At 41.3% G+C, this 121,896-nt stretch overlaps 1 protein-coding gene across 8 annotated transcripts; it reads left to right on the top strand.

The window, feature by feature from the left end:
- Window positions 1-19,643: 19,643 nt before the first annotated feature.
- On the top strand, window positions 19,644-121,678 carry MTCL1 (microtubule crosslinking factor 1). Of its 8 annotated transcripts, XM_072152214.1 has the most exons (16): window positions 19,645-20,587; window positions 43,816-44,040; window positions 46,651-46,809; window positions 84,153-84,212; window positions 84,707-86,026; window positions 87,327-87,479; window positions 89,668-89,787; window positions 91,419-91,655; window positions 92,829-93,026; window positions 96,012-96,179; window positions 102,176-102,427; window positions 108,485-108,775; window positions 110,977-111,005; window positions 111,237-112,749; window positions 114,361-114,418; window positions 120,666-120,806. In XM_072152214.1, the coding sequence occupies exons 1-15, from the start codon at window positions 19,886-19,888 to the stop codon at window positions 114,397-114,399; spliced, it is 5,466 nt and encodes a 1,821-aa protein (XP_072008315.1). In that variant the 5' UTR covers window positions 19,645-19,885; the 3' UTR covers window positions 114,400-114,418; window positions 120,666-120,806. The 8 variants fall into 8 exon arrangements, with proteins under 8 accessions (XP_072008314.1, XP_072008317.1, XP_072008315.1 ...); XM_072152213.1 differs by lacking the exon at window positions 114,361-114,418 and having other exon boundaries at window positions 19,644-20,587; window positions 89,668-89,766; window positions 120,666-121,678; XM_072152211.1 differs by lacking the exon at window positions 114,361-114,418 and having other exon boundaries at window positions 120,666-121,678.
- The last annotated feature ends 218 nt before the right edge of the window (window positions 121,679-121,896 follow it).

The following is a 121,896-nucleotide window of genomic DNA, read 5'->3' on the forward strand; positions in this document are numbered from 1 at the left end:
ATACTGGTAATACTGAAGCTGCGGTCACACGTAACGCGGGGTATGCTGGTAATACTGAGGCTGCGGTCACATGTAATGCAGGGTATGCTGGTAATACTGAGGCTGCGGTCACACGTAACGCGGGGTATACTGGTAATACTGAGGCTGCAGTCGCACGTAACGTGGGGTATACTGGTAATACTGAGGCTGCGGTCACACGTAACGCAGGGTATGCTGGTAATACTGAGGCTGGTGTCACACGTAACGCATTGATTCCATCAGCATGTGGAAAATACAAGACACTGGGTGCCGTTACCGATCGCATGCGTGTGCATAGAAGCGCATCCCACCTCCGTGCACTTTGATTCCATTTCTAAACAGAGTCAGCGCGTTACGTGTGACATCACTCCTTATTCTACATCAATACTTAATACAGTCAATCAAAGTACTACAACTTTTAGCATCTCATTCAACTGCTGGGAGTTGTAGTTCTTGAGGGCACTGTTACTCTATATGTATATTCACATTGCAGGGATGTAATGAGGTGCACTGTGTGTGTAAATGTGATGCACTTTTATTTTGTACCTTTTTCTTGTGCTGGAAGCCATCATGGGGTGATCAGCAGCTCCTCATCCATCCTGAGCTCCTGCACATGAGTGCAGCCTGTGCTGTGCCAGGGGGAGGACACTCCAGCATGACCAGGAGGAAGGGGGCCCACTGTGACTACTAGGGGGCCCACGTCCTCTGGTCTGTAATTAGTGACAGCTCACTGTCTGCTCCTCCAGTGAATCAGGGGCCATGTTCTCCTGCAGTGACGCAGGGGCTGAGGTGCTCAGTGCAGGGAGGAGGAAATGTCTTATTCACTGCCCCAGCGCTGCTGTGAGAAGAGCAGAGAGTCTCTCCCTCCTGTAGGACATCATAGTCCCCCCTGCTGCCCCCTCCTCCAGCCTCAGCTGAATGTTCCTGCTCACAGACAAAGGCAGGAGATGGTGACTTATGATAAGGGCCCACTGGGGTTTTGACCGGTATCCCGGCAGGCCAGTCCGAGCCTGGGGCAAGCTATATACTACAGGGAGGGAAAGTCTATATACTACAGAGAGGAGCAAGCTGGCTACATACTACATAGGGGCTGTCTGGCTATATAATACAGGGGGTCTGGCTGGCTATATACAATGGGGGGCAGGCTATATACTACAGGGAGGAGCAGGCTGGCTGTATACTATGGAGGACAGGCTATATATTACTAGAGGGGGGCAGGCTGGCTGTATACCATGGGGGCAGGGTATATACTACAGAGAGGGGCAGGCTAGCTGTGTATTACGGGGGCGGGCGGGCTATATACTACTGGGGAGCAGACTGGCTATATAATGGGGGTTAGGCTGGCTATGTACTACAAGGTGGGACTGGCTATATACTACAGGGGGCAGGCTGCCTAATATACTACAGGGGACTGGCTATATACTACAGGGGACATGCTGGCTATATACTACAAGGGGGACTAGCTATATACTACAGGGTGGGCAGGCTGGCTGTATACTACAGAGTGGGCAGGCTGACTGTATACTACAGGATTGGCAGACTGGCTATATAGTACAGGGGGCTGGCTGGCTATATACTACAGGGGCTGGCTGGCTATATACTACAGGGGACAAGCTGGCTATATACTACTGGGGGCAGGGTACCTATATACTATGGGGGGATGACTGGCTATATACTACAGGGGGCTGGCTATATACTATTGGGAGGAAAGCTGGCTATATACTATAGGCCTGGCTGGATATATATTGGCTGGCTATATACTGAGGACATGGGATACCTATATATTGGGGAAGTTTGCTGGAGCTACCGGTTTAACGAGAGGGAAATTATATAGCAGCTTTGATGGACAGTTTTTCTTTTACAAAGTCTCATAAGTCTCCCCTATTATAGATATATATCTAATAAGATTTTGCTCTTTCAAACTTTGCTTGCAGACTTCATGTTTAGCTTGACAGGTTCGCTTCCAACAATTTTTTGACAAATAGATTAAGAGACAAACAACAAACTTAATGACACTCTGATTTTTTTTAGAAGACTATTGTCTATCTCAGGGGTCCCCAAACTACAGCCTGCGGGCCACATGCGGACCATTTCTATCTGGCCCCCATCATCATTGACGGTCTTGGAGTGCCAGCGCTGCCCCCCCCATCTGGATTTAGTGGTTGTTGGTCCCCGGGCTGGCACTCCAATAGCTCCAATGATTAGGCCGCAGCCTATGATTAGGCAGCAGCCTTCAGCAGTCAGACAGGGGCCTCCATCCATCTGGACAGAAAGCTCCTGCCCGTCACTGTGTAGTGCTCGATGCAGCCGAAAACGGCCACTCGAGCAGTATTACTACAGGTGGAGCGATGTAGGCGGAAGACCCCGGCGCACATTGCTCTTTGAACCTGGATGCGCGGCCACGTGAAGACGCAGGAGCCAGAAGAAGCCAGAGGTGAGTACAGGGTTTTTTTTTAATTGAAGAGAAGCAAAAAAGATTGTGGTGGCCCCGGGCCCAACATATGAAACAATTCATTATGGGAGCAGCATATAAAACAATTCATTATGGGAGCATAAGAAATAACTAATGGGAGGGGGGGGGGCGGGTTTCACATGTGAAATAATTAATTATGAGGGGCAGCATAGGAAATAATTAATGGTGAGGGGCAGCATATTAAATAATTAATGGTGGGGGCAGCATAGGAAATAATTAATGGTGAGGGGCAGCATATGAAATAATTAAAGGGGTATTCCAGGAATAAGCATAATTCATATACAAATGGGTACTCAAAATATAAGCTAATGTGTAATTAGTTATTTAAAATTTTGCTCCCCTTAGCAGAAAATGCTGGTGACATAAACTGTAATGAAGAATTAAAATGCTACTGGCCCTTTAATCAGTCCGTTAATTTCCTCTGCGCAGTCCGTTGCAGAGCAGACACAGGACAGAAGCTGTCTTGCACCTGCCTGGGCAGGTCATGTGATCAGCACTATGTTTGGCTGTAGTCGGTTGGTTGCAGTGCATCCAGTATGGCCAGTGTTGTGGTGATGTGCAGGGATGGCAGTTACACATCATTTTTATGGTAACAGAGCAAGAAAACATGTTAGATCATCACTGGGAGCTGAGCATAAGAGGGAGGAGGAGTTGCTGAGAACTTAAGGATCATGGAACTTGTAGTTTCCAGTGGCGGCCATCTTAGTAATAACTCCACCTACTTTAACCCCTACGTGACACATTGTACTTCAAATTATTTTAAAAATTTGGATGATATCTTTTGTGTTTAGTTATGAAAAAAAACAAAATTTGGAAAAAATTTGGAAAAATTCTTTATTTTCAACGTTCTAAATTCTCTACTTTTGATGCAGATAGTCATAGCTCCCAAATAAATTCATAACTTACATTTCCCAAATGTCTGCTTTGTGTTGGCATGGTTTTTTAAGATTCCACATATTTTACTAGAACTTCTTAAAACCACTTTTAAGAAGTTTGTTAACGCTTTACGTGTTTTATAGGGGTTAAAACAAAATGGAGGTGCAGTCTGCAAATTGTAATATTTTTTCACAATACACCCATTTTTGGGTGGAAAATTAAACATTTACAATGGATTAAATGAATAAAGGCTCCACAAAGTTTGTTACCCAATCTCTCCCGAGTACACGGATACTCTACATGTGGTGGTAACCTGCTGTATGGGCGCACGGCCGAGCATAGAAGGGAAGGAGGCGCCATCCAGATCTGGTACATAATTTGGGGGAATCTATAGGCTAATTGGTGAGATTTTATTAACTCTTTGTTGGTGGAGGAAATGAAAATCATCACTTTTCAGGAAGATTTTTATGGGGTTTTTTTTGGCTGTTTACCATACCATAAAAATAGTATATTATTTTTATTCTATGGGTCGCCACGATTACAAAAAGACCTCATTTATATAGATTTTTTATTTTTTTCCCATTTTTACTGCATAAAAAGTAATTTGGCAAAAATGTTGTTAATTTTAGCATCACTGACTTTCATATGCATAACTTTTTTATTTTTCGCCTCACAAATCTGTTTAAGGGCTTATTTTTTGCGAGAAGGATTGTTCTTTTTAGTGGTCTTATTTTAGAGTGCATAACATTTTTTAAATCCCTTTTTAGAGCATTTTTATAGGGTATTAATTGAAAATGATCTTTTTTCTGGAGCTTTTTTTTGTTTTGTTTTTTACGGGATTCACTTTGGGGATCTAATAACGATTCTGTTTTATTATGCAGGTTGTTATGGACGCAGGGATACCAAATATGTGGGGGTTTTGTGTATTTTATTCAATTGTACTGAATAAAAACCAATTTGGAGAAAATCTTGTTCATTTTAGCATCACCATCTTTTCATATGCATAACTTTTTTATTTTTTGGCTGACAAATCTGGTTAGGGGCTTATTTTTTGCGAGAAGAGTTATTCTTTTTAGTGGGCTTATTTTGGAGTGCATAACATTTTTTAAATTACTTTTTAGAGCATTTTTTTATAGGGTATAATTAAAAATTATCTTTTTTCGGAACATTTTTGCGTTTTTTTTCTACGGCGTGTACCGTGCGGGTCCAGTAACGATTCTGTTTTATTATACAGATTGTTACGGACGCGGCAATACCAAATATGCAGTTTTTTTTGTGTTTTTGTGTTTTTTATACTTTATTAAGGGTTTTTATGGGAAAGTGACATTTTAGGGGCTTATATTTTTATGTATTTATTTTTTATTTATTATAATGTGTAGTGTTAAGTGTTTTTGCATATTTTTACTTATACATACTTGAACGTGAACCAGTGATGCTCTGATCACTGGTTTAAGTTCAATACACTGCTCTACAATACTATTTTATTGTAGAGCAGTGTAAACTGTCTGAGCAAGCTTGCGCATGCTCAGACAGTTTACAGTCAGACCCGGAAGGGGTCTGACTGCCATGGAGACCGGGCAGCTCCGGGGCACATGCCAGTCCTCGGAGCTGCCCAGAAGTGGATCGGATCCCCCGGTAAGCGGCACGGGGGATCCGATCCACAGCGCAAACACCCTTACACGCCGCAATCATGTTTGACCGCGGCGTGTAAGGGGTTAACACCCGCGATCAGAGCCGGCTCCGATCGCAGGTGTTAGCGCAGGCTGTCAGCTGTACTAGACAGCTGACAGCCGCTGCTTCTGATACCGGCTCCGTTCGTGAGCCGGTGCCAGAAGCAGGACGTTATAGAACGTCCCCGTGCGCTAAGCATCTAGCCCCGGGGACGTACTATAACGTCCTGGTGCGCCTAGGGGTTAAAGAGGCCTTAAATTTAGTAAATCATAAAAAGAAACTATTTAAGCCCCGTTTTGTGACTAATGACATTGAGCATTGTTGCATTCATTTATTTATATCATCATGGATTTTTGTGTTAGACATTTACACTCATCGGCCACTTTATTAGGTACACCATGCTAGTAACGGGTTGGACCCCCTTTTGCCTTCAGAACTGCCTCAATTCTTCGTGGAATAGATTCAACAAGGTGCTGGAAGCATTCCTCAGAGATTTTGGTCCATATTGACATGATGGCATCACACAGTTGCCGCAGATTTGTCGGCTGCACATCCATGATGCGAATCTCCCGTTCCACCACATCCCAAAGATGCTCTATTGGATTGAGATCTGGTGACTGTGGAGGCCATTTGAGTACAGTGAACTCATTGTCATGTTCAAGAAACCAGTCTGAGATGATTCCAGCTTTATGACATGGCGCATTATCCTGCTGAAAGTAGCCATCAGATGTTGGTAAATTGTGGTCATAAAGGGATGGACATGGTCAGCAACCATACTCAGGTAGGCTGTGGCGTTGCAACAATGCTCAATTGGTACCAGGGGGCCCAAAGAGTGCCAAGAAAATATTCCCCACACCATGACACCACCACCACCAGCCTGAACCGTTGATATAAGGCAGGATGGATCCATGCTTTCATGTTGTTGACGCCAAATTCTGACCCTACCATCCGAATGTCGCAGCAGAAATCGAGATTCATCAGACCAGGCAATGTTTTTCCAATCTTCTACTGTCCAATTTCGATGAGCTTGTGCAAATTGTAGCCTCAGTTTCCTGTTCTTAGCTGAAAGGAGTGGCACCCGGTGTGGTCTTCTGCTGCTGTAGCCCATCTGCCTCAAAGTTCGACGTACTGTGTGTTCAGAGATGCTCTTCTGCCTACCTTGGTTGTAACGGGTGGCGATTTGAGTCACTGTTGCCTTTCTATCAGCTTGAACCAGTCTGCCCATTCTCCTCTGACCTCTGGCATCAACAAGGCATTTCCGCCCACAGAACTGCCGCTCACTGGATGTTTTTTCTTTTTCGGACCATTCTCTGTAAACCCTAGAGATGGTTGTGCGTGAAAATCCCAGTAGATCAGCAGTTTCTGAAATACTCAGACCAGCCCTTCTGGCACCAACAACCATGCCACGTTCAAAGGCACTCAAATCACCTTTCTTCCCCATACTGATGCTCGGTTTGAACAGCAGGAGATTGTCTTGACCATGTCTACATGCCTAAATGCACTGAGTTTCCGCCAAGTGATTGGCTGATTAGAAATTAAGTGTTAACGAGCAGTTGGACAGGTGTACCTAATAAAGTGGCCGGTGAGTGTATATTCCCGGAATACCCCTTTAATGGTGAGGGGCAGCATAGGAAATAATTAATGGTGGGGCAGCATAGAAAATAATTATGAGGGGCAGCATAGGAAATAATTAATGGTGGGGGCAGCATAGGAAATAATTAATGGTGGAGGGGCAGCATAGGAAATAATTATGAGGGGCAGCATATGAAATAATTAATGATGGGGGCAGCATATGAAATAATGGTGGGGGGCAGCATATGAAATAATGGTGGGGGGACAGCATATGAAATAATTAATGGTGGGGGTAAGCATAGGAAATAATTAATGGTGGGGGCAGCATTGGAAATAATTAATGGTGGAGGGGCAGCATATGAAATAGTTAATTATGAGGGGCAGTCTAGTAATTAATGGGGGGGGCAGCATATTCAATAATTAATGGAGAGGGATGCCAGTATATTTAATAATTAATTGACCCAATTAATTAATTTGTTGGGCCAATATATAAAATTGTACACAAGGGAGTGCAGTATATTAAATAATTAATTGAGGGGGACCCAGTGTATTACGGATGCGGTCACGTGTACCTCTATTTATTTTTAAACTTATTTTTAAATTTTAAATTTTTAAAATTATTAGTCCGGCCCTCCAACAGTCTGAGAGGGATAGTGAACAGCCCCCTATGTAAAAAGTTTGGGGACCCCTGATCTATGTCTTAAAGTGGTCTCCTTTTGCAAAATCCTAATGTATAGGTTTAGGTACATAGCTATATGACCATATGGCAGTGATGGCAAACCTTTTATAGGCTGAGTGCCCAAACTGCAACCCTGACCCACCTATTTATTGCAAAGTGCCAACACAGCAATTCTAGCATTAGCTTATTAAAATCTTCTTGCTCCGTGCTGCAGCTTTCAATGGTCCCAAGGACACCAATATCGTTAACAGAAGAAGGGAAAATTCAGATTGCCATTGGAGTTCTCTTGACAACCCACTAACCAGGAAGAATTAAGGAGCTAAGAGCAGGAGTTTCAATTGCGCCAATGATAATCCGCCCATGTCCACTCCTTCTCTTCCTGCATTCTCAGGTAGACGCAAATGCTTCACTTTAAAAAAACGCTGAGTGTGTCATGCACTGGGCTACCTGAGCCTGCAGGAGGATCTCTTAAGTCCTGTCTATTGAATTCTATGCTGGGGCAACAGCCCGAGTGCCCACTGAGAGGGCTCAGAGTGCCACCTCTGGCACCCGTGCCATAGGTTCGCCACCACTGCTATATGGTGTTGTCCCAGACTATAACGTATCCCCTATCCACTGGATACAGGGGGACTTTCACAATACGGTGGAAAAGGGATAAGTTACTTTTGTGGTCAATCCCATCAAAAGTATTTTGTATAGTCTTTTATACAAAACAAAAATCCTAAGGAATTTGGGGGATAAAGGTAATGCTGTCTTTGACACAGATGTACGTCAATGTGGATTTGCCATGCATTTCTTAAATGGGAAAATCTCTTTAAGTAACACAAAGTGACATTATTTTACAGCATGATTTAACATCTAGTTAAATTAATGAATATATCTAAAAGGTACACACACTGAATAGCATAGTTTAGCAAAATCTGGGATCATAGGCATATTGAATTGTATATGGATCTTAACATGTGACCACCAAACTTCCCCCACTTTAAAAGAGCCAGTCATGGAGGCGAGGGAGCTACAGCATACAGTCAAGCCACCCCGCTTTCTAACTGACATTGACACTGCCAATCCAGCTGAAAAGAATTTCTGAGGGAGGGGTGATGAGGGAGTTGAGAGGGAGAAATGCAAAAGAGAATACCTGAGGGAGGGGTTAATGAGGAGGTTGAGAGAAACAGTGGCCTGCTTGCTGAAGAGAAATCAGCTCCTCATTCACCCCTCCCTAAAGAAAGTCCACAAAGTCAATGGGGCTTATTTACTAATGGTCCCGCGGCCACATTTCCGTTGGGTTTTCTGACTGTTCGGGGATCTCGGAGCTGGTACAGGGATTTAGAAGGGCATTGTGTCGCATGCAGATTTTGGCGCAATCGCGCCTGCTTTCATGCGACACAAATCAGGGGGCGAGCCGTTGGATTTGGAAAAACCGCTGGATTTAACTTTAAAATTGTGTTGCAAGCCAAGCACTTACATGCACCGGGAAGAAGAAGGTGAACCCCGTCGGACCTGAGCGGGGAAGCGACACATGCAGGATATCGGGTGCACAATCTTTGTGAATCACGGCAGAGTTCATCCTTGTTGGACATTCCGGATCGGGGATCACGCAGGGACCAGATAAGTACATGTGCCCCAATGTCTCCCTCAACTACCTCATACTTAAGAGGGGCTGGATTAGCAGTGTTAGCGTAAGTTAGGAGGCAGAGTATCTTGTATGCTGGAGCTCCTTGTCTCCATGACTGAATTTTTTGTAACAAAGGGCATCAGTAAAAGTAATTTTTAAAAAAAGAATGGTGGCTGTATTCTCATGGATAAAGCTATCAGTGAAATACATATAAAGACATATAAAAGGTACTGTGTGTGGCTTTTGGAGGGGGGAGGGTTGCTGGCTGCAGGTTCCCTTTAAATGGATGACTGAAATGAGCGCCTCCCCTGTACTGAATATCACCAAAATAAAACATTTAGTCTTGAACACATGAGCTAATGAATCGTAATTGAAAAAAAGAATATGATCTTGGTCCATTATGTGTCCGGAAATGTGCACGAGACAGGTCTCAAAATTGTGTCTGCCTCATAAATAATGCAGCCTAATAGGCATAGCAAATGCTTATAGGCGCACATTGGAGTACATTCTTCCAATATGATGAGATTACATGAAATTCTTTCAGTTTTATGTTGGCTTCAATTGTAGTTATGTACAGCAATAAGGAAGACATCTAGAATAGAATATGCTTTTCAACTAAACAATACAATTTTTTTTTTTTCAACAAAAATAAAATGTTTGCATGATAATGATATTCTGAGTGCAAGAATTCACTGAACATAGAAATTGATATAGTTATTTGAATGAATGTTGATTTTGGAGGAAAGATGAAAAAATAAAGTAAGGTGTAAAAGGCTACATAGGGATATTTGTGTGGCAAAATGAGGCATGTATTTTCCTTCTTTAATATCAGGTTTTGTTTTTATACATTTCTACAAAGGTTAGGATAAGTTTGACAATTCATTTTATATTTATTTAAGAAATATTTATTACTGTAACCTGCAGTTAAAGAAGATGAGTTTGTTCTTGGGTTTGCATGACTTCTGCATGTGTAAGATAGAGAGCAAGATAAGTGGGGCTTCACTAAGATGCTTGAATGTGGGAGAGGTCTCAGCAGTGAATCAAAGTCTGGGTACTGGTCACAGAGACTCAAAATTGCTTGGGGTCGGGGTTGTCAAACTCATTTTTACTGGGGCCACATCAGCTTCCTAGTTGCCTTTTATTAATTTTAGTAATTCATATATATGTAGCTACTATTTAAAAGTTAAGGAGTTACATTTATTCAGCATTACTAGTGCAATCACTTATCTATGTACAATATAGTAGAGAAGTCACATTGCCCCCACAGCGCCCCACAGTAGCCAATAATCATAGTTCCCCCAGTAGCACACATTTACAGTGACTCCAGTAGAAGCATAGTGCCTGACATGCGAGTCACATGTGCAACATACTCTGCTTTCCTGACATTCGGTGCTTTCCAGGTGCCAGTGGTGGACCTTGTGGTTTATACCCGTGGTTTAGGTGATGTCAGAACTTGAGACCAATAGGCTGAAGAAGTCAAAGATGTGCGCCCGATATCATGCATGTGTCGCTTCCCCGCTCAGGTCCGACAGAGTTCACCTTCTTCTTTGTGCTGCATGTAAGTGCATTGTCTTGCGACACAATTTGAAAGTTAAATTCTGTGCTCAGTGTGAATCAGTTGGATCGTCCTCCCGATTTGTGACACATGGAAGCCAGGGCAACTGCGCCAAAAAACGATCATGTGCAACACAATGCCAGCGCAGACCCCTGTAAATACCTGTAACGGGCTTGCAATACCCGAACAGTCTGACGCCACCCTTAGTAAATAAGCCCCATTATGACTGCACCAAAGCCCATGCATCAAAGCCCATCATGCAGATTGGGATAGTTTTCAATAGGACTACAAAGAGATTTGCTGTAGATGCTTTTAAAGGGGTTGTACAAAGTTTGCTCTCCCTTAATAAAGGGATAGGGGAGAATAATTTAATGTCTGATTACATGGGCCCCATCGATCACAAGAACACAAGAACGCGGGGTCCAGTTCTCACTAATTAACGGATCAGCAAGTTGACCATGTATCCTCAGGTCAGTAGTTTGGGAGTATTGGAAAGTCATAGTGAATAAGAGTGTTTGAGATACCCAAGCAGTGTGCTATGGACTTTCTGATACTCCATTGGTATTGAATGAAATGGCAGAATGACTGATCAATTAACAAGAACAGTCATTTTCGCAATCAGCAGGGGTCTATCTAAATGGTCAAATTTCCACTGATGGATAAGAGTCAAACTTGGTATAACCCCTTTAAGTACTTTTCCCATTAATGATGGCTTTACAAAAATCTGTATGCAGTGGAGTCTGTCAGGCAGCTTTCCTATCCATTATTTGACAGATACTGAATGCTTAAGGCAGATATAAACCCTACCTTAAAGGCCGTTAAAAATTAACCTTCTTTTAGCTACAGTGAATTTTGGAAAATGTGAGTCTTGACAAGAGCTGTGACATGTGAACCAAGCCTCACAACACATTGTCAAACTCCATTCTTACTCATCTCTCAAACCCATTTGGAATTTTCTCTCTGGGTACATGTATACCTTATAATAAATTAGGATATTTTTCAAGAGAAGTTCCAGCTCATCCTGTAGCACGGATCAGGTTCCCCATCAGAATCCTAAACTTCAGGGGGCAAAAGAAAAATGTAATGATCCAGCTTTGCTAAAACAAACTCTTCTTCATTTGTTAAATCTGTATAAATTACACGGGACACTTCAAAAAGATTCCACATTTCTGGTGCGGGTAAGCCATGAGTACACACCAGAAGGGTGTAGGTGATATCTGTCTGAAGAGACCCATGTAATGCACAGTGGGGTTTTTGGCAGACATGGTTCAGTTTTTTTAGGTTGAGCCTTACATTACCAACTTTCCAGACAATATGGCCGTGTCCTGTATTCCATTGCCTAATTAGTTTTCATTTAATGATGGTACCATATACGTATATATCACCCATATGTGCAGCGCTTCACCTACTGTACATGTATTTAACATGATAGATAAAGATAACTTCAGGTACATTTTTACCACTAAGTCAGTGTCACAATGGTTACTTATTTGGAGCCATATTGTATATAGATATTCAATGGCAACCACAGGCAAAGGGATCATAGATGTCATCATGATTCTGCAGGTGGGAGGAATATGTTTCAGTTCTTGCAATTTCCTGTTTAGAGTTTGCCTGGAAATAATATTACATTAATTAGTACAAAGCTAAAAATAAAGATAGTTAATGCACTTATATGTATAAAACTATCATGCCTTCTCAGATAATGATATTACATAGTGCATGCGGTACATTACAGCAGTGCTGCATGCTGTAGTTTGAGTAGTAAATGTTTTTACTTCATGTTATTTTTTTGCCTTTGGTTGTGGTTCATTTATAAGACTCACATCATTATCCATATAAATATGTAATCACTTCCCTCGGTTTTTATCCCACAGCTAATGCCCACTCTGTCCTGATATAAACTCTGGCATTTCTCTGCTAGTCAGGCAACAAAATACAAGACCAATCTGTGTAAGGGTAAAGGAAACATCTTCCTCTGAACATTTCACATACATTTTTTTATAATAAAATACAAGTGATACGGTAGAACTCTGGGCCTTCCAGAGCCATAGCATACCAGACCCATGCGTGCCCCCTGATCTCTGATACCCCTTTGTTGTTATTTGGTTAAGTAAACCACTTCATTGGAACCAGCCTAAAGAATAACCTTATAAAACAGTCCATCAACTGTTCTTTTTGTATTTTTGTTTTCTCTGCTTAGGTTTATCCTTAGCTTATGTTTTATAACAATGTCATATGTCTATAAGCACTTTATGTCTGACTGCAATCGGAACTGTACTTGTACTTGATACTGTGTTTAGCCCTCAGTGGATACAGGACAAAAAAGCTGAATATAGAAAGACTGCTTAAATAAGGAAGAAAGACAGAGAAAAGGAAGGATACATGGATATATTTATTTAATTAAAGGGAACCTGTCAGCAGAAATAGACCTAATAAACCACTACCTGTATGTTGTAAAGTGTCTCAACACCTTATAGTTAATGTTTCTTTCTTGGCCCGGCGTGGTGACATCATCCAGAAAATGTACTTTGAAGTGAGATGTGAATTGGTTGTGTAAAGTCAAGGAGGCAGAGAGTGCAGCACTGAAGTCAAGCTCTCCTTGCCTAAAAAATGCCCACTTCACTGTAACTGAAGGTACTGTGTCCAAGGACATCAGTAAACAACTTGCCAGAAATCTGGTGCATGATGTAATTTACAGTAAGGGTGACATTCTGAATAAAGGAAAGCTTGACCTCAGTGCTAAACTCTCCTCCTTCTTCACTTTATGCAACCAATTCACATCTCACTTCAGTAATTCTTCCGGATTATGCTGCTTTAAACCATACTGGTAGAGGTTTATATGGTCAATCATCTGCACTATTGGTTTATGTTGAAAGTTTTGTTGAAAGTTTAGTTACAGTTTAAGTCTGTTTATTCCCATAGTGCTACTTCTTGTCTATACATGATTGTATTATAAAATTGTCATCATTGGGTTGGGATTATATAACTTTAAATATCTGTATTGTAATGTACAGTACATTTCTATCCAGTCTTTCTGGAACCAATTTACTATGATGATGAGAGACTGAATATGGCTTACTGGAAGCCACGCTCTTTTTATGCTTTTACAGCCTTATTATCAGTCCACTAAGCTTTTTAGCCCCTGATCATACGTACATGTGTCTGTAAAAAAAGACCCAACAAACTAGCATAAAAGATGTAACTTTATAAGGGTCATCAATATATAAATCGCCATTCGGTAGCAATGATTTGCGGCTTGTATGTATGAGCAATGTTCTTTTTAGCACATTCAAATCACCTGATAAAACATATCACTCTGTGCAGAGAGTAGTCGATAAGCTGTGACATCACCTACTGGTGACACATTTCCTTTTAATAAAGCAAATAACAGGTAAACCTGGCAAGACAAACACCCAGACCTACAAAGGTCTTTTCTCAAATATCACTTTGCCCATGTAAGAGGAACTTTACTCAACATAAATAAAATGGCATTTATTCATCATCTTTAAAGGCCATTTCATAATAAAAACTTAAGTAAAATCTTTCTATATTTTGTAATACAGATTTTGATACAGATTTTGGACAAGAGTTAACCCTGTATAGTTAAGGATTATATCTGCAAAGAGTTTGTATGTTCTCTCCGTGTTTGCGTGGGTTTCCTCCGGGTCCTCCGGTTTCCTCCCACACTCCAAAACATACTGGTAGGCTGATTTGATTGTGAGCCCCATTGGGGACAGGGACTGATTTGGCAAGCTCTGTGCAGCGCTGCGTAATAAATAAATGAACTATTATCCATAGATATGCTCTTAGGTCTTGCCCTGGGAATTAAAATATCCACCACCCCATACACCTCATTCTCTGCAATACACAGGTATGTTAGATTTCCTTGCAGTAAATTGTTGTAGAAGAATCTACAAGTATCTACAGTATTTATATACATCAGTCTTGTCTCAAGCTTTATGTGATTGCACCCATTTTAAAATCGTATTACTCTGTCAAATTGCAGAAGTGACCTGACACATCTATTGTGTGGCTAGGAGCCACGATGACTTGAAATAAAGTATATACTTGCATGAGCTTGCAAACTTGACCCAGGGGTTTACAGCAGCTGTTGCATTGTCAGTCTCCCTTATGTGTGAAGCTGCCAGGAACAAAATTACACACAGGGATTTAATGGGAGAACAAATGTATCTCCCGCAGTAATAGAGTTTAAAATTTGCTACAATTCCCACAAAGCACATTGCAGTGCAGTCAGAACAGAACAGTCATTTCTCGTATGAAAGAAGAGAGTGTCATTCAATTCAGTAAGAATTATAGGAATACATTAATATATTGATGATTGCTTGTCGTGTTGAATGTAAACTACACTGCTCAAAAAAATAAAGAGAACACTTAAATAACACATTGGGGAGAATTAATTAAGACTGGCGTTTTTAATACCAGTCTTAAAATCCCCCCCCCATTAGCGGTCCTCCGCCCGCATTCATTAAGAGACCCAAACTCCGCCAGTTCAGATCTGTAGACCACATCTGAACTAGCGGAGCTTTTTGCTATAGTCTCCACGGTTTTATCAGCGGAGGCTATAATACATGTGGCCAGCCAGGGATTTACCATCCGGCCCGCCCCGTTACCTGTCTGCTTTCTGCCTCCACATGCCCAAAGTGGTGCATGAGAATTGAGAAAACTGGCGGGGAGGGGGGAGATTCATGTGCTTTATCCACCAGAAAACTGGCAGAAAAGACATAATGAATCTCCCACAATATGACTCCAAGTCAATCACAGGTAGAAATGAGCAAGACAAGGTAATTAGCAAGACAATGCCTATATGGGATGGTTCTGTAGGTAGTGATCACAGACCATTTTTCTGTTCTCATCCTATTTGACTATTGTTTTGGTCACTTCTGCATTTTGTCATTGCTCTCATCCATAGAGTTAGCATGAGGTGATGTTTACAACCCACAGAAACTACTCAGGTAGTACAGCTCATCCAGGATGGCACATCAATGCGAGCTCTGGCAAGAAGGATAGCTGTGTCTGTTATCACAGCGTCCAGAGCATGGAAAAGATTGCAGGAGACCAGGAGACCATAGGGGGGCATCAACCACATTGTCGGACAGCTACCTCCTTCTTTGTTCAAGGAGGATCAAGAGGAGTAGCGCACAAGCCATGAAATATTACCCCCAGCAGGCCACTAATATCTGTTTGTTTACCGAAACATTCGGGCCCAACATCCACAAGTGCAGAGCGATTGCCAGAGAGCACTAAAATGGAAAACTCAACGTTGACCCCAACTCTTCAAGGTTGACAGCCAGTAAATGTGACAGAGTCGGAGAATGTTTAGCTGCCTGCAACATCCTCCAGCATGACCAGTTTGGCACTGAGTCAGTAATGGTATGGGGAGGCATTTTTGTGGAGGGCTTCACAGCACTCAATATGCTAACCAGACATGCCTACTGGCATTAATTTAACAACTGGAGGCAGGTAATGATACCACAGGCTATTGGGGACAGTCAGTGGAACTATCTGGTGCAGGCTCTATGACTAATGGCTATTGGGGGAATCACTTAGACTACTGTGACTACTGGGGCAGGCACTATGACTACTGTCTACTGTGGCAGGCACAATGACTACAAGCACATGACTGTGGCTATTGTGGCAGGTCCGGTGATTTCTGGGGGAATCCACTGTGATTACTGGCTTCTGGAGGCAGACACTTAGACTACTGGCTACTGGTAACAAGCATTGTGGCTACTGGCTACACCACTATGACTAATGGCGACTGTGGGACAAGCACTATTGACTAATGTGGAGAAGGCTCTTAGACTATTGGCTGCTGTGGGCAGGCACAGTGAATTTTGGCTACTGTGAGGCTGATGCTGTAATTACTAGCTACTGTGGGGCTATTGCTTGCTGATGGTGTGTCAAACCGCCAGGATATAAATACCTTAGATGTAATCAGGAAGCATAAATCAGTATTTAGATCTTAGGTATTTATATCCTGGCAGTTTGACACACCAGCTCCCCATGAGGAAGCTATTGGTTATTTTATGTGGTGATACGCATGGGGCATCTATCACCCTCTCCTCTTCACTGCATCACGTAATTATTTGCGACAGGCTATTGTATTGTTCATTGCGCCTTATTTTGTGTATGCTCCCGCTTTGGGTTCATTTAAGAATCTCTGGCACCACGGTATCTTATAGTGACAGATTTTCCTGTAATACACCTTTGTCATTTTGTGGTCACAGAGTCTTCTTACTGCAATTATTGACCCAATAGTGGTTTATCACTTTTGCTGTAACTGTCATTTGTTGTCATCCATTATTATTTTTAGAGGCAGTGGTTTGGGGACATAGGTTTTTGTAAGGGGACCACTCTCCTTATGTTTGTGTTGGGTATTTCTCACCCCCTTTATAATTGTTTTATTGTCTCCGTCTGGTGTTCATTGTATGCATTCATTGAATAAAGTATTTCTTTTTGTTATATGACATATGTTTTTCTTTCATGTTTTCAGATAATTTTTTCATATGTCAAGCTTTCTATGTTTTTTTGAGAAAGCAGAGGTGGTCCTACTCTGGTATTCTTACATTGCACACATGACACTGTACACGGTAGAAAGTGGAAATGCAGATTTATATGATTTATATGCTCTTTAAGCACAAACTGCATGATGAGATCCTCTTAAACTCCTCAACATCTACAGTTTTTCTGACATTTTAGTGAAGTTTTAGTTGTTATTTGATTATGAGTGAGGCATATTCTCAGCATCGCATAGGAGTAAAATGTTTAATGTTTCCATAGCAACATCTGTATCTTACTCTTTAAAGAAATGTATACATACACCAAGAACTGAGCCTATGGAAATACTTATATCTACAGTCTTACGATACAGCATGTCTGTCATTTCTGTACTCAAAGGACAATCCAACTCCTGCTATAAAACATTGCAATGGATTCATTCCTCTTCATAATTTATAAGTAATTTGATATCTTATCTGGGGGCATTAGAGGAACACTCCTTGCACTTAATTTTTAAATCCATCTTAACAGCCATATAATGGTTTATGTTATACATAAAATATTGAACACTTTTCGCATCAATCTCCTGTAGTCTGATAGATTCCTGTTGATATCTACAAGTTAGGGATAAGTTTAAAAAAGGATGATTAGAGTTATTGTAGATATTACTGCACTGCCTTTATGCAACCAAAAGCTCCTTAGATTTCCATCATAACTTTTTTTTCTCTAATAATTTGATAAGATTGAATATACCACCAGGATCAAGGATTGAAAACCAAGCACACTTACTGAACATGCAGAATCTGCTCTTCTTTTAGCTTCTTATGCCCTTGTTTTTAACAAAAAAAAAAGGCTTTAAAAATTATACAAATTAGTTCCATAACCCCTCAGGCTCATTTGAATAATTTTAAAGCCTGCTAGAAGGGGAGCACACCAGCATGTAAGTATGACTGGTTTACAATCCATGATTCTGGTGGTATATTTCCTTTAAGTGGCGAGAAAATAGGACACTAGTTTCATTAGTTAGTTACACTGAAGGTTGTGTGTGCACTATCTCTGGAAGTCTTTGGAGTCTTGGTTCAAGGGTCTGGAAATTAATAAGTTGCTTATTTGCAAAGCTAATAAGTGGAGTACACAGAAAATGTTTTTGAATATACAAGGGGTATTGCAGGATACACCACTCTGGGCTAACCACTATTTGAGAAGTTGTGTATAAAGAGTGAATAAGATAATTTTCTTACATGCAAACCACATTTCAGTTTTTTCAAATTTCATATACATTAGCAAGCAAAACTATAACACAACAGTATTGAATTGTTACACACTTGTTCTAGTGTTAGTTCTTGGTCTAGTCATTTGTTAAAACTTTATTTTTAGAAATAAGGACACTCTATTAAATTGAAACACAGTTTTTAACTTAAAAAAAATCAACCACCATGATAGAGGATTTTAAAATAACACTGACATACTGGTGTGTGGACTCCAGCAACAAAGCAACTAAAGACATGGGTTGGAGACTTCAGGCAGTTATTGCTCTCAAATGATTTGCAAAGTATTACCAATGAACACTTTCCAATAGTAACGTGTCCAATTATTTTTAAAGGGCACCTACCACCCCGATTCTACCTATAAAGGTAGAAGGGGTGGTAGGTGGATGGATGGGACGTGAGGATAGCCCTTTTTTGGGCTAATCCTCACTTCCCGTCTTTTAGAAAACTTTATTGCATGTATATGCTAATTTTTTTATGTGGCTACTGGGGCGTGGAGTAGCCGGACATGAGGCTACTAGTCGCGGCTACTCCACGCCCCAGTAGCCACGTTACTCCGCCTACCAGGTAATCTTCCGGGTCCCCTTCGGCTGCGCGCCCGGAGCTACTGCACATGCGCAGAGGGCCAAAGATGCAGAGGGAATCGGACGAGGGCCGCGCAGCTACCAGGGGCTGCGCGCCGAAGATTACCTGGTGAGCGGAGTAACGTGGCTACTGGGGCGTGGAGTAGCCGCCACTAGTAGCTTCATGTCCGGCTACTCCACGCCCCAGTAGCCGCATAAAAAAATTTGCATATACATGCAATAAAGTTTTCTAAAAGACACCCGGGACGTGAGGATTAGCCCAATAAAGGGCTATCATCACGTCCCATCCATCCACCTGCCACCCCTTCTACCTTTATAGGTAGAATCGGGGTGGTAGGTGCCCTTTAAGCCCCTGAAACAAGGAGGTTTTGGATGGTGAGCAATATATATAATTATCAATTGGGGTATTGTATGATTTGTGAGGGCACGGTATATATTACTAATTTTGAAGGAGCACTGTATGTATGATCAGTTGTTTAGCGCTATATGTACTGTTGTTATTTGGAGGGTACATTGTATATAGTGTTATAAATTGGGGCCCACTGTATACATCGCTGGTTCTGGCGGGTGCACTGTGTGTAAACAGTTACAAATGTTGCCATCGCTTTTGATGTGGTGGGGGGCAGTGTATTAGGTATATTTACCAGGCCTGCCCCGTACCCCGTGTCCATGCTGTGGCAGTGCTATGGTACATCCAGTAGTCGGGGATTACACGGCTCCTCTATCTATCCGGATCACTGATGAGCAGTGAGTACGAGCCGCACTGTCTGCAGCTGCTGCACTACCTCGTGCAGGCACACGGGGGCGCCGCCGGGCAGCTGCCTGACGTCCGCTTGGGTGACAGACAGCAGCGTTTGCAGATTTGCAGGGACATTGGGGCGCGGAGGAGAAGCCGGCGGAGCAGCTGATGGAGCCCGTGTGTGGGGGAGCGCAGGGCCGCGCAGTGTGATGCTGGCAGGTGCCTGAGCTGCAGGAGAAGTGATGAGAAGCTGCTGTGCTGGGACTGTGCTCAGAGTGACGGAGCCAGGATAGCCGGTGCCCTGCAGCATCACATGGAGAGCCCCGAGCCCAGGCTGCTGCAGAGCCTAGCCGCCGACAAGAAGCGGCTCAACAGGGCACCTTCCCCGGCCAGACCCTTCCTCAAGGACTCCCATGGCAGGGCGCCCCCTGCTAAGCCCGCAGTGCTGCCCCCCAAGTCCCCGGGCATCAGGCACCAGGGGCACCTGCTCAGCCAGAGCCGCTTATCCCGGCGCAGCGTCCCGGCCAAAGACAAGCCAAGCCCCGCCAAGCCTGCCGGTGCCAAGGCATCGCTGACCAGCAAGAGGGCACCCAGGCCGGAGCCGGGCGGCCGGAGAGATGTGCTGGGTGCCCCCTCCTCCCCTCTGACTGCAGCGGGGCGCCGGAGGGGGCAGAGGCTGGAGCCCCCTTCACCCGGGGCATACATCGCCCTGGCCAGGGTCAGCCACACCGACAGCAGCTCCGACCTGTCCGACTGCCCCTCTGAGCCCCTGTCCGACGAGCAGCGCCCCCTGCCCGCAGCGCACAGCAGCGACAACGAGTCCGGCTGCAGCGAGCGGGTGGTGCCAGCCCTGCCAGAGATAGTCCTGACTGCGGAGCCCAAACAGGGTGGCACCAGGAGCGAAGAGCCCAGGGCAGCCGGGAGCACCCCAGGGAAGAGCCCTGCACCCCCAGGACAAGATGAGGAGCTGCTCAGGGAGCTGGAGGAGCTGCGCTCAGAGAACGATTATCTTAAGGTGAGGGTGTTGGGTGACTGGGTGGGGGTTCTCTCAGATTGTACCCAATTCCCCTGCAGAGGACACCATTCAGAAATGGGGATGGGTACAGTGTAATCCACCAGTCTGTGTACCAGATTGGGCCCTTTCCAGGGGTGCACATCCTTCCCTTGGTCCATGGATGATGGTGGATGCATCACAACATCTTCACCTGATAAACATTGTAAATCTGGAAGGGACTGAGCTCTGGAGAAGGGAATAGCTGTCAGGCAAACCTTTATAATGATATATAAGTATTAGTTAATAATTTTATTCTGAGAAACTTTTCTCCATGGTTTACAGGCCTGAGTGTAGATCTCATGAGCTGAGCGGACATGCTAGTTCTAGGTCCCGGCCAGCAGAGCCCACCGACATGAATAAAGCTGTCCTAGTGTTGCCCATTATTGACCCCTTTAAACCTCTTCTGGAAGCTCTTTGAGAGTGCCCAGTGTTCTTTGTAGATCTTGAGGTGTCACGCAGCCCAGACTACTACCTTATCTCATGTCTTATGCCCAAATTATTTAAATTTTTTTAAAAAACTATAGCATGGGACAGGTGACATAGGATATTCAATAAACCCTGAATAACTTACAATATACTTATGAGACCGCTCACACTAAGGTTTCATTTCCACGGCCGTGTCCTCTCCCAGACCAGGTCCTAGGCGAGCACAGGGCTGGGAGGAGGAGTTGGGAGGGGTGAGCGCCCTTCTCCCCTCCTCCCTCCATAGGCTACACTGTATGCTCACCACGCTGTGACCAGGAGTCATAGAGGTGTATGGGGGCTGGTATCTGGTCACAAGTTGTGATACCGAATCACGTCCCCCAATATGGCCATGTGAATGAGCCCTTGTGTGTATCAAACTTCCTTGGTCGTAGAATACTATTGTTATTTGGGTCATGTAAATAGTTTTTTATGTGTAGTATCCTTTTACCTTTTGTTAAAAATCCATAAATTGTGCCCATTAAACCTTAATGGCTGTAATTAATGGTGGTTTCCCATTGACAGGTTTTTTTCACATCAGTGATTTTTCACTGAACCCAGATTGGTTTTCCTTTACTGGCTTCAGTGGATTTTCACTGATGCCTTACTGGTCCATTTTTTAATGGGTTTTTTCACAATTGAGTTTTTCAGTGATCAGTTTAGAACCTGTTCTGTTTAAATTTCCTTGACAATAACTGATCAGGGAAAAAAACTGAAAAAGCCCTTTGAAAAGAATGGTTCAGTAAGGCATCAGTGATAGGTTTTCTCCTCCTGGCTCAGTGATCTATCTGTAAGTGTCCATAAGCCAAAATGTGGGTTCAGTGAATAATCACTGATGTGAAAAAAAACACCATCGTGAAACTACCTTCAGGCGTAAATGCAGATAAATCCACATTTTCACTAATAAGAGGTGAATCCACATAATTGCAAATCCGCAGCTGAAGTCCTAAGAGTTTCCGTCTTGTATTTCGGCTACAGATTCTGTCACAATGTTGTGGCCTCTGTTATAAATGGAAGTCAAATGCAGACTAGTAAAATGTTTGTAAGGGCAGTTTCCCACAAGCCTGGTGGTCCGCGAACCTTGGACCGTGGAGTGTTCTGTTTTATGGACCAATGACAGAGGACTGGACTCAGCATCATAGTGATAGAGACGGAGTCCCTCTTTCCACACTAAATAACAGCGCTAACCTGCTTCCTATCTTTGCCTTACGTGCGGGTCCATACTCTATTCAGACCCGTGCAGAGGCTTGAATGGGGGGTGGCCGTGCAGGAAGGAGTCAGCCATAGGAAGGAACTGAATCTATCATGTATTTATGACATTTCCTTTGGTTATGTCACAAAATACACAACTAACGGTTATAGAGGTAGTAAAACTAATGCAGTGCAAAAGGAGCTGTCCATGACTATGTTAATGGTCCTTATCTTCCAATGAGTCTTTAAGCTAAATGAAGAGTTTGGGGGCTACAGGGAGCTTGGGTCCTCGCACCTCTGGGAAGGATAGTGTTCCATGGGAGGTAACTTTCACATGAATGTGTTGACTTCATCTCACATACAATATTATTACCCCATTTCCAGGTCAGAATATTGTGCAGAACATATTTGTGAAGCTTGAACATGTATGTACTGAGTCTGGCTTGATTTTATTAGAGGTAAATGTCAGTCAGAATGAGCAAACATATTTTCGGCAAAGAATTGTTGAGCTCTGTATATTAGCGGTGACATTTATAGAGAATGTGGCTCAGTACAGAACAAAGGAGAGAAGCCGTGTTGTTTGTATGATACAGTAGATGTAGATGTCTGTGGTGTATCTTTAATTTACTTGACTTTTACCCTTTTTTCAATTGGTTTCATTAATTTATTTTGGTGTACAATATGTTATGGGCAAGAAATATCGGATATGTAAATTTATCCAGCTGGCCATACCAATGAATCTACACCAACAACATATTTGAGGGGAAAGGTTCAGGTATGTCGTATTTCAGTATTGGTAAGAGCTGGAGCCATATATCTATGTGCACCGTGTGTTACCATGTCTTTATTATGGCCACTTAGCTCCCATTGAAATCAGTACCTGCACATTTGACCGTTGGGACTACAAGACAATGAACTGCTACCCATCCAATATTAACTAAACATAGGCAAATTCTTAAACAACCTCTTTTAGGTGCACACAAAGGCAAATTCCACTGCCCTCTTTGTAACAGGATAAGCCATAGTCCCACTATCAGTCCACTTTCATTTTTAATTTTTATAATTGCAAATGAATGAAGTAATGGTTTAAAGAAATGGATTTCAGCCTTTTTCATGCAAATCATAGACCATAAATATATACTTCCTGAGAACCTGTCAATAGATTTAAGAACAACCCGGGAAAAGGCAGGAGTTTCCACTGTGACGATCCTCTCTGACTTCTCCCTGCCCTGTCAGGGCTGATTGACAGATCTCTCCCTATTTGCCTAATGGCAGAATTCTGTCCGTCAGGCCAAGCCAGACTATATATCACTGCTACCAGTGTTTTCTCTGAAAACCGAATTCCTGTGTTTCCGGACAGGCTAACTTTACGTAAAATGTTTTAACATTTTCTTAGGCTGAGTGTGAAAATCCCTCAGAATTAAGGATTCGGAAGTGCATTAGCGTTACGTTTATGTCCAAACCACATAAAAGCTGGATGATTATAACTTACCCATCAAACAACCACCACATCCTCCCACATCATAATAGTTTCAAGCTTACTGAATCTATTTCTTACTCCTAGTGCTTATTTGTATCCATAATCACAGGATAGGTAGAGGATGACAATCCGTGTATCCCTGGGTCTGAAATGAACCACTTCAACTTTCTGATTCCACACTTGGTAACCAAAATGTCACAGGCAGCATGATATGTTTAGTAATTATTATACTTATGTACATGTTTGGCAATAGAGTTTCTTTATAGCAAACTATTGTTGCATAATAAGAGGAATTGCTGAAATTGTCCAATTAATGTGAATCTTCCATCAATCACCTCAGTTTTTTGGCTATTTCCGGTGTGTGACTTTGAGTGGTTTTGGAGCAGCTCCTAGGAGGAGACTTTACTTCCATGGCTCATTGCTTTCCCTCCTCTATAGACCTTTATGTAATCTAACAAGTCAGTGAGCTTCTGCCCCATTTTTCTAGCAAGAGGGAATTCAGCAGAAATTTAAGAGTGAAAAGCAGAATTTTTGGGACAGAGAGAGCATGTTACTAAGAGCCCAAGTAAGTTGATGGAAAATCTCTTTGCTTTGATAAGATGCTTTAAAGTTTCTTTATTCACTGTTAGATTGGTGAGGATAAGTAATTTTTCTTATTGAATGAAGGTTTCATTTTTCACTTTTCATACAGAAATAGCATACCCAAGGTCAAAGAAAGACTGATAGTTGTGGAAGGCGTCAGCAGTTTACCAGGGAGCTGTGTGAGGTGTAATTTTTTTTTTCCGAAATGAGCTGATGTTTTCGTTGCTACTATTTTGAGGACTGTGCGACATTTTGATCACTTTTTATTACATTTTTTAATGTGAGGTAAAATGGTCGCGGCGATACCTAATGTGTTTGTGATTTTTACTGTTTATCACGTTTTAGTGGTTTTTTTAAATTGAAATTATTTTTTAAACTTTTTTAAAACTTTTTTTTTTTTTTTTACAGTTTTTTGGACCCTCTAGGGTACCTTAACCCTAGATGGTCTGATCGTTCCTACAATATACTGTAATACTACTGTATTGAAGTATATGGCATTTGTACACAGTATTCATTACAATGAGCCACTGGCTCATTGTAACGAAACTGCAGAAACCAGGCAGCCTCGGGTCTGAGAAAGACCTAAGGCTGTCATGACAACCGATCACTGCCCCCCGATGACGTTCGCCCATGCGCTGCCGTCTTTTAAATGCCTCCGGTGGAATCGGCAGGGTTATTACCCTCGGTCGGTCCTAGCAGCAATATGCAGCAAACCCCACGTCTGTATGTACGGCGCAGTGTTAAGGGGTTAATACTCAGTTTATGCTTATGGATGATCTTGCGTTTATTTGTTTATAAAAGTTTGCTTTATTTAAAGTAAGAAACTAAATAAAGACCATGGACAATATTTCTTCCACTTAAAGGTAACCTGTCATCAGAAATTGTCCTAATAAACCACTTGAAGTATTTTGTCAAGCAGAGGATCAGCTTCTAGATGATGTTTCTTTTATGGTCTCATGTGATCCCAAAAATCTACTTTCAAGTGAGATGAAAAATGGTTTAATGAAGTCAAGAAGGCAGAGAGTTTAACACTGAAGTCCAGTTTCCCCCTTCACTGTAAGTGATGGCCCTGTGTCCAGGAATATAATTGATCAGATCTCCTGAAGTTTGGCACATGATGTCAGTCACATAAGAGGAGATGCTCAGAGGCACGGAGAGCTTGACTTTAATGTTTAACTTTCCTCCTTGACTTTATACATCTAACGTCAAAGTTGATTTTCTGGATGATCCCACCAACCTGGGCCATCAAAGAGACATCATCTCGAAGCTGTTCAACTGCTTGACAACTGGTAGTGATTTATTAGGCCAGTTTTTGAGGACAGGTTCCCTTTAAGCAGTTGTCGTTGTCATTTATTTATGTATAGATGGCTGTTGCCTCAGGAGTCCTTTATAATATCATACCTTTTTATTGCAGCAAGCCAGTGTATATTTTTAAGGGTAAAATAGATGAGGAATAACTATATTGTCAGAATGAGCATTGTCTAATTGAACATATTCAATATAGCGAGGCTATTCTTCTCTATAGCACACGGTTTTGTCGTCCTACAAAGTGTTAATTTTATCATGATATTTTTGTGTTCTCTCTATGAGTCCAGATGGGAGAGAGGATGTCCCTGTAGAGCTTCTTTTCTGTTGTGTTGTGCTATGTCTCTAGTTACGCCCTTGTAGGGGGTTGACTTGAAGCATGGATATAGTATAATGGGTTCTATGTCAGAGATAAATTGACTAATGGTAGGCTGTGTCCCCTCTGTGTATGTCCCTTCATTGAGCATATCTATTTCTCATCAGGCTCGGGAATATGCAGGGGGAGGGTCTAGAATGGTTACTAGGTCATGTTTTATTCTGCCTTAAAATTAAAGATTAACCCCTTACAGTAGTGTGTACCTTATATCACAGATATAAAGCTATGGTACATACAAGGGTAGTATTTATTCTGGCTACATTTATGGTGCAACAGATGAACTAAATTTTTGACTATGATGGCGTCCCTCCTGACTTGTAGATCTACACATCTGTATAAGCATTATTCTGCTTCAATGTAGGTCACCTATTTGGTATACATGTGTATGCCAAGCTCTATAAATAAGCTTCATGCTTAGGTCTTTGTATTGTGATACATTAATACCAGCAGAACACCTGCACATACATGGAGACGACATCTAGTGTTATCACAAATGATTATTCATTATAGGCCGTGGATCTAAAGTGAGCTATATAGATCCATTTACAGTATTGACAGTATGCTGTTACCTCCCGGCAGGCTATGTTATATCATTACACTACCATTATCTTTTACATCACTGATAGGTTTCTTCCTGTTTTCATTTAGCAAATACAGATACGGTTTACAAGACCGGAAAATGTAGAAATGGTCAGACTTGAGCAGAAACTTTGTAATTTAATTCCCTTGTTTTCCATTTACTTCCTTTGCTGCACTTGGTATTGAATTGTGATTTAGTTGATAATGTGTGCAATTGTTTTTCAAGCTTAGAAATACAAGGCCTCCCCCCTTCCCCCCGGAAAATAGCCATTGCTCTCCCTATATGTTAGCATTAGTAGATCATTTGGATACGTCAAGAGGTTGTGACATCGGTGTAGAATTCATGGGATAAAACCATTGACTGTTGAGTTGCAAATGCTGCAAGCAGCTAACCAAAGAAGGGGCAGCCCTCTGCCCCATATATACTGCCAGCCCTCTGCCCCATGTATACTGCCAGCCCTCTGCCCCATATATACTGCCAGCCCTCTGCCCCATGTATACTGCCAGCCCTCTGCCCCATGTATACTGCCAGCCCTCTGCCCCATGTATACTGCCAGCCCTCTGCCCCATGTATACTGCCAGCCCTCTGCCCCATGTATACTGCCAGTCCTCTGCCCCATGTATACTGCCAGTCCTCTGCCCCATGTATACTGCCAGTCCTCTGCCCCATGTATACTGCCAGCCCTCTGCCCCATGTATACTGCCAGCCCTCTGCCCCATGTATACTGCCAGCCCTCTGCCCCATATATACTGCCAGCCCTCTGCCCCATGTATACTGCCAGCCCTCTGCCCCATATATACTGCCAGCCCTCTGCCCCATGTATACTGCCAGCCCTCTGCCCCATGTATACTGCCAGCCCTCTGCCCCATGTATACTGCCAGTCCTCTGCCCCATGTATACTGCCAGTCCTCTGCCCCATGTATACTGCCAGCCCTCTGCCCCATGTATACTGCCAGCCCTCTGCCCCACGTATACTGCCAGCCCTCTGCCCCACGTATACTGCCAGCCCTCTGCCCCACGTATACTGCCAGCCCTCTGCCCCACGTATACAGCCAGCCCTCTGCCCCACGTATACAGCCAGCCCTCTGCCCCACGTATACAGCCAGCCCTCTGCCCCACGTATACAGCCAGCCCTCTGCCCCACGTATACAGCCAGCCCTCTGCCCCACGTATACAGCCAGCCCTCTGCCCCACGTATACAGCCAGCCCTCTGACCCACGTATACAGCCAGCCCTCTGACCCACGTATACAGCCAGCCCTCTGACCCACGTATACAGCCAGCCCTCTGACCCACGTATACAGCCAGCCCTCTGCCCCACGTATACTGCCAGTCCTCTGCCCCACGTATACTGCCAGCCCTCTGCCCCACGTATACAGCCAGTCCTCTGCCCCACGTATACTGCCAGTCCTCTGCCCCACGTATACTGCCAGTCCTCTGCCCCACGTATACTGCCAGCCCTCTGCCCCACGTATACTGCCAGCCCTCTGACCCACGTATACAGCCAGCCCTCTGACCCACGTATACAGCCAGCCCTCTGACCCACGTATACAGCCAGCCCTCTGACCCACGTATACAGCCAGCCCTCTGACCCACGTATACAGCCAGCCCTCTGACCCACGTATACAGCCAGCCCTCTGACCCACGTATACAGCCAGCCCTCTGACCCACGTATACAGCCAGCCCTCTGACCCACGTATACAGCCAGCCCTCTGACCCACGTATACAGCCAGCCCTCTGACCCACGTATACAGCCAGCCCTCTGACCCACGTATACAGCCAGCCCTCTGACCCACGTATACAGCCAGCCCTCTGACCCACGTATACAGCCAGCCCTCTGACCCACGTATACAGCCAGCCCTCTGACCCACGTATACAGCCAGCCCTCTGACCCACGTATACAGCCAGCCCTCTGACCCACGTATACAGCCAGCCCTCTGACCCACGTATACAGCCAGCCCTCTGACCCACGTATACAGCCAGCCCTCTGACCCACGTATACAGCCAGCCCTCTGACCCCCGTATACAGCCAGCCCTCTGACCCACGTATACAGCCAGCCCTCTGACCCACGTATACAGCCAGCCCTCTGACCCACGTATACAGCCAGCCCTCTGACCCACGTATACAGCCAGCCCTCTGACCCACGTATACAGCCAGCCCTCTGACCCACGTATACTGCCAGTCCTCTGACCCACGTATACTGCCAGTCCTCTGCCCCATGTATACTGCCAGTCCTCTGCCCCATGTATACTGCCAGCCCTCTGCCCCATGTAAACTGCCAGTCCTCTGCCCAACGTATACTGCCAGCCCTCTGCCCAACGTATACAGCCAGCCCTCTGCCCAACGTATACAGCCAGCCCTCTGCCCAACGTATACAGCCAGCCCTCTGCCCAACGTATACAGCCAGCCCTCTGCCCAACGTATACAGCCAGCCCTCTGCCCAACGTATACAGCCAGCCCTCTGACCCACGTATACAGCCAGCCCTCTGACCCACGTATACTGCCAGTCCTCTGCCCCACGTATACTGCCAGTCCTCTGCCCCACGTATACTGCCAGTCCTCTGCCCCACGTATACTGCCAGTCCTCTGCCCCACGTATACTGCCAGCCCTCTGCCCCACGTATACTGCCAGCCCTCTGCCCCACGTATACAGCCAGCCCTCTGCCCCACGTATACAGCCAGCCCTCTGCCCCACGTATACAGCCAGCCCTCTGCCCCACGTATACAGCCAGCCCTCTGCCCCACGTATACAGCCAGCCCTCTGCCCCACGTATACAGCCAGCCCTCTGACCCACGTATACAGCCAGCCCTCTGACCCACGTATACAGCCAGCCCTCTGACCCACGTATACAGCCAGCCCTCTGACCCACGTATACAGCCAGCCCTCTGACCCACGTATACAGCCAGCCCTCTGACCCACGTATACAGCCAGCCCTCTGACCCACGTATACAGCCAGCCCTCTGACCCACGTATACTGCCAGCCCTCTGACCCACATACCCCTGTGGTGTCTGATGTCTGATCAGACTTGTATTGGGTACTGAACTGATTAGACTCTCAGCTCTGATTAACGCCTGCAGACTTGGCGGCAGTGCAGGCTCTGTTATTCTTCAGCACTACTTCAGTGCTATGCAGTGAAGAAAGGAGAAGGCAGAATGGGTAATAAACATCTTCTACCTTCTCCCTAGGGTCTCTGGCTGTTTCTGACCCGGTACTGCTCCCACAATTAATGTGGGAGCAGAAGAAACTGCAGGAGAAGTTAATATTTTATTAAACCAAATAAATTATGCATTTTAAAAAAAATCCCCCCTTTTCCTGATTTTTCAAGAAATCAAAATGAAAAAAAAGTAAATAACTGATAATCAGGCATATTGCTTTAATACTCTGTAGCAATGCAAAGGCAGTCTCTGTAGAGTGAGTGTTTTCCTTACTAAACTATGTCCAAAGCCTTTCCCTAGCCCAACTGGTTCCCTACTATGTACTGATACAGAGCAATGACTCTGAAACAGCAAGTGATAATAAAAATGGTATGAGTTTGCATTTGATTTATACTTTATGTGTGTATATGAATTTTATTTTATATTCTTTTCCATTTTTTGTAGCTACATTTCTGGTCCTTTATTTTCAGTAGTTCCTGTGCCTGAACAAAGGACCTGAGCTTGGTTCTGAAGAGCTCCTATCTGTTCTTTACATGCAAATACCCTAAACAAGTGAACGAGGAGACAGACTGGGTAGTAGAGAGATAAAAGACTGGTTAGGTCTTTATTTCAGAGAAGCTAATGGGGGAGGAGAACTCTCTTTTTTTGTTTGAGGCTTCCAAACAAGACAAAAGAGGGTTCTTTTGTGAAAGGCATATTGCTGTTTAATTTGTTTTTCCTTTATATAGGGAGAATAGGAACAGTAATGCACATGGGGGGAGAGACTGCCCCAACTGGATTTGGGAGGAGTGGTCTTTAGCATTGTAGATCTGTTTGTCTATACCACCCCCAATTATCAAGTAGTTTTTGTGTTTCACTAGATAAAGCTTGGCTTTGGTTTTGGTAACATCTGTCCTTTTTATTTAGTCTTTTCTGGTCAAAAATCATTCCTAAGTAGATATGAAAGTAGACTCTTCACTGGAATGTTCTGTTGTATCATTGGATTATAAGGACCACGGGCCTGTCAAATGAAAAAACACTTAGAATATTAGGGCACAGGGAAGACTTTGAGAAGAACCCGCACTGTATTATAATGAAGTATTAAGGCTACATTCACACAATGTATGCTCTCTGTACCGTAGTATGGCAGGGATGAGCACAGCTTACACCCGCCCCTCTCCATAGGAATATACAGTGCACGGCGCGTATTCCGTAGAAAGATAGGACATGTCCTATCTGTCTATGGGCTACAGTGCCGCACCTGTCGGGCACCGTACCGCTCCTGTATAGGGCCGTGAGCCCATTGAAGTGTATGGGGGACGTATTTACACCGTATATACGTCGGCCGTATATACATCCCCGATACGTTTGTGTGAATGTAGCCTAAAACTGTAATTTATGACTACGGTCTTATTCTCTTATCTCCATAATAGAAGTATCTTTTGCACTGTAATAAAGATGACTGGGAAATATATAGTGCGCCCTAAAACTGCATTTCCCTTCCCCCAACACTGATGGCTAGATGAGATATCCAGCTTTTTGGTCTAAGCAGTATGGCATCTAAAGTAAGCCATCCAAGATGTTACGTCACATTGGAAAAAAACATGTTGCGAGATGTGCCATATTAATCATATCACCTCTATACCAACCCTTGGGATTCCGCCAGAGAGAAATGTTTTGGATCTATAAAATAAATTGTCTGACCCCAAATGGTCTCAATGAGTCCTTAGAAAGTAATATTTAGAATAAAAGGAAAAGGAGGAAAAAAGGAAAAAAAAAAATAATAATAATAATTTTTTTTTATTAAGCCACACCCCCATTTTTGGCGCGAGCCACTCCCCCATCAGTCTGTTTAAAGTGACCACACTCCCACCACACCTTTACAGCTCTGGGAAGACACCTAAGACCTGAGCTTCTTGTCTCTCCTCACTTGAAAAAGGAATCACCGCTGATCCCCTATGATTTGTAAAGCGCTACGGAATTTGATGGCGCTATATAAATAAAGATTATTATTATTATTATTATTCTGAAACGCGTTGTGTTACCGAGACACCAATAAACAGTTTTGTTGTGAAGTACTCTCCGAATCACTTTTGACTACCAGTGTGCGCCATAGTGACAATCACCCCATCATCCCATGCATCTGATCCAGACCGGTGTGGCTACTGCGCTCTGATGATCCCGTCAACAGGCAGCACCTGATTGGTACTCAGCTCAAGCCTTCCACTAGTGTTGTGCCTGGAACTTGCACAACTCTATCTGGTGAGCATCATTCTTTCCTCCCCATCTGAATTTGTCCATTGTTGTACAAACAACTACTACTCTATGAGCGCTTTTTGGTCTGTCCCTGTTCGCCTTTCCTATATAACCCTTGGGATTTGGCACCGTCTTTTCTAAGCTTGAACAGGCTTAGTAACTCTGGCCGATAATTTTTATCCTGTGGTATAAATTGTGTTATTACTTTCTATTTGCACATGTCTGGACAAGAAGGAATTTCACAAACTACTTGCGCTTGTTGTGTGCCATTTGCCAGCTTGTTTCTGGATGATATTAAGCTTTACTTTAGTCATCAGAATGGGTAGAGCATTCTCATGTACGAGCAGAAGTTATTTTAATTGACATAGAATTGTTGTACATGTTTCTTGGGAGATTAATTTCCACACTGTCACAGTTGTTTAGTTTGTTATGTGTGGCTTTTAGGATGCTATGATGTGATGCTGCCCTTTTTAGCCGAAGTCACAATTAATTGTTCAATTCACTTTCTGCCTTTGCAAATAAGACATGGGTCACAAAGTAAGAGTTCTCCTTTTGGAGAGTTTGCCAATTAAGGCCACCTTATAGGCATGTGGAGACTTCCAGCCATTGACGCTCCAGTAGGGGATTCTGGGAAATATGAAAATATGTTTTCCAAGGTGGGAAATGGAAAACCATGCCTTTTGCTACGAGACCCAACCAGGTTAAAACAGTGCTGTGTACAGTTGGAAATCTGTTCCTTCTGGAATATATATACAGGCAGTCCCCAGGTTACTTCCATAAGAACAAACCTATGGAACCTAAGTTGAATTTTTATGTAAGTTGAAACTGTATATTTTATAATAGTAGATCCAGACAAAAACATTTTTCGCCCCAGTGACCCTGTAATTGGACCAAGGATTACCAATAAATTACAGACACTTTACAGCTGATCATTGCAGCCTGGGACTATAGTAAGAGCTTCACCAGAGGTTACAGTGGGCAGAGGGGTCCGTCTTTAACTAAGGGTCGTCTGTAAGTCGGGTGTTCTCTAGTAGGGGACCGTCTGTATTGGTTTGGCTTAATCCCACATTAGGCTATTAGACTTCTTTTGGTCATACTTGGCGTTAAGGGGGCTGCCTTTTCCGTGTAGCAAAAGGAGGCATTGTTTTTCATTTCATTTTCATTTCATTTCAAGACTCAAATGTTTGAGTCTTTCACATTATAGAACTTTGCCAGAGAGACGGTTCATCTACTTTACATACATGGCCAGTTTTAATGGCCTATATAGGCTGACATGTGTATGTCTATGGCAACACACGGAGTTGGAGGTTTGGCTTACCGACTCCACAGCCCTGCTATCTGTGCACAAATATAGAGTAGCGGATCATAATACAGTTATTTTGGGCCGGAGTCCATGGCCCAGGGCTTGTAGGGGACCCATGGCAACTCAAACTACCATCCAAGTTTGATACTGCCCTGTAGATAATAAGAAGTGTACCTCCAGTCCTGAAATCCTCATACATGTGTACAAGAGCCCTTCCAGGACCTTTAAAGGTCCTCCAAAGGTGCTTTAATTGCAGAACTGAAAGGGGAATAACCTCCTTTCCCAAGAAGCTTATTGTGGATCTGTATATAGACAGTAAATGTCAAACCATGTAAAACCACAATTCACATACAGTCAGGGGTCGCATGGCAGTCTTAATCCATCCTTGCATAAAGTACACAGGATAATATATTCATTTCGTTTCTGCGGTGCGGTTCACTTGCTGCACAAACCTTAATAATCTCTAAATAAATCCTGTGACATCACTGAAGCCCTAGCAGATGGTATAACAAAAGATATTACACGTCATTGTCTTCTAATTACACACTCGCAGCCCAGTCACATTAGTAGAGATGACTTCTTTCTCTTTACCTACTGAGAATCTGAACATGACATCTGCACCTACAGTTATTCGATTCCAAAGGGATGGTCAGGTGCCACCTAGTAAATATACATATTCTGTCCATAAACCTGATGCAGTAGACGAAGCAAGACATAATTATTTCTGTTGTTTTTATATGGGTTTCGTAGGATAATTCATCAGAACCCATACTGATCAGCAACAAATCTCAGTTATGTCAATGGTCAGTTCAGGTATCAGCAGTTCAGCTGCCATGAATATGTATAACTCAGGGAAACCCCATCTTAGAGTAAGGCACACTTCTGGTGGAAAACGGACAGTACCCTGGCCAGATTTCATGGACCAATGAGAATGCTAAGGACAGGACTCCATGCATCATAATGATATATGATGTAAAGAGTCCCTGCTTTTCTACTAAACAGCATAGGTATGTATGCCATATGTGGTAGAAAAAATGTTAGAGGCCCTAGAAGTAACCCCCAATGGCAGAGTGATGTAAGGTTGGTAGTCTTGTGTTTCACATTGTATATCTGATGTTTTCTGAGCTGTTCCTGAATGTAACAAGAGGTTTTATGTACTTTTAGTTTATTATAAGTTATCTGCTCATACCCATGAATAAGGATTTGTGTTTTTTTAGCATGTACCAGTCTATTGTTCAGTAACATGCCCTGTATGTATGGTAGTACAGGCAGTCCCCGGTTTACATACAAGATAGGTTCCATAGATTTGTTCTTAAGTTGAATTTGTATGTAAGTCGAAACTGTATATTTTCTAATTGTAGATCCAGGCAAAAAAATTTTTTGCTCCAGTGACCATTGTAGTTTCAAAATTAGACCAAGGATCATCAATAAAGCTTCATTACAGACACCTTACAGCTTATCATTGCAGTCTGGGACTAAAGTAAAGCACCCAGAGAGCTTCACCAGAGCTCACAGGGGGCAGAGGGATCCGTCTTTAACTAGGGGGTCGTCTGTAAATCAGGTGTTCTTAAGTAGGGGACCGCCTGTATAGTGGTGTTTGCTATTTTATATAGAGGGATTCTGTGGCAAAATATTTCTCATGGCAGTTTATTGATAATTCATGACATGTTTTGGCGTATAAAAGAATACGTTGCAGCCATCTGCTAGAAGTACAGTACAGTGGAACCTTGGATTACGAGCATAATTCATTCTGAGAACATGTGTGTAATCCAAATTGCTTGTATATCAAAGCAAGATTTCCCACAGGATATTACTGAAACCCATATGATTGGTTCCACAAGGGCAATTCATTGGTTCCACAATGAGTACCTTGGATTTCAAGCAGAATTAGTGCTTGTAATCCAAATTGCTCATATATCAAAGCAGGTTTTTCCAAAGGAAATGAGGGAAAGGGAAACGATTTGTTATACACCCCCAAAAATCTACACTCCAAATAGTCATGTGTAGTACAACATCTAGCCTCTTTATTGCTTCCACTTCTACAATAATTTATTATACAGTTTTAGGAGATAGGGATGTACAATACAGTTGAGGATGGGGAGGGCTCACATAATTCTTGCATTATGAAATTGAAACTTTTTTTTTTTTTAGTGCAAGCTTGCAGACCAAGTTTTGATAGAAGGCTTATAATCTATGTGAATAGAGCCTTATCTACATACTCCTGCCCTATGAGACACCTCTGAACAGTTGTCCATTGAGCTTGTTAGCAGTAATATAAGTATATTATAAGTTTCCATCCCCTTTCATCCTGTTACAGATCTTATATTATGGTCCATTTCCTTTGCTAAGAGCCCATCTGTGATCCCCCATCTGTCTCCCATTTGCACCTGATGGTTAATCTCCTGACACTTGTTATTCCTGCGTTTGTTAAGAACAATTATTGCTTTACCATTATACAGTAATAAGCAGACAATGGCCTCACTTGAAATGAAGGTTGCTGATGTTTCTTTCACTTGTAATCGCCTATTATTGGCCTTCTTCAACCACAGCCCAGACGTTAAGAATTTAGATGAACAGAGACATTTCTGTATCCATAACTGGTTAGTTTGAAACAAATTCAGCAGAGGTCTAATTGATTGTCTGAAAGTAAATGATTTAAAAATAAGACGATTTAGTTTCTTCCAAAAACAGCACTGCACCTATTGTCAGATGTTTCTGCTTATTCCCTTTCCCTGCAAATTTAACCCATAAAATGGCATGGCACTACTTTGAAAGAGAATGCAGCCATGATTATCCTGGACAAACCTTTAAAGGAAACCTACCACTTAAAATGGCAGGGGTAAGCAGTAAGTACCGAGCATCAGCTCAGGGTGAGCTGGTGCCGGTACTTACTTTCGATAGTGTTATAAACCGCGGTATCGCGGTTTTAAAGGGAACCCGTCACCACTATTTTCACAAATACAGGTAGTGGCAGGTTCCTATAGAGCTCTAGTAACTATCTGACACCCTGCTTTTAGCTAAAAATTGTTCCCCTCAGATCCCCATAAAATCAGAGTTATAATCTTGCCTGGTATCTATGCAGCTTTGGAGCGAGTCCACGGGGTGGCTGTACCCCATGTACATATCTGACCACATAAAACAATCACGGCAGCCTCCATGGACTTCTACTCCTCTGCATGCAGGCTTCCGGGTTTTTATGTGATAAAATATGCTGTGATTTCATGACATATATGCTTAGTGTACAGTTCCTAATGCTACAAAAGCTATAGGACCTGCGATGATGTCACCCTGGTCACATGACATTATAGCAGCATACAGAGATAGGGATGGGGAGGAGCTGCTGGATTCAGCCTGAGGAGGCCATGCCCACCTGGACTCCATGTAGCCATGCTTAGTTACCAGATAAAACTATAAAGTTGAATATATGGGAATCTCAGGGGCATCATTTTTAGCTACAAGCAGGGTGTCAGATAGTTATTAGAGCTCTATAGGAACCTGTCACTACCTGTATTTGTGAAAATAGTGGTGACGGGTTCCCTTTAACACTTTTTAAACTCTAGAGCAGAAGATGCTTCGGCGCTGCGTGCGCGCGCCTGCATAGGAAATGACGGAGACGTTGCAGCGCCGAAGCATCTTCTGCTCTAGAGTTTAAAAAGTGTTAAAACCGCGATACCGCGGTTTATAACACTAACGAAAGTAAGTACCGGCACCAGCTCATCCTGAGCTGGTGCTCGGTATTTACTACTTATACCGACCATTCTAAGTGGTAGGTTTCCTTTAATAGGTCCATTAGTTTTAGAGACATAAAAAACATTAGTTTGGTTTTAGAAACATAAAAGTTTTCCTACATTAAGAGAACAAATTAGATATGTTCTGTACAAGTTGTTAATGGTAAACTTTGATATACTTGATTAAGGAAAAAAGCTTCTCTGTCTCATTTTCATCTTCTTTCTTCTCCTTTAATGAGCAGTGTTCCTGCAAGTCTCTTCACAGCAGTTAGATAAGGACAGGAGGCTAAAGATTAACTTTTCTTATACCTAGAGAACATTTACCTTGATGGTTCAGTTCTAGATGAAAATAAGATTATGAAGGGACTGTCTGTAAAGAGTTAAGTCATTAGAAACATTATCAGATTCTTATCTGTTTGCCAATGTAAGTGCAGCAGGGAAATCTGATTTACTGGCATATGCAGATACATAGGGAGGAGGAAAAGGGGACACAGGAACATTTTTATTCAATTAAGTATATTACAAAGTTTACTTTTATCAGCTGCACTAATGCTTTCTGCAGTTTGGTTACTGATGTTTAGCTATGATTTAGGAATTACATGATGGGGAAGGACCATCCTCAATATCCACCATGCTGCAGCACTCTATGTTCTTACAATATTATATGTGTAGTTACCAACTACTCATGCCAATGGTTACTCTACGCTGCCCCGTTAATATAATTACCAGAATGCTACGCTTTAATCATTCCTATTAGACCCTTGCCGACACACAACGTAAATACGCATCCAGGTCTGTAGGTACTCCGTACAGCTGGACATGTCCTGCACTGCGGCCACCGATGAGAACTGTCAGCGAGAGCCTGGCTATACACGAAAGTCGGGCTCTCCCAGTAACAGCTGTCAGGTCTGTCCGGTCAGAGATGGGATCTGTTGGTGTGCATGTCAGCTCATGCATGTGCATAGGCTGACTGCTGTGATACACTGCAATACATGGGACAGTAAAAAAATGTTTAAAATAAAGTAAACAACAAATATTCACAAAAAAAAAATAGAATTAAAAGTAAAACAAGTCTAAGTGCCCCATTAATTAGACACCTACATATAAAAAAGTGAAAATCACTTCACAAACAGATAATACATATAATATATGGCTGCATTCGTAACAACCCTAATAATAAAATTAAATCATTACTAAACTTGTACAGTGAACACCGTAAAACAAATACAGTAATAAAAAAACATGCCACATATTAGCATCCAACCAAACAAAAAAAAGCAATAAAAAAATTATCAAAAAGTCACATTTACACCACAATGATTCCAATAAAAAGAACAACTCCTTCAGCAAAAAATGAGCCCTAATACAGCTCAATCAACAAAAAAAATCAAAATGTTAAATATGATGCAAAAGCAAGATATCTTTCTCTCCAAATGCATTTTTATTCTGTAAAATTATTCAAACATTAAAAAACTACATAAATGGGATATTTTCATAATTGTACTGAGCCATAGAGCCTAAGTAACATTATATGTATGCTATTCGGTGTAAAAAAAAATAAATAAAAGTGAATTGGCATCAGAATAGATTTTTTTTTTTGCATTCTCTCCAACAAAGTTAATAAAATCTAATCAATGGGGTGAATGCACCCCAAAATAAAATTACTTTACTCCGGGGGGGGGGTTCGTTTTTAATTGGGGTCGATTTTTAGTGGGGTCACTTTGTTCTGGTATGTAATAGGCTCAGCAATTACCTAATAGAACCCTCCAAAAGTGTAACAGCGCTTCATCCCTTGTGGAGCCCATAAATGGGTTTACATACACATGTGGTATTGCCATACCGAGAGAAACTGTACAACAAAATCTGTGATGTGTTTCCTTATTTTATCCTGCAAGAGCATGTCAAATTGAAGGGCTAAACATTTTATTGTCAAAATTTAAAATTCCGTATAGAACCTCTATTTTGATTTATTTCATGTTCGATGCTTAAACAAGTGCTGTGTTGAATAGTTTGATGGGTGCAATTTAAAAATGTGGTACTTTCTGAGGAGTTTCTAATAAATAGAACTTTTAAAACCCCTATTAATATGAATGGGCCTCTAAAATAATTGAATCTTATTTATACTGATTGATTTGTAAACCTAGTAATAAAGTAAAATAACATAAATTATGTCAACATAAAGCAGACATATGGTTAATGTTAGTTAGTAACCCACAACATTTAGAAATTATAAAGTCACAAATTTTTCAAAATTTACACAGAATTTTACATTTTTGCATAAATAAATGCAAAACATTTCAAACAAAATATACCACCAAGGTGAAGTACAGCATATCACATAAACATCCTGAGAATCACCTTAGTAAGTTAAAGTGTTCTAAAGTTATAATCGCATATAGTGACACATGGTAGATTTGTAAAATCGTCTGTGTCCTTAAAGAGAACCTGTCACCAGCGGGGCGGGCCCAGCGGGGCACCCTAACTAACAATGCCTTCTGATAAAGTACTCCTCATATCACCTTAATTAGAGCCATTTTCTAACATGTAAATTAGCTTTCCTGACTCGTGTCTCCTGGCTTTGACTCTTCTCTCTCCCAGGCTGGCAGTGAACCACACCTCTTTATTCTGACAGGCGGCTCTGTGTCTCTTCACTGTCCTGCCTCCTTGTACTTATGGACCGTCTGCTAATATTCAACTACAGAAATATAAAGCTCTGTGTACATATAGGAAATTTTTGGTCAATTTTTGTGCACGGTGCCTTGTGTTACATTCATGTCTTGTGACCAAAGTGACATCATTGCAGTTCTTTACCAAACTGTACCCCATGTATGTAATTACATGAACTCACAGCAGCCTCCATGGAGGGAGAGGAGTAGAAGTCCATGGAGGCATTTTGACTTCATGTGGTCAGATACATGCAAGGGGTACAGTTTGTTATTGTTAAAAGGCTAAAAGATTTGAGAAGATGTCACCCTGGTCACATGACAACGACTGCTAAATAGTAAGGAGGCATAAACCATAAAGAGGAGTAGATGGGAGGGGCCAGCTCAGCAGGACACACCCTTCTTATGCCAGGTTACATAAGATAAAAGGTGATTTATGTGGATGTAAGCGAAATAATTTTTAGCTTAAAGAAGGGGGTCAGTAAGTTAATAGAACTCTATAGGGATATAGGAACCTGTCACTGGTTGTCTATGTGCAAATGTGGTGACAGATCCCTTTAAGGTGAAAATTATCTAATTCCTTAAGGGGTTAATATTCTCCTAGGTATGAATATGGTAGCATTAGAAAGGCATGATATCCCAACACCCCAGTAAGACCAGTCACACCTCATGTTTTGTTATTCTCCTTTATGCTTTCACCAGGGTCTCAAGTTTGGATATCCAACAATGACTTATCCAAAGAAATGTACATTGCAATTAATGAATTCATTTTAGTGGGGCTAAGATTGAAACTTTTTGCTGCTTTCCATCTATGTTTTGCTTTTAGCATGATCACTAAGCATCTATCCATTGCAAACAGGGCCCCCCAGTAACACATAGATATATACACCCACCCCCAGTAACACATAGATATGTGTACAACTCCCCAATAATACACAGATATATACACAGCCTCCCCACCAATAATACATATAGACATTTTACACAGCCCCCACCTAAATACACAGATATATACAGAGCCCCCCCAAAAAATACATAATATATGCATAGCCACCCCAATAATACAGCTCTGTGCACAGAAAAATGTTATTAAAACATTATGGGGCACATTTACTTACCCGGCCCATTCGCGATCCAGCGGCGCGTTCTCTGCACAGGATTTGGGTCCGGCTGGGATTTAAGATGGTAGTTCCTCCGCCGTCCACCAGGTGGCGCTGCAGCGCCGAAAATAATCTTAACGCCCCGGAATGCACCATCCCATAGAAGGTGAAGGTGAGCGCTCCCCAAGCGACACATTTTCGGTTTTTAAATGCGGCGGTTTTTCCGAATACGTCGGGTTTTCGTTCGGCCACGCCCCCCCCCATTTCTGTCGCGCGCATGCCGGCCCCGATGCGCCACAATCCGATCGCGTGCGCCAAAAACCCGGGGCAATTCATGTACAAGCGGCGCAAATCGGAAATATTCGGGTAACACGTCGGGAAAACGCGAATCGGGCCCTTAGTAAATGACCCCCTATGTATTTTTAAAGGAGGAAAGGAAAAAAATAGAAACACCAAAATGAAAAAGGTCACTGGGGGGGGGGGGGGGAGGGGTTAATTGCTGGACAGTTATACATTTTATTGAAAGTTTTTTAAGAAAAGTACTTGTTTGCAGATGTTTTTGTTATTGAATGCTCTGTGAGTGAAAATACAAGCAATGGGTTTGTAAAAATGTTTATACAGTGTTTGTCCAGATCACTATATTACACTGTTAGCTTGTCTTATTATAATGGTCATTCCCTTTTCAGCTTCTCTATGTGCCCTATAGTGTCAGGCTTTTAACATTACATGTATCATTTGACACTTTCAAAGACTCCCCTATTTACATTTATTGCCCCATTCCTGCTGGATTCCCCCCATTATGAAATCAGTAGAGGCACATTCAAAACTTGTTTAGTATTTTTCTACCCTTTGTACCCCTCTGGAAATGTTTGGTATCACTTTGAGCAGGAATTTTGGAGCGTTTTATTTCCTTATGTGGTGTTGTTTCCTTCTACCTCACTGATCTTACGTTTCTCGTCTCGTTTGCAACATTAAAGGAAACCTACCACTTCTGAAGGTAGGTATGAGATGCAAACACCGGGCACCAGCTCAGGGTGAGCTGGTGCCGGTGCTTAGTCTCGTTAGTGTTAAAACCGCGGTATCGCGGTTTTAACACTTTTTAAACTTTCTAGCAGAAAGTGGTAGGTTTCCTTTAGAAATTAAAGTGTTTGTATGATAATAAAACACAAGCTTCTGTGGTCTGAATGTAGTTCTATCATAGGTGTCCCAGTTTTAAGGACACTACCTTCTTTTGTCAAAACTATTTAAGGTTTCTGTTTTTGTTTAAAAAACAAAAAAGTCGAGCATGTAGCTTCTTTATTATTTCCATCTTTATTTTTGTAATCACTGAAGCAGTGGTTTTTACATACAAATACTTTACAATATTCTGCTCCTATCTGCATCTGTTGCTGGTGCTGCAGAAGTATATTTTAATTTGTCTTTCATTTGTTTAGTTAGCGGGATACAGTGTCTATGTAAATACAGAGGAGTGAAGCTATGTTGGAAACCTTCTTTGAGTTTGCCTTGGCATACTGTACCTCCTTCCTGCCTTAAATCGACTGCAAACCTAATAATAGTGTGTTCATATCCCAAGGGCAGCAGGCTGGTAATGGAATGAGCGCTTCTCTGAGACTGAGTTCTATCTTAAGAGATACATTTGAAACTTTATATTCTCGCTTAGTTACCATCAACAAAACTGTAAATATTATTATTCTGAAATTTTTCCTAACTCCTTGTAGAAATGTAGCCTTGGAACATAATAGAGACATATGTATCAGTGATTGTTGCATTGTTTATGCAGTACAAATTATGCTCTATTTTTATAACATCTAATTAAAACTTTAAGGGGCTCATTTACTAAGGGTCGCGCCTGCACTTTTGTCTGACTATGCACCTTTTTCGGGGCTAAAATGGCTTGCACGGGTATCTAAGAAGTGTATGCGCTTGGATTGTGGTGCATGCGACCTTTTTTGTGGTGCGGCTGCGCTGGCTTCCGGCTAAGCGCAGTATTTAACTTTTAAATTGTGGTGCAAGCCCTAAGATGCACCGCTAAAAAGATGGTGAACTCTGTCGGACCTGAGCGGGGAACTACACATTTATGATATCGGGCGTACGATCTTAGTGAATCGCCGCACAGTGCATTATAGTCGTACAATGCACTTTCTGTGAACTCCAGTGATCGGGTATGTAAATGTGACCCATAATATATAGTATGATACAAAGTGTGATCAATAACCAGTGAATTGTGTAAGTCCTTATTCTGTCACCTTCCTCCTAGATGTAAAAACAAATGTATGGTTTGTCTTGAAAATATTTTGTTTTGATATTTAAATGAGCCAAGTGGTGATTTGAAGAGCTTATGAGTCCAGTATATTCAGCAACTAAACTCAGTCTCCTCTCACCAAGCCTGAATGACTGAAGCAAGTAATGGGTACAGTGAGATTTTGTCAGCAGCCCTTAATGAGGTACACTGAAAAGCGATTATAAGGCAAAGTGAGTAGAGGCCGAGTTATACTCTAGAATACACTAGACTCCTAAACACAATTATTAAACATTAGATGGTTTGCCAAATTTTACAGGTTCTGCTGACGTCCCTGTTAAAGAGGAGTTGTCACCCATAAATTCGGCAATAGGAGCTGCTTACTAAAGTAAGCAGCTGTTAGTGCTACAACAAACGGTGGCAGAGTACAATGTAAACGATTACTTCTGCCTGTCAGGCACAACATGGTGATTACATCATTCTCTGAGCAGTGCATACTTAATGTAAGAGGAGAAGTGCCAAGTAAGGCACAGAAGCGACAGAGCCTCATTATCATAATTTTAGAATAGTTTTTTCAGCAAAACCAGTCAGCTCAAGGGTTAAACAAGGTATGTTTCGGCATCAGTGTAGCTACAGCATTCTCAATTATGTTTGGTTCATAATGCATGAAATCAAATGGTAGATTTCCTTTAAGTGGTCAGTCTCCCAAACAATTGGAATTGGTATTTGTCATGTTCCACTTCCACACCTTTTTTCCTTTATGCTACATCTTGCTGTGGTTTCCAACAGGATGAGCTGGATGAGCTGCGAGCTGAAATGGAGGAGATGCGAGACAGCTATCTAGAAGAAGATGTTTACCAGTTACAGGAGCTCCGAAGGGAGCTTGACCGAGCCAATAAGAACTGCCGTATTTTGCAATACCGCCTCAGGAAAGCAGAGCAAAAAAGCTTAAAAGTTGCACAGACAGGCCAAGTGGATGGTGAGCTTATCAGGAGTCTAGAGCAAGATTTAAAGGTAAGAGAAATATTCCAGTACTTCATTTTGCTGAAGTGGCTGTTCTAGCCTTGTATAACTATTCCGTATTATTCATTAATAAGTAAGTCATAATATGTCATCCAGTCGCAGTTTAGCTTTACCAATTTTTGTATGATAACCTAGAAATGTCATCAGGAATGTCATATTTAGCTGGTGACAAGTACCAATAGCCTATACTATGCTGATTTTAAAAATGCCCCCTGTCAGCATTCTGAATTATTTCAGTAGTTTATAAAACTTTATTTCATGTTACCTGTCTAGCGTGTGGTGAGTCCCGGGGGAATGAGGGGGGGGGGGGGGTTGCTTGGCAGCTGTAGCAGCCAATGTGCCTATGTTAGCTTTCTCTCCTCCACACTAATGCAAATCCCTCTGCCCTCCCCACTTCCTGTCCAGTGCATTGAGAAGGCCGGGGAGGGATGGTGTGAAGTAGAGGAAGAATGAGGATGTAATCAAGATACTTGGTATCTTGGTGGGACACAGGCACATAGGCTACTGCAGCTGCCTTCCCCTGGGACTAGCCATACACTGCTGGCATTGAGGAAGGTAATGTGAAATAAACTTTTATAAAGCACCAAAATGATTCAGAATTCTGAAAAAGACATTTTAAAAATAAGCATAGCAAAGGATATTGGATCCAGTCACTAAAATGACAGTCCTGGTGAAATATTTGCTTTAATTAGAGGTCTATCTATGTTAAAAGATTCGTGTGTAAGGAATATTCTTTGTATGAAATTAGAAAAAAAAAATGAGAAAAGTTTTTATTTTATTAACCCCCCGAAAAAGAGACAGTGGGATCCAAATATTTTGGGCAGGTCGTGACTCGCAGAATATTAAAGGGGCTCATTAGGATCTGGCTCTTCTGAGTTACCCTTTTATTTTATCCCTTTATTATTCTAATAATTAAAAATGTCAACTAAAAGATTCCCACAGCTAAACAAAGCCTTCAGTTGTGGCCTGGGCCGGAACATGTTAGAATCATGTACTGGATGCCTAATTGTTTTAGTTAGGATTCTTGGAGAATGCAAACACTGGAGTGCCTCCTGCCAGCTAGTAAATAACTTCCTAGCTCATAACAGCTCATTAGACTCTGGCCCCTACATTATGCTGAACAATGAGCTTTGTTATGTAGAAAACTTATATGATTTTCTTTGTATCTTTGAGATGATGTGTTGTTGAAAGCCCTATACAGCATGATTGGTTGATTTTACATAACTATAGTATCTATCTATTTATAATAGAGCAACAAATAGCAATTGATCTTTTTTAGAAAATAGATATGTATAACAAACAGATTAAAAACACTTCAAAAGTACATAAAGCCTACCCCAATTAGAGCGAATTCACTATTCTCCATGTAAATAAACTTTCTACCTCCAGTGGATGGGTGAATCCCCCCACATCCCAGCTGTGTCCCAAACAGTAGGATAAATAATTGTTCAACTATAAAGGGGTTGGATGATATTAAGAAAAGGTTTATATATGACTTGGTGTATTGAAAGAATAAACATCTTCTGCTTACCACCACACCGGCGCTTCTGTTCTCCAGCTGCCCTGGCTTTTGTGTGTATACAGAGGCTGGTGGTGACACGTGTATACAGCTGCATGAGTTTAATTGATCCTAGATAACCCATTTAAGGTACAAGATGACTAATACCACACTGCAGTAAACAAGAGATGGCTGCTATAGACAAACAACATACACCCGCAACAGTCATGCATGAGCAAGATAACAGAGTACAACGAGTCAAAAATGGATGAGGAGTAAGTCATCCCAAATCCCAAATGGGAGGCACAACCTGGTTGGGTTGTGAGGGTAAATAATCCATCCACTATGACAGACAGTGTGTTTTGTATCGCTATAATTAGGGTTAGCTTTATGTACTTTTGCACTTTTTAAGTGCTTTTCATCTGTTTATTATACATATGTAGTTTCTAATAAAGAATGTTATTTGCTCTATGACTGACCACTTTTTTGGTGCATTTGGATGCCTTGGCCATTGGTGTGAGCTTCAGATAATATATGCTGTGCATAGTGTTATATTCATGTTAAAAGCAATATATTATAGATAGATAGATAGATATGTACCACAGTGGTTATGAGGCCAATGTACCTTTCAACTAAATTGCTGTGTTGCGCCTTTGCTTCATGTCCAACATTAATAAATAATTGAAAAAAAAAATGCATGGGCTATTCCTGAGGATGTTTTCAATAGTTCAGCTCGGGCCCCGCCCTGATGCTTCCGCCTTTATCATGTTCACTATGATTACCGTTGAACCTCAAAAAAGTACCCGCAACTGGAACAAAACTGCTATCAACGTTAAAGGGGTTGCCCAAGTAAATTTTTTATTTGGTCTCTAAATGCAAGTACCAAACATAATCTCTTTGAGCAGACCGCCCATAGGGGCATCTTTTTTTTCTTTTACTGTCATAATTTTGACAATTTGTATCCATAGTGTGTTGCTTAGAATTATTTGCCCCATATTGTGGTATTTAGTGCATATGAGGCCAGAGGCTGTTCAATTGCACCTGTTGAATACGCTGTAGACATTGGATTTGTTGATTTAGCAGCCATGAATATGTCTTAACAGGTAGCCAAAGATGTATCTGTCAGATTGCACCATGAGCTGGAAAATGTGGAAGAGAAGAGAATTAAAGCAGAAGATGAGAATGAAATGTTACGTCAGCAAATCATTGAAATGGAGGTGACCAAACAGGCATTATACAATGAGCTGGAAAGGGCCAAAGAGGTGAGAGCATTTGTGTTATGTGCAAAATCTGCTAAATATGCAGTGTAAATCATTTTACTGCAATTTTTTTTTACTACTCAGTGAGTGAATAGGATTTTATATACTGTATATACTCGAGTATAAGCCGAGACCCCTAATTTTACCACCAAAAACTGGGAAAACCTATTGACTCGAGTATAAGCCGAGGGTGGGAAATGGATTGGTCAAAGACCCCCCCCCCCAGTATATAGCCAGCCTGCCCCCAGTAGTATACAGCCACCCCAGCCTGCCCCCAGTAGTATACAGCACTGCCCCCAGTAGTATACAGCACTGCCCCCAGTAGTATACAGCACTGCCCCCAGTACTATACAGCCTGCCCCCAGTACTATACAGCACTGCCCACAGTAGTATACAGCACTGCCCCATTTGTGTTATGTGCAAAATCTGCTAAATATGCAGTGTAAATCATTTTACTGCAATTTTTTTTACTACTCAGTGAGTGAATAGGATTTTATATACTGTATATACTCGAGTATAAGCCGAGACCCCTAATTTTACCACCAAAAACTGGGAAAACCTATTGACTCGAGTATAAGCCGAGGGTGGGAAATGGATTGGTCACAGACCCCCCCCCCCCAGTATATAGCCAGCCTGCCCCCATTAGTATACAGCCACCCCAGCCTGCCCCCAGTAGTATACAGCACTGCCCCCAGTAGTATACAGCACTGCCCCCAGTAGTATACAGCACTGCCCCCAGTAGTATACAGCACTGCCCCCAGTAGTATACAGCCTGCCCACAGTAGTATACAGCACTGCCCACAGTAGTATACAGCACTGAACCCAGTAGTATACAGCACTGCCCCCAGTAGTATACAGCACTGCCCCCAGTACTATACAGCACTGCCCACAGTAGTATACAGCACTGAACCCAGTAGTATACAGCACTGCCCCCAGTAGTATACAGCACTGCCCCCAGTACTATACAGCACTGCCCACAGTAGTATACAGCACTGCCCCCAGTAGTATACAGCACTGCCCAGCCTGCCCCCAGTAGTATACAGCACTGCCCAGCCTGCCCCCAGTAGTATACAGCACTGCCCAGCTTGCCCCCAGTAGTATACAGCACTGCCCAGCTTGCCCCCAGTAGTATACAGCACTGCCCAGCTTGACCCCAGTAGTATACAGCAGTGCCCAGCTTGACCCCAGTAGTATACAGCAGTGCCCAGCTTGACCCCAGTAGTATACAGCAGTGCCCAGCTTGCCCCAGTAGTATACAGCACTGCCCAGCTTGCCTCCAGTAGTATACAGCACAGCCCAGCCTTCCCCCAGTAGTATACAGCACAGCCCAGCCTTCCCCCAGTAGTATACAGCACAGCCCAGCCTGCCCCCAGTAGTATACAGCACTGCCCAGCCTGCCCCCAGTAGTATACAGCACAGCTCAGCCTGCCCCCAGTAGTATACAGCACTGCCCAGCCTTCCCCCAGTAGTATACAGCACAGCCCAGCCTGCCCCCAGTAGTATACAGCACAGCTCAGCCTGCCCCCAGTAGTATACAGCACAGCTCAGCCTGCCCCCAGTAGTATACAGCCCAGCCCAGCATTAAAAAAATAATAAACTTATATACTCACCCTCCGGTGGCCCCGATCTGCAGCGCTGCTCCCCCGATGTCCTCGCGGGTCCTCCACTGGCATCCGCGCCCGTCTTCTGTACATCGTCTAGTATGACGTCATCAGCAGCGCCCGGGAGACAGCAATGACGGCGCCCAGCGCGATGTACAGGAGGCAGAGCAGGCGCCGGGAACCAGAAGAGGACATCGGGGGAGCAGCGCTGCAGAAGAGGACATCGGGGGAGCAGCGCTGCAGATCGGGGCCACCGGAGGGTGAGTATACAAGTTTATTATTTTTTAAGTATTTTTTAACTCGTTGAGACTCATGTATAAGCCGATGGGACGTTTTTCAGCACATTTTTTGTGCTGAAAAAATCGGCTTACACACGAGTATATACGGTAAGTCATTGAAAAACACTGTGGGTTATCTGCGGTTCTGCTCCAGCTATTCTTCCGCCTGGCGTGTCCCAGGCCTTACATTAGTAAACCACAAGTTACAACTACACAGATTTTCAAATCCATCTGTAAAAGTCTAGAGGATGACAAGTTACCGATGTCACAGCCTTCACATTATTATTGTTTGTACTGATTTATAAGTCACAGCTTCAACAAAGAAAAAAGACTTAACCACTAGTTTTACAAATATAGGTCATATTCTGGTGGCTCATTGGCCCACATTTATTAAAGTTTTTGCACCAGTTTTCTATCCGACTTTGTACTTAAAAGTGTCTGCGCCAGTTAATGCTTAGTCTGAGTTTGTGCCACATTTATTGCTGATGTCTGTCTGCGCCACAATTCTTCAGCATGAGTAAATGCACCAAAAAGAAATGGTGCCCCCTGCGAGAGCAGTGCAGGGAACACCAGATTAATGATCATGCGTCAGGTTTGATGAATCTGCTGCACACTCCACAGGCAAACTGCACATAGTACAGACCGCACTAGTTTGGTAAATGTGGCCCATTGTCTGTGAGAGGAATAATTAATCTTGCCAGATTTCTTTCCTACCAGTCAGGACGGGGTTATTATGTAGTACTGCCAGATTGCAACCGCACAAAGTAGGTGGCAGAAGGTTATCAATGGCTGCATCTTGCAGCTGCTGCTTTACCAAGAGTCTGCGAAAGTGATGGAAACAGACCCTGGAAATATGCTGTATAGCACAATAGGTGGAAATTGATCAAACCTATTGAGAACACGGATCCTAATGGGAAACATTAACTGACCCTATTAGGTAACCTGTAGAAATCATTCTTTATTGTGAAAAATGGTCATTTCTACCCTGTCATTATTTATTACCACATTATATTTAGATGAATAGTTGTAATAAATGGCTCCATTTAACCCTTAAATTGTCTCCCTAGGGTAGGGCTCAACTGGAAACATTCCAGGTCAATATAATCAAGAATGAAAGGTTTTTTGCCTGATTTCTATTGTGAATTGTTGTATAATTCGAAATTTTACACATACTTCTATATCGGAAGGATTCTGTCTCAGACTGTTTGGACACTAAATCACCCATAGTTGCTCATGGACCGATGGCTCATCATGGCAAATAGCCCATTTTTAATGCTTTCCATGATTACCATACACATACATCGGCCTCAAACAAATGCACATGCACAGTGCTGTCTACCGCCTGCACCAGAGAAGAATCCAATAAGATCTGACTTGTTCTTGGTTAGCAATATATTTTTTAGATTTTGTCCATTTTGGGCAACAGGTTACCAATCCATAAGCACTTTATAGTAGTTTAGTGTCCAAAAATGTTGTGCCAAATTCCTTTAAAGGGGTTGTTCAAGTGCTAAAAAATGTCTAGGAAGGGGTTGCTTAAAAAAATAAACATTTACTTGCCTCCCAGTGTCCCACGCCAATGTCTCTCTGGTCCGTGCCTCTGTTTACTGGGGAAAGGAAGCTGCACTGAGAACACGGCCACACGGCCCCATATCCCAGTGCATGATACAGCTCTGGGAATGGTGTTGGACGGCCAGAAGCTGTTCTCAATGCAGCTTCCCTTCCCCCTGTAAACGAACAGGGGCACGGACAGAAGAAACGACACTGGAATGGACCTCAGAGGTAAGTAAGTGTTTATTTTTTTAAGCAGCCCCCTCCCAGCCACATATAATTATTTTTAAGCTCTCAGATAACCCCTTTAAATTGACATTACTTTCCAATGAATCAATGTAGGTTTCCCGGTTAACAATATTGATGATCTATCCAAAGAATAGGTTACCAGTGCCAGATTAGGGGAAGTCCAATACCCAGCACCCCCACTCCTTGTTCTCAGCCTCTGATATAACAGAGAATTGAACTGTGAGAAGACCTAGTTAATAGCTGATAACCTGATCTGACAGCGAATGGAGCTGTCTCTGTGTATAAACTACTGAGAACAGCATAGAATCCATTCTATAAAGAAGTTATCAATATATTTAGCCCAAGAACACCACTAAGCATTTAATGAATTTTCCAACAACACTTATTTTGGGCGTACAACAAGTTTAGACCAAGTCTAACGTGGTAGAGATTTCAGCTTTTTTTGCACCTTAAAGAGTCTACTTTAAAAGTTTGCCATTGTCTAGTTTTCTGCAGTGTTCCCTGCAGAGTGTTCTCCTGAATTCAGATGTGAAAGTTAAGACTTTTTTTTCTTAAAAGAAGTCGCAAATCTAGGGCTGCTCCTGACCTGGTGTAGAAATCAGCTTGGAACCGATTGCGACTTTTGGAGACTATTTGCGACTTTTGTTTTACAAAGTCGCAAATTCACTAAAGACCAGACCCCACATGTATCAATAAAGAAAAAACGACCGCTAAGCAACATCTGACAAGCAGAAAAGTCCCAAAAAATAGACGAACAAAGCCAGACTTATGATACATGTGCCCCATTGTATCTCTATTTAAAAAAGAAGACTGTATTATCATATTTTGGTAAAAACACGTGCAGCGTCCATCCCAATTACTATAGCAGTCATGCCAAGTGTAAAATGAATGTGACCTGTAAGTGATTACAGTCTAGTACAGTGTAGATATAATAATATTCTGTTATCAGCATGCTAGAACACTTTTATGACTTATTTTATTTTGACTATATCGATGATATACATTAGCCATACCAGATAAAGTAAGCGTTTATTTGTTGCACTATATCAGACAGTTGTCTGGTTATCAATAGGAATCAGAGAAAACGTATAGCTCCAGTCTTTTCCTAGCAAGACACTATAAAATAGTATTCTCTTCGTCTGATACCCAGCTGCTAGAGGTTACTTTGTGTCTCTTTGTGTTGGACTCACGCTGTTTATATTGCCAAGAAATCTTCAGACAGTTGCCTGGCTGGACTTCACATAGTGTTGGGGCAACCCTGCTGAAGAGCACAAAGCTCCAGGAGGATTAGATGCAGGGGAGCAGCTGCACAGGGATTTGTTATGAATAGTTTAAATGGTTTTGTTAAAAGAGTGAATGGTTCAGCGCTGCCATGAGAAAAGGAGAAGAGGGTGTTGTCTATGCCGCACTCCACAGCTGACAGCCCTTATTATTTATAATGAAACAGACGGCCTCGGTGACTTGTCATGTCATGCGCCTTCAACCAGGAAAAAATTACCACTTTCCCAGACAATGCATGTTTCCAAATTAATACTTCTACAATTTACTTTTCATTTTAAACTAAATCGTGGTGCCATTGCTTCCCAATTGTATGTACTGACCTACAATGTCCTATGCTACATTATTGTGCATGCATACCCTCTGACATTGCCTTACTACATGAAGTATGGAACATATATGTGTCAGCTACGATTTTTGAAGCCCAAATTTAAAGGGATTTCCTTACTAACCAAAAATAGGAGAAACTTGTATGATTATTGAAGCCAGGATCATAAGCATCTGCGACCACATGGGTCTCCAAGACCCAACTGTAAATTGAAATATGGTGCATATATATGACCACCAATCCTTTAACTTTTTTAGGTGTAAGAAGGCAGATTACTTGGATGTTTCTTCCACTCCTTTACTGTTTGTACCCCATTGGGAGCTCTTTGGTCAGATTTGCTGCAATAATATATGCATCACCTATCCTATGGACAGAATATAAGTGTTATGCGTGGCATCCTTCTAGTACCTTCATAAATCACATGTGAGTTTGTGCAGCATGAATATGTATGGGCAGAATTCTGCCATTGAGCATCAGGTTTAGATTCACTAGTTGTACTATTGCCTTTTGGTATTGTTGGTTTTAACATGCAAGGAAATGGTAAAGAATGATTGTTCATATAGTCATATGCAATGTATTTCTAATTGCCACTGTTCTGAAGTTCATATAATTTAGTTTCAACAAATTTTTGTAAGATTCAATGCATGTCTCAACCTATGTTGCTGTAATTGTCCTGGAAATTAATGTATAACCTCCTCTTGTCTTGGTTCATGGTCTTGGTTGTCTTGGAACATGGTTCAAACAAAAATAATGAATAATGATTGTAACAGGTCTGTTAGAATAGTTTAATTGTTGTATATACAAGATTCCTTCATAGTGATTTGGTCCCTTAAAAGAAAACTAACATCAAAATGAAGCATGATAAACCAGAAACTTTATAGATCCAGGAATGTGTCTATGGTAATCTTATATTTGTTATCCATGGCATCCTTCCTTCTAAAATCAACTGTAAATTTATGCTAATGACCTAGAAGGGCTCTGTGGGTGTAACGAGAGCCACTGTGTGTCCTGGATTCATAGGCTTTTACAGTGTACAAGGAGCACTTCCCCGTCCCACAGTTTAGTGGAAATTCCTATGGCAGAGGGGAAGGTGGAGACCGTGTAACTGCCTGTGAAACTGCAGCACTCAGGAGTTCTAGTGACACCCCCCAAAGCTCTTCTGGCATAATTTTATTCCCTTCCCGACATATGATGTAATAGTACTCAGTGGGCGGCAGTGACTTGCTGACGCATGACGTACTATAACGTCCAGCTTCTGACACCGGTTCCTGAACAGAGCTGGTGACAGAAACTGCGGTTGTCAGCGGTATATTACAGCTGACTGCCTGTGAAACCACCAATCCAAGAGTCCTCTGCAGTGTGCAAGGTGTTCTGATGAGGATTGTACCCTGCCTAACAGGGAGGGGAGGCAGATCCAACCGTGGCAGTCCTGGTTTCTGCCGAGTGACCTCGGGCTGACCTGGGGCTGGGCCCTGCCTCCAAAGGATTGCTTTTTCGAGCCAACCTGTAAGAAGAAAAAAATGTTTAAGACCATAAAGTTTTTTTAATAAAAACAATTAATTTATTACACGTCCGTAACTATCTATACAATAAATTGAAAAAAACATTACTGGACCTGCTCGGTGAAGGCTGTAAAAAAAAACCTCAAAATGTAAATTTTTTAAATAAAAATCCCTTTACAAAAATATTCCAAAAAGTGATAAAATAAAGTTGTGTGCCAAAATGGTACCAGAACAAAAGAAAGAACAACTCAACAGGAAAAAAATAAGCCGTGAAGTGCAATGTGTCATGAGAAAACAATCTCAAAATCCCCTGGATATGTTGAATCGTTCCAGAGTTATAACCACTTATAGTGACACAGGGCAGATTTGAAAAAATGGGAAGCGTCAGGCAGGTGGAAAATGGCTTAAACGGCAAGGGGTTAAAAGTTGATTTTAGAAAAAGGGGGCAACGGATAACAAATATAAGAAGTTTACCACAGTCAACGTGATTCGATCTATTAGTTAATGTCCCTGGTTTAATAGGCTTCATTTTGATGGTAGATTTTTCCTTGCAAAAATGCCTGATTAACTGCTCTCTGATGATGGCATACTTTTAAGAGCTGTTTACTAGATACTGTAATTGTATTTTTTCTTTACTTACCATATATACTTGAGTATAAGCCGACTCAAGTTTAAGCCGAGGCCCCTAATTTTACCACAAAAACCTGGGAAAACCTATTGACTCGAGTATAAACCGAGGGTGGGAAATGCATTGGTCACAGCCTCCCCAGTATATCATCTGCCGGACCCTGCCACATAGTATATAGCCAGCACCTGCCCTCCAGTATATAGCCTGCCAGCCAGAGGTCGCATTAACGCCTCACCACGCGTCATAGATGCGTGATGAGGCGCCATTACCCCCCAAAATAATTGCCATGCGTAAAGTTACGCTTGGCAATTATTCCGTGTAGCGCGCAGGCTGAGCGGCCCAGCGCGAACTGCAAAGGAGGGGAATGTCAGTAGCGATCGCAGCGCGCACCGGGTCGCTCAGCAGGATGCGGAAATGTGTGGGATTTGTGAGCGCCGACCCCGCGATGCTGCTGCTCCAGGTCTCAATGCCCGCAGCAGCGGCCAGCGGTTATGTGATCCCGGCGGGACCTGAGAGAAGTGCCGGGTGAGTGTGAGCCGCGGCCGGGGGTACACTGCACTCTGTGTATGCGCTAGGTGAGTGTGTGCTGCGTGTGTCTGCCATGTGCTGTGAGTGTGTGCTGTGCGAGTGAGTGAATGCTGTGCACTGTGAGTGTGCCATGCGGTGTGTGTGTGGTGAGTGTGTGCTGTGCGAGGGAGTGAGTGAATGCTGTGCACTGTGAGTGTGTACCGTGCGCTGTGCGAGTGTGTACCGTGTGTACTGTGCGAGGGAGTGAGTGTGTACCGTGCGCTGTGCGAGGGAGGGAGTGTGTACCATGCGCTGTGCGAGGGAGGGAGTGTGCGCTGTGCGAGGGAGGGAGTGAGTGTGTGCGTGTGTTGTGCGCGGTAAGCAGACAGATGATTTTTTTTTTTTTTATAAATAGCGTCTATTAACATTTTATATACGGCTATTATATATTATTTAGTTATATGTATTACCGACATTTTCATACTCCTCCTCGACTAAAAATACTCCTCAAAAATAGTAAGAGGAGTATTTTTACCCTTTGGGAAAAATGTTAGTGCGACCTCTGCTGCCAGCCCATATCCCCCAGTATATAGCCAGCCCCCTGCCCCAGTATATAGCCAGCCCCCTGCCCCAGTATATAGCCAGCAGTGGGGGACGCCGGAAAGGTGAGTTTTGATATTTTTTAACTCGAGTATAAGCCAAGTTTGGGTTTTCAGCACATTTTTTTTGTGCTGAAAAACTAGGCTTATACTAGAGTATATATGGTATTTATCCTAAATCGTATCATTTTGATATCTTCACTTTCTCTCTATATGTTACAGCATTGTCTTGTTGAGGTGGCCAGGGTATTTATGCCACAGTTTATGGCCTGCTCCTTCTTGTATCATTTTGCATTTTTCACATAGAGCAGAAAACTGGAAGGTCTTGTCATTTCACATTATCAGCATCTAATGCAATATGCCAGGGCGCTGGCAGAGCAGGAGGTACAGTACAAATGCAATGCAGTAATCTTGGCAAGAGCAGATTGTGTCATCTTACTTGGTTACTGAATGGAATTTGGATTCAGTGAGAGGGATTATGAGATGCAGAGGAAAGTGGAGACACGGCACATGGGGACAGCATTAATATATTACACTATTAATGACATTTATACACATAACAAAATGCAAAAAACATTATTTGCCATAGATGGTGTATGCTTTCAGAGAAATTGGTATAATAAAGATGTCTGTGCTGTTCCACTCTTCACATATTGAGGATTTTACCACAATTTTCTATGACTGAGAAGGGACAGTGACATCATATTTACGGAAATTACAGGTTATTCTACATTTTGCAATATTAGATCATGTCTGTTCATTATTCCAATAAAAGACTAAACAGCTGTCAAGTGGGACAGGAGAGTTTATATGTGAAATATATGTCTAGCTCAGACATTGCATGGAGTGATTTTTGCTTAAAGGGGTTTTCCGACAAAGAAAAAATAGGCCCAATCCACGGGATAGGGCCTAACTTGCTGATCAGTGGGGGTTTCAGTGCTGAGACCCCCGCAGATTGCAAAAACGAGGGGTCCGACTGGACTGGACAGAGGAATCTGGCTAAAACGTCTTGGTATCACAGGACTTTATTTAAGAAAGGCCTTAAACGAGTTGGCCATTTATACAAAACTTTAGCAGGATAACTGTGAGCCTGATTATACTTAAATGATTATAAGTCAAGCCTCGACAGCAGGACATGAGTGTTTACTGTGACGTCTCATGTCCTGCTGGCTTCCGGATGGTGTGTGTGGAGGGGGAGGGGGTCTGCAATTATTACTGTATGCCCGCCTCCTCAGCTATAACCACTCCCATGTGAGTGGTTGGAGGGGTGCACCAAGGACATCCACACGCCCCTCTATCCACTTATATGAGAGAGGTTATGACGGAGGGGACATGCATACAGTAAAATGGTGTTAAGGGGAACCTGTCCTCATAGAAATCTGCATGAAGCATTTTATAGAGCAGGAGGAACTGAACAGATATATAGATTTGTGGAAAAATAAATAAATGACTGAACCTTTTTACAATCTGCTAAGCTATAAACAAAAGTACAGACACAAGGCATAAGTGTGGCGTGTGATTGTTTATACGCGTTATGTTCATAGTGAAACATGTAGAATATAAAGTTTTCCACTGCCTTGTGCTCTATTGTTATTTCTCACTATCCAGGGGTTAACAGGAACAGCTCCTATAATACCTTAATCAGTAAAGGCTTGATTTAGGGTGCGGTCACACGTTCAGTTTTGCAGATGTAGTTTTTTAAGCCAAAAATGGGTTGAGACAAATAATTGAAAGGTGCTGCTCCTCCTCCTACTTTTACTCCATTCCAGGTTTGGGCATCAAAAACTACATTCTTAGTAAAGATTTTTGTCAGTGATATTACATACAAAGACATGTGTTGTCACATAAACTAATCACCAATAATGTCACATAACAAGCTGACATGTATAAACACAACTAGCAGCCACTGTTTTATATACTGATGTGGATTGACTATGATGTCATATATGAATTACCTTTTAGTGATGTCATATACCACGAGTAAATGTCACATTGAAATCCCACTTCTTATGATGTCACTAAGACTGCAAACCATCAGGAATTTGACATAGTTTGTAAACTGCCTATGATGTAACATAAAGATGACAATTCTATATTGTGACATAAAGCTGACTATACTATTACCCTCCTACACTATCAGCACTGCTGTTTTTAAGGACATTTGAGATGAATAGAGGTCAAGTTACAACCTCCAGAAACACTGTTGCTTATCATTCTGCGGTGATCATCACTGCTTCTCTTGGCTTCTATAATCTTTGCTGTATTTCTCGTAGGTTTCTCCTCGCTTCGGATAATTGTAATTCACCTGAAGAGATAAATTCTTCTGTACGATGAGTAACTGCGTGTGACAGTGACTAGGACAAAGAAAAGGGCAGAGCAGTATTCATAATGTATCATACTGTGTATTCTTATAGAACACATAATACTGTAACACTATGCAAAAAACAATCACTATACAAGAAGGAATACATCTGCGTGGACTGCAATGTCCATAGATACATACAGTAATGTAGCCGGCAGTGTACAGGAACAAATTTATTGAGATATTATATATATATGCCCCCCACTTCTGCCCCCCCTGTTGTGCTGTTCCCTCTGCTATTTACAGGACATGCTCGTAATTCAGCGAGCCCAGGGGTTGTCGATGCTGTGATGAGATTTGTCTAGCCAGGTCACTACAGTCTTGCTCCAGAAAATCTTCATGCGTATGAGTAGAGATAATCACAGAAGTGCCTGGAGAGGCTCAGTCTAATCCAAAGATCAGAAGGGAGTAATATGCTGCACTGACTGGGAGGTGGAGATGAGGACAACAGATAAGTGATGTGGGAGATATACTGTATGCTAGAGAGCTGTCACTGGGGACACAATAGATTCCTCCTGTTACCATAAAAATCCATGACCTAGGACAATTTTCCTAATGTACACAGAGCACTTACATTGCTTCTACTCTATGATCCCTTGAGAACTCCCTGGAAATGTTGCACGCTTTAATGTGGATTATACCCTGTTCTGGAATCAAATCTTCCAACAAAGAATATAGTTTTACATGTTGGAACATGTGTGTTCATTAGCAATTATGGCAGCACTGAACGCAGAAGTCTATGTAGAACAGGATATGCTTATAAATATAACTCTTGACTAATTCAGATGAGCTTATTGTACCCCTACTTGACATACTGAATTCCAGATGCAGCATTGTACCCCTTGCAGTTCCAAGGGGATGATCATTAAAAGAAAGTTTACCAGGGTAGGTACAATACCCAAATAGGGTCGCCTATATTGTACTTACCCTGGTAAATTTTCTCTTCTGTCCGCAGCAGCCACAGGTCACGTGATATGGCAGTAGCAGGACATCCTGCGGTGGATCAAGGATTGATGCACTCATTACTGTAGGCACCCCCCTCCATGATGACCACTCAACCATGTCAATGTTTGGGCGGGGGCATGCTAATGACATCAGCCAGCCACTGATGTAGAGGGGTTCTGATGAAGGGGGAGTGCCTATGGTAATGACTACATAGCTCCCTGATTCACAAGAAGGACACAAGACGTCACAGGAAGTCCCAAGTCCTACATACAGAAAATTAAATAATAGAATATAAGAAAGTACAATTTTGTAATTTACATGTATTTAAAATCCTGCATACACACTTTACCTTTATATGTGCAGTTTACCCCTAGCTAAACAGAAGAATGGTATAGTCCTATTGATTAATTCATGTTTAATATATTCTTTGGTTATCTAGATAGGATTAAATATTATGTCAGTCATGCAAAGCCATACTCACCATGGGACCCATGGCATCCAGTAAGCTTTAGTACAGGCCATAACATAGGAAACATACAAGGGTAACTATATGGGACTACAAAGTGGAAACTTTAATTTTTATTGATTTTTATTGTTACAAGTTTTATTATTACAATAACTATTCCGACGTATGTATTTTATGGTCAATCCTGTCAATCTGTTTTTAAATTGAACTTTAAAAAAAACCCCATGCACATACAGACATATGAAGAAAACTGTTAGCACTGCTTCTATACAAAAAGTGAAATCATGATAACTTTAAGTAGAACTGACTCAATAAACTACTACAGGCAGTCCCCTATACAAGATAGATTCCATAGGTTTGTTCTCAAGTGGAATTTGTATGCAAGTCAAAACTATATATTTTATCTGTAGATAAATAACTGTAGATCCAGAAAAAATATTTTTTGCTCCAGTGACAAAATTTTTTTTTGCTGTAATTGGATTATCAATAAAGCTTTATTACAGACACTTCACAGCTGATTATTGCAGTCTGGGACTATAGTAAAGTATAGGTCTCAGTGGGCAGAGGGTTCTGTCTTTAACTAGGGGTTGTATGTAAGTCAGGTGACCTTAAGTAGGGGACCGCCTGTGTTCACGTATTACACCTGAACAGTTAAAGGAAATCTACCATCAAAATCCATTATGATAAACCAGGGACACTTAATCATAGATCCAGCCACTTGGACCATGGCAATCTTCTTATATTTGTTATCCATGGCCTCCTTTCTTCTAAAACAAACTTGTATAATTTCTCAAAACAGCCTGAAGGGCTCCGGGGGGTGCCCCTCAGGGAGCGCTCCCAACTTGAGTTTCACAGATGCAGTTTTTGAAGCCAAAAGCAGGTGTAGGTCATAATGGGTGAGAACATGTTATTGAAACAAGCTGTTCCTACTCCTTTTCACTCCACTCCTAGTTTGGGCATCAAAAACAGCTTGAAAATGTGGGAAGGCACCCTCAGTGCTGTATCTTCACAGGTTGTGAAAATGGGCAGAGCAAGTCTCCGCTCCCCCTGCACTTCCTTCTGCTAGATGACACAGGCAGAGGGAGGAGAGACATGAAGCAATAAGGGGATCTGGTAATGACCCCAGAACCTTTCGGGCTCATAAGCATAATTTTAAATGTTGATTTTAGAAGGAAGTCATAAATAACAAGTATAAGAAGATTATAATAGACACAGTGCCTGGTAATCAGTAAGTTCCCTGGTGTATCCATGCTTGATTTTGACGGTAGATATTTTTTTAAAATATCAGTTATCATGTGATGTGTGTGGGTTACATGTATTTAGTCCTATTAAGCTTTTTGAAAGTTGGGTTTGTAGACAATACTTTCTCCTGTTATATTATTATACTGTTTTACTTACGATAAGTGTAACTGAAGTTCAATTCAGAATAGAGTACATTTTCTTGGCTATAGATTATATTTACACAGGAGTTATTATGCATAGTAAAATGCCACTAATCCGTTCCCTACATGTGCAACCACCTCCCCATTACTGTATTATTATTGTAAAAACCTAGAAAGGGTTTGCCTGCTCTTATTGGACACATACACATCTAATGTGCACTGGAATCAATAAGGAGGATTGCAGTTAATTGTCCCCTGCTGCTCTGTATAATTGTAGCTCTCTGATAGACTTCAGCATAGAGGAGCTTATTGTTCGATCTACCGCTATGTTTGTCACTTCAAATAAAAACAAGATGCAACCTATAATTATAGTTTTCTGTAAAGGCAGGGACTTATATAATGCTACCAATGCATACTACTGGTAACCGCTTGTATTCAGTGTGATTACCGTACATTAATAGTTGATGTTTATAGCATTTGGTGCATGAAAGGGTTAAGGAATACCTTTGAGTTTCCACTTTTGAATGCAGTTTATGAAGCCAAAACCAGAATTAGTCTGTTTGATTCTCAAACCTGGATCAGGAACCTGAATGTGGCTTTATGACCTAACACCTACACGAAATGCAGTGAGGCACATTTACTTACCCATCCCGTCGCGATCCCCGCCGTGCGTTGTCTGACGAGGATTCGGGTCTGCCGCTATTCACTAAGATCGTGGGCCTAATTCCCTGCATGTGTTGCTTCCCCCGTTGAGGTCAGCCGGAGTTCTTCTTCCCGATGCATGGGAGCGCTGATCTTGCGACACAATTTGCTTTTTAAATTCCGTGGTTTGTCGGACATCCAGGCACCCCCCCTCCCCCCGATTTGTGTCGCATGCAAGCCGGCGCCGATGAGACACAATCCAATCGCATGTGCAAAAAACCCAGGGAAATTCAAGGCAAAAAGGAAAAAATCGTGAAACCCAACGAAAATGCGGGCCGGCGTTCGGACCCTTAGTAAATGTGCCCCAGTGTGTTTTATGGTTTCCGACCCATTGTTGTCCTTTACAGCAGTGATTTTCAACCTGTGTGCCGCGGCACACTAGTGTGCCGCGACACAAGGTTGAGTGTGCCGCGGGGAAAGTTCCCCGAACTACGCTGCCCCTGTGTAGAACTGCCCCGTATTTCTGCGCCCATACTTACCTCCAAGCCCCGCGTCGGCGATCCGCCCATCTTCTGTAGCTCCTGCACCGCGCGGCCCATGTCACGTGACTGACGCGACCTGACGTCAGGTCGCGTAAGTCACGTGACCAGAGGCGCGCGGTGCAGGAGTTACAGAAGGTGGGCAGATCGCCATTAGGAGTGAAGGTACGTGGAAGAAGACATCAAGGGTAAGTATATAGGGTTATTATTTGTATAGGGAAGGCAGCTAGGGTCTTTTTTTATTAGTAAAGGTAGGCTGGGGCTTTTTATTTGTTAAGGGAGGCCTCTGGGGCCTTTTAATTAGTAAAGGGAGGCCTTTAGGGCCTTTTAATTAGTAAAGGGAGGCCTTTAGGGCCTTTTATTTAGTAAAGGGGGGGCTCTAGGGCCTTTTAACTAGTAAAGAGAGGCCGCTACGGGCTCTTAATTAGTAAAGGGAGGCAGCTAGGGCCTTTTTATTAGTAAAGGGAGGCAGCTAGGGCCTTTTTATTAGTAAAGGGAGGCCGCTAGGGGCTTTTTATTAGTAAAGGGAGGCCGCTAGGGGCTTTTTATTAGTAAAGGGAGGCCGCTAGGGCCTTTTTATTAGTAAAGGGAGGCAGCTAGGGCCTTTTTATTAGTAAAGGGAGGCAGCTAGGGCCTTTTTATTAGTAAAGGGAGGCCGCTAGGGGCTTTTTATTAGTAAAGGGAGGCCGCTAGGGGCTTTTTATTAGTAAAGGGAGGCCGCTAGGGGCTTTTTATTAGTAAAGGGAGGCCGCTAGGGCCTTTTTATTAGTAAAGGGAGGCCGCTAGGGCCTTTTTATTAGAAAAGGGAGGCCGCTAGGGGCTTTTTATTAGTAAAGGGAGGCCGCTAGGGGCTTTTTATTAGTAAAGGGAGGCCGCTAGGGGCTTTTTATTAGTAAAGGGAGGCCGCTAGGGGCTTTTTATTAGTAAAGGGAGGCCGCTAGGGTCTCTTAATTAGTAAAGGGAGGCCGCTAGGGTCTCTTAATTAGTAAAGGGAGGCCGCTAGGGTCTCTTAATTAGTAAAGGGAGGCCGCTAGGGTCTCTTAATTAGTAAAGGGAGGCCGCTAGGGTCTCTTAATTAGTAAAGGGAGGCCGCTAGGGTCTCTTAATTAGTAAAGGGAAGCCGCTAGGGTCTCTTAATTAGTAAAGGGAGGCCGCTAGGGTCTCTTAATTAGTAAAGGTAGGCCGCTAGGGTCTCTTAATTAGCAAAGGGAGGCCGCTAGAGGTTTTTATTAGTAAAGGGAGGCCTTTTATGACTGTTTTAGTGTAATTTTGTGCTATTTTGGTTGGTGGTGTGCCCCAGGATTTTCTAAGTATAAAAAGTGTGCCGCAGCTCAAAAAAGGTTGAAAATCACTGCTTTACAGGCCCAACGAAGGGGCAAAATGATGCCACACTTTCAGCTACTAAATTGACTCGTCACAAGCAAAAGTGACTCTTTGCATATAACTTTGGACTTTTTTTGTAGGTAATTGGGCAAAATCTTACATAAAACAGGGAATGCTAGAAACAATATTTAATACCCTACTTGAGGGTATGAAATGGCACGAATCATGGCTTGCCTATAGCAGAGTGCTTTTCATATAGATCAGTAGATACACTGGGCTTGTGGGATCTGACCTGAAGAATATCCTTTTCCCCAGGGAGGTATTAGTAGTCAGACACGTCGTGTTGGATATGGAGTAAATTGGTCATGTGGAGCTGGAGTGGAAGTAACTGATTAGAGAATTGCGTTATTTATTATTTATTACACATTTTGTTTTTCTCTTCCAGCTCTGTAAAAGATTTTCATTTTTTGGTAGAGATTTTAATTGAGTCCAGTTTCTTCGAAATAATCATTCAATAATCACAGTGTCATTGAGTGAACTTATGATCAATACCGATCTTTATCCTAGGAGAACCTTGTATCTTTGCACGTGATGATTAACAATTAACATTAATTGAAAGTATTATGGTATGGTGTAGAAGTTTATATTGCACCCCTATCAGCCCCTCCACACAGGTTCAATTGTCTTAGATAATCCTTTTGTTTAGGTAAAGTGATGCAGACTTCTTTTCCAAACATCCAAACTAAGCTACATTTAAGCAAAAGCTTAAAAAAAGGAATAACAGCCTACTTTGTGATGCCATTCTGTAATATTACCATACCCAGATGAAAAAATACCATCATATGGAACCTCTTGTATATTTTCACTATAGGCCAACTACGCATGAACGTGTTTGGCCCATGAAAATGGACCAGTGCTGGTCAGATCTCACAAAACTGGCGCAATGCAGTGCACAGGAGTCCTTGCATCATAGTGATATATGATGCAAAGACTCCTCATCTGCTCGCTGTGCAGCAGTACTGACAGTTTCATCCCATTCTTTTTATCCATGAATCTTTTTGCTTAAATATCTCCTATTTTCTGGTGGGCACTTTAAAAGGACACCAGTAATTAGGTCTCTCACTATTTCTGTCACCTCTACCTGTTGGAGCAGCTCACAAGGATCCATCACAGCCTTTATCTAGTAAATTCATACATTAATCATTATAAAATCATCTTTTCTTTATTATGTAAATGAGGCTGGTCACATGGTCAGAGGCAGTGATGTCACTCCTGTTACCCCTCCCCTCTCCTCCCCCAGCTCATGTCTGTGTGTAATGTATAGTAAGGTATAGCTAGTGTATGTGCTTTATCTGCTGACATGGTCTGTCCTCCTATACACATGTGAGAGACACAGACATCAGCTACACATGAATCTGACATGTTCTGCTATAACATGGCTGCCTGTAGCTGTTGCATCTCTCCTATACACACACAGGCTGCAGGGGGTGCCAGCACCAGGAAGCACATGGAGCAGCCATTACACCATTCTACCTCACATCATTATACAGACTGTCAGTCAAGCACTGGGGGTGTGGCTGTGCCTCCCACTCATGAATAAGCTGGATAGCTTGAATATGATAATGACTCATTGGACATCTCACATATCATTTGCATACAGCTTTAGGACCTCATTTCTTAGGTTTACAGGCATGTAGAGGGACAATGAAGGGATAGAAGCAATGCTTTCTAATGGCAGTTTATGAAAATATTAATTTGCATGACGGGTTCTCTTTAAGAAATTGTAAAAAAATAAACAAATAAATTAGTTAAGCTGAGAGTAAACAGGATCTCTGGGAAGTTTGTTCTATGTTTTACTCGTCTCCTTAAATGGAAACATTAAAAAGTTCTTGAAAAAAACAACTCTGAAGTTTCTGAGTTTGAAGCCTGCTCCACAATGTTTATACTGACACTTCTGTGATGACTATAATGCTGGATTGAATACCATGGCCTTGTGTTATGTCTACATCTTACTTAGAAAGCCGACTAATAAGATGTTTTTGTTGTATGGCAGCTGCATGTAACTAGGATGTTTCCTTAAATGGAGAAGGAATATATATGTAGATGTTTTCTACTGCGTGTGTGAACCAATACATTACTTGTATTTTCTGAAATATTTGTGAATACAGGTTTCAGTGTTTCATCTGGGTTCTCCAGGATGTCTATATTGATCATCTACCTAGAGACGTAATCGGTATATGATTGACAGGGGTATGACCAGAGCCGGATCTACATTGGCGCTCCTGGAGCACTTGCGCCGGGCCCCGGGTTCAGCCCTCCCTCTATGGGGCCCCGGCATCTGGCGCTGTAGATCCGGCCCTGTACACAAGAACATGCTACAGGGGCCCCCGCAGGTATCAGCTGCTAAGTATGGGGCTGCTAAACGCTATTAGCAGCCCCATACTGACACGCACACACTATATGGTACTGTGCCTTTAAGGCACAGATACCATAGAGTGGCAGAAGTGCAGGCAGAGCGACCTCTGCCTGCACTTTCAGTCCTCCACAGACGGCCGATCTATGACTCATAGATCGCGCCGTCTGTGTCTCCACACTGCAAGGAGATGAAGAGCCTGGGTGCAGATCATCCTGTCAGTGCTGCGAGGGATCGTCTGGAAAGGTGAGTGAACTTTTATTATTTTATTGTTTTACAGGGGCCCAGAAAGGAAGATAGAAGATAATTTATATATATTAAGGGGCAAATGTATAGTGGAGGGGGGTATTTATATATGGAGGAGGCACTGTATAGGAGACAGAGGGGGGAAGCCACTGTATAGGGGATGAGGGGGGTGTAATTTATATAGAGAGGAGCCATTGTATAGGGGACGGGAGAGGGTGTAATATATATATATATATATATATATATATATATATATATATATATATATATATATATTCCAAGAAATTAGGCAGCACTCCGGTTGTAATGTGCAAAAGAGTGGTTTTCTTTATTCCATGCTTTTTAAAGATACAGCAACGTTTCGACTCACTATGAGTCTTTCTCAAGGCTTGAGAAAGACTCATAGTGAGTCGAAACGTTGCTGTATCTTTAAAAAGCATGGAATAAAGAAAACCACTCTTTTGCACATTACAACCGGAGTGCTGCCTAATTTCTTGGAATCTATCATTGGAGGATCCGTGGCCCGATCCTAGTGTGCCTGCACCCACCATCGCTCTTTTTCTTGGTGTGCCGTTCTCATTTTCCTGAAGTGTATATATATATATATATATATATATATATATATATATATATATATATATATGAGAGAAGGAACTGTATAGGAGACAGGAGGGGTAATTTATAAATAGGGAAGCCACTGTATAGGGGACGAGGGGGTGTAATTTATAAATAGGGAAGCCATTGTATAGGGGACGAGGGGGTGTAATTTTTATATATAGGGAAGCCACTGTATAGGGGACGAGGGGGGGTGTAATTTTTATATATAGAGGAGCCACTGTATAGGGGAGGAGGTGTCATTTATATGTTTTGGGTTTAGTTGTTAAGTGGCGGTTGCTGTATAGCAGGGGCAGCTTTATATAAATGACCGTAAATGGCAGTTTACAGTGAGTGGCCTATAGCAGGGGTACTGTTCATTCATAAATGGGGGTGCCATATATAGCTTTAGTAAGCAGGTGTTGTCTATATATATCCAGGTGCCATGATATTGTCAGTAATTGAGGTATCTTTAAGGGCACAGATGTGCTGCCAAGAGCTGAAGACATCTAGGGGCGAATTCATCACAGCTGGAGGAGTTACACCGGATGAGGAAGAGATCCCAGTCTACAGGGGGCGCTATAGAGGCTGTAATGAGGTTGTAATGAAGAAGACAGTAAACAGTGAGTAATCAGATATAATTATATTAAAATATTTTTGTTTATCTGCAGAGCATTTCATTTTTAATTTGAATACATTTTTTGGTACTGGTTTTTTTATTGAGTATGTGTTAGGTGGTATTATTTTGCAGTGGTGATGGTAGCGGTCTGGTGGTATTATTCAGTCATACCACAGTAGTAATGGTAGCGGTCTGGTGGTATTATTCAGTCATACCGCAGCGGTGATGGTAGTGGTGTGGTGGTATTATTCAGTCATGATGCAGTGGTAATGGTAGTGGTGTGGTGGTATTATTCAGTCATACCGCAGCGGTAATGGTAGTGGTGTGAGGGTATTATTCAGTCATGATGCAGGGGTAATGGTAGCGGTGTGGTGGTATTATTCAGACATGATGCAGCGGTAATGGTAGTGGTGTGGTGGTATTATTCAGACATGATGCAGTGGTAATGGTAGTGGTGGTATTATTAAGATATGATGCAGTGGTGATGGTAGTGGTGTGGTGGTATTATTCAGACATGATGCAGTGGTAATGGTAGTGGTGTGGTGGTATTATTAAGATATGATGCAGTGGTGATGGTAGCGGTGTGGTGGTATTATTCAGTCATGATGCAGGGGTGATGGTAGTGGTGTGGTGGTATTATTCAGACATGATGCAGTGGTAATGGTAGTGGTGTGGTGGTATTATTCAGACATGATGCAGCGGTAATGGTAGTGGTGTGGTGGTATTATTCAGTCATGATGCAGTGGTAATGGTAGTGGTGATATTATTCAGTCATGATGCAGTGGTAATGGTAGTGGTGTGGTGGTATTATTCAGACATGATGCAGTGGTAATGGTAGTGGTGTGGTCATATTATTCAGACATGATGCAGTGGTAATGGTAGTGGTGTGGTAGTATTATTCAGACATGATGCAGTGGTAATGGTAGTGGTGTGGTAGTATTATTCAGTCATGATGCAGTGGTAATGGTAGCGGTGTGGTGGTATTAATCAGACATGATGCAGTGGTAATGGTAGCGGTGTGGTGGTATTATTCAGTCATGATGCAGTGGTAATGGTAGTGGTGTGGCGGTATTATTCAGACATGATGCAGTGGTGATGGTAGTGGTGTGGAGGTATTATTCAGTCATGATGCAGTGGTAATGGTAGTGGTGTGGCGGTATTATTCAGACATGATGCAGTGGTAATGGTAGCGGTGTGGTGGTATTATTCAGTCATGATGCAGTGGTAATGGTAGTGGTGTGGCGGTATTATTCAGACATGATGCAGTGGTAGTGGTGTGGTAGTATTATTCAGTCATGATGCAGTGGTAATGGTAGCGGTGTGGTGGTATTAATCAGACATGATGCAGTGGTAATGGTAGCGGTGTGGTGGTATTATTCAGTCATGATGCAGTGGTAATGGTAGTGGTGTGGCGGTATTATTCAGACATGATGCAGTGGTAATGGTAGTGGTGTGGTGGTGTTATTCAGTCATGATGCAGTGGTAATGGTAGTGGTGTGGCGGTATTATTCAGACATGATGCAGTGGTGATGGTAGCGGTGTGGTGGTATTATTCAGTCATACCGCAGCGGTAATGGTAGTGGTGTGGTGGTGTTATTCAGTCATGATGCAGTGGTAATGGTAGTGGTGTGGCGGTATTATTCAGACATGATGCAGTGGTGATGGTAGCGGTCTGGTGGTATTATTCAGTCATGATGCAGTGGTGATATACCCCTCACACTACATGATATATGGGGGGCTCAATGTGGTCATTATGGTGTGAGGGGTATATATGAAATATGTGGGGGCACAGTGTGGTCAGTTGTAGTGTGAGGGGTATGTATGATATATATGTGGGGGCACAGTGTGGTCAGTTGTAGTGTGAGGGGTATATATGATATATGTGGAAGTATAGTGTGGTCAGTTGTAGTGTGAGGGGTATATATGATATATATGTGGGGGTATAGTGTGGTCAGTTGTAGTGTGAGGGGTATATATGAAATATGTGGGGGCACAGTGTCGTCAGTTGTAGTGTGAGGGGTATGTATGATATATATGTGGGGGCACAGTGTGGTCAGTTGTAGTGTGAGGGGTATATATGATATATTGGGGGCTCAGTGTGGTCAGTTGTAGTGTGAGGGGTATATATGATATATATGTGGGGGTATAGTGTGGTCAGTTGTAGTGTGAGGGGTATATATGAAATATGTGGGGGCACAGTGTGGTCAGTTGTAGTGTGAGGGGTATGTATGATATATATGTGGGGGCACAGTGTGGTCAGTTGTAGTGTGAGGGGTATATATGATATATGGGAGGCTCAGTGTGGTCAGTTGTAGTGTGAGGGGTATATATGAAATATGTGGGGGCACAGTGTGGTCAGTTGTAGTGTGAGGGGTATGTATGATATATATGTGGGGGCACAGTGTGGTCAGTTGTAGTGTGAGGGGTATGTATGATATATATGTGGGGGCACAGTGGGGTCAGTTGTAGTGTGAGGGGTATGTATGATATATATGTGGGGGCACAGTGTGGTCAGTTGTAGTGTGAGGGGTATATATGAAATATGTGGGGGCACAGTGTGGTGAGTTGTATTGTGAGGGGTATGTATGATATATATGTGGGGGCACAGTGTGGTCAGTTGTAGTGTGAGGGGTATATATGATATATATGTGGGGGTATAGTGTGGTCAGTTGTAGTGTGAGGGGTATGTATGATATATATGTGGGGGCACAGTGTGGTCAGTTGTAGTGTGAGGGGTATGTATGATATATATGTGGGGGTATAGTGTGGTCAGTTGTAGTGTGAGGGGTATATATGATATATGTGGGGGCACAGTGTGGTCATTTATGGTGTGAGGGGTATATATGAAATATGTGGGGGCACAGTGTGGTCAGTTGTGGTGTGAGGAGTATATATGATATATATGTGGGGGCACAGTGTGGTCAGTTGTAGTGTGAGGGGTATATATGATATATGTGGGGGCACAGTGTGGTCAGTTGTGTTGTAAGGGGTATTTAAATATATGTATATAGGATGATGCCAACCAGGTCTGTTTTATAAACCTGCAGAGATGAGTCTTGGCTGCAAGAAGTCTCCCTGAAGATTAGACAGGAGGGAAGAGACAACATCAGGGGCGTCACCTGAGGACTGGTATATACTACTATATGGTCACTATATGCTGGTACATACTGGTCTGTCTGTGTAGGTTATCATTTAGTATTGCAGTATTATCCAGTCATTATGTAGTGGTGATAATCAGGATGTAATGTTATTATTTGGGCCCTGTACAGAGGTGTCATTAGTGATATTGCACTTTGCTCGTGGTGTTCATCAAGTTCATCAATAAATGGAGTTTATATGTGGTAAATCATTGGTAATACTGGTCTGTGAGTCTTGTGTTCAGTATCAGGATGTTGGTATTTTCTTTATGTTGTGGTGATGCTGTGGGTTGCAGTTTCGAGGCATCTTTTGGAATAGTTTGGAATATTGGTTTTATGATAGTTTTAATTGGTAACAGTATTGTGGTATCATTATCTGGTAGTAGTATGGTGCTAATATTTGTAATAGGATAACTATGTGGTATCTTTTTTTCACATATATTGTTGTGGAAGGGGGCCCCGCGTTGGCTGCCGAGCTGGGGGGCCCCATCTTAAATGAGGTGCTCCATACCGTTGGGACCCTTAATCTGGCCCTGGGTATGACACAAGCAACCTTGTTGATCAGTTTTAAGTGAAACTCAGATGTGATATTGATTCACTACGCTAAGGATAGTAAAGGAATTCACTATGCTAAGGACAGTAAAGGAAAGAATCTAGAAGAACCTTTTTAGCACTGCTGGAGGAAACCTTTGATAACAATTCCAATGATACATGTGTCATGCTGCTGGCTTCTTCTAAGCCTGAGATATATCTGGTATATATAATATAAGATTCAGATTCGGCTATTCCTGACAGTGGGCACTTCTTGGTTGTGACATCTGCTCATCCCACTAAAGCCAGAAGAGGACAGCATGTTTGTAATTGGCTGATCTGAGGCATGTGATGAGTCACATGCTTGTGACATCACTACAGGTCCTACAGCCCCTCTCAACAAGCCTCCTTTAGTCTCTAGCTGTACTATACGGTTTCCCATGGCAACCAGAAAGCATAGAAAATGTAGATTAGCCTGGGGGCAAGGTAAAACCTCTGCTAGCTGCTAAACACCTGCTGATATGTAATTATAGTAAATGAAAGAATTGCTTATATTTGCTTAGTGCACAGTTAGGCTAAAGTTTTTATACTCTATTAAATAAAAGTGTCCGGACTCACACGCCAAGTGTGTTTGCCTTACGAATACTGGCACCGGTCTTCATTTATCTTGCACACCATGCTCTGCTCGGAAGTGTGCTCCCTCTTTTATTTTTTGGTGTGCCTTTAACATACTGCGTATCGCTGTATTAAATGTGTTACATACTCAGACTAAGCACTAAGGTGCCCCTTCAGGTGTACATTTTTGTCGGACACAGTGCAGCTGCAACAGAAAACTTGTGCAGACACTTTCAAAATACATGTGCAAGCAGTTTGCATGTTCTTTCTTTAGCAAAATCAGATCTGGTCTCATGTGCTAAATGCAACTAAAGTGTTGCAGATTTTTATGTATAACTGAGTACTTTATGAGCAACCACCTCTTCCATGTTACCACTCTAACGACTGTCAATATCAGGGGCTGTGCGCACAGTACAGAAGGATAATATGATATTTCACATATTATCTAGTAAATAACTTTTATATGACTATGTGGCTGTTATTATAATGTACTGTAATTCCTTGTCCTATTGATTTTGTCTGCTTCTCCGAGCTTCTTTGGTGGTTGTTGAATTTCAGGATGCTTGTAAATGGTTAAGCGGATGATCCTTGCAGCCATTAGGCATCTCTTCCATTTATAGCATAGCAGAGCGCTCGGCGCCTCTGCCAATACTGTGTTCTTACTTATGAATGATTAATACCCACACATTGCACATCCATTTCCATGTTCTTCTACATGTATGAGAAAACCAAATTGGTTCTGTGTGGAAATGTGCTCTGAAAAGGCAAGTTTCACATTAGGTATGTGTGTAGTGAGCAGTTTGGTCAGTATCTAGGACAGCAACACATGTATACGAGTATGCAGGCAAGTGTGCTTTTCTGAGTTATTGATCTCTGATCCCAACCACAGGTAACCTTGAAGAGCAATGTGAGGTCACAATATGAGAGCATCTATTTTTAGATAAGATAGATAGATGAGATGTGATTTTGGTTGCTTCAATACTAATTTAGTGTTAAGGGGTGATTTGACATTTATGAATGGTGCAAATGAATAGTTAAGAAAAAAATACTATATTTTTGTCATTGCAACAGTAATTTAAAAAAACATAAGGTATGATAAATCATCAAGACAACTTGAGGTTGGTAATTCACTATGAATATTTTTGCTGGCAACTTTCTTTTTGTCCACTTTATTTGTTTATATGATTTGGTTATTAAATAAAATGTGTTTTTCATTTGTCAAATTGGATCCTATGGTCTCTGTAGAAAATAGATAACTCAAGAGTCAAATCTACTTAAAGGTGAGAATCTACTGCAATAGATAAAAGGGTTAAAAAGACACAGAGGGTTTTTCTATACATAGGCGGCAGCCACATATAGTACGGTTATGGCTTCTTTCCTGTCATTATTCCTTGGTAAATGATAACACATATTAATTTAATAGGTTTTATTATAGTGAGAAATACATAGTCCAGGTAAATGCTTATAAAATGTCTTATTGGCAATTGGAATAGAGGGGTTATCTTCCCCGGGGTTGTTTCACAGGTGCACTGTGCAGCCCTGTTAATTCCTGCACAACATTTAGGGATCTATAACAATATGATATGTTGAACACTGTCTATTTCACAGAAGGCCCTTCTGGTCGTCTAATACTAATTATTCACACCTCCATTTGGCGTTTCTGCCTGACATCTATGTCACAATTGTTTTTTTTTCTAAATCACATCTTTTTTTTAATTGATTTTTAACACTTTTTACATTAACACCTACACCTTCCCATCCCTTCCCGTCCCTTCCACTTCCAGAGATTCCCCTCCTTTTTTCCTGTAACGTTTCCGAGAAAATGTATATTACCATATCCGGAGTAGGATCCTGATGGTACATGGGTGTACAGCTGAGGCATGTTTACAGATATCAAGAAAGAGTAACATTACATAAAGGTACATACTTAACCCCTTAACGACTTGGCCATTTTGCACCTTCCTGACACGGCCCTTTTTTTGAAATCTTACATGTGTCAGTTTATCTGGTAATAACTTTGGAACATTTTAATATATCTGGGTGATTTTGAGATAGTTTTTTCGTGACACATTGTAAATTTGGTCCAAATTTTGAAAAAAATGATGTTTTCCAAATTCAAAAATTTACACTTTTTGGAAAGTTGGTCATATCACCAAAATAACTTGATAACTAACATTTTCCATATATCTGCTATAACTTGGCATCATTTTTCAAACATTATTTCCTTTTTTTTGGATGTGAGGAGGCTTATAACATTAGGTGCTATTTTTCAGATTTTCACAAAAATCGTCAAAACCTATTTCTGCAGTGACCAAGTTAGTTAGAAGTCACTTTTTAAGGACTTTATGATAGTACTCCCCCCACAAGTGATACCATTTTAGAAACTGCACCCCTCAAAATATTCAAAACAACCTTTGGAAAGTTAGTTAACCCTTTGAGCATTTCACGAGCGTGAAAAATAAATGAACGTGAAATTACAGAAATCTAATTTTTTTTAACAATATATTCATTGAACACTAAATTTTGCGCCTTCACAAGGGGTTAAAAAGGAAAATGCATCTCAAAATGTTTGGTGCAATTCCTCCTGAGTATTCCAATACCCACTGTGTCAATATACACTGCTGTACGGGCACAGGGTGGCACTTGGTAGGGAAACAGCGCTGTTCAGTTTTTAGAGAACAAATTTTATTGAAATACTTTCCATGTGTCAGGATACAATTGGAGAGCCCTAGTGGTATAAAACAGAAGGGAACCCCAACAAGTGACACCATTTTGGAAAGTACACCCCTTGGAGAATTTAGCAAGGTGTAATATGTGTATGTACCCCTAAAGGTGTATGATCCAATCAGACCCCAAAAAGGAAAAAGGTGAAAATTTTCCCCAAAAAGTCACTTTTACCCCAAATTATTCTAAGCCACAAGTGTCAAAAGATGAAACAATCCCACAAAATGTGTACAACTATTTCTCCTGGATGTAGAATTGCCCCACATGTGCAGATAAAATGTTGTATGGGTACACAGTAGGGCTCAGAAGGGAAAGAGGGATGTGTGTCTTTTAGAAGCCAAATTTGACAGAAATCGTATACATGGGTTAGGGTGCATTTGGAGAGCCCTAGTGGTATAAAACAGAAGGGAACCCCAACAAGTGACACCATTTTGGAAAGTACACCCCTTGGAGAATTTAGCAAGGTGTAATATGTGTATGTACCCCTAAAGGTGTATGATCCAATCAGACTGGATTGGAAAAGTGGAATGCTGGTATAAAAGTTATCCACGTAGAGGTGGTAACCTTTATCCATAAGTGGGTGCACCAAATCCCACACAAGCTTCCCTGTAACTCCTAGGACAGGGGGGCATTCTGGAGGGCTAATTCGGGTGTCTTTTCCCTCATAAATCCTAAACCTATGGGTGTACCCTGTGGTACTCTCACACAACTTGTACATTTTAATTCCGTACCTGGCCCTCTTGCTGGGCAGGTACTGGCGGAATTTTAACCTGCCTTTGAAATGTACCAGTGACTCGTCTACACAGATGTTTTGTAAAGGGGTGTATGCCTCGGCAAACTTTGTGCCAAAATGGTCGAGGATTGGCCGAATTTTATATAGCCGGTCAAATGATGGGTCACTTTGAGGTGGACATTGTACATTATCGTTGTAATGCAAAAATTTAAGAATTGTCTCAAAGCGTGGCCGTGTCATTACGGTGCGGTAAATTGGAGTACTGTAGAAAACATCAGTACTCCAATACTGCCTAACCTCTGTTTTTTTAACAATGCCCATGTGGAGCACAAGACCCCAAAACTTCATCATCTCTACTGCATCTACAGGGGTCCACCTAGAAAATGATGAAGTGGGGTTTTGTGCAAAAAATTGTTGGGCATATAAATTTGTCTGTGACACCATGAGATTTAGGAGGTCCTCAGAGAAAAAGAATTTGAAAAAATTAATTTCAGTGAGGCCATCAGTGTCAAAATGAATTCCTGAGGTGCCCACGAACTCAGGAATTTGGGGCACATAATTTTCAGGGGGTGGGTTCCATGATGAATCACTTGCGGGCTGGGGAACATGCTCGGCAGTGGTCCTGGGGCGCCTTCTTGAGGGCCCCTCATCACCAGAGGAAGAGGAAGGGCAGTAGGAGGAGGAGGATGAAAAATAAAGAAATGGGGCATCCTCCCCTTCTGAATCAGTCTCGGCAAGGAAGGCATAAGCCTCCATTGCTGAAAAAGATCTTTGGGATGTATTGGACATTTTTATTGGGGTGGGGTGGGGGCGTGTATAAATGTTGTGCTTTTAACACGTGTAAACTTTATTCAAGGGGGTGTGTATGTTGTGCTTCAACACGTGTGGGGCGATGAAAGAATAGACCGTAACCGTAACTAGAACTTTTACTACAGGAAAAAAAAAATTTACAACAAAAAAAAAAGACAAAAAAAGGAGCAAGTGCTGAGCAGTAAGATGCTACTGATCAGTGCTCGGTTGTCGCAGCGCACTCACAAGATGGATTGTGTGCGCAAAAATTATAAAAAAAAAAACACCTCTTTTTTACAATAAAAAAAAAAGCGACAAAAAAAGGAGCAAGTGCTGAACAGTAAGATACTACTGATCAGCGCTCGGTTGTCGCAGCACACTCACAAGATGGATTGTGTGCGCAAAAATTATTTTTAAAAAACCCTCTTTTTTACAACCAAAAAAAGCGACAAAAAAGGAGCACGTGCTGAACAGTAAGATACTACTGATCAGCGCTCGGTTGTCGCAGCGCACTCACAAGATGGATTGTGTGCGCAAAAATTATTTTAAAAAAAACCTCTTTTTTACAACCAAAAAAAGCGACAAAAAAGGAGCAAGTGCTGAACAGTAAGATGCTACTGATCAGCGCTCGGTTGTCGCAGCGCACTCACAAGATGGATTGTGTGTGCAAAAACTATTAAAAAAAAAAGCAGCAGTAAAAAATTGGCACTGTGCAAGCACAAGTGCCAACCAGTGATGTGTGTCACCGATCTGCACTTGGCGGTCACAGGACACACAAAACTGAGCAAAAAACAAAAAAAAAACCCCTCCTGTATAAGAAAAAAGCTGAAGCTAAAGCTGATCAGTGATGCAAGTCACTGATCAGTGCCCAGCTTACAGGATGCAACCACGAAGGTGGTGCAGGGGAAAATACGAGAAAAAAAAAAACTGCGACCAAAAAATGAGCACACGTGCTCGGCGTCGCAGGACGCACACAGGGAAGGGGTGGAAGGGATCAGGAACAGGGATTGATGTAGGGAAATTAGGGATCGCACACAAAAAAAATAAAAAATAAGATCACACAGAAGTGAGATCTTACTGAAGTAGTCACAGCAGCAATTGAGGATCACACTGGTGGTGCCCAGAAAGGTGCCAGCCAGCAATTCTAGAGGGTCCAGCAACACAGGTGGGTGATATACACTGTTCTGCACGCTGTCTCACACTAGAATGAGACGTGCAGAACAGTGATCACTAATTTGAACCTCCCACCTGAAATCCGATTGGCCGATCTGTACAGATCGGCCAATCGGATGTCTAAGGGAGGTGGCATGATGCCACCAGACATGCCCTCTAATGATGATGATTGGTGCTGTCCTAGACAGCACCAATCATCATCCTGTGTTAACTAGCATGACCCCCTGGTGACGTATACTGCTGCTATTGGTCAGTCGCATCGACCAGCCAATAGCAGCGATCGGGGGGGGGGGGGGGCGAAACCCCCCTGTACCACGAGGCAAGAGGCCATCTTGTCCCGATCGCCGTGCCTCTAGACACGGCGATCGGTAATAGCTGTGACATGCACCTTTCCAGCGCTATCGGCTGGTCTGAACTGACACCTGTGTTATACTCTATTGTAGTAAATATAGTTGAGATAAACGGTGGGCTTCACACAGAGACAATGAAGGAACTATAGCTAAAGCTTCGGACCATTGTCTAGATGTTAGGGGCTCAAAGTCCTTTTTCACAATTGTAACTGTAGACATGTTATATATACATGGGTCAGGATGCTGGTATGTTAGAATGGATCACATGCATTAAGGAGAATCAGAGCTATTGTTCGATTCATTACTCTGGATATTAATCCTATAATTCATCTTTTGTTAGGTAAAATATTACCCTTTGTTTCTCGAATAATTCTTTATAGTTGATGATTTTGCCAATGTCCTATGTAAACATATGCGCTGTCTTGCAGTCACCTTACTAATGTCATGCCCTTGGCTCATCGATCTATTTTCTTGGGAATTTTCTTGTGTTCTTGGGAATTTGACTCCCTTATTGAATGGCTTTTCCAAATACGATTGTAGTCATTTTATCACCTCTCAGGAGCTGATCCAGTAAGTGATTTAAGGCTTTATTGATTGATTTCATTGTAAACCTTCTTGTTACTATTTTTATTCTGTAACATACCGTACCTAAGTATCACATCTTCTCTGTTACGTTAGACTTTCAGGTACAACTAATGCTGACCATAACAGGACTGTGATACTGAACATCATACAGACCTTTATAATATGGCCATGTTGACAACTGTGCTGTAGGTTCATGTTAAGGGCCTCCAATGTAGATTCCATAAAAGCTCAAATAAAAACGTCCTACAGTACAACTAGAAGGGTTTTTTTCTTAAAATGACAGACTTGGCAATGGAAGCCTTTTGGAACCCATCTTAATCTTCATTTTGTTTGAATAAACAAATTTGTTTGAAGCTCTTTGCAATTGACTGCACATTTTTTGTCAAACTATTTTTGATGTGAATATAATCTGCAAATTTGCAACAAAATATACTGTACATTCCAATTCTGTCTATAGCACATTAGAAAGTATAATTACACTTAAATCTCTCGACCTTTCCACAGCAAGTATATTGGAAGGTAACCTTATTCAAAGCCCGATTTGGCATAGGCTAGAGACATATTTGGCATAGGCTAGAGGTATATTTGGCATAGGCTAGAGTCATATTTGACGTGGGCTAGAGACATTTATCTAGCCTATTGTCACGGGTTGCAGGCTCACCGTGATCCCCCATGTGGCCCCTCTCCGAGGCACTGCAACCAGTGGCGTACCAATAGCCGTAGCAGCCGGAGCGCTTGCTACGGGGCCCGGGCGGCACAGGGGCCCAGGATGAACAGCCAAGACAAAACTTATAAATGCTTACTGGTTTGATGGGACCACCCTTGAACAATAATACGGGCCCCTGTGCCGTCCCTCTGTCCGCGATCGCGCAGTCGGCCTACTTCTGCAGCTTCCCAAAGACACAGCCTCCCACTGCACAGCAGCTGGTCTTCTGGAAATGTAAGTAAGTCCATATATATATATGTATAGATTGCTGTGTGTATGTATGTGCTGTGTGTATGTATGTGCTGTGTGTATGTATGTATGTGCTGTGTGTATGTATGTATGTGCTGTGTGTATGTATGTATGTGCTGTGTGTATGTATGTATGTGCTGTGTGTATGTATGTATGTGCTGTATGTATGTGTATGTGCTGTATGTATGCGTATGTGCTGTATGTATATGCTATATGTATGTGTATGTGCTGTGTATGTGTGTGTATGTGCTGTATGTATGTGTGTATGTGCTATATGTATGTATGTATGTATGTGTGTATGTGCTGTACAGTATATACTTTATGTATGTGTGTATATGTTGTATGTGTGTGTATATGCTGTATGTGTGTGTGTGTGTGTGTGTGTATATGTTGTATGTGTGTGTATATGCTGTATGTGTGTGTGTGTGTGTGTGTATGTGTGTGTGTGTGTGTGTATATGCTGTGTGTGTGTGTGTGTATATGCTGTATGTGTGTGTGTGTGTCTGTATATGCTGTGTGTGTGTGTCTGTATATGCTGTGTGTGTGTGTGTGTGTGTATATGCTGTATGTGTGTGTGTGTATATGCTGTATGTGTGTGTGTGTATATGCTGTATGTGTGTGTACAGTTTATGCTGTATGTGTGTGTACAGTTTATGCTGTATGTGTGTGTACAGTATATACTGTATGTGTGTGTACAGTATATACTGTATGTGTGTGTACAGTATATACTGTATGTGTGTGTGTATATTCTGTATATACCGTATGTATTTGTGTATATATTGCATGTATTTGTGTATATATTGCATGTATATGCAGTATGTGTGTATGTGTATACTGTGTGTATGTGTATAAACTTTATGTAGACACATGCATATAAATATTTATATGTATATGGTGTATGTGTGTATGTGTATACTGTGTGTATGTGTATAAACTTTATGTAGACACATGCATATAAATATTTATATGTATATGGTGTATGTGTGTATCTGCTGTATATACTGTATATATGTGTGTATATGCTGTATGTATATGCATTGTGTGTATACACTATATATACTGTATGTGTGTATATGCTGCATATAGATTCAGTATGTGTATATGGTGTTTTTATACTACATGTGTGTGTATACAGTGTATACACAGTGGGTGTATACCATATGTAAAAGAATGTGTTGTATGTATGCTATATGTATGTATACAAATAGTATGTATGAAACTTTGATGTATATATACTGTATGTATATACAGTTTGTGTTTGTATATACTGTATATGTTAGTGTGTGTGTGTATATATATATATATATATATATATATATATATATATATATATATATATATATATATGAACATAAACTTGTATGTATGTATCTGTGTACGAGTATATAAAAGTGAGTGTAGAATGTTATGTGTGTGGTGTATTTAAGTGTATAAATGTGTGTGATTGTATAAATGTGTGCATGCATGAATATTTTTTTAGCGGGAGGGGGGCCCCATGCAGAAATCTGCTATGGGGCCCTGCCTCTCCTAGTTACGCCACTGACTACAACTTACTGCCTAGGGTGCGCTTGCCAGCTTTACAAGATTTAAAGGGCTAACACGCCATTAATTGGCGCTGGCCTTACCCAGAATTCTATTTAACCCAGCCTCTCCCCACATACCCTGCCGGATATTTGTGCTTTATGCCTTTGCTGTTATCTTTGACCTGTTATCTTTGACCTCTGTATTGACCTCCCGTTGTGACTCTGGACCTGTTCCCGACTTCGGTCCTCCGCTGCCAGCCCTGACCTCCTGCTCCGTCTCTGACCCCCAACCATTGCCGCCTGTCTTTACCTCCAGCCTGTCCCCGACCACGAGATTGCCTGCTGACTCTGTACCTCATCCTTGGCTGCCATCGCAGACAAGTCGTATTTGTGGAACGACCTGGTGGCATCACGCCGCAGCAAGTCCAACTCACTTTGCGGCGGGCTCTGGTAAAAACCAGGTTCCACTTAGATTCCGTCCCAGGTGTCGGCTAGTGTCATTGCCCGCAGTGGTCCAGGTGGTTCACTAACCCTGAGCCCTGACACCTGTGCCAAAGCAGGCTTTAAATAAGGTTACGTACCAATATACTTGCTAGGGAAAAGTCCCTGAACCTGGTGACCATTTTCCTTTGCAGAGTTTAATACATTCCAAATATTCATCTCACAGATAAGGTAATAATTATATCAATGAAAAGTCATAACGAATGGTGAATCTTTTCATAGATACAGAAATATTATTCACCGCGCAGCGTTGCTTTGAAGAAGAAAAATGAAGGCAATTATTGTAATAATCTATTTAATGAATGTGTTGTTAGTCTAATGACAGGCACAGACAGAAATGCCAAAACAAGTGTGTGTATAAGCTGCCAGGGCAGCAGATGGCATTGAAAAATATTTTACAGATTTTGGCAATTTCTCCAATCCTATTTTTAAGCATATGGTAAAAAAAAAAAACTTGAGAAAAGATACTTCATTTGTTGTATGTAGAAGGCCATTTGTGTTACCTATATTTCTGATGATAATACTCATACATATTAAGGGGAACCCTACAATCTTCAGTACAGCAAAATATTATAAAGAATGATAAACCAAGCAGATGGCTATAAAAATGTGTAGGGAAAGATTCCTTGTAACTAGAAATGTAGCCTTTGGGAGTCCACTGTGCAGTCCTACTCATTGATTGATTCTCTTTCTGTAGGAATTCATTAAAGGGGTTTCCAATGGTTGGAAAATATGGTGGCTTTCTTGCAAATACAGTTCCACAACTCACCATGGTTTGTACTGGTATTGCAGCTCATCTGCATAGAGATGAATAATAATAATAATTCTTTATTTATATAGCACCTTTAGATTACACAGCACTGCACAAAGTATGGCAAATTGGTCGCTGTCCCCAATGGGGCTCACAATCTAAACAACCTACCAGTATGTTTTGGAGTGTGGGAGGAAACGCACACAAACACGGAGAGAACATACAAACTCTTTGCAGATGTTGACCTGGTTGGGATTAGTACCCAGGACCCCAGCACTGCAAGGCAGAAGTGCTACCCACTCAGCCACCGTGCCACCCTAATAGTGCACTCAGCCACCGTGCCACCCTAATAGTGCTCTGTGGCAATACCAAGGACCTGTGGAGCTGTTTTTTTCAGCCTCTGGACAATCACTTTAAGGGAACACACGTACATCCTTTCTACAGATTGGAATTTATCAAATGTGATGAGTTAACTACTTTTGTTCTGCTTAAACTTTCCATTTACCTATATACAGGCGGTCCCCTACTTAAGAACACCAGACTTACAGCCGAGCCCTAGTTACAAATGGAACTTTGGATTTACAGTACTTATACAATAAACAGCTATAACAGTTATCAGATTAATTAAGCTTTATTGTTAATGCTGCATCTGATGACAACCCATCCAACTGTCAAAGAGACCAAAAAAAATTTGTGTGGAGCTACAATTATAAAATATACAGTTCCGACTTACATACAAATTCAACTTAAGAACTGCCTGTACTGGTAAGACTTCCACTGCCAAAAGGGAAGTTTATAAGAGCATATGGAAAAAAAAATCACAGCATTTGTTGATAAATATATACATAAACACAGACAATGCACCTCATATAATAAAAGTTAAATAGGTAATCTTTATTCCCGACATCCGCGTGTGCGCAGGCCTCATACTCGATTGACGCATGGGCTGCACTAAACAGACCATAGGCTATGAGAGTGGTTCATTTTTGCATTCATTTCTAGGAATCCTAGACCAGCAGGCTGCAGAGATCTAGAAAAAAAAATAACCATAGTGATTGTATTATAGAAAATATTAACTAACAGGATGCCATCTGAACAGTATACAGTTCTTTGTGTGTCCGTCATAAAAAGATAAAGTATGACTACAAGGAGCAGGCAGCTGGACCTGCTGCTTATGCCATGAGTGATCTGGTAAGACAGGAAGATTTTATTTAAGCAGCTTACTGTTTATTAACAATACTCAATGTAACTATAGATAAGTCTGCAGCCAAGACTTCTGTATTTATAGCTAAACAGAGAGCAATCCAAGGTGAACCCTGCGAGTCAAAGAAGGCTGGTTGCTACCACAGAGCAAACTAGCAGCTTTTATATGAGCTGTTTTTACCCAGCATGAACCCACAGTCAGACAATGTGTACGGTATCATTGCCAATAATTGCACGGTATAGTACGCCAATGTTATTCTGCGCATCCAAGTGGGAGGATTCTACATCTCTATGAAAACTATATTTTCCTAGTCCCCTTAGATAGAGTATATTTTATATTACAATACTAATGAAAGTGTGCACTTTTGACATTGGTGTAGTACTCTGGTTAAAGTAACTATCCAATCTGCTGTAAATATTTTTCATTACCTTGAATTCTTAGTGAATCTAACTAGCATCAGCCCAGGAGCAGCTGCTGAGGACATGTCCTTGGTGATCCAACTGCATCATTAGCGTAAGGATTAAAATGGGAATATAATGGGGAACTGGAAGGTTTGACAGGGCGCGTCAGCTCGTCACACTAAAATGTGGGCTGAATGGTCAGAATTTAAGGAATGGGAACTAAATAACATCAGTTGGTCTATTGGTTATAAGAATCATTTGACATTAAAGGTGTTCATTGTTAAATATCCTCAGTCTATGCCAAGAAATACCATTCTTAAGCTTTACAGGGAGAAAGTCCGATCAATGTTGGTTAACTTTTTTCCAAGTTGTTATTCCTGTAATAGCATCTATCATCTTGATACTGTATTGTGCGCACAATTTGAATTGCAGGGACAGTACCCCTTGCCTGTGTTTGCTGCTCCCTTTCATTTGTATTTTATTCTGTTGAAAAATTCAATAAAATATTTATGATTAAAAAAAAGGGAATATCTTTAAAATGGCATAAGTGACAGATACAAAAAAGGTATGACGGAAGTATCCACCTTATACCAATGGTTACTGAATGTTGGTCTGAATGTTTGAAGAGTTATTTCTTATAAGTATTGGCATGTAACTTGCATGTGGACTGTTCTAGACACAGTAGTTTTCTTTCTGCAGGTCACTTAAGAAACCAGGGTTGATGCTTATGAAGGTACACACTAGATATATTTGTTTTAGTGTGTTTTGTCATAGGACATATGATTTTGTTTATAATTAATCTAGAGTACAATTTAAATGACTTGTTCCGGGAAAATAAAAAACCTTTTTTAATCTAACTTATCAGAGGGAAATGCTTATGTCTCTCATTAGCCATCATCATCCTGCTAAACTACTTAGATTTGTCTTCAGTGATGGCAGACTGACAGAAACTAGTGAGGAGAGACACCGCCATGCTGCGTCAGAGAACAGCAAGTATTTAGCAGATTTTCAAGCATTTTTTAAGGAATATTCCAGCAGGTTTAAGTTGCACAAATCATTGCATATGTCTGTAAAGCTCTGGTGAGAGGTATCTTACTTTTATCAGTATTTTTCAGTTTATCTCTACCCTTTCCCTTATCTGCACCGAAAACAGATCTAAGCAATTTCTTATATTCATTTGAACTGTCCCTTTTCAAAACTAAATATTAAGAATGACACTAATTTACCTCTGCTTTTTAAATTTTTGGAAATTTGGATAATGATGGAATAAATTCTCCCTACTGTTTTATATTCCTGAATAACCATAGGTTTTATCTTATTTTCAGACCCCATTGAAACGGAGAGGAAGTCGGGAGATGCACAAAGATAAAAAAACTTCCAGTCAGGTATCTGTTTCAGCATTAGTACTTTAATAACTATTTGCCTAATTTTAACTTTTCAACAAAGATTGTTGTGTAATATGGGTATGAACTTATAGTGTCCAGAAACTATGTCAGTGTATTTATACATTTCTATGAATAAAGAAAGAATAAAGGAACAGGACAACATAGAGTTTTATGAAAGACATGAGTAATTATTTCATGGATATGTGAAAGATCTTCTTGAAGAATACTGTGTGCATAACTCTTTTGTTAGTTTGGTGGCTTGCTCTGTTAAGTTGGGAATGTGAATGAGTATATGGCTATAGTGAAGGTTTGGAACTGGCAGCAGTTTACGGTTGGTGGTTGCAAAATATGTGTGTGCATGCAGTGGGGGGAACATATTGGCTACCTGGCTCCTTGAATTTTTTTTTTCCCCTGGTTTACAATAAATGTACATGCAGAGACTGTTATTCATTGTAGCAGCGAATTAATGTGGCTTTATATTTCCTACTGAACAGGAGGACAGCGCTGATTTAAAGTGCCAGCTACAATTTGCAAAGGAAGAGGCGGTGCTGATGAGAAAGAAAATGGCGAAACTTGGAAAAGAGAAAGATGAACTTGAACAAGAACTAGAGAAATACAAGTCCATTTATGGAGATGTTGAAAGTCCCCTGCCAACAGGTGAAACTGGAGGTCCACCCAGCACAAGAGAAGCTGAGCTAAAACTACGTTTAAAACTGGTGGAAGAGGAAGCAAACATCCTCGGCAGGAAAATAGTTGAGCTGGAGGTGGAAAATCGGGGCATTAAAGCAGAAATGGAAGACCTCAGGTGTCAGTATGAAAAAGAATTTCTAAGCAGGGAGTATGTTTCCAGCATTCCTACCTCACCATATGGTGATTCCATGGAATCCGCCACTGAGCTGCGACGCCACCTCCAATTTGTGGAGGAGGAAGCAGACCTCTTAAGGAGATCTATTTCAGAGATAGAGGATCACAATAAAGAACTTACAACGGAGCTAAATAGATTCAAGTTTGGACCAGTTCAGGACCTTGTCTGGATTGATGACAATTCCTCCAAATGCAATGGTTCTACACAGGAGGAGCTTAAGTCTGCAAGAATCCAGATAAGTGATCTAAGTGCTAAGGTTATGAAACTTCAATATGAAAATAGGGTTTTACTGTCAAATGTCCAACGTTATGATCTTGTTTCACACCTGGGAATGCGAACGGCAAGTCCACGGGATAGTGACGCAGAAAGTGATGCAGGGAAAAAAGAAAGTGGCAGTGAAGATGGATGCGCTGTTCAACCAAAGAGAGAAGGACCTATTGGTGGGGAGAGTGATTCCGAAGATGCCTATGAGAAAACTTCTGGCTTTGAAAGTGTAAAACTATCAGAAGTTGGAGACTTGTATAGCATGGATCTGGCTAAAAAGCGAGAGGATGCACAATATTTTTTGTGCATAAAACGTGAGGCTGATCGATTGGGAAAAACTGTGGACCGCCTTATTTCAGACACAGACAGCCTAATTTATGATGCCAATTTGCAGTTGGCAGGTGGATCAGTTGCGGAGGTGCTAAAAAGTTGTCCAGAAAAAGAAGATGCTGCTGGCTCAGATGTGTTAAATAGCATCAATAATAAAATGAAAGGTTTCCGGAAAGAATTGAATAGTTTTCTAGACATGATAGAGAACACAGGTGAAGGTGTCATTGACCGTGTAGAAGACCTCTCCCCAATGCCACACCTCACTGAATCATCAAGTTTCTTATCAAACTTGACCTCAGCATCTCGAGATTCTCCTATTGGAAATCTTGGAAAGGATCTAATAAATGACTTTCAGGTAAATTGATGTTGTATATTTTGGTGACCATTTTTGCTTTTTATCATTAATACATGTATTCATAAGTACCAGGATACTGTTTTTTCCCCAGAGAACTAGTTTTGGAAGATTAAAATATCAACTAGCACTATCAACTTTGCACCTTTTGAACATAGTTTTATAGTTTATATATGATATATATTATAGTTGATTTTATAAACTGTAGTTGAAATGATATATAGTTGACTTGAGTTACAGCTTGTATTACAACTTTGACTTAATTTGCTTATTGCTAATGGAAATGGTCAACAAGATGTTCATGATCATTAGACAAACTCACACAGTTATTATGTGGAAAATGAGATTGTAGCTTTTGGTTGCAAAGGTATGGTCTTTTAGATCTTTAAGAGGACATATAGGGACGGTAAATCACAATGTTCATACTGGAGGCAGAGATGGCTCTGTCTGTAGCTGCCCATGTAATGCTAAGGAATCATGGAAAAAATAAGAAAACAAGAAAGAGATATTAATATATACCGTAGTAAAAGAGGGATCAATATAGTGCAAAATATGCATTGTCTGGGGTCAAGCTCTTTTTGCACACGCTGGACCTCTATGGGGCCAGGGCATACCTGTGACCCATTATTAGAGTATTCGGAGATAAGGGACAGATGGAAGCAGGGTACCAATCTAGACAAGCTGGTGAGTTATTAAATCATGTAAATTTAGTCTGTGTTTTATGTAGAATTTATAAGAATATAAACTGGCAAATTATGTTCAAAGGTAAAGCTATAAGTTACAAATGTTTGTGATAACTTTGATTGCAACCTTGTAGTTAGTCCTGAATCTGTTTACTACCAGTTATAATGGTATGCGTTTGCTTTAAGCAAGTAAAGTTCCATAGTAATGCATGTAGAATATGCCCAGGCAGAAGTCGGAGTCATTTGGCTTTCAATTGGGGAAGAAACTTGGATTGCTGAAGCTTTCATTGCCTGCACGCTTGCTGTTGGTATGACACATGCATCTCTCATTGCATGCGCGTCTCATAACCAGTGTTTGCGTTCTTTTTTCCCCCTGTTTTTTCTCTTTTGCTTTGCAGATGTTTCAACCCATCATTTTGCTCATCCTCTTTTTGATTTTGTTTTCATCACTCTCTTACGCCACCATTTTTAAGTTAATTTTCCTGTTCACGCTCTTCTTTGTGTTGTAGTGTTTACTCCTTCCCCGTTTTGTTGTGTATATGTCTGTTTATTTTGTTTTTCTTTTATTCCTCCCCATTGGTCTTTTTTATTTTGTGTTTATATACTGCCCACGCACTTAGCAGCCCAAGCTGAGGGAACAATTGGAATGGCAACTCCATCATGAGAATGAAGAAGATGCCCACCGTCCCCATGTTAATCATGAGTCACATCGCAGAACAGATGGAGACAGTAAACACTGCAGGCCAGGAGACAAGGGCGGTTTCAGTCTAGAGGTCAGCAATATTATATAACCCATTCCACCTAGATCTAACCACATTCTCTCGTCTATAAGCTAATAACACATACGTGACAGATTTGCACCAGGCTTAGAGGCAAACTCCTGTAAAAAACTATTTGTATTGTAGGTTGTCAATTTAAATGGATTATTTTCTTAAAAGATATGTCATCAATATTGGCGAGGGTACAGTATCAAGCACCCTCACAAGCTGAATCTTTCCCCACAAAACAATACATCAATCTGCTCCGTTCTTCCTGCTCTATAACATGCTGTCTGCAGATTAGACGCCATGTTAAACATTTCGGATGTAATATACGGTACATGCTATTGTCTACAAAGCTTTACTCCATCTCTGAAATCTGCGGAGAGAATTGGAAGAAGGATAATGAATAGGAAGTCTATTCTTCTCCCGCAGTGTGTTGTGGTTCATTAGCAGCAGTGCAATTGATTTTACTGCATGATGATTTTCGTGAAGAGTTCACTGTTATTATTGTTGTTGCTTGAATAGAATAGGTCTTTTTAAAATTTTCCTAAACTTGACCAGAGGATGCTTATGATAACATTCAAAGAAATTAATAAATAACTTTATTAAAAAATAATATTCCTTACTAATTTCATGAACAAAATTTGGGTGTTGAGGATTTTATTTTAACCTACTTCATGCTATATTTTCACAATCCCATGTACAGATATCACTCATTCTTTTGTTATTATTTCCCCAAATCACTGTGCATATCTAGTATTTTTTTCTAAATTTTATATTGGCACCCTCCACCTGCCCTTATCTATCTTCTATGTACAGACTTGAGAGGGCTTTTAGAGACACTGCTCCACAGCAGGAGAAGAAAAGAGCAAATAAAATAAGTTAGAGAAGCTTTTTTTGTTTTTAAAGGACATCTACCTCCAGGATCAAGGATTGTGAAGCCTGTGGCATTGCATCGATCAATGACAAAGCCTGTGTAAATCTCAGTCCCTTTAACGTAAATAAGGCTGACCTGCAGTATCAAGAATCACTATGCAATATATGGTGCTGTGCTGAATTTGAAGCTCTTCAAACAGCTTTTTGGTTTGGGTGTCAGATGTTGCTGTAATTACACGTTTTTATTCCCTTTTGCTAAGGCTGCATTCACATGACTGTATAAAAATGGCCGTATGCTACACATACCGTACAGATTTTTTATAGGTTACATACGGCCACATTCATTTCAATGGACAATGCGTCCAACCATTTATATTGCAGTTGTTAACAACGTACCGTATACTGGCCGTTTAAAAATATAGAGCATGTACTATTTTCTCCTATATTTCAGTTCCATAGGCCCTTAGAAGTCTATGGGGGCGTATAAATCCAGGTTAAATACGTGCTGCATAGGGATAAAAAACGTCACGTGTATATGGTCCCATACGGCAACGAAATAGAGGAGTGGAGAAATCACACATTTGTGTGAATAAATCTAATTCTATATATCTAAAAATCTAATTTATATTCTGCCAAAATCCTGGTTCAGCCCATTCGTAATCTAGTATATTGTACACTCATCTTTCGATCTAGACAACTCTGTGCAGGAGAACTAAGAAAAAAAGTGAAATATGGACCAGCAGGCATGGATTCCAATTTTTATATATGTGAAAAATTCCTGCAGATATTTTTAGAAAATATTGATACCTGCTCAATCCTATATGATGTAAAATTCTATATAACTTCATAGTAGTTAAAGGTTGGCTACTGAAGGTTGGCTACTGAAGGATCACACCTTTTGAAATACCTGCGGTCCCCTACTTAAGAACACCCGAGTTACCTACAACCCCCTAGGTAGAAACGGGCCTCTGGATTTTCGTAATTTACTGTACTTTAGCCTTACGCTACAATAAACAGCTATAACAGTTATCACAGGTGTCTGTAATGAAGCTTTATTATTAATCCTGATTCTTACGACAATCCAATATTTTTAAAATCCAATTGTCACATAAATTTTTGGCTGGGATTACAATTATAAAATATGAATTCAAATTCAACTTAAGATCGAACCTATCTCATACTGCCTGTATTGAGGTTACTCTGGTATGATGATTGAATAGGGTTACTAGCAGGATGTTACCTTTCCCTATTATGGTGTTATTGTGCTCGTACAGTGTTGTGTTATCTATAAATGACACTGCTGTCTTTGTTCTTTAATAATCAGCTCAGCAATCACATGTCGCCTGAAAAGAATTCAGCTTTACGTGAACTACAGGCCATTCTGGAACAAGAAAGGAGGCTACACCAAGAGGAGCATGACAAGGTGACAGACAGACTCATTCAGGTATTGTGTTCCCTAATCCACCATCAACCTACCAAAGAAATAGAACACTGGAAAACAGGAAAAAGTCTAGAAACTGGCTTTACCTTTGTAATCTGTATGTCTGCTGTACAATACTATAAGATGTACATGTACAGATTACTTACTTGTAGTTCTGGCCTTTTCCCTTCCACTTTCACCTTGACGGCAGGAAGGATATAAAAACCTTATTATTTATAAGTATTTTCATCCACATTTACAGTTAACTGAACCTTTTAGTACATGATGCATTTAAAGAGACACTCCAGTAATTTTTCCCCTCTTCCATTAAATCTCTAAATAAATAAAATTTAGTAATTAAACTATAGCCCCACCGGTTTCCGGCACAGGTTATAGTACATACGGTGTTCATATGTTTTCTGGTAGATGAGGAATGTAAAAAGCCCCATTTACAAGATTTTTCATGTTACATTCTCTCTGTTGTGACCTGCTCAAAATTACATGGATTTGTGTATCTGATCACAATTAAGTACTGGTAGCTGCACATTTATCTAGACAATGATGTTTTAGGAATCATCTTCCATTTTCCTGTCTGCTACTATTTGTATGGTAAATATAAATCAAAGGAGTACAGTATGCTGTAAGTCACTGACTAGCCTCTTCGCACAAGCTGGTGATTGATTTGGTTGATGCTGAGCTCATGTATTAGACATATCCATACATGTAATGAAATATTAATTTTCTTCTGTAAAGAGATTTTAACTGAACCTTCTTTACGCTACTTAAGGCAATTTTATATATTTAGCAGGTAAATGACAGCAAATTTTGTAAAGTATTTCTAATATTTTAACAAACTTTGCATACATTAATTCTGTAGTACAGTGTGTACATGTGCTGTACATCCATGTCCGTTTTCTTCCCAGCTCAAAACAGATCTCAATGATAAGAGATTCAAGTTCATGATTTTATGAAGTCAAGTTATGAACAAAGGGACATACTAACAACCAATGGCAACTGTAAAGGCATATCTAGTATACATGAATTTCATCATGGCAACTCCATAATGTGGCTCCTTAAAGGAAATCCCTCCCAATGCCGTCAATATCACCACCCCCTTGTTCATATTGGATGAAATTGTAGGCATCATAATATTTACTACAACATCTCCATACCCTTTTATGTATGCCTTCTATATTTTACCTTAACATTTTGACCAGATAATAAGTGTGAACACAATTATAATAAGGACACAAGGAGGCAGAGCAGTGGTTTGAAGAGACACAGAGCTGCCAGTCAGAATAATGCGGCATGGTTCACTGCTACACTGAGAGAGAGAAGAGTCACAGATACCAGACATGAGTCAGAAAAGCTAATTTGCATATCAGAAAAGATACAGTGCCCCACTGGAAGCTAATTTTAGGTGATATGGGGAGGACTTGTAACCCTTTATCAGCAGACATTGTTACTCAGGGTGGTCAAAATCTAGTGACTCTTTAGAGAGTTGTCCAGTTGCAGCTGTGGTCCGAACGGTACTGCTGGCCTCTGTTAAATAAGCAGTGCTAACCTGACCACAGCCATGCCTGCCCCAGCATTAGTTTCAGTGTTCAGCAGGCACGGCTGTGATCGGGAGCCAATATTTGTATAATGTCTTTCAGCTAGAGGAAGAACACCTTAAGAACATCCGGAGGAAAGATCTAGAGGTCCAGAGCCTCACACTGCAGAATAAACTGGAGGAGAAAACATGGAGTCAGGAAAAGAGTCTCCTCCAGCAAGAACTAAGAAACTTCAAGCAAAATGTATTTGTTCTCTATGTGAAGCTAAAGTGGCTGCTGGCACATTGGCGACAATGCAAAAGGGTGGAAGAAGAGGAAGTGGGCGATGAGTTACTGCAGGTAGATTTACTGCATATTCAGCCAGGATGATTGATTGGTGCCATCTGTATGGTGTCAGATTATTTTAGGGAGCAGAATCTCTGTAATGGAGCATCTACTGGTAGATACCTTGAATTCAACAGTGACCAGAAATGGATGTTGCTAGGAATGTACATGATCTTTAGTTACTTTTTGGCTTCATATACATATTGTGGGATATTTATCAAAATGTCTGACAAATATCTGTACTTGCACCAAAAATTTAAATTTCTGAACTGCACTCCAACTGTTTGTACCTCATGGCTCCAAGGATGTATTTTTTCCAAGTCAAGAGCTTAAATATTCTGACATAAGATAAGGCATTGTTAGTCAACTTTTCTGGCTAACTTAGCAGATTTTAAAGTGGTTCTCTAGCTTAAAATAAAATTGTACCTGATCCCACTGTAGAACTAACCATGTTTAAAGGGAACCTGTCAGCAGAAATTGACCTACTAAACTACTGTAATGTAGCCACTGTATTCCAGATCATGTTTCTTTCATGACTCGCATGTGGTGGCATCATTCAGAAAATTTACTTTAGCAAATTGATTGGAGGCACATTTTAACACTGAAGTCAAGCTCTCTCTTCCTCAGAAAGCTTCCTTCACTGTTATTGATGGTTCTGCATACACACATCACTAACCAGATCTAAGTCTGATGCATAATGTCAATCACAGAGGAGGAGGCGTTCAGAGCTCCCCACTTTTACATCAGTGTTAAACTCTCCTCCTCCTTGACTTTATACAACCAATTTACAGCTCACTTCAAAGTTGATTTTCTGGATGATGTCACCACACTGGACCATGAAAGAAACAAAAACTAGATGTTGCTGGAGAATATCCTGGTAGTGGTTTATTAGGCCAGTTGCTGATGACAGGTTCCCTTTAACTCACCCAGAACTGTTGATTTGCTGCAAGGTGTGAACAACTACATCTACCCATGTTAAGTTTCTCATAGTCAATGCTAAGCACTGTGTTGCATGGTACTGTAGGTAGCTAGATATGGTTCCATGTAGTCAGAGGAGTCTGACCTTCAAGGCATGAGAATGTTTTGTGTGTGTGGCAGCTTTGGATGGCTATTCTTGCCTAAAGCACCACATTCTGTTTTGCAGAGAATAATTACAGCACTAATATGCAAACTACTGACTCTTTGCAGATTGACCAGCTAAACACCCTTCCTGAATTTACTGCACACTTTGACTTCAGAGAAAGTGATCCTGATTTGGAAGAAATGGATGAGGATGATGATGGAGTGTTTGCCTTAACAGATTATCCCCAACATTCCACAGCAGAGCACAGCCGAGACCTCAGCCCTCAGCTACAGACAGCTGAGATACTCCAGCATCAGAAGCAGGTACCACAGCGCTCCATGCCTCCAAGCCCATACAAATCACACTGCATTGTCAGAAAGGAGTACACTAAGCAAGCCAGGCATATGTACGCTCAGCAGTTTTCAACTTGGAATCCCTTTTGTTTTTGTTCTATTAAAACCTTGAACTTAAAGGGGTATTCTCATCTGGGCATTCACATTCAGTTTCACTAATCTTCCATATATAAACATTTCTTCAATTGGATGTTATTAAAAAAAATGTTCCTGTGTGAAGATAATTTCCTAAAAACATAGCCATGTTGTCCCTTAGAAACGAGATGGCTTCCTCGGTTACGACCACGTCACACTCTGGCAGCGGTGGCCAGACATGCGCTATAGAGTCCTGCCGTACCACCAGGATTCAGCAATCATTACTACAGTACTGGTGTAGGACCTGCAGTACCTCCCGGACATTTCATATACAAAAACTTTTTGTTTATCTGTGCAATCTCTCAGGCAGAGGTGGCCGTATCCGGGGAAGCCATCTAGTTTCTAAGGGATAAAATGGCTACATTTATGAGAAATTATCTTCACACAGGAACATTTTTTTTAATAACATCTAATTGAAGAAATGTTTATATATGGAAGATTTATCAAACTGAAATGTAAATGCCCAGACGAGAATACCCCTTTAAATTAAAAGACAATATTATAAGTGTTTATGGAAATTGGCGTAAATATGTCACAGGTGTTTGCAACTTACCTCAGATATTTATCAGATTATCTGATTAATATAGAAGTTATACACTAGTTCAATATTTTATATAGTAGAATGATTCAATAGAAAACATAGACCATAGTTTTCATAAAGGAAATCTAGCACATGGATGCAGTGATTCTAAACTAAGCACACTTACATGCTGGCATGTGCTTCCTGAAACAGGATATGTTATTATTTTTGCTTACAATAAATCTAAGCATCTTTTAAAATTATGCAAATGAGAGCCCTTCTGGTCCATCGTCTACTAATTATCTACTGAAAGGTTTTTTTTTTCCTCAAAAACTAAACTGTTAAAAGCAAAAAGAAGAATGGATCCTGTCTCAGGATGACACACGCCAGTATGTGGTAGATTTACTTTAAATACTGGGACATTTGAGAGGCATATGCCATTGTATACCTCTATGGTGGCATATCTTAGGGCTTTATATGTGTTAGCAGATCATCCTGTGGCTCTACCATGATGTAAACAGAGCTGAAGTCATGCTGAATCACATCTTACCACAAAGTCATTGAGTTCAGGTGATTCACAAGGAACCGCTGATTCACATTATTCTGTTGACAAAAAAAAAATACCACTTCCAATTTTAAGTCAGCAGATCATTTAGTAGGTTTTGTTACAAGACTCCACTGCTTTTGAACAATGGTTGTACCATTTTAAGTCTCTGACTAATTTGGGGCTTTGAACCGAATTGTTCTTTTTCCTGGATATGCAGCTTTGTCATCTTAATAGGTCGTGTTTGGCTTCCAGATGGGGCAAGTCTTAAGATTAAGGGGAGTCATTGGGTGGGCTGTATTCATGTTTCGGTCTTTAGACCAGTGCAGAGTAGAACTAGTCAGTTCTCTGCTGCCCCAGATTACGCCCTGTGTCTGATGTTGGATGGTTAATCTTGTGCAGACTGGTGAGTGGTACTGTGCACCTCCTATTAGTTGGTCTATCCTCCTCACCACAATATTGAAATTTCTAGTGCGCGGACTGAATTTTCTGGTGTACAGGCTATTTTCTGTGTGGTCATGCCCCTTGTCCATTTTTCGGACAATTCGTAAAACTATGACCTAGAGCCCTCAATAAATGGCGCACAGCATTTGGTGCAAATCTCCCTTTTGTGTTTTACGGAAATTAGTTTTTAGTGTTTGTGTCTTAAGGTTGTAATACATATGTTGTATTGTGGATTGAATTTATTCACATGACATATCCTATATATACTGCAACGTAGCCACATCTAGTTTCGCCATCTCATGCATGCACACTATTGCTAGTGAACCTTTCAGTATGTTTTCAGAATGTGTTGTGAATTTGGGGTACCCTAATTGGACAATAACACAGAAGGTAAATGCAAACTCTACTCAGATGTGGTTCTTGTTTACATATGAACCAAGGTCCCATTGCTTCCCCAAGTGCTAAAATCTACATCACTGTGTGCTTGTTCATATCTTTAAAAACAACTGTAAAATGAAAACGTCTTCCAAAACCTGTTAGAATTTTTTTTTCTGGAGCACCAGTAATTTTCTAGCGTCTAGCAGCTATTGCTAGGCAAATCAATAACGTGTACTTATGTGGTGTCAGATAAGGTACAAAGCATTGGCGTGACAAACGTGTTCCCCCGTGATGTTAAGTCAGCAGATAGAAATGCTGATCCCTCTACATCTATTAAGGGCTTATCTGGTGTATCCCGTGCATGGTGTCCCTACCATTACCTTTTTTTAGTGGGGTATATAGTGTATAATATTCAGCTATCAGAACATATGACTGTATTCTTCCACACAATGTTTACTATGCATGGTCTTTATCATTTTAGTTTGACTGAAACAATTTATTATATATCATGTGTATTGGCCTACCTGACATTTTCTGTAAAGTAAAAATTACCCTTTTGACGGTTAACCCTATTAGTATCAAGAAGGTCTGTGTATGACATGTTGATAATTTGGTTGGATGGTGACTGGCAATATTTCTTTGGGAACCATTAAAGTTTACATCTTTCAACCCCAATATCAGCACAGTCGTCATGGCTCTTCACCCTCCCGAGATGAAAGGCCAGAACTTCAACCCTTGGGGATAAAGACAAATCCATTATTAATGTAATAGCTGAGATGTGCTGAAGTAAGGAGATTGCAGTCTGCAGATCATTTATATTGGTTACATTTTATCACGGAGTATATTATATTTGGAGCATGTTGTTATAAATCTCTTGCTTTTGCAGGTTGTTGCAATTTGAAATGATTTATTTTTGCACAAAATTTTCCTTTAGGCAAGTGAAAATCGTCGCCTCCTTGCCGTATTTAAGGCTTTGTTGGATGATTTCCGCTCTGAACTGCGGAATGAAGCAACAGACAGACATGATCTTCAACAACGATATGCTGAGGGCAAAGCTACTTGGGAAGTGGAGAAAACAGAACTTAGGTGTCGTCTTGAGCAGGTATGGAAACTTCCTTGCAGGGATGAAGCTGCTAAATGCAATTACATCAGTAATTAAGTGGTTAACCAGTTTTGTTATGGCACCCAGGAAACCAAGCTATAAACTCTGCAAAGCCAAGCCTTACAATGGAAGGTGCTTATCTTACTTTTGGTGGAAAAATACTTATGTATTTATGGATGTATCATGTATTGCCAAATTTCCTTAGTTAACCAAACAGTTTTATAGACTTGTTTTATCCAGGGAGGAGGTGATAACTTTTGACATCATCTACTGTCAAAGTTTATTAGTTATTTTATTATTGAGTGAAAATTGAAGATATTTATTTTTAACAAAAACATGTTTAAATTTGGTCTAAAAATTTTGATAAATTCACACCTGTTCAGACAGCGCTTTTCAGTCCCACTTCTTGTTCCTGTACAGTGATTGGCTGAGCAGGTATTCTCAGCCATTTTCTGCTGGGTCATGATGAGAGCAGGAAGTGGAACACAGAGGGGCTGGAACACTGTCAGAACAGCAGCGGCTGAGATCGGCAAGGTGAATAGAATCTCTTGTCTCATTTTGAATCAACAGCCACCAATACATTGACAACTAGAAAATCCTTTCATTGTGCATGGGGAATCACAAGTATTTAGTTAATTACTATTGTGTGTGTATGCCTAACATTGAGAGGTTATCTACCTTATTAAAAGTGCTGACTTGTCCTTAAAAGAAACCCGTCACCAGAATTTACACCACCAAACTACCAGCCATAGACGGACTAAGACTGCCACAAGCCCTGGGCTGTATGAATATTATAGCCCCTTCAAGTCTGGAAGTCAATTCCTACACATGGTACTAGAATCAAGCCTCTTGGAGAATGGAGGATGCATCCCTCAGGCTAAAAGTAATTCTTCCCAGGCCCCCTTCAGCTCTTTTAAGCTTATTGGCATATAACTTTGCAGGTAAACTGGCCAGAGTTAACATAATGAAGTATTCTAGAAACAATATTTCATACCCTTCCTAAAGGGGCTGGTAATTTAGTTGGGTAGAAGATGGTAACTGTGTTCTTTTAAGATACGCCATCAATTATAGATGTGAAGGTGACCAATAGTAGAGATCCCCAAATGTCACTTAGGAACTGTTTTAGTTTCTCCCACAGTGGAGCAGAAAACAGAAGCCTTGCTGCATATGGGAACAAACCCGTAAAAAGAATCATGTGTCTACTAGACTTTATTTGCTGTACACTATCCTGAAGATTACCCAAATAAAAATACAATATGTTTGAATTTGAAAAAAACCAAACAGTTCTTATATAAAAATGAGGATGTGACAGCCTGCTCAGATGTGCCTAGAGGGAAAAGATTAGTGAGACAGAGCAAGATTAAGTGGAGATTACAATTGAGCTTAACCTCATTTCTCTGATTCAAACCAAAATGCACTATGCTAAAAAATAAATCCTTTCAAAAGCTTCTACACGGTTCCATCTAATCTCCAGCCTGTAATTATGAGAATTCTAAGGTGATAGCTCCTTCTATCTGGAGGTCTTGTATCTTAAATTTCCTCTCTTTTCACAATACTGCTGGACTTCAGTGTACTGTACTTTAATATACTCTGGATAAAAGGGGTTTTGCAATCTCATAAAGTGATAACAAATCACTAGGACAGTGGTGGCAAACCTATGGCACAGGTGCCAGAGCTGGTACTCAGAGACATTTCTGCGGGCACTAGGCCATCACCCCAGGACAGAGTTCACCAAACACTCAATCTTCCTACAGTCCCAGGTAACTTAAGAGAAGCTCTCAGCGCTATTTTAAATCGAAACGTTATTGGCTGTTTGGAATTGCGGGAAAAGTGAGAAGGCTTTGACAGAACTGCATTATCTTTGGAGGTCATCCTGCTGGACCTGCCATTCTTTTTCTACAGAGAGACCCTGGAGAGAAGCTACAATGATTGTTGATACGATTGAAAGATGTTTCAGAACAAGTAGCAATAAGTTACTGCTTAAAATTCCTCATTGGCACTTCACGGTAAATAAGTGAATCTTGTTTGTATTTTGGGCACTTGGTCTCTAAAAGGTCCCTCCCCTCTAATACTATATTCGATCTAATAATGTTTGTCCAAAAATTCTAAATTTATAATTGCATACCAGCGATATTTACACACATACTCCTCAGGTTGACATTACGAGTTAATTCATAATATTATATAGGTGTCCACCCCTTAATCCTATTCATCCAATCTCACTACAGATGAGTGAATCGCAACAGGTAGTTCCGCCCACCTTCTCATTCATAAATCTCGTAAAATCACAGTATTGGTGGGAAGCTCAATGGCCCCATCAGTGTTCTAGTATCTGTCACACCTTCCCTTACGTGGAATCTATTTGACCAATAGGCATACAGAGGGATACGTCTGTACAATACGTTGCAAGGACACATCAGAATCCTCCTGGCGTGTCAATTTATGGCAAAAAAACCACGTATGAACCCAGCCTAAGTCTGGTAAGAGCAGGTATGGATTTGCAACTTTAACATCTGGAGTTAAGTGCCAAAAAAAGTTGCAAAGTGCACATGTATCACAAAAAGTAGCAAAAGAAAAAAGCAAGTGTGGGCATGCTTTGTAAACTGAGTAGGGGATTTATGCAAGTAGGAGGAGCTGAGCATATGTTCACTATTTTCAGTAGTGGATCCTGTGTTATCTGCTTTAACCCTTGTTAAATGGAGGTATTACCTTTCATTTCAGTTTTGATGATAATAACATGACTACTAAGGATCTGTGAGCCCTACTGAATAGGGTCTGTCTAACTATTATGAGGCTGAGTAACCAGAGTGAAAACTGCAGTTGTTACTGATTTTATGGAATATAGATAATGATGTGAAAGAAAATCACAAGAAAGTTTACAATATGTGTTTAAAAGTTATTTAATGCATCTTAATAACTAACCAATTTTCTGCTGTAAGAAACTTATGGCATTTGTGTTCCATTTTAGCGATATCTGGGACAAATATTTAAAACATTTCATTTAGTGCTTGATGAGAGGGAAGAAGAAGCTCCTGTAGCAGGGAGCAGCTTATCATGAATGCTATTGGATTACCCTATTGCATTTCGATTTTCTTGTAAATTGATAAACTGTGTTGTCATTAATACTAGCTTGGCCTAACTGCTGACTGTGAGTAAACAACAATCTCTAGAAGTGTTAATCTGCTATTATCGCCCGAGGTTGCCGGTAATATTGATCTACAATCTAGGATTTTCTTTGCACAAATGATAGTCTTTCCTTTGGTAACATGGATTTTGTTGTGAGAAGTGTATTTGTTACTTTGGAGCATTGTGGGGATGTATTTCTCAGTTTTATATAAGGTAACGGTTCCCAAAGCAGGTGGTTTAGTAATCTGGACTCTGCACTAAGAATTTTACCATTTCTTCTGGCATGTGCTCCATTCTGACAGGTTGAAGTATGTCTGTGTGGAGGAAAGATTAGAGGGATGACTACAATATCTGGAACAAGATCATTCAGTGTCGAAAGGAGACGCTGGCCACTAATGAGATGTTTGGGTTACATAAGCTTGGGTGTTTCCCGAGGCAGACACTGCGTCAGCCCATATAATATTCCTAATTTTTACAATATTCAGAACTTAGCATGACCAAACTCTTCTTTCTGTTAGAGGATGTGCCTTATATTACTTTAAATTTAAAGGGACACTGTCTCCAGATTTTAACCCATAAAACTAGAATTCTCTCCTTTATGTGAGATCTTACTCGTTTACCTATAAAAAAAAATAAATCTTTAAAGACCAATGCAAATGAGCAAAGCCTTTTAGAGGCTGGGGGGGGGGTCACTTCAGACACACCTATCTTAAGTTCTATAGCACCTAGAAACATGCTTTTATGGTGTCTAATAAAGATATTACCGGTAATCTTTTACCGGTAATCTCTGGTTCTCAGAGATCTCTCAGAACCAGAGATATAAAACAAACCTGGGAAATGGATCTTAAAGGGGTATTCCCATCTGGGCATTTAAATTTAATTCATTTGCCATAAGTAAACATTTCTTCAATTGGATGTTATTCAAAATAATGCTCCTGTGTGAAGATAATTTCTCATAAATGTCGCCATGTTGTCCCTTAGAAACAAGATAGCTTCCTCGGATACGACCACCTCACATTTTGGCAGCAGTGGCCAGAGATGCGCTATTGAGTCCTGTCTGACCACTTGAATTCAGCGATCATTACCACAGGATGGCTGTGTGACACGGAATGCAGTCTATAGGCCATTTGAGATCCTTTCTAATACTGTGTGGATGGGAGTATTGTGAATATTTTTACTTCATTAAGAAATTCTGCTGTAAAAAATCAGGCTCCAGAGCTCCCTCTTGTAGAGATCTTTGTTCCCCTTGTATAGTGTATGTTTACGGGGCAGACTATGAGCTTACATCTTTTATTTATTTTTGTTTACACAGCTGCAAGCAGTGAGGATTAACCCCTTCACTGTCAGATTGATGTTCAAAAGTACTGTTCGTAGCATACTAGGTGGTGAGAAAGTCCTGTCTTCAGATTGGTAGATAGACCTGCCTTGACAACCAATAAATAACACCGTTACTATAGGGTACTTTACAGCCAATTTCTTTACAAACTAAGCAGAATTTCCTAATTGTTAGAAAAATTGTCTAACACAACACTCATCCTCACACTATATGAAAAATTATCTCAAATGGCAGTTACTGTTTAATTTGACACAAGCTTATTTTTAGGTACTAAAACAACTGAAAATAGGTGCATCCTCCCTTTCCAGCCTAGGCAATACATTTTCAGGGAGGTGATTTTTAGTAGGAGATTTTACGATTTTACATAAAAGATGGAATGTTAGAAAGCATATTTTATACTCTACCTGACGGTGCTGGTAGTTTAGAGAGGGAAAGCTGATGACAGCGTCCCTTTTAAAACAGATTAATTCCGGAGAGAATTTGGGCTGTCAGAATTTAGATGACCTAGAGTAATGTTAGAATGGGTCATCAATAACGTATAAGGGGGAGGGGGGGGGGGCCTGACTACTGGTGCCGGTCACTACACTGGAAATAAAGCTTCTGCTCCGAGGTTACAGGGGGGAACTTGAATTACAAAAACAGGGCATCATATTTCCCTGTTTCAAAGGCCTATCGGTTCTGCATACATGCTGCTGTTCCAGTAAAATTAGTTACCACTGTACTCAGCTATTATATCTTACAGACTGAAATGTGGGACCCCCAGTAATCTGTTACTTATAAATATCAATCTTGGTAGAACCTCTTTATCAGGTCTTTCTTAAAAAATGTTTATGGTGCAGATTCGTACTGAACTAAATATCTATTGAAAAAAGCAGCATTCCCTTCATAAATTATTAAATTATGGGGTTCTACATTGAAAGTTATTGTATAGAATTGAAGGTTGCAGTGACCTTGCTGGAGAAATATGAACTATTAAAGGAAACCTACCACTTGGAAATGGTCGTTCTGACCCACACTAACCTGCACATAAGTGGAGCTGAGCTGATGCAGGCACATATAATCGATCCATTTCGTTATAAATATAGATTCTTATCTTTGCTAATAACCCACTTGGCGCTTCCCTGTACGTCACAGCACTTGCGCATTAGCATAATAGGGGAGGCATGTAGAGTGCCGTCTCCGCCTCCTCCCACCCTCCCTTCCTTGCTCCTGAGAGCCGGTGACGTCACTGAGCCCTCCGGAGCATTAGGGAATGCGCATCGCCAGCTCACATGGCTGCTGCGCGTACTATCGATGAAGTGTCGAGCTCCACTTGTGTGCAGGTTGGTGTGGGTCAGAACAACCATTTCCAAGTGGTAGGTTTCCTTTAATGCAAAATACAGCAGAAGAGAAACCTCTGAGACTGAAACTATGTGCATTCTATGAGAAAGCAATATAAATCTATAATGTGTGTAAAGAGCATAATTTAAGTTCAAAATCTACAGTACTTCCTATCGAGCCAAAAATTCTAAATTTGTTCATATCATTTAAACAGTTTGAAACAAGAAAGCCAAGAGCAGCAGGAGATTTGAGCCCCGCTGAGAAGAAGGTAGCCTTCAACCATGAGCGCAATGAGTACAAGAAGCTGCTTGCTGAAAGCCACCGGCTGGTGATGGACCTCCGCAGACAAGTAGAGCAAAGTGATAAAAACTGGAGTCGGGAGAGAGCAGAAATTCTGGATCGAGTTGACAGAGAGAGGCTTGAATGGGAGCAGCAACGAAAAGAACTCCTTAGAATAATAGAACAGGTAAAGTGCTTTAAATAAAACTTAGAGTGAACCTGTCACCAAGAATCATTTCAGTATTTTTAAACCTTTATTTCACATTACCTGGTTCCCTGCCAGCAGCATGTGGTGAGTCGCGGGTGGGAAGGGGACAGCTGCAGCAGCCATTGTGCCTGTGTCTCAGTCTCCTCATGCATTCTTCATCTACTCCACACCCTCCCACTACCTCTCCTGCCTGCTCAATGCACAGGACAGGAAGTGGGGAGGGAGCTGGATGAGTGTGGAGGAGAGGAGACGAGGGAAGTGGCTTACCCTCTGACACCCCATCTATGCCAGATCAGTTAGTGGTCATACAACCTGTTTTTCCAGTCACTTCTTCTTCCTTATTGGGTCCCCCGACTGTTGAAGAGCCAAAAGGAGTGATGCTGGAAGAGGAAGCTAGAGCAGGGTAAGTATATTTAATTCTCTCTTCATTAGAGGAAATCAACAATTTGAAAAAAACAAAAAACAGGTTGTAGTCTGTGCATGTATTTGACTGATGATTTGTACAGAGTGAAATCTAATAGCACAATTCCAATGAAAATTTATTTTGCTTTTTACATTTTGTATGAAACATAAATTATTTTTGTGGGATTTGGAGATTTATATATAGTCAAAACTTTTTAAAAATATTTCAAGCGAATATAAGAAAAAATACGTCTTTCTTTCTATACTTCTGAGCCCCCCTCTTCCTAAATTGACATCCACTGTGCAATCTTTGCAGACGTTGTCTATAGCAGTGATTTTCAACCTGTGTGCCGCGGCACACTAGTGTGCCGCGACACAAGGTTGAGTGTGCCGCGGGGAAAGTTCCCCGAACTACGCTGCCCCTGTGTAGAACTGCCCCGTATTTCTGCGCCCATACTTACCTCCAAGCCCCGCGTCGGCGATCCGCCCATCTTCTGTAGCTCCTGCACCGCGCGGCCCATGTCACGTGACTGACGCGACCTGACGTCAGGTCGCGTAAGTCACGTGACCAGAGGCGCGCGGTGCAGGAGTTACAGAAGGTGGGCAGATCGCCATTAGGAGTGAAGGTACGTGGAAGAAGACATCAAGGGTAAGTATATAGGGTTATTATTTGTATAGGGAAGGCAGCTAGGGTCTTTTTTTATTTGTAAAGGTAGGCTGGGGCTTTTTATTTGTTAAGGGAGGCCTCTGGGGCCTTTTAATTAGTAAAGGGAGGCCTTTAGGGCCTTTTAATTAGTAAAGGGAGGCCTTTAGGGCCTTTTATTTAGTAAAGGGGGGGCTCTAGGGCCTTTTAACTAGTAAAGAGAGGCCGCTACGGGCTCTTAATTAGTAAAGGGAGGCAGCTAGGGCCTTTTTATTAGTAAAGGGAGGCAGCTAGGGCCTTTTTATTAGTAAAGGGAGGCCGCTAGGGGCTTTTTATTAGTAAAGGGAGGCCGCTAGGGGCTTTTTATTAGTAAAGGGAGGCCGCTAGGGCCTTTTTATTAGTAAAGGGAGGCAGCTAGGGCCTTTTTATTAGTAAAGGGAGGCAGCTAGGGCCTTTTTATTAGTAAAGGGAGGCCGCTAGGGGCTTTTTATTAGTAAAGGGAGGCCGCTAGGGGCTTTTTATTAGTAAAGGGAGGCCGCTAGGGGCTTTTTATTAGTAAAGGGAGGCCGCTAGGGCCTTTTTATTAGTAAAGGGAGGCCGCTAGGGCCTTTTTATTAGAAAAGGGAGGCCGCTAGGGGCTTTTTATTAGTAAAGGGAGGCCGCTAGGGGCTTTTTATTAGTAAAGGGAGGCCGCTAGGGGCTTTTTATTAGTAAAGGGAGGCCGCTAGGGGCTTTTTATTAGTAAAGGGAGGCCGCTAGGGTCTCTTAATTAGTAAAGGGAGGCCGCTAGGGTCTCTTAATTAGTAAAGGGAGGCCGCTAGGGTCTCTTAATTAGTAAAGGGAGGCCGCTAGGGTCTCTTAATTAGTAAAGGGAGGCCGCTAGGGTCTCTTAATTAGTAAAGGGAGGCCGCTAGGGTCTCTTAATTAGTAAAGGGAGGCCGCTAGGGTCTCTTAATTAGTAAAGGGAGGCCGCTAGGGTCTCTTAATTAGTAAAGGGAGGCCGCTAGGGTCTCTTAATTAGTAAAGGGAAGCCGCTAGGGTCTCTTAATTAGTAAAGGGAGGCCGCTAGGGTCTCTTAATTAGTAAAGGTAGGCCGCTAGGGTCTCTTAATTAGCAAAGGGAGGCCGCTAGAGGTTTTTATTAGTAAAGGGAGGCCTTTTATGACTGTTTTAGTGTAATTTTGTGCTATTTTGGTTGGTGGTGTGCCCCAGGATTTTCTAAGTATAAAAAGTGTGCCGCAGCTCAAAAAAGGTTGAAAATCACTGGTCTATAGTATCAAATTAAATGTGCCTGTAGAAGTCTGTGCATAGGAGAAGAGGTAGGAGGGGCCAAGTGAGGGAGAAGTATAAACAAAGACAAAGAGATGATGCTGCAGACAATAGTAAGTTTTGTACCTCACCTCAATTACTGCATTTATATCCGTACTATTCAGAACTGCTGTACATTACATGACCATGTTACAACTGTAAGATCGTAGATTTCATATTTTGGCCTCTCTGTGAGTGCAATGTACAGGATACATCATAGCAGCCAGACTCTAGCGGAAGTACGGTGCAAAATCTAATATAACGCTGGATGTATGTGTGTGTGTGTGTCCGCTAAAGGAATCTGTACCGTCACATTTACAATCACCAAATTTTGCACAGTTGTTGCCTGTGACTCCGGGAACATCTTAGACCAGGTTTTGAGCTGAAATTTTTCACCCCACAGTTTCCAAAACCCATTTATTAACTACCATATACAGATGCCATTGTCTGCTGCTGTGGCAGTTAGAAGCTGAGCCACAGGTCATTAATATGAGCTCTGAGCTTTGATTGGTTACTACAGGCAATGATGTGTGAGGTAAGATTTATAGGGATACAGACTTAAGGGGATATTTATCAGAAATGTCTGAGGTAAAACTGTTCCAGTTGCCCATAGAAACCAATCAGAGATCAGCTGTAATTTTATAAACAGCTGTGCAAAAATGAAACTTGAGCTCCGATTGGTTGCCATGGGCAACTAGAGCAGTTTTGCTCTCAGACACTTCTGATAAATCTCTCCATAGACAAAGTGACAGTCAGAGACAGAAAGTGAATGGAATGAGAGTGCCGGAGACAGAGAGAGTGACTGGAATAAGATTGCCGGAGACAGAGAGAGTGACTGGAATAAGATTGCCGGAGACAGAGAGAGTGACTGGAATGAGAGTGCCTGAGACAGAGAGAGTGACTGGAATGAGAGTGCCCGAGACAGAGAGAGTGACTGGAATGAGAGTGCCCGAGACAGAGAGAGTGACTGGAATGAGAGTGCCCGAGACAGAGAGAGAGACTGGAATGAGAGTGCCCGAGACAGAGAGAGAGACTGGAATGAGAGTGCCCGAGACAGAGAGAGTGACTGGAATGAGAGTGCCCGAGACAGAGAGAGTGACTGGAATGAGAGTGCCCGAGACAGAGAGAGTGACTGGAATGAGAGTGCCCGAGACAGAGAGAGAGACTGGAATGAGAGTGCCCGAGACAGAGAGAGAGACTGGAATGAGAGTGCCCGAGACAGAGAGAGTGACTGGAATGAGAGTGCCCGAGACAGAGAGAGTGACTGGAATGAGAGTGCCCGAGACAGAGAGAGTGACTGGAATGAGAGTGCCCGAGACAGAGAGAGTGACTGGAATGAGAGTGCCCGAGACAGAGAGAGTGACTGGAATGAGAGTGCCCGAGACAGAGAGAGTGACTGGAATGAGAGTGCCCGAGACAGAGAGAGTGACTGGAATGAGAGTGCCCGAGACAGAGAGAGTGACTGGAATGAGAGTGCCCGAGACAGAGAGAGTGACTGGAATGAGAGTGCCCGAGACAGAGAGAGTGACTGGAATGAGAGTGCCCGAGACAGAGAGAGTGACTGGAATGAGAGTGCCCGAGACAGACAGTGACTGGAATGAGAGTGCCCGAGACAGACAGTCACTGGAATGAGAGTGCCCGAGACAGACAGTCACTGGAATGAGAGTGCCCGAGACAGACAGTCACTGGAATGAGAGTGCCCGAGACACACAATCACTGGAATGAGAGTGCCCGAGACACACAATCACTGGAATGAGACGGTCAGAGACAGAGACAATAATCATTAGCCAAATCTATCCTTTGGGGTCCCCTCTATCTGAATGTATGAACTGATTAATTGTGCTGACAAAAGGTGAGCTACTGGTGGACTTTTTCTTTCTTGTAGTTAAAGATTTGGTATGGTTTTAATAAAATTGCATAATGTTTCTGTAGACTGTTTCCTTATTTTAATATTTTGGACCACATTAATCACGGCTTGTATGGCTGCAAACTATGATTTAGTTACAATTCCCGGCTCAGAGCCAATATTTACAAATACTCTACACCAGGTGGCCAAGGAGGACTGACGCAGGGTGTTCCTGCACTGCCTATTGGCTGAACCCTATTGGTTACGCCAGGTCAGGCAGCCAGGACCTCCTGACAGACCCGTGTGAGTGGTGGTGGGCCGGAGAACCATCACACGCTGGAACACTTAAACCCAGTGTATGATAACTGTCCCCCAATGAATACAAGTGTTTAAAGTTATAATATAGGTGCATATCTATGTCATTTTATGTATTGCACGACATAATAAACCTGACTTTTTTAATGTACAGGCAGTCCCTGGGTTACATACAAGATAGGGTCTGGAGGTTTGTTCTTAAGTTGAATTTGTATGTAAGTCGGAACTGTATATTTTATTATTGTAATCCCAGCCAGAACTTTTTTGGTCTCTGTGACGATTGGATTTTAAAAATGTTGGGTTGTCATAAGAACGAGGATTAACAATAAAGATTAATTACAGGCACCATTGATAACTGTTAGAGCTGTTTATTGTAGCCTAGGACTTAAGTACAGTAAATTACCAATATCCAGAGGTCCGTTTGTAACTAGGGGTCGTATGTAAGTCAGGTGTTCTTAAGTAGGGGACCGCCTGTACTATTATTACTTGGGTTTCCATTTCTTATATAAGGGATTTCACTTTAAGAATAGAAAGGAAGAACTGCACCCTCCTCCTGGATATAGGTCGCTGAGCAGCAAGCATTCATACCTTTCCAGCATTTATCACCTAAGCCAGCTTGGCATCATGCTCTCTGGGGTTTCTTAAAAGCAGCTTAAAGGTAAGCAAATGTAGGCAAGTAAGATGGGCACAAAACTGTGGGGAAATAGGTCTAACCTAGTGCACTTTTAACATAGATAAATACATCTAAAGAGTATTTTCTCTCTCCCCTCCCCAATTTGCACAGATCATGAGCTTCCGCAAGGTTGGTGAGGAGGGAATGGAGAAGAGAAACTGCTCTTGAGATATGTTTAGCAATGGCAATAGTGCACCAGGTTATATGTATTTCCCCACAGTTTTGTGCCCATTACCATTTCGACAGACAGAGGGAGGAGAGTGGAAGAGCCAGAGCCCTTGAAACCTAAGGGGCACTGGTGACACCGCCCAAAGCACTCGCACTTGATATAAAAATTAAAGGGAACCTGTCACCTAGGATGTCCCTATATTCCGCTTTAAAATTTTTACCAGGCATCCAGGGATTTCTATAGCGAGGTGAGGGTGGCGTTAATAGTTAGGTAGTTAATAGCAAGCATAAACAATTCTCCTTTCTATCCAATAGATCTTGACCTGCTATGTTTTAACCGGTGTATGCTAATGTAGACCCAATAATGGGCATTGGTGTCCAGCATGTACAGAAGCCTATTAGGCAGGGTCTTGTAGGCAGTATGTCAGCAAAGTACTGATTGTATTGACCTACTGAATGTAATAGTCGTCTTTAACAGTTATTATATATAATATGATGTCAGGGACAACATTATGCCACTGGCCACAATAAGATGTTTTTGAGTGTCACTACAATAACATAAAACACTTGTATGCAGTAGCTGTATGATGAGTTACACATTATCAGTAGTTCTGTAAAAGAAATATTTTCAGATTTTAGCATACTGTAAATTCATTTTAATGCATTTATATTCACTTTTTAGCTCCAAAAGGAATCGAGTCCCAGAAAAACAAATCCATTCCAGGTTGACCAAAGTGATGTCAGTGAATATTTGTCTAAGGCCGCTCTGCCTAGGTCCCAGTCACATTCGGCCAGGTCATTTTCTGATTCTGATGAAATGCCATTTGAAGAACAGTTACTTCCCAAGTTAAAAGGCACTGACAGATGCTCTGGCTCCGAGAACCTCTTCCTGGATGCACTTTCTCTGGATTCTGCTGATGAGACTGATTTGCCTCAACCCCGCAAACTGGAGCGTGATAAGTTCTCCACTGAGGTAATGCATCTTTTCTCTTGCTGCTCCATTTTTGGCCACAGAATGTAGATGGATTTACCTCCCAGTAATTCACTGAGACACTCATGATTCTTATAGAAGCCTTGAACTTTGCAGCCTTCCTGTGTGTAAACATCTGCAGTGATACCTAGAATTTGAGCACTCGTAGATCAATACTTTTTCAGCCTTCTATAGACTCTAAGACGTTGGAAATTGTCTTCCGTTTTAAAATAAACTAGTTAGCACTGTTATGTCTTCTAGGTCCGAGTGTGTCGTATCTTATTATATGTGCATTATTGATGTGTCTGAATTACACTTCAAGACATAATAACACCAAGACATATAAGATGCATCAGATAATCTTTCTGTTTCTAAAATTTTCGCTGAATTTACAAACAGCAGAGTTGTTACAGGAATGCCGGGTGTAAATCATAGTATCACAGCATATTCATTAATCGGAATGAGACAACAGTAAGCCGCAGTCTGTAGCTACAAAAGTGAATAAAAATGTAGCTGCCCCAAAAAATAAACATCTTTCATCCCTATGTAAAATTTGTGTGCCCCATATTGTAAAAACCATGTAAAGATCTGGAGAGGTCTAAAAGACAGGAAACAATATTACTACTTGGGATGAAAAGTATCAGTTCTAATAAGATAAACTTTGAGACCACCTCTATTACATGTATAGTATGCTAAAGCGACATAATTTATTGTTTCCAAGTGCTGTACTTAGTACCAGGGACAAACATTACTGTACAAGAAAGACAATATTGACAATGGAACAAACTATGCAATGCCCTATCTTTTAATATAAAGGCCCTATATAAATAAAATATCTTAAGAAGAAGTAATGCCAGGTACACAGGTTACATTCTAACCATATAACACATGGTATGAGCTTTCTAAATAAGCCATGAATTATGTAAAACTTGAAAGATCTCTATTTTTATGAAACTTCAACCTAGCAAAATGTACTTTTACCCTTGACCTAATGCCACATCAAGCAGATTTACATATAAAGGAAATCTACCATCAGAATCAAGCATGGATTAGTTTATTGTTTTCCGCAATAGGTTCTAATGGTTAGCTGTTACTGAGCACCATGGGAAACTGGATTGCTTGCCATATATGGCTATACTGTGCTTATCAGATAATGGCTTTAAGCCTCTAGTTACATTTGTGAAGATTATGAGGAAAGAGATACTGTATAGTTGTGTTAATAGCCCACATGTGGTGGGATATACTGTACTGTGAACTATAATGCCTTGGCTGATATACTGTCTGGCATAAGATATGTACCAATTGTATCATATGCCTTTCTATTTTGTAAAAATAGAAAAAACTTAATAAAGATTTACAGTTTAAAAAAAAAACTAGCATGGATAAACCAAGGACACTCACACAGTGAGAGGGGGGAAGTGCTCCTGCACATTGTAACAAACATTAAAGCTGCATCACGAGGGACTTTGGTAACGCCCATAGTGCCCTTCTGATTAGCATAATTTTAAAAGTGGTATACCTGCCTCCTCAACAGTTTCAACAGTTACAAAATAATGAACTGACGTCCTTCCATGTAAGATCAACTTTTACAATTATGCTAATGAGACCCAGAGCCCATTCGTGCTGCAGCTTCACAAGCTGTTGCACTGTCTGATCTAATCTCACTGGGAGGGGAATGCTCCAGCTCAGTGTAACAGCCTGTAAAGCTGGGCTCAGGTAACACCCCAAGAGCCCTTCCTTCTCATTGGCATAATTTTAAAAGTTGATTTTAGAGTGAAGGAGCTCTGTACACAGAAACATTAAAAAGTTATAGATTTTTGAAGGTGGGGAGAGAAAAATGAACAGAAAAAGACTGCAACATGACTCTTTACAAATTCTAGTTAAAGGGATTGTCTAGAAAAATGCTGTATATCTTTGGCAGGGGCTGCTGTAAAAAAAAATCTTAAGAACCTGTACTTAACTCTGTCCTCACCTCCAGTCCAGCATGGCACTTGATATAACTTGGTATACATTATATGTAGGGAGTACATCTGTGTCATAAAACACCTTCACTTGGCCTTGTACCGTGTCTTTGTTTACCCAGATTTACAGTGAATGTTTATAACATTATACATTTCTAAATCTGTCACGTGAAGTGTTACACTATAAATGTTTGATATGACCATTGACAAACAGGCCTATAACAATGTTGCTTATTATTGCAGGAAGATATCCAAAAAGGTGGATTGCAAAGGTAAGTATTACCACTGAACTTATAAGATCCCCAATTTGTAGTCAGCCTGCATGACATTAGCTCTACTCCCCTCCTCTTATTTGTGGACTTAGATGTGGAATTTGGATTTCTATCTTCCCTGGCCCGCATGAATTTCCATAGTCATGCATGTTTTTTTATTTTTAATGTGTTCGGTTTTCTCTAAAGGACGGAACAACATATCTTATTGACAGGGCGCCCTTTGTCTTATAGGGTCATGTCTGTTTCCTCCATGTCTGAATTTCATCGATTAATGGAGAGCTCTCCTTTCCTTCCTGACAAGAACTTAGATCCGTCTGGCGACAAGGATGAATTAACACCCCCCTTGTCTCCTGATGATCTGAAGTACATTGAAGAGTTCAACAAGAATTGGGACTATAGTAGTGTGAGCCAGGGGGATAAAGTCATGAGAATCGTCGGGGAAAGAGCAGGGAATGGAAAAGTGGAGTCAAAGTCACCTTCTGAAACATTCCAGTCTTCTTCATGGTTCCTTACTACGAGTGTTACTATGACAACAAACACAATGACCAGTCCTGAACACTGCCTGTCTCCTCGAAACCACATGGTTGCAGAAAGAATGGGGGTTAGGGTCTTCCACAGTCCACCTGTGGTTCGTAGGTTTGATAAATCTGTCATTAATGGAAATGAAGAGATAAAACACTTAGAGCCTGATTTACTCTTTTCTACAACAAAAGCAAATGGAAATGTATCTGAAGCAAAAACTGGAGCCACTGAGGTATTCGGCAGATGGCCATGTGATCTTAATAATCAGCATAAAGACTTTTTAGAAAGTGGTTTACACCCCATGGATCGACCTGTTTGCACTACTGTTGGGTTTGCTTCTTCACTGCACAATTTAGAGTTGTCAAGAAACATGAGTGATGACATGAAAGAAGTTGCCAATTCTGTTAGAAATGCTATCAGAACTAACCCAGCAGAATCACAGTTCAGAGACATTGCTTGTCAAACCAATGGTTTAAAGAGTACTGGAACACAAACCACTCAAACCATTAGTGTTGGCTTGCAAACTGAAGCTTTACGAAGCATTACCAGCAGTCCACACAAGTGTCTGACTCCAAAGGGAGGTTCTACCCCTATTTCATCACCTTCTCGTAGAAATAGACAGGTCGCTCCTGCTATAGAAAAAGTGCAAGCAAAGTTTGAGCGTAGTTGTTGTTCCCCAAAATATGGTTCCCCAAAACTGCAGAAGAAACTACCCAAAGCAGAACAGCCAGCAAATCGTGTCACTCTAGGTACACCCCAGAAAGGATTCAATGAGTCAGCCTGGGCCAGGTCAACCACGACAAGAGAGAGCCCAGTTCATACAACTATCAATGATGGTCTTTCAAGTCTTTTCAATATTATTGACCACAGTCCAATAACCTGTGACCATTTGCAGAAAACCTCGAGACCTAGTAGCAGATCTCGGTCAGCAGATGCCAGACCAGAATTTGGGACCATGTCAGAAGTATGCATAGATGGGAGGGGAAGGTCACCAAGTCCTATTAGAATAACCATAGATTTCCAAAGGGATCAGTACACTGATGGTAGCTGTAGCAGACATGACCAATTTACTCCTCCAGGTTACCCACTGACAGAAAATGCTGCCAGGATACTTGGCAAGAAGATCTTAGAAGATCAAAAGCAACCTCCAGATAGTCCAACCAGAGGCTACAAAAACGACACTGCTGCAGAACTGTTAAAAATTGAGCAGGCATCTATTGAGGTAAGAGCTTAAAGTATGCAATAATTTTGTGCCGTTTAAATGATTTTATACATTTTGTCTATGAGGTAGTGTCCATCAATTTATTGAACAGTTTCTTTTTCATGTAAAGCTGTTTACACCATGAGACTATCATTTCTGGAATTCATAATCTGGAACCTCATAAGAGATCACTTTAGTGTGAGAGACCTGCAAAACATTCTGGACAATATCACAATGAAGCCATGTTACTTGTGGTGACGTGTATAGTCCTCTAATTGGGTTGAGAGTCGGGCATCCTCCCAGGTTATATTGATGACTCCTAATCTAAGGATATTCAAAGTCTTCAAAAATCCTTTTTAAAGAGAACATGCCATGCAAATTAACCCACCCAAATACTTTATTAAAAACTATGATTAAAAAGCCTCTATCCCTAAATAGTTGCTTTCCATGGATGCAATGTTAAAAAATCTGTTTGTAAACTTATATGCAACCCTGATTCCTTGTTCCTGATGATAGGTCTGCAATGGAACATGCTGCTGTATGGAACATAGAGAGAGAGAACTGTATTACATAATTGGCCACTTCATGTCATGTGTCCTGGGTGATGTCATCTGTTTCATTTGCACAGTCTTCCCCATGTATGTATTTGATCACATGAAATCACAGCATACCTCCATGGAGGAGGGAGAGGAGTAGAAGTCCATGGAGTTATGCTGTGATCATGCCATGATAATGCCATGTGATCTGATACATAGATGGGGGTAGATGTTGCAAATGTAACTGGGTAAAGGACCTCCTTATGTGACATCACCCTTGTCACAAGACGTGCTGAGATGAGGCATGGGACATAGAGAGGAGGAGTAGATGAGAGGGGTCGACTGAGCAGGACACGCCTCCTCTGATGCCAGGTAATATAAAATGCAGTTGATTTATGGGGATGTAAGGGGAACAATTTTTAGTTAAAAGAAGGGTGTCAGTTGGTTGATAGGGCTCAACCTGTCATTGTATATTTTTAAATGTGGTGACGGGTTCCCTTTAAGGCATGAGTGATGAAAACTGAAAGCCAGTCATGCTGTGAGAAGGTCTGCAAGCAGGACATGCAGTGATCATTGTTTCTGCGGAAAGGTGAAATACCCATAATTAATCACTTTTACCAATTACGTTCCAGAGATTTTGACAAAAAAATACCACATTTTGATGTTTTAGCCTATAGGTAATGCATTGTGTTGACCCCAGTGCAGATTCAGTGTAGGTGTACCATAACTGTCGAAAACCATTCTTTTCTTTTCAAATTTCTTTTTATTGTTTTTTTTAATAAAAACATATACCATATATCCACATACATTACTATGACTAGCTCAATAATTATGTAACCCATTCCTAAAGGAAAAAATTGTCGATTAGAGCTGATTGTTTTCTATTGTTAAAGACTTGGTGGTAGTATATCTGTGTGTTCATGTCTGCAGTGAGTTACTAACAATATTACTGATGTTCCTCTTTCTGATAACTCTTTCTTGCTACAGTCTTAAGCAACGTGGAAATATTCATCTGCTGGAAGGGACAACTAATACTGTTAATTTGCTTTAATACACTCTTCAATCTGTTTGCTTTCTTTCTATCTATCCTGTCTAGAATCAAACTGTCTTACTAACTGCCCCCTGGGGACTCTAACTATGCCTGCTCCACAGCTGTAAGTTTTCATTTATTCTTTGTTTCCACTTTATGTCTTACTCTCAAACTTTTGAGAACTGTTTTGAATTGGAGCCAAAAATAAATGGATTTGGACGCTTAGGTGCCACCATCAAACTGAGCGATCCCTAGTTATGGCTTTATAGTGTTCACAGCAATCGCTTTATAAGTCACTACTTTAAATATAGATACAACTGTTATTTATAAAGCCATCCTAGAAGAGCATGAAAGAGCGTTTATGAGTCTTACTAGGATAACACCAGACCAAGAAGGACAGCATTCTGTAGCCTGGTGCAGAGCACATTAAATCTTACTACAGAAATAAGGTACTTTGTATAGAACAACAAGCAAAAGATACATATGGCAAAAGCTTATTCTTCAGCACCGCCATATGATGCCAATAAATATATATTATCCAATATAAAGAATGCACCGCTTGTTCCACTTCCAACAATTTCTAGGTAGCATTTTGTCTATACTTCAGCAAAACAAATTAGCCCTTTTTTGCCTTTCATCCCTCATTTACAATAAGAATGTGATTCTTCTGTCCCAGTCAAAAACCAAAACTAACAAGTCATCTGCTAAAAACAGGATGTGACATTCTCTTGCGTTTATTATGACATAATATTATAGGGGGTTTTGTTTCACACATGAGTGCGGTGTTGTGTAATCCAGGGACAGAGTAATTTAAGGACATCTACCACTAGGATGAAGACTGTTTGCAAATGAGCCTGAGGGGCTCCAGGCTCCATTAATACCTATTGAGTTTGGAGCCCCTCAGGTTCATTTGCATACAGTCCTTCATCTTGGTGGTAGATGCCCTTTAAATATACAATACTCAGATGCTATCTATATAAAGGAAACCAGTATACAGGCTCCAAAAATAGATTAACAAAACCAAAGCACTTGCTAAGCTTTCTGACTCTTGTACATCTATGTATGGTGGGATGAAAAAGCTGGGCCAAGCATAAACACCCCACATATAGAACACCAAAAAGAGCTATCTTAGTTTACACAGAATAGTCAAATAACACAAAATAAGGTAAATGCAGGTGATCTTTATTGTGTAAACTAAATATAAAATATTACAGACATATTTGGAGCAACAACAGATACAATGGCAGACACTCCCTGGTATCAACCCTGTGGTATACCTATATATAGAATGTAAAACAATTTGTAGACATACAAGCTTAAATTGTTGTAAGATTAGTGTTAATAAGCCCTTCTCAAGCCCACCTAAGGGGAAAAAGCACGTAGAGTAGGGAATCAGAGCCGTCATCTCTCTCGGCACTGGTTCTAGTGTATAAGCTGTCTTTGGCTCATAGACGCACTTAATCTCCCCAGTCTGAGTAGAGGCATCTTTGTGGCTCATGCTCTGAGCCTTGCTCATCTGGACACCCCTAGTTTGCTCTAGGACCATTCCTTGAGTAATGGCATCCACCTCTATAATATCTCTATCAGAACCCCAGTCCTTAAAAACCTTGGCAACGGGCACTCCTGGGTGGCACCCAGTTATCCCCTTCACAGGCAAAATCTTTTCTGGAATGATGTCCTCCGGGTTTATAATCTCAGGGCGAACTAGAGCCTAAATTGCCCCTAGTTCTCTTAATCCCTGTGAGACTCTATCACCAACTATCACAATCTGCATGTGGTGCTGTAACTTCTTCATATCACCAGAAAGCAGCATGACTACTGGTGCTGTAGAGTAGACAGTCGCGCTGACCTCAGATGACCCACTTTTGTTGCAATCAAAACATTTGCGCATATCCCCCTGATTTATAGCCTCCCTCAGTGTAATGCTCTCACCCACTTTGGAGACAGAAGGCTGTGAGGTTGTCCTGGCTTGTTTCTCCTTCCAGCTGGTGGAGCTTTGGGGGAATGTTTCCCTCTTGGCTTTAGGCATCCTGTTGGCGGTAAAGGAGTCTGCAGTCTGAGCAGCTTCATCCGCAGTTTTAGGCACCCTGTCAAACAGACTGTTGTACATCCACAGGACAAATGTGCAGAAATTGATCTTTTAACATGAGATCCTCCAGGTCCTCACGGCTGTTGGCAGAAAGTCTTCGACCCCACTGTAGAAAGGTAGTCCGTAAGTTGCCTACTGTATCAGCATAGCTGTCAGTTGGTCCTCGTTTTACACCCCAGAACTTCTTGCGGTACACCTCTGGAGTTAAGTTTTTAATCAGAGCAGGTTTCATAGTATCATAGTACTCATCAAGCTCAAGAGGAAGGTCAGCAAATACTTCCAGGGCTTTCCCTCTTAACCCTGGGCCTAAATACTGTGCCCACTGCTCTCGGGTCACAAACCAGCAGCTCTTTGGACTTGTCAGCCGGGTCGATAACTCTCTGCTCACAGAGGTAGACTAGAGCCTCCTTGCTCTGCCTCTTGTAGATGGTTGCCATCACTGAATGCAACCTTTGCCAAATAAAAGATAGGAAAGAAAAATTGGGGAGGGGAACTGTTTGCACATGTGTCTCTTAGAACAGCACTGATTTGGTCCATGTAAGACTAAGGTACTCCTCGCAAGGATTCCACTAGCCCTTCAGTGCAGGGGTTAGTTGCCTAATCCCAGCACTTAATGCTCTAACAAAAATTAAATTATCCCTCCGCTGCCACCAATTTGTCGTGCCACCACTGCCTCATCACGGGACTTGGGGTGCAACTGTACAGGTTAATTTATCCTACTCAAACTTGCAATTACCTTTCACTCAGGACACAAATTGAGCATAAATCACACCTCATAGAGCTCTAGCACTCCAGATGTTATCCACTGCCACCACTTATTGCATTTACACTGGGACCAATAAGTATCCCACACTACATTCACTCTTGTTTCTCAAGCTGTCACCTTGTCACACCACTAGACATGCACACTCAGCTCTCTAGTCGTCACACACCTAACCGCAATTTACAAGGCTATGATATCGCAGAGCATACAGGGATCAAAATTAAAGTGAAGGCTTTGATTACAAAAAGATGTTCAGTGCATCAGAAAAAGATGTTAAAAACAAAATAATTAGAAAATAAAATCATACACAACACAGCAAAACTGTTAAAATAAAAAGGGAGAATTGCCCTATAGTTAAACAAATCTTACACATGCAAGATTAATGTTTTCTTGACAACTAGGATATAATAATACTAAACAAATAACTTACTGCCTCCATTGTAGAATTATAAATATTATTTGTTTTATTCCTTTGGCTTTATACTGTGCTGCATGCATTATTTTTACTGCTTTTTGTGTCGCATACATTTCCATTGTAGTAGTCAGTTGATATTTTAACATCACCCTATTAGTGACTTTGTACTATAAGAAATTCTTTGTCAATACCATCATATGTCCCCCCGTAAAGTTCTTGTTTCAATCGTAAGATACTGCTGTTAAAAAGATGTATAATCCGATTTTAAAATAATGTGCAGATTTTAGAACCACTAATGTAGTATTGTCTAATATAATTCAGTGTACCTGCAGATGGAGTCTAAAGTAATGTGTGTGCATGTATTATTGGATGCTAATATCACATGTGAACTGAAATGTATTTCTATTCATAGGATGAGTAGATAAAATATTCACTTTCTTTTCAATAACCAATTCTGCATTCACATAAAGTGTATCTCCAATGGTCAACTTTGAAAACCTTTTAGGAGATGATTAAGTGTATTAATTCAAGATTATAATAAATAAATATGCATGCTTCATTCATTTCAATAAAGAGCAGAATACGAGGACATATGACTTTCTACAGTCCTTAGAGTCATTAAAATGAATAAAATTACTTGAATATCAAACTCCAAAAATAAGTATGTTTGTCCGCAGAAAGTATTATTAAACCTCCTGATAAGGTCCTGTGATCACAGCAGCTCCAGCTGTACAGTAAGAGACACTAGAAAGTCTGCTTAGAGGGTTGAAAGGATAAGGCTTTATTTATAAGGCTTTCCTTTTTCATTGGAGCTACGCTTTACACCGTTCTCTCATTCAGTATTTGTGATAAATAACTCCTAACCATCACAAGTTTTGTTTTTGTCTTCTTCCTTTCTCTTGCACCTTTTTTTTTTTCACATTATTCAGCACAACTACTCACTTTGGTGGACGCCTGACTGTATCTAACCATACATTTTCCAAAACTAACGCCATAACAATCTTTGTTTCAGCTTTTGACATCTGTGTCTTCTGTAATCGCTGTGTTGCCTGTGATGACATGTAAATGTTCAATATGTGTCATTCATGGAGATTATATCTCAAGCTATTCTTCACATTACAACACTTTCATTTACTTATCATTGGTAAAATTGCATAACGGCAATTCCTCAACATATTCTTGTCTGAATCTTTCCTCCATTTAGATAAATAGCAGGTACAATGCATGACCTACATTTTTATCAGCTTGATGCATAATTCTCCATGTGAGTCCCAATTGTATACTTATCTGTCTGTGTGTTTCATACTATGATGAATGCTCACACCTCAATGCCAGAGAATGCCACTTGACTGTTTCCTTCCACTTCACGATTTCCTTGAACTTTTTCATTTGTTGAAAATTGCTGATGCTCATTGCCTCTGGCAAATTTTTATACAGTGGGAGATTTACAAAAAACCTATTGGAATAATGGAAGGAGTACAATTCATAAATATTACTAACTTCCATCTAAAGTGCTCTGACAAGGGTCCCAGATGTCAATGGGAGAAAAACTTTTTGAAAAGTTTATGAGGCTTGGTTTACATCACGTTTTCTGTGTACGCTCAGTGTATACATATAGTGACAGACTGAGGCATAGTTATTGCCTCCTGATCGGTGTACGCCGCTCCCGCGCATCGGAGGTTTGGAAGCTTATGGTGAGCGGATGGAACATATTGAATCCCTCCTCCAGGCTCTCTGAGTGCATACACTGCTCAGCAGGAGGACCCCGTCCATAAAAGGACAGTGACATCTCTGGGGAAACACACCAAACATTGGCAGCTACTTCTGATGTACACCCAGGCGACGTATCCCACTATATAAGCATACCACGGGATACATCTGTGCCATACGCTGTAATGACACACTGGGGCACATTTACTTACCCGGACCGAGGAGTTCACAAAAAGTGCATTGTCCAACGATCATGCACTGTGCCACAATTCACTAAAATTGTGCGCCCAATATCCTGCATGTGTCGCTTCACCGCTCAGGTCCGACAGATTTCACCTTCTTCTTCCTGGTGCATGTAAGTGCATCAACACAATTTGAAGCTTAAATCCCGCCCTCATTCCGATGCGCGCCTTCCCCCCCAATTTCGCATGAAAGCCAGCTCAGCCGTGCCACAATCCGATCACATGTGACACAATCGCAGCGCAAACCCCCGTTAAATACCTGTCAAAGGTCTGCAAATCCCGAAAATGGTGAACAAAACAACGAACATTCAATCCGCGACCCTTGGTAAATAAGCCCCAGTATGTCAGGATCTCATATGAGGTTCAAACTAAATCATAATAGACGCATATGTACTGGAGTCACACTTGCACAGTAAGACACCAAGAGTAAGTGGTGTGAGGTGTTTATCATCAATTATTTAAGTACCAAAAAAGGAGGGTTTTATATTTTAATTAATATATATTTTTATTTACTATACTAGCTATAGTGACCAACCCTTTCCCGTTTAGACATGTCCCCTTCTTACGGACACCCAAAAAATTGTAAGCCACAGAGTAATATAATACAATTCGTGTACCGCATTGTACTTAGTAAATCTCCCCCACTGTAAGCCTGTATATTTGTCATTATCTGTCAGCCTTAAGTATTTTTGTGCATGGAAACTACTGTGGGTTGTTATTAAATTGATTGTCCATACATTCAGTATTTTCTTTCAACCAGTCTTTATGTTTCTTTTTCTTCTGAGTTTCTTTTCAGTTATGTAAGTTTTTGGATATTTCACACTGCATAATCCAAGGTAGAAAACATAGCTGGCTGTGCGTTTCTGCTGCGGTGTCTACCTGAACGCTTGTTAGCCTCCAGCTAACCAGTTGGTGTTCTCCCTCTGGGATCTCAGATTTTTTTTTATAACTTTTGAAGCAGATATCTCACTATGTCCTCCAAAATGTGCAGTGGGAACATATCCTATAGAAGAAATATAGATATATTTTTTAACTGTCACCTTATTTATTTAATAAAAACAAAAGTGTAATTAGCATAGGATCAGGTTCTATCACAGTTATATTGATTATGTATTTAGAATGATTATGTCTCCCTTCTCTTTCGTTACAAAGGAACTGCCTTGTGCTGCGTTAGCTCCGTCCTTAGAATCTAGCTTCTCCAGACCAGAGAGACCAGCGAACCGGCGCCTGCCTTCCAGATGGGCTTCATATTCTCCAACTACGTCCCGAGCTCCCTCTGCTAACAATCTACACGAGGAGCAGGGAAACCAGGAAACCTGAGGAGAACTGACGCCATCTTGCATGAACTACCAGTCATACAACCCAGTGTGTGTGTTAGGCCAGGTCCACACAGCTCGGTGTGTGCCAGTAGACATCCGAAGAGGAATGATACGACATGCAATTACTGAATGTTTGCTCTGTCATACATGTGGTCGTGTTGCTAGTTTGGAACATACAACGTGCCTGTATGAGATGATCATGATGAAATTCCCATTGTCCTTTATTCCAGCAACATCAAGTTAACAGCAGAATCAACAAAGTAGGAACTAGGGCTCCTTTTTCTCAGTGCTGGCTGCTTTTAGGTACTTTATTTTATTTTTGCACTGTATTTTGTTTTATATGTTTTTATTTCTTTTTTTACTATACATTGTTGTAGGCCCTTTTATTTATAAAATCAGTGTTTTAACATAGGATGATGATAATGGTTCATATTATCTGAAGCCGTAGTGAAAGCAACAAAGCAGAATTGAAATGTATGTTAGGAATGGAGGAAACAGCAGCAAAAAAAAATGTATGCAACTAAGACGTTTCACTTGATAGGTGATACAGGCACTTAAGTGCATGTACATAACTTCTACCCTGTACTGTACCATCCTTCATAAGAATGAATCAGAGTTTACTGTAATATTGTTGTGGATTTCTGTACTGTAATTTTATTGTTAGTTTTTCTTGCACTGATGACCCAGGAAATGACTTTTTAAATGACTTGTCCACCAGCTGTGTACGTACAAATCTCTGTGAAGTTTCATATTGAAAAGCCAAGGCGTAATGAAATGTAACAGATTATACTGAGAGGTATGTACCAGGCCATGCTGAGATGAAAAATAAAATATTTAACATTTAGAGCTTTTGGGGTTGGTGTTTGTCTTTCCAGCACTGCTCTTATCAATAGGCTGTATCCAGTTTATTTTCATTATTCTAAATTTGGACGAACTACAATTTTAAGACACGGGTAACGTATCTGAGAAAAAAGCATTGGGATAGGGTGTTTGTGCCCTCTAGCATCTAAAGCTTGGGTTAGATGGATTGTCTAGGAATGACTTTTGTGGATCTTTCTTCATAT

Source organism: Engystomops pustulosus, chromosome 5, assembly GCF_040894005.1.
Source record: "Engystomops pustulosus chromosome 5, aEngPut4.maternal, whole genome shotgun sequence".
Taxonomy (NCBI): domain Eukaryota; kingdom Metazoa; phylum Chordata; class Amphibia; order Anura; family Leptodactylidae; genus Engystomops; species Engystomops pustulosus.

What these genes read in the sequence shown, in the direction of transcription:
- MTCL1 (XM_072152211.1), top strand. Translation starts at nt 19,886, where the DNA reads ATGGAGAGCCCCGAGCCCAGGCTGCTGCAGAGCCTAGCCGCCGACAAG. An exon ending in GTCTAGAGCAAGATTTAAAG is followed by an intron (nt 44,041 to 46,650) that starts GTAAGAGAAATA and finishes ATGTCTTAACAG; the next exon opens with GTAGCCAAAGATGTATCTGT. An exon ending in TGGGCGATGAGTTACTGCAG is followed by an intron (nt 91,656 to 92,828) that starts GTAGATTTACTG and finishes GACTCTTTGCAG; the next exon opens with ATTGACCAGCTAAACACCCT.